The sequence below is a fragment of the Oncorhynchus tshawytscha genome, linkage group LG12 (genome assembly GCF_018296145.1).
Source record: "Oncorhynchus tshawytscha isolate Ot180627B linkage group LG12, Otsh_v2.0, whole genome shotgun sequence".
NCBI lineage: Eukaryota > Metazoa > Chordata > Actinopteri > Salmoniformes > Salmonidae > Oncorhynchus > Oncorhynchus tshawytscha.
Genome location: NC_056440.1, coordinates 23,590,256 through 23,734,434, shown reverse-complemented (window position 1 = coordinate 23,734,434; position 144,179 = coordinate 23,590,256). Strand labels below are relative to the sequence as shown.

The window sequence follows — 144,179 nt, the reverse complement described above, 5'->3', positions numbered from 1 at the left end:
ATTAGTTCTGTTATACTCACAGACAATATTTTGACAGTTCTGGAAACTTTAGAGTGTTTTCTATCCTAATCGGTCAATTATATGCATATTCTAGCATCTTGTCCTGAGAAATAGGCCGTTTACTTTGGGAACGTTATTTTTCCAAACATAAAAATAGTGCCCCCTAGCTTCAAGAGGTTAATGAAGGAAAACTCAAAAAGGGAATTGTTGGAGTTAACTAAATCAGAGGACCGCCCCTGAGCCCAGTTAGGGTCAGGCGTCCTGGGACAGCCCTTTCTGCAATTCCGAATAAAGCCCAACTTTGAAAAATTATCACCAGACCATGTTTTTCTCCATTAGGGGAGGACAGACGTTATAGACCATCGCTGAATCTTTTAACCATACCACGTGGTTACACTCTTAGGCTGTGGATACCGACAGAATAAGAACAAGTCTTTGATATGAATTACTAGTCTGCTGCTAGGAATTCGGTATCATTGAACGCGAAGAACGACAACCACCGAAACATTCATTCTATAACAAATGAATGAATGTCACTTTGAACTATCCCCTCTAACCAAGACAGAGAGAGAGAGAGAGAGAGAGAGAGAGAGAGAAAGGACGAAACTCTCCAAAAGAAACAAACTTTTCACCAGCAATCAAGACGACACACTGAGCGTAAATATATATAGTGATTGCAATTGTTCCCGAATGAGTGAGCGTTCATGTGCAAAGGATTAGTATTTCAATTGTTAGAATTATCACTCTGTAGTGACCTCTTCGTCGACCCCCACTTCCCCTTTTGTCTAACAAGCCCCCATGCCGGTTTAGCTCACTAGGGCACATTCTCCTTTCATTTCTTGTAACCACATTTACCTTGTTTGTTTGTTTATGCATTTATGTGAATTACTTAGTTAGTAATAAATAAATGATTTAAGACAATTCATGTATGGATGACTCATAGTGAAGACTGGGTTCGTGCAGATAACCAACAATTTACGTTTGGAATGAGACTAACATGAGGTAAAGTAAATAATTCATTAATTTGAAGACTAATTGATCAGATAAAATATCTGAAAAGTTATTTTAGGAAATGATAACTTTGTAATCTGAATATATTTCCTTGGTGCCCCGACTTCCTAGTTAATTACAGTTATGTGATTAATCAGTTGATCGCGTAATACTAATTACAGAGAATCTTTGATAAAAACTATAAGTCTTCAATTTAATGATAGTAAAGACATGACAGTACTATGGTGTTAAATGCTGAGCTGTCGTCGATGAACAGCATTCTTACATAGGTATTCCTCTTGTCCAGGTGGGTTACGGCAGTGTACAGTGTGATTGGAATTGCGTCGTCTGTGGACCTATTGGGGCGGTAAGCAAGTTGGAGTGGGTCTAGGGTGTCAGGTAGGGTGGGGGTGATATGATCATTGACTAGTCTTGATCATTGACTAGTCTTGATGATGACGGAAGTGAGTCGTTTATCTCAGTTACCTTAGCTTTCTTGGGAACAGGAACAATGGTGGCCCTCTTGAAGCATGTGGGAACAGCAGACTGGGATAGGGATTGATTGAATATGTCTGTAAACACACCAGCCAGCTGGTCTGCGCATTCTCTGAGGATGCGGCTGGGGATGCCGTCTGTGCCGGCAGTCTTGCGAGGGTGTAACGTGTAATTATTTTATACACGTTTGCCGTGGGTTTGGTAGTGGGCCGTATCGGTGTCACTATATTGTCCTCAAAGAGAGCAAAGAAGGTGTTTAGTTTGTCTGGGAGCAAAACATCGGGGTCCGCAACGGGGCTGGTTTTCTTTTTGTAGTCAATGATTGACTGTAGACCCTGCCACATACCTCTCGTGTCTGAGCCGTTGAATTGCAACTCTACTTTGTCTCTATACTGATGCTTATCTTGTTAAATTGCCTTGCGGGGGGGAATAGCTACACTTTTGCGCGAATGCTGCCATCGATCCATGGTTTCTGGTTGGGGAAGGTTTTAATAGTCGCTGTGGGTACAACATCACTGATGCACTTCCCAATAAACTCGCTCACCGAATCAGCGTATACATCAATGTTGTTGTTCGACGCCATCCGGAACATATCCCAGTCCACGTGAATGAAGCAATTTTGAAGCGTGGAATCAGATTGGTCGGACCCGCTTTGAACAGATCTGAGCACAGGCGTTTCCTGTTTTAGTTTCTGTCTATAGGCTGGGAGCAACACAATGGAGTCGTAGTCAGATTTGTCGAAAGGAGGGCGAGGGAGGGCTTTGTTTGCGTCGGAAGTTAGAGTAACAATGATCCAGATTTTTGCCAGCCCGGGTTGCGCATTCGATATGCTGATAATATTTAGGGAGCGTTGTTTTCAGATTAGCCTTGTTAAAATCTCCAGCTACAATAAATGCAGCCTCAGGATATGTGGTTTCCAGTTTCCATAGAGTCAAATGAAGTTCTTTCAGGGCCGTCGAGGTGTCTGCTTGGGGGGATATACATGACTGTGATTATAATCAAAGAGAATTTTCTTGGTAGATAATGTGATCAGCATTTGATTGTAAGGAATTCTAGGTCAGGTGAACAAAAGGACTTCAGTTCCTGTATGTTGTTATGATCACACCACGACTCGTTAATCATAAGGCATACACTCCCGCCCTTCTTACCAGAGAGATGTTTGTTTCTGTCGGGGCGATGCGTGAAGAAACCAGGTGGCTGTACCGACTCTGATAACGTATCCCGAGTGAGCCATGTTTCCGTGAAACAGAGAATGTTACATTCTCTGATGTCTCTCTCGAAGGCAACCCTTGCTCGGATTTCGTCTACCTTGTTGTCAAGAGACTGGACATTGGCGAGTAGTATACTCGGGAGCGGTGGGCGATGTGCCCATCTACGGAGCCTGACCAGAATACCGCTCCATCTGCCCCTTCTGCGGCGCTGTTGTTTTGGGTTGCCTGCTGGGATCTGACCATTGTCCTGGGTGGTGGGCCAAACAGAGATTCTGCTTCGGGAAAGTCGTATTCCTGGTCATAATTTTGGTAAGTTGACCTTACTCTTATATCCAATAGTTCCTCCCGGCTGTATGTAATAAGACTTAAAATTTCCTGGGGAAACAGTGGAAGAAATAATACATAAAAAACAAAATACTGCATGTTTCCTAAGAACACAAAGCGAGGCGGCCATCTTTGTCGGCGCCGGAAGTATCTGCCGGTGCTGACAGTGGAGGTAAACCTAGGCGTTGAGTAACGATGAGCGAGGTTTCGTCTTTGGAGGCACCAGTTAAGCCAGGTGAGGTCTCCGCATGTATGTGGGGTGGGACAAAAGAGCTATGTAAGGCATGTTGAGCGGGACTGAGGGCTCTACAGTGAAATAAAACAATAAGAACTAGCCAAGATAGCAATAGACAAGGCATATTGACATTAGAGAGAGGCATAAAGCAATCACGTGTTGATCAGTAGAGCTATGACATCAACGGCCAAATGGCAAACAAGGTATTGTAGCCCTAGAATTAGCTGGTATATGGGCCTAGTTCCAGGCTAGCTCAAGCTTAACTGGTGCTTTCTTCGGGACGGAGGCGTTAGCTAACAGTAGCCACTCGTTTGCAGCTAGCTAGCTGCGATCATCCGGTGTAATGATCCAGAGCAGCAGGAATCCGGGGCTGTGGTAGAGAGAAGTAGTCCGATATGCTCTAGGTTGATATCGTGCTGTGCAGACTGACAGGTATTGTCCGAGCTAAGGCTGGCTGATGACGAGAAAAGGTGAAGACCGCTAGCCGTGGCTAACAAGGAAGAGTAGCTAGTTCGCTGGCTAGCTTCTGATGGAAGTTCCAGTTATTAGGAAATAAAATAGCAGATCCGTACCACATTGGGTGAGGCGGGTTGCAGGAAAGTATATTTAGTTCGTAGATAGAAAGTGAGATTACGATATATACGAAAAAGACCGGCTATATATAAGGCACGGGATAAGACAAAGACAAATACACACGTCCGATTGCTACACCATATTCCATGAAAACTATATTGACTGTGTGACTCACCTACTACCCATGTAGATTGAACAACAAACACTTCAGTTGCTACATGTGGAAATTAAAAAGGAGGGTTACTGTCAAAATTATTTGTACTGTACTAAAATATAGACGCAACATGTGAAGATCCCTGAAGATCCCAGAAATTGTCCATACGCACAAAAAGATTTTCTCTCAAATTTTATGCACGAATTGGTTTACATCCTTGTTAGTGAGCCTTTCTCCTTTGCCAAGATAATCCATCCAGCTGACCGGTGTGGCATATCAAGAAGCTATTTGAACAACATTATCATTAAAATGGTAGAGCTTGTGCTGGGGACAATAAAAGGCCACTCTAGAATGTGCAGTTTTGTCACACAACGCCAAAGATGTCTGAAGTTTTGAGGGTGCGTGCATATGACATGCTGACTGCAAGACGGTCCACCATAGCTGTTGCCAGAGAACTGAATGTTCATTTCTCTAACATAAGCCATCTCCAACATTGTTTTAGAGAACTTGGCAGTAAGACCAACCGGCCTCACAATCGCAGACCACATCTAACCATGCCAGCCCAGGACCTCCAGATCCGGCTTCTTCACCTGTGGGATTGTCTGAGAAAAGCCACCCGGACAACTGATGAAACTGAGTATTTCTAATTTTGATTGTCTGGGCCTGGCTCCGAAGTAGGTGGGCCCATGCCCTCCCAGGCCCACCCATGACTGCGCCCCTGCCCAGTCATGTGAAATCCATAGATTAGGGCCTAATGAATACATTTAAATTGACTGATTTCCTTATATGACTGAAATTAACGCACGTTGTGTTTTATATTTTTGTTCAGTATAATTTTTTTAAAGTATACAATTTAGACATAGCTGTGAGATGACGGGCGCATGGGCCTCCAAAGCTCGTGGGCCCCCCATCTTACAGACAGCAGAAACATCACCACACTAGCATTTCCCTGGGTTATCATTAAACTACACTGGGCTGGTCTGGGCCTGCTCTGGCCTCGACAACAAGACTACACCTCTGGAGGGACAGAGAGAGATTGAGGCAAAGCATCACTATGTGTGAGTTGTGAGAGGGTAAAGTTGTGTGTGTGTGTGTGTGTGTGTTAGAGAGAGACTGGATTTGAGTGCTGTTTAATGCTCCTATGGAAAAAGTTATAACTCACAATCGGACCCCTGAATCCCAAGAGAGCGAGTGTCTGTGTTCGTGTGTGCTTAGGCATATATGTGTGTGTGTAAGAGAGAGAGAGAGCGAGACAGTTGAACTCAGCTAGGCGAACTGAACGAGTGTGCTCGCATACTCCATTAAAAGTCCTTCACTTGAAAATGTTGAAAAAAAGCGCCAATAGTACTGTTTGTCCATTTTAAGACGCCATAGCAAGTATAATCTAAGAAATCTATTTTTGCGAAGAAGATCTTAGTTGCACATTTTTACATGAACTAAGATGCAGTATTTCTCAATGAAAAAATGTGCATGACTTTTTGAAGAATCCCTATTGTTGACCAATCACTGACAAGGGGACGTAGACTTCGGGCACAGACACAAATGTGTGTGCCCGAACAGCCCCAAAAACTCACTGACTTCCAAAACTAACAAAAACGTCAACATAATATGCACTAACTCCTCCGAAATGTTTCGGCTGGGAAGCACGCGGACATCTTAATGCTCCCATGGAAAAGGTTACAACTCACAAACGGACCCCTGAATCCCAAGAGAGGGAGTGTGTGTGTGTGTGTGTGTGTGTGTGTGTGTGTGTGTGTGTGTGTGTGTGTGTGTGTGTGTGTGTTTGTTCGTTTGTGTGCATGTGTGCATGTATATCAAAATCTTACACATGAGAGACTAAACACTGTCACACTCAGACTGCATTCATAAAGACACAACCTCTGTCCACCAGCCACTATATACAGTTGATGTGATGTGCATGTTAATGTTTCATCTGCTCACACACACACACAGTTCTCTGGCTGACGATACTTAGAATTCACAGGATGTTTTCCAGTGAGCAGAAAAATACTCCCTGGATTGATGATGACAGCGTGTATGCTGTTGCTATGGTCACTAGTAACATAGCAACTAAATTAGTTATTCCATGCATGTTTCCATGTTCCAGGACCCCATGTTCCAGGACCCCATTTTCCAGGACCCCATGTTCCAGGACCCCTGACCAAGACATGAAGACCCCCACAAACACACATGCATGTACTAAAAGACCACCACAGAGATCACCCATAAAAACACAAACGCAGAGAACACACACACACACGGTAGGCTATATCACAAAAACGTTGAAGACAATTTTAACATGCAGCTGTAACTTGTTAACCCATATAATCGACTCCTCCAAGTGCACATCAGTTAAGTTCAAACCACATTCAGTTTATCGCATTTCACCAGTCCCAATTCAAGTTTCAAGTTCAAGTATGCATGTGTGTGCGCGTGTTCAGAGAGAGAAAGTAAAAGAGGCATTGACATTACCTTTATCCGGTCACACACTTCAGGGTAGAAACCAACCAGGTTTATCCCAAACAAGATATCTGAAATGTAGCCTTGTTCACTATAAAAATGAAAAAGTTATGCCAGAAGAGGTTTCAATTAATATCAGGCAAACAGTGATGTCCTTCATTCCTTACTTATGGTAGTACTGCATATCCAAACACTTTGACATGGGGGCAGAGTAGGTACTTTTCTACAAGCTTCTGTGTGTGTGTGTGTGTGTGTGTGTGTGTGTGTGTGTGCGCGCTTGTGCTTTCACACACGTGTGTATGACTGTGTATGCATCTGTCCTTGTGCTCCTAGACCTTAGTGCTGCTTTTAATACCATCGATCACCACATTCTTTTGGAGAGATTGGAAACCCAAATTGGTCTACACGGACAAGTTCTCGCCTGGTTTAGATCTTATCTGTCGGAAAGATATCAGTTTGTCTCTGTGAATGGTTTGTCCTCTGACAAATCAACTGTAAATTTCGGTGTTCCTCAAGGTTCCGTTTTAGGACCACTATTGTTTTCACTATATATTTTACCTCTTGGTGATGTCATTCGAAAATATTACACACAGCTGTACATTTCAATGAAACATGGTGAAGTCCCAAAATTGCCCTCGCTAGAAGCATGTGTGTCAGACGTAAGGAAGTGGATGACTGCAAACGTTCTACTTTTAAACTCAAACAAAACAGAGATGCTTGTTCTAGGTCCCAAGAAACAAAGGGATCTTCTGTTGAATCTGACAATCAATCTTTATGGTTGTACAGTCGTCTCACATAAAACTGTGAAGGACCTCGGCGTTACTCTGGACCCTTTCTTTTGAAGAACATATCAAGACTGTTTCAAGGACAGTTTTTTTCCATCTACGTAACATTGCAAAAATCAGAAACTTTCTGTCCAAAAATAATGCAGAAAAATTAATCATGCTTTTGTCACTTCTAGGTTCGACTACTGCAATAATCTACTTTCCGGGTACCCGGATAAAGCACGAAATAAACTTCAGTTAGTTAAAATTGGATCATATTACTCCAGTGCTAGCCTCCCTACACTGGCTTCCTGTCAAGGTAAGGGCTGATTTCAAGGGTTTACTGCTAACCTACAAAGCATTACATGGGCTTGCTCCTACCTATCTCTCTGATTGGTCCTGCCGTACATACCTACACATACGCTACGGTCACAAGACGCAGGCCTCCTAATTGTCCCTAGAATTTCTAAGCAAACAGCTGGAGGCAGGGCTTTCTCCTATAGAGCTCCCTTTTTATGGAATGGTCTGCCTATCCATGTGAGAGACGCAAACTTGGTCTCAACCTTTAAGTCTTTACTGAAGACTCATCTCTTCAGTGGTCATATGATTGAGTGTAGTCTGGCCCAGGAGTGTGAAGGTGAACGGAAAGGCTCTGGAGCAACGAACCGCCCTTGCTGTCTCTGCCTGGCCGGTTCCCCTCTTTCCACTGGGATTCTCTGACTCTAACCCTATTACAGGGGCTTAGTCACTGGCTTACTAGGGCTCTTTCATACCGTCCCTAGGAGGGGTGCGTCACTTGAGTGGGTTGAGTCACTGATGTGATCTTCCTGTCTGGGTTGGCGCCCCCTCTTGGGTGTGCCGTGGCGGAGATCTTTGTGGGTTATACTCAGCCTTGTCTCAGGATGGTAAGTTGGTGGTTGAAGATATCCCTCTAGTGGTGTGGGGGCTGTGCTTTGGCAAAGTGGGTGGGGTTATATCCTTCCTGTTTGGCCCTGTCCGGGGGTGTCATCGGATGGGGCCACAGTGTCTCCTGACCCCTCCTGTCTCAGCCTCCAGTATTTATGCTGCAGTAGTTTGTGTCGGGGGGCTAGGGTCAGTTTGTTATATCTGGAGTACTTCTCCTGTCCTATCTGGTGTCCTGTGTGAATTTAAGTATGCTCTCTCAAATTCTCTCTTTCTTTCTCTCTCTCGGAGGACCTGAGCCCTAGGACCATGCCTCAGGACTACCTGACATGATGACTCCTTGCTGTCCCCAGTCCACCTGGCCGTGCTGCTGCTCCAGTTTCAGCTGTTCTGCCTGTGATTATTATTATTTGACCATGCTGGTCATTTATGAACATTTGAACATCTTGGCCATGTTCTGTTATAATCTCCACCTGGCACAGCCAGAAGAGGACTGGCCACCCCACATAGCCTGGTTCCTCTCTAGGTTTCTTCCTAGGTTTTGGCCTTTCTAGGGAGTTTTTCCTAGCCACCGTGCTTCTACACCTGCATTGCTTGCTGTTGGGGGTTTTAGGCTGGGTTTCTGTACAGCACTTTGAGATATCAGCTGATGTACGAAGGGCTATATAAAAACATTTGATTTGATTTGATTTGACTGTGTGTGTGTGTGATCACAGACAAGGCACCGTGGATAAGAGGAAAAGCATGAGAGCACTAAAGAGAATTACAGCCCATCCTCCCAGTGCATGTGGAGGAAATCTAGCGTTTCAGTCCCCTTTAGGGGAGACTCTAATGAGGTAGAAAAACAATTCCACTTTCCCTCTTCAGCATGCAAGACTCTGACCACCTGGCAACATGGTACCTCACACTGTGACCATGTGTGTTTGTGAAAGAGAGAGAGAGAGCGCAAGCTGACATTCCCACACTGCTCTAAAGCATGTCTGAATGTGTGTACAACGTGCTGTGAAGTAAAGGATTCAATTTGCTTCCACAGAAGCAGCGTGCATATGAGGGGAGGAGAGGAGGAGAGAGGACAGGGGGTAGAGGGGATGAGAGGAGAGACTCCATTTCTTTCTCAGTTCTCTGTCATCTGGTGCATGATTGGGTATTCAAGGCCACACAGGCCCAATCAGGGGTAATGGGGTAGGCGTGAGTGGAGGGTTAGGGAAGGGGGGTACTACTGAGTCAGAGCAAATTTGGTTCCAGAGTGAATCCTTCCATATCTATCTATGACGCACAGACACCCACACATGGACACACACAATCACAAGCTTACGCTCTCATTCACACACACAAGCACATGCAGGGCAATGCAAATCTCCATATCATATCTCTGTTTCACCAGAACCAGGGTTTATGCAGGGTATATCTCACACAAACAGGCACACACACACACACACTCACACACACACACACACACACTCACACACATGAAAGGCAGGTCTCTGGCGTGATTACATGATGTAAGCACTACTTGTCTGTCAGTGGCTGTAATAAGATGACACCTCAGATCCTGTTAAAGCTTAAATATATTAAATTACGCCTTGATACAACCTCTCATCCTCAGCCTCCAGGCTTCCAATCAGTCTTCAAAGTCCTTCTCCCTGCATCTCTCTCTGTTAGTGTAACCTGAAACCACAGCAGGGGAAAAAAAGTATTTTGTATATTTTGTCTCTTTTTCTGGCATTTGTAGCTTGTTCTTTTGAAAATATCCACCACCAATGACTCACACAATCGCTAATAACCAGGTTGAATGACCATGAGTATAGTGGAATGAATTCAAAGGCAACAATGAATTCAAAGGCTTGTCGTAGCCTTTCTAGCCTAAATGATGTATGTTTAGTCAGAGTTTTCCCTGACCAGTTGCTACACTGTACACTCAGAAGTGAGACCAATATACAGCACATGAATTATAGACAATCTTCATTTATATGTTAATATGAATAATATAATTGCCTATAGAGGGCTGCAGTTACAATCATTCCAATGAGTCTTCCTCTCTAGAGCATCAAAGGGCTACAGGTTACAGAGCCAGTTACTGCAAACGTATTATGACAAACCTCCCCGATGTGTTTGTGTGTGTACAGTAATTACTAGCCCAGGGCATGTACCTAATGAGGCAGGCTCTCAACCCAATGCTGCTTTATTGATCCAGAGGAAAGCAGAGGGAGATTATACAGTAAAGATACACTGATCTCTACTAGTCTACAGGGCTGGATCTGTTTAGCAACTTAATAATACCATAGTGAGAAATATTCACAACCCTACCAGGTCTCTGGTCATTTAATGCACATTATCGATTCACACTGAGGGGACAGTGGTTTGTTTGGATAATGGCTGCATGCCATAAGGCCGAGGTCAATTAGAATTGTGTGTGTGTATGAATAAAATGTCATAGTCTGGCTTGGAGCGGGAGAGGGAATAGACACTTTGTCAGGAAACACTTTAGAGTTAAGTTAGGAAACACGTCTTATCCAGAGTGACTTACATTCAATTGAGGCAGTTAAGACAACCACATATCACAGGCATTCCAAGTAAAGCCTTTCTTAAAAAAGCAGCTATATCAGTGACAGTAAGACAAGACAACCTATAGATACAGTAGCTAAAGAAAATGAATTTACATTCACAGACTGATGGGGATGTATGAAATTACAGTACGCCTAATACCCCTCTGTATTACATTACAGCCAACATGGAGCAGGATAAGGAGGATATGCTAGTACATTATAGTATGGTGCAGGATACTTCAATGAAATATTAACCCAGCTCACTGAATCAATGCAGTGGGGAGCTGCTGTCAAGAGGGGCGGCACTACAATGTTTTGCTACCAAAAGGCTAGGGCCAGCTCTGACTGCATGTGTGGTTATGGATGTGGGTATGTAGACACGAGAGCCACTGCGACCCCTCATGACGAGTTCAGATTTTTTGTGACCTCCACCCCCATCAATGTTGCCCATCCCTGATCTACGACAATGTATGAGAGAGTCTACAGACAGACAGACGGACCCTGCCCAGATGAATTCTCTGGTAGGCCATTTAAGCAGTCTGCAAATACTGATCTCTCTCTGGCAGCAATTAAAGTCCCCTTCAGGAAGCAGAGGCTCAATTTATGGTCCATTTATGCCAAGCTATGCACATCGCAGCCCTACATCACACAAGCCTGGCTGACTCTTATTTAAACACATTTACAGATGACATATTTCTCTTCTTCCTATGCTCAGGCAGAAACATACATCAGCAAAGACTTGAGGCAGAGGGTGTGTGTGTGGTTATTTATATGAGGCTGTGTACAAAATCAAATACCAATTCCCTGCCCCAGGCCTACTCAATACAGTCAGTCTTTCTCATAAATTTTACTGTGAGAATTCTAGCCAACAGATCGAAGCTGGAACAGTGTCTCATTTCTCCGTGTATTTTTATTCAGTGTAATGCCCGAATGCTTTTCTTCAATTCTTGCAATCCCCCTGACAGCAGAGAGATAAACATTTTTTTGTTTGTTAATTTCCTGCAAATTTACACATTTTGCCATGGGGCGTAGAGAACATGTTCTAGTCTTAAAGCATGTTTTCTGAAAATCTACACATTTTGCCATGGGGCGTAGAGATGATTTTGCAATTCTATAACTTATTTAATGCAATTTTACAAATTTTGCAATGAAGCACAGAGAAATATTTGCAATTTTACAGCACCATTTCTGCAATTCTACACATGTTGCCATGGGGTGGATATATATGTTTACCGTTTTTAATAGGATATCTGAGTGAGAGTGACTAACAAAATAGTCACTCTCATATGAGACATATGAGAAACATGAGAAAAACTGCTGATGCACAACCAAATTTCGAAATTGCACCTTGTGTATTCTACTATTCTAACTTAACAGTAAACTGTGACACCAACTGGGGAGGCCTTGTCTTACATGGATCTCTCCATCTGTATGTGGAATCACAACCGTATAAGCCAACTTGGTGAGATATTTTGAAATGTTCCATTTACAGCAGCCTACGACATGTCATAACCACTGCTCTCAGTGTGCTTTCATGTTGGTGGTCCAATCTACTGTATTCTGTTTCTATGCTAGTAGATCCCACACAGTTTCCTAGAATTGAGCTGAGCCTTGGAGAGAGAAAGAGAGAGCGAGAAAGAGAGAGAGAGAGAGAGAGAGCGAGTGTCACGCCCTGACCATAGAGAGCCTTTTATTCTCTATGTTGGTTAGGTCGGGGTGTGACTAGGGTGGGTAGTCTAGTTTTTTCTTTTCTATGTTGGCCTGGTATAGTTCCCAATCAGAGGCAGCTGTCTATCGTTGTCTCTGATTGGGGATCATATTTAGGCAGTGTTTTCGCACCTGTTGTTTGCTGGATCTTGATTTCGTATTGTTGCTTTTAGCCCCACAAAGCTGTACATTTAGTTTGTTACTCATTCTTGTTTTGTGCCGGTTATCATTAAAATGATTAACCTACCCCACGCTGCATCTTGGTCTGACCATCCTTCCAACAACGACCGTTACAGCAAGAGAGAGAGGAGAAGGAGAAATAGAAATAGAGAGCAAAAGCGAGAAAAAGAGGGAGAGAGAGAAGAGGGAGCGAGAAAGATAGAAAATGGGGGAGGGAGAGAAAGAGAGTAACCCCTCTTTTTTACCTGTGTCTGCACTGTTAGATTGGCTTAATCCTCTCCCAGCATGAAGCAGCATTCCCCTAACACTCTACTCTCAAGGCGTATGTGTGTGTCTACACTTTAGCTCAGAGACAATGCATTCAGCTCAACCTTTGTGTTTGTAGTTTTACTTACTTTAAGAAAATAAGGACAGTTCGAAAATCCCCTGCCTTCATCTCCTAAGCCTGTCCTTTTTCATGGCCTATAAACCCAGGAAAAGGTTGTTTTCAGACTCAAAACATTTGTCAGACTTTTGCTCTCAATGCAACTTCTGTCAGTAAAGCTTACATACCTACACAGAGAGATATACATGGTGACATTACAGACTACTACACTACTCAACTCTATTGACAACTACTGTTTGAGAAAAACTCCACTTAAATATTCAGAAAATGGATCTTTCGTCAGTCCCTTCCTTAATCACTGATTAAGCCTGATCTAGGATATAATTCCACATAATGTGTGGTAGAGAAGCAGACTATTAAACCACACAAAATAAGCCACTCATATCCAATCATATCCTTCTATATCATGCTTGATTAGTGATTAATCCAAGGATAGGAGGAAAGAAAGATACATGAGCGAGTGAGTGAAGATTGAAGAAGTGGAAGAAAACAGCTCATAGCTTTAACCATTCCAGTCATGTGATGTCATCAGATCAGTGATAACTAAGAACGGTAAGAGGAAAGTATCTGAAAAGGGCGAGAGTGAGGGAAACTTTGTGAGGAGAAGAAGATTGGACGAGAGGAGGGTGTGAGGGAAAGAGGGATTGGAGAAAAAAATATTATCCTCTTCAAGTTGAGTGCATCTGTCCTCTAGCAGAGCTTGACATGAACTTTTTAGCCACTTGTCCTTTGGACAAGTAGGACTTTTTTTATTTGTCCAAAAGTCAATTGCTATCTTTTTTACCAAAGAGAATCAGACAAAAATGTTGGCCACACTCTGCCTGTTGGCTACTATGGATATTCAAGCCTGTCTCAAAATACAACACTGCCCCTTTCAGGCTCTCCTGGAGGATGGTTGGCCTAGCCTAATGATTTACGGTAGCTACATACTTTAATCTAAGACTGCCATCATTGAAGTCCTTTGTGGTGACACTGATGAGGGGCATTGTACTAAACATCGTTGTTAACCAATCAAGGTATCGGAGAGGTACACAGATCCAGACTCATTGCGGAGAAGATACTAACGTCCGTGGGCGTAGCGTTTGCCCGGAGCTTCGGTAACCAGGCAATGGTTGGCCACTCTTTGGTTTGCATTTACACAGGCAGCCCAATTCTAATATTTTTTTCCCACTAATTGGTCTTTGACCAATCACATCAGATCTTTTCACATCAGATATTTTTCAGAGTTGATGTCACGTGTGCTCCCTCTCCGGCCTCTAGGTCACTAGGCTGCTCGTTATGGCGCACACCTGTCACCATCGTTACATGCACCTCTGCACGTCATTCCTCACCTGGACTCCATCACCTCCTTGATTACCTGCCCTATATATGTCACTCCCTTTGGTTCCTTCCCCAGGTGTTATTGTTTCGCATTTCTGTCTGTGCGTTGTTCGGGATTCTTTTTTTGTATTATGTTTCATTTACTTATTAAAACACTCACTCCCTGAACTTGCTTCACGACTGTAACGACAGATTTCCTCTTCTTCGTCTAAAGAGGTGTATCAAGGATCGGACCAATACACAGCGTGGTAAGTGTCCATGTTTTAATAGAAAAGACTGAACATGACACAAATACAAAATAACAAAGTGAAATGGAACCGAAACAGTCCCGTGTGGCACAAACACAGACACAGGAAACAAACACCCACAAACCAACAGTGAAACCCAGGCTACCTAAGTATGATTTTTCAATCAGAGACAACTAACGACACCTGCCTCTGATTGAGAACCATACTAGGCCGAAACAGAAACCAAACATAGAAACACAAACAGACTGTCCACCCCAACTCACGCCCTGACCATGCTAAATAAAGACAAAACAAAGGAAATAAAGGTCAGAACATGACAACGACTCTCAGCGCACATCATTACAGCTGATCTGATTGGTCAAATAACCAATTAGTGAAAAAAAGATTAGAATTGGCCTGCCTTTGTAAATGCAGCCTTGGTAGCCAATAAAATATTGCATCAATTACAACCAAATAAATACTTTTTATGTCTTTAGAAAATAATTCTCTCCAGGGCTTGAAATTAAGGGTGTACAGTCATCCCTGGGATGCACATTATTATTATTGCACGATTATTGTCGAAGTAATGAGCGTTAAACCAAGGCCTGTACTCTGGAGCAGGATCGATTTGGAGGTGGAGGGTCTGTCATGGTCTGGGGCGGTGTGTCACAGCATCATTGGACTGAGCTTGTTGTCATTGCAGGCAATCTCAACGCTGTGTGTTACAGGGAGGACATCCTCCTCCCTCATGTGGTACCCTTCCTGCAGGCTCATCCTGACATGACCCTCCAGCATGACAATGCCACCAGCCATACTGCTCTTTCTTTGTGTGATTTCCTGCAAGACAGGAATGTCAGTGTTCTGCCATGGCCAGCGAGGAGCCTGGATCTCAATCTCATTGAGCACGTCTGGAACCTGTTGGGTCGGAGGGCTAGGGCTATTCCCCTCAGAAATGTCCGTGAACTTGCAAGTGCCTTGGTGGAAGAGTGGGGTAGCAAAAACTGGCAAATCTGGTGCAGTCCATGAGGAGGAGATGCACTGCAGTACTTAATGCAGTGCATCTCCTCCTCATGGACTGCACCAGATTTGGTGACCACAATGTTACTTTTGATTTTGAACCCCCCTTTGTTCAAGGCACATTATTCCATTTCTGTTAGTCACATTGTTCAGTTTATGTCTCGGTTGTTGAATCTTATGTTCTTACAAATATTTACACGTTAAGTTTGCTGAAAATAAACGCAGTTGACAGTGAGAGGACTTTTTTTTGCTGAGTTAAAATAATTTTTAAAAATTAAAATAACAATTGTCTCCTTCAAATTTAGCTTTCGTCAAAGAATCCGCCATTTTCTGCAATTGCAGCCCATTGGCATTCTAGTTGTCAAATTGTTGAGGTAATCTGAAGAGATTTCACCCCATGCTTCCCGAAGCACCTCCCACAAATTGGATTGGCTTGATGGATTGGCAAACTGCTCCCACAACAGCTCAATAGGGTTGAGATCCGGTGACTGTACTTGCCACTCCATTATAGACAGAATACCAGCTGACTGCTTCTTCCCTAAATAGTTATTGCATAGTTTGGAGCTGTGCTTTGGTGCATTGTCCTGTTGTAGGAGGAAATTGACTCCAATTAAGCGCCGTCCACAGGGTATTGTATGGCGTTGCAAAATGGAGTGATAGCCTTCCCTCTTCAAGATCACTTTTACCCTGTACAAAGCTCCCACTTTACCACCACCAAAGCACCCCCAGACTATCACATTGCCGACAGATGGCGTCAAGCACTCCTCCAACATATTTTCATTTTTTTCTGCGTCTCACGAATGTTCTTCTTCATGATCCAAACTCCTCAAACTTATATATTTTATCCTCCCAGGGATGACTGTACACCCTTAATTTCGAACCCTGGAGGGAATTATTTTCTAAAAACATAAAAAGTATTTATTTGGTTGTAATTGATGCAATATTTTTCTGTCTGTAACACTTTTTTCCTATCTTCCTCTGTCCAGTGTCTATATTCTTTTGCCCATCTTAATCTTTTATTTTTATTGGCCAGTCTGAGATATGGCTTTTTCTTTGCAACTCTGCCTAGAAGGCCAGCATCCTGGAGTCACCTCTTCACTGCTGAGGATGAGACTGGTGTTTTGCGGGTACTATTTAATGAAGCTGCCGGTTGAGAACGTGTAAGGCGTCTGTTTCTCAAACGAGACACTCTAATGTACTTGTCCTCTTGCTCAGTTGTGCACCGGGGCCTCCCACTCCTTTTTCTATTCTGGTTAGAGCCAGTTTGCGCTGTTCTGTGAAGGGAGTAGTGCACAGCGTTGTACGAGATCTTCAGTTTCTTGGTAATTTCTTGCATGAAATAGCCTTAATTTCTCAGAGCAAGAATAGACTGACGAGTTTCAGAAGAAAGAACTTTGTTTCTGGCCATTTTCAGCCTGTAATCGAACCCACAAATGCTGATGCTCCAGATAGTCAACTAGTCTAAAGAAGGCCAGTTTTATTTCTTCTTTAATCAGAACAACAGCTGTGCTAACATATTTGCAAAAGGGTTTTTAATTAGCCTTTTAAAATTGGAATTGGAATTTAAACTTGAATTAGCTAACACAACGTACCATTGGAACACAGTAGTGATGGTTGCTGATAATGGTCCTCTGTACGACAATGGAGATATTCCATTAAAAATCAGCCGTTTCCAGCTACAATAGTCATTTACAACATTAACTGTCTACACTGTATTTCTGATCAATTTTATGTTATTTTAATGTACAAAAACAAGGACATTTCTAAGTGACCCCTTTTGAACGAGAGAGAGAGAGAGAGAGAGAGAGAGAGAGACTTGTGTGCAACCAAAGTACCATGTGCTGTTTTGATTCAAAGATGTAGGCTAGCCTTCCGGCAACCAATGTTCTTTTTAAAGTGACAAAAACATAAATCCTGATTATAATTCTAATGTACCATCCCGATTCCCTACATCAGAAGATACATTACACAATCCACTGTTCCTGGTACACAGCCATCCTACAGGGCACAAAAGAGGTCAACAGTGGCCTGCAGCCCTATGGCATTTAAGAATTCCTCCACAAGCAGGATATTATGCTACCATTGAAAAAATATACAGTGGGGCAAAAAAGTATTTAGTCAGCCACCAATTGTGCAAGTTCTCCCACTTAAAAAGATGAGATGCCTGTAATTTTCATCATAGGTACACTTAAACTATGACAGACAATATGAGAAAAAAAATCCAGAAAATCACATTGTAGGATTTTTAATGAATTTATTTGCAAATTATGGTGGAAAATAAGTATTTGGTCACCTACAAACAAGCAATATTTCTGGCTCTCACAGACCTGTAACTTCTTCTTTAAGAGGCTCCTCTGTCCTCCACTTGTTACCTGTATTAATGGCACCTGTTTGAACTTGTTATGAGTATAAAAGACACCTGTCCACAACCTCAAACAGTCACACTCGACTCCACTATGGCCAAGACCAAAGAGCTGTCAAAGGACACCAGAAACAAAATTGTAGACCTGCACCAGGCTGGGAAGACTGAATATGCAATAGGTAAGCAGCTTGGTTTGAAGAAATCAACTGTGGGAGCAATTATTAGGAAATGGAAGACATACAAGACCACTGATAATCTCCCTCGATCTGGGGCTCCACGCAAGATCTCACCCTGTGGGATCAAAATGATCACAAGAACGGTGAGCAAAAATCCCAGAACCACACGGGGGGACCTAGTGAATGACCTGCAGAGAGCTGGGACCAAAGTAACAAAGCCTACCATCAGTAACACACTACGCCGCCAGGGACTCAAATCCTGCAGTGCCAGACGTGTCCCCCTGCTTAAGCCAGTACATGTCCACGCCTGTCTGAAGTTTGCTAGAGAGCATTTGGATGATCCAGAAGAAGATTGGGAGAATGTCATATGGTCAGATAAAACCAAAATATAACTTTTGGGTAAAAACTCAACTCGTCATGTTTGGAGGACAAAGAATGCTCTTTGCATCCAAAGAACACCATACCTACTGTGAAGCATGGGGTGGAAATATCATGCTTTGGGGCTGTTTTTCTGCAAAGGGACCAGGATGACTGATCCGTGTAAAGGAAAGAATGAATGGGGCCATGTATCGTGAGATTTTGAGTGAAAACCTCCTTCCATCAGCAAGGGCATTGAAGATGAAACGTGGCTAGGTCTTTCAGCACGACAATGACCACAAACACACCGCCCGGGCAACGAAGGAGTGGCTTCGTAAGAAGCATTTCAAGGTCCTGGAGTGGCCTAGCTAGTCTCCAGATCTGAACCCCATAGAAAATCTTTGGAGGGAGTTGAAAGTCTGTGTTGCCCAGCAACAGCCCCAAAACATCACTGCTCTAGAGGAGATCTGCATGGAGGAATGGGCCAAAATACCAGCAACAGTGTGTGAAAACCTTGTGAAGACTTACAGAAAACGTTTGACCTCTGTCATTGCCAACAAAGGGTATATAACAAAGTATTGAGAAACTTTTGTTGTTGACCAAATACTTATTTTCCACCATAATTTGCAAATAATTTCATTAAAAATCCTACAATGTGATTTTCTGGATTTTTTTTCTTCATTTTGTCTCTCATAGTTGAAGTGTACCTATGATGAAAATTACAGGCCTCTCTCATCTTTTTAAGTGGGAGAACTTGCACAATTGGTGGCTGACTAAATACTTTTTTGCCCCACTGTATATTAAAAGCAAGCAGAGAACTTTTGTCAACTTTTTATATCAGCAATTAGGCTAAAGCTACATAAACCAAGTCCCTCTAAAGCATAACCCAGAGACAAGTGAAGGGCAAAGATTAGGCTATACTGGAACTTGTTGACATAGCCTAGCTGCGGTTGTGTGTGAGGTGAGCCCATCATGTCCGCTTTCTCAAGAGCTCCTATTAAAAACACGCTGAGGAGAGCCAAAGGAGAGTGTTGGGGGGACATTGATTGTCTTATAATTGTTGCTATTGAAAATAAAAAATGGATCACGGAAAATAACCGGTGGCAGTTGAAATGCATTGAGCCTCACAACAAACACGACGGACCAGCATTAGCCTATACTACTACTGAATGTTGTGGATGTTGTTCTTTTTACTTTTCTCAATGTCACAGAGAGAGAAAGGAGATAAAAGGCAATAATCAGACAGTCAAGGCTTTACAACTCTGATCTGTCACAATCCCATCGTTGTCTGGCGTCAGAGCGATAAGGAGAGGAAGCCACTATAAAGACTGATAGGAGAAAAGAGAAAAAGGAATGATAGAAGGGGGATCTATAAAGAATGCTGATACTGATAGTGTCTGTCTGTCAGTCAACACAAATAGACGTCTGCAGGGCTCTACTCTGCCCTTTTTCAGAGGGCGAACATGTGCCCCTAAGTTTAAAAAAAATGTAGGCGTACACATGGAAACGTAGGAACACAATTTAAAATATTTGAGGTAAAAATATATTTTTTTTAGGCACACCTGTTGCTCCTAATTTAAAATGATAGGTTGCACAGCAAAATATTGAAGCGCAGTTAAATGGTAGCACTGTAGAGCCCTGGGGCCTCAATTATCAATCATGCATAGGCAGAAATATGTGCATAAATCATGTGTGGGATAATTTCCACTCAAAGTGAGATTTATTAATATGAACTTTTGCTTGAGAGTGTGCGTAAATTTACGCACAACCATGACCATGCGTATGCACAGTGTCAAGTGGTGGAATAAGGGAACTGCTTGTCAAATGTAGAATAGGGAAAATACACTCACCTGCCAGTTTATTAGTTACACCACCCCTTTCAAGAAAATAGTTTGCTCCTACAGAAAGTGAGTCATGTGGCCTTGGCTTGCTATAAAAAGCAGGCAGACAGGCATAGAGGCATTCAGTTACTGTTATACTGAATGTTAGAATAGGCAAAACGAGTGACCTAAGAAACTTTGAGCGCTGTATGATTATCGGTGGCAGGCACTCCAGATCTAGTATCTCAGAAACGGAGGCCTTCCTGGGCATTTCACGCACGACCACGTCTAGGGTTTCCAGAGAATAGTGTGACAAACAAAAAACATCCAGTCAGCGGCAGTCCTGTGGGGGAAAACAGCTTTTTGATGAGCGAGGTTGAAAGATAATGGCAAAAATCGTGCAAGCTAATAAGCGGGCCACAAACAGACAAATAACAGCGTAGTACAACAGTGGTGTGCAGAACGGAATTTCGGAATGCACAACGTGTTGATTTGGGCTATCACAGCAGAAGACCACACAGGGTTCCAATACTATCATCTAAAAACAAGAGGAAATGGTAAAATACATGTATTTATGGATGAAATTATATTGTAAATTGGAATTGTAGAGTTATGTCTTTCATGGAGTTATCAGAATTGTACGGAATGGTCTGCTCAATCCAAGAGTACAACCAATTGATTACAGCATTACCCCAAAAATGGAGGAGGCAGGTGGCAGTGGGAGGAGGAAAGGAACTGGTCTGTCTGCCCAATATAAAGGATCAAAACTGGCACAGGAATAAAAAATAGCATAAATAGGAAAGTAAACCAGTTTAATTTGAGGACCAGGATGCTGACAGCTGTGCCATACAGATTGTAAAATAGTTGGGAAGAGATTGTTGATTTGAGTTGAGATATATATATATATATAGAGAGAGAGAGAGAGATTTTTGATTTAAGTGGATATAAATATATACATAAAATGACGCAAGATTCAAGACTTTGTACATTTCTGCTAAAATTATCAAAAATAATTCTTGCCACCAACAAAATGTTGAGTATTTGGGGCATACAATCATTGAAGCTCTGCAGATTTTGCTGTGTGGATATAAAATCAATAGACCATTTATTTTGGTATTGCAGTCAGGTAGCCTTTTTCTGGTCTTAGGTTCAGAAATGGCTGAAAATGCATAACATTGATCTAAAATTTACCCTAGAACTAGTACTAATATACTAATACTCTTCGTTAAAGCATTTATCTTCAACTCGCAATCTGTGGATTCTATTCAATTAGATATATTGAAATTGGATGTTAAACATCACAGCATAGTTGAAAGATATGTGGTGTGTAGAAATCCAAAGAGGGTGGCCAGCAGAGATAGGTGGGATCGGCTGAGGGAAGCTGAGGTTTGGGATGTGGAATTGGAGACAGGTGGGAGTGGAGTTGCTGGCCAGGGGATAGAATGAGGGTCAAAGATAAAAGAAATATAAAAAATCAAGTCAAAATAAAACAGAACAAAAAGTAAGTGTGAATGACACTGAGGGGCAGTGTTTTTACAGCTAATGCTGGTTTGCCTGAGGCTGATGCCATGCAGGTGTACACATGCATTTACACACAATCTCATTCTAATGCACACGTGCACATACATGGACACACACACATGTAAATAGTGCCATACATGCACTCAGACATATTCAGTTGGCCTTGCTGTTATGATTTTTGTTGTCATTGATGTCTTTTGTTTTTTTGCATTGTTGTTTTCTGTTTTCCTTTGTCTTTTTTCTCTTTTGTTCATTTTATTGGTTATTGGGGGGGTCTGGGAGGGTGGGGAATGGAATTATTATTTGTATTTATTTTTATCTTATTTTCTCAGGGGGGCCATTGGCTGATGGATTGCTGGTTCGTGTCTCTGTTTTTGACCTTGTGGGAGATCTGTCGACATGCCCTTGAGCAGGGTGTTGACCCTGGTTGCTTCTGTGTGTCGCTCTGGATGGGAATCTGTTAGATGAGTAATATGAAGTTGAGTGGCTTCACTGCAAGTATATTGTATATTTTAAATATTCAATTAAACATTTTTTTTTTTAATGGAATGTTTTCGACTTGGAGAATCAATGCCCCGGAAGACTTCAGGCTGCTCTGGAGGCCAAAGGGGGTCCAACCCAGTACTAGATGTGTGTACCTAATAAACTGGCCAGTGAATGTATATGTTGGAAATTTGTGAAATTGTGGTAGAATAATTCAATTATTTGTCAGTTTCATTGTATCCCATTATGAATTCATGTAACATATCTTGGCATGCTATATAATTTGGCCACATTTGTGCATTTGTTATGATAATAATCCATATAAGGTACAATCATTTGTTAAATTAAAGATGCGTATGAAAGTGAAACCATTGTTGAAATACTATATAAAACTGAGATAATGATAAATTAAATGAGAGTTGGCTGATCTTACTCTGTTTGAAGATTTGGAACACAAACTTGCATTTTGTTTTTAGAGACAGGTGGGACTTTTTCTGCAGAAAAATATATAGTTTCCTAAAACCAATTTCAGATGGTTTCTCTGAGGATTTAAGACCTACTTTAAAAAGGCAAACACATACCATTCCGGTGCACATCCATGTGCTATCCACCCTTGTTTTTTTTTCAAAGGGCACTTTTCAGCGGGAGCTTGCTGATCGGCATCTCACAGCCCTTGATAAGCCAATGATGCAATCATTAGCAAAACAAACAGCAACGCATACAATTTCCATACACCATCGCACAACAGGTGGAAGTCAAGAGGGGGTTTCTTTGACATGATGTTCCCAAATATGAACGGAACAATAGATGGCATCCACATCGCCATAAATCATCATCCCAAAACGATTTCAACTATGTGAACCGAAAAGGCTTCCACTCTTTACGTGCAGGTGATAGGTTATGTGATGCGCAAAAGACCCTGCTAAATGTGGTGGCCAGGTTGAAAGCATGACTCGTACATTCTGCAGAACAGTAATGTTGGCCTATACACCTACAGGACGGAGCTGTTGAGGATGGATGGCTTATTGGTCAGTGTTGTCTACTCATTTTAAGTATATTTGCCATTGCTAAAGCAACTTGAAATGTCCTAATGGTCCTCTGTAGCTATGTTTTTATATTTACTTGTCAAGATACAAAAGAGCAAGCCAAATAAAATCTTTTGGTTGTACTCAGTCTCCAAGAGTAGCGCCTCTATTTCAGTTGCGCCGTTGTATTTCATGGTAAGGCATTGTATATTCCCCAATGTGGGATGCTTGCCAGCAAAGCCACTACACAACACTAAACAATACATTCATTGCGCTATAACGGTGACAAACAGCGCCCACAAACTGTTAAGGCCTGTCCCAACAGCAGAGTCCCAACAGCAGTCCCAACACCTTACCAATTCTACACCTGGCTATCAGCGGAGCCTTGTCTGGCAGAGAAACAGCTCATTCAGCCTCATTTACTGCCTTTAAAAAACATAGCTAATATGGCTGACTTGCTTAAACAAATGTGGTTTCTACTGACAATTTAAATGTACAAACTATGGCATGAGGGAACGACAAGCGGATAAGAGGCAATCCGTCATTTCAAACAAGACATTAATGAGCGAGCTAGGATGGACGCAGTCAATATAACTATTTGTTCAGCACTTTTGACATGTACTAACAGCTTACTACACAACATACACTTAGTATTACTTTCTTAGCTACAGTATATATATCTCCCTGGCATATTACATCATTTAAGCAGCAGCATACAATACATTTTTTGACTCACCTTGTTGTGCTTTGCTCACTTGAACAGGAAGGCGGTATTCATGGGCAAATTTTGTCATCAAACTTTGTCATCAAAGTCTGTCATTCTCTGGATTTATGGTGCTTTCAAGACAACTTGGGAACAAAAAAAAAGTTGAATCATGGTGACATCAGTGATCTTCTGGTCGTAGCTCTTTGAAAGAGGCCCGAGTTCCGAATTTACAATTCCGAGTTGGATGAGAGTTCAAAACGTATTTTCCCAGTTGTAGCTCATTTTTCCAGAGTTCCCAGTTGTCTTAAAGTCACTAAAGTCATATTTTGCATTTCCGAGTTAACAGTTGTTTTGAGCACGGCACAATTCAAGCTTCATTGACAGCATGGCCAATATTGAATGTTCATAATTTTAACTAGGAAAAGAGACCCTTAGTCTTAGACTTGGGACCACACAGCCACTCCACTGAATAGCAGGCTAATTATTGCTTTGCAATGCTTGAAGTTAGCCACTAATTCCTTTCAAACCACTCATTGTTGAATGGTTTGTGTAATGTTTATGTCCAATGGCCGATGAGCATCGATAGGTTTTATCTATAATTTCTCTTCATTATTTCTCTTCATATGACAAGAATTATAAATGATTTGCCAGTAGATTATCGACTTGATTCATGATGATGACTACTAGCTAAGATTTTGAAAGTATGATGTTGACATGATCAGTCCAATTAAAGCTACTTTAGATATGTCATTTCATCTGTGGAAAATTACATTGAGCCTTGGATAGGCACTTCTAATGTAACTCTATGGCAGCACCCATGGGGCTTGAATTTTATAGCTCTACCCTTAGACTTGCCGGTGACGTAGTGCCCCCATGAGTAACAGAATACTTAGCAAATCAGGGCAAAATGCTCCGTATTCTCTGCTGGCTTGCCCCACCACCACCACAGAAAGCGTGAGGCTAGGCTGAAACACCTACATTTTGGAGCTGCCTTACTCAAGAAACCATGTTTGCATGTGGCTTTATTAACTCAATTATATATTAATTTTTTACATTGTCTGCAAACTGATTTGTGACACGTATTAATGCCAAAATAACATGAAAAAATTGAGCTCAACCCCACCTACCCTGAATGATGGGTCGCCACTGGAAACATCTCAAGGATCAATGGAAACAGGATGCACCTGAGCTCAATTTCGAGTCTCATAGCAAAGGGTCTGAATACTTATGTAAATGTAATATTTCAGTTTTTTTTATTTATAGATTTGCAAAAATGTCTAAAAACACTTTGTCATTGTGGGGTTTTGTGTGTAGATTGCAGGGTAGCCTAGTGGTTAGAGCGTTGGACTAGTAACCGAAAGGTTGCAAGTTCATATCCCTGAGCTGACAAGGTACAAATCCGTTGGTTTGCCCCTGAACAGGCAAACCCACTGTTCCTAGGCTGTCATTGAAAATAAGAATTTGTTCTTAACTGACTTACCTAGTTAAATAAAAGTACAAATAAATCATTTAATACATTTTAGAATTAGGCTGTAACGTAACAATATGTGGAAAAAATCAAGGGGTCTGAATACTTTCCTAACGCACTGTATATCGATGTGCGCCCGATCCTACCCCTCATCTCTGATTCTCCGCTGGGCTCGCAATATCAATATTGCGTCTATAGGCTATTCAATGTGGTCTCAATCAAATTATCCATGGCCTACAGTATAGGCTACGAAGTGCATGCTCGGAGAAGAACAGAGCAAAGTTATATTTCTAAGATAGCTGCTGGGATGGTGTAAATAAAACAAGGCTGCATTAATTACTGCAATGGATATTCCAACCCTGAGCCACGGCCTGCTCTGCTCTTGCTGATCAAAAATGTTTTTGTGTGCTGCTTAAAACTTCTTATGGCAGGGGGGCAGTATTGAGTAGCTTGGATGAATAAGTTGCCCAGAGTAAACAGCCCGCTCCTCAGTCTCAGTTGCTAATATATGCATATTATTATTAGTATTGGATAGAAAACACTCTAAAGTTTCTAAAACTGTTTGATTGATGTCTGTGAGTATAACAGAACTCATATGGCAGGCAAAATCCTGGCGAGAAATCAAAACAGGAAATGAGAAATCTGAGCTTCGTATGTATTCACCAAAGTTCTCAATGAAATCCCATTGAGATATTAATGATGTTGCACTTCCTAGGGGTTCCACTAGATGTCAACCATCTATAGAAATTTGAATGAGACTTCTACTGTGTTGTGGGACTGAATGAGAGCAGAATCTATCAGGTGACTGGCAGTCAGCCATTTTCTGATCATGCTCATTTCTCATGGTATCCACTTGCGTTCCATTGCCCATCAAGACACAAAGGAATACTCCGGTTGGAACTTTATTGAAGCTATATGTTAAAAACATCCTAATGATTGATTCTGTACTTAGTTTGAAATGTTTTGAAGTTTTTGTCCGACGTAACGCTGACCAGAATGAGCGTTTGGATACCAAACGGAGGTATTTGGACATAAATAACGGACATTATCGAACAAAACAAACATTTATTGTGGACCTGGGATTCCTGGAATGCTTTCTGATGAAGATCATCAAAGTTAAGGGAATATTTATCATGTAATTTGTTGTTTATGTTGACGCCAACACGGCGGCTATTGTGACTAATTCTTCTGAGCGCCGTCTCAGATTATTGCATGGTTTGCTTATTCCGTAATTTTTTAAAAATCAGACACAGCGGTTGCATTAAGGAGAGGTATATCTATAATTCCATGTGCATCTGCATTTATGATGAGTATTTCTGTTGAATGATGTGGCTATGCAAAATCACTGGATGTTTTTGGAACTAGTGAATGTAATGCACCTATGTAAACTCATATTTTGATAAATATGAACTTTATCAAACAAAACATACATGTATTGTGTAACATGAAGTCGTTTGTGGTGCTTTCGCCATGAAGCCTATTTGAAATCGGAAACTGTGGTGGGATTACCAACAAGACTACCTTTAAAACGGTATAAGATACATGTATGTTTGAGGAGTTTTAATTATGAGATTTTTTATGTTTTGAATATGGCGCTCTGTACATTCACTGGCTGTTGTCATATCATCCCATTAACGGGATTGCAGCCATAAGAAGTGTAAACCAATGGCTGTGCTGTGTAGGTCTGTGGTTGGAGTTCAGAAGGAGAGTCAAAGGTTTCTTCTGAAAATAATTGAACGTGGACAAGCCTAGCATGAAGATGAGAAGGAGGACCAAAGGTCTACTTTGATAGCTCTTGGTACTACTACAATTGATTTTTATCAAAAACAATATGTTTCTTGACCATGATGTATTTATCAGAGTTATAGACCTCATAGTTTGCCAGATTTGAGTAACTTACATTGTGGTGCTGAAACTTGAAGCAGCAACCGCGGCACAATAAATCAGCAATGGACAGTTAGGTCATGATGCTGAAAGTAGCCAAATTTGGGTGGACATAAATCATTTAAACCGTCTTCATTTTAACAAGGCTTTACTAACAACAAGAGGGATTTGTGTTGGAGCAGATTTCTTACTATTTAAGAAACAAGAGGTAGGTCTACCTGTTAAACAGACAAAATTAGTCTACAGGCTGTAGACTAATGTCATCAATTCCTCCACCCACCATGCACTCTTTAAATAGCCTACCTCCATGTCAGAGAAGGGCTGTTTAATTAAAACCAAGACTCAAATTGAGGGGGTATGAGAGGGTATGCCATACGCCTACATTTTAATAAAGAAAATGACAAAGCACTTGTTAGCTTAAGATTTTGAAGAAGAAAAAACGGATCCGATTCTATAAAGTCATCTATGACAGCGCTTTGGTCCAACAACTGCTTTATGCTAGAAACAAACTCAAATACAGAGAGAGACATTCCGATGCATATGGGGATATCATTGTTTTGTTTCTTTGGCATTCAGATGTTGACTTTGCTTGGGAAGTAATCTAATTATGTCACTATCAATTGATTAGACTATGCTATTCACTTTCTGTCCAATATAAGATGTTTAAACCCTGACAGCTTAGAAGAAAAACGTGTGACCTTTCTTTGAACGTGGGACCTGTCTTTGGGTTAAGCCACCGCTAGCAGTACTTGTTAGGTACCATGCTCGGATTCTAATGGAAGTAATCTAATTATGTCACTATCAATTGATTAGACTATGCTATTCACTTTCTGTCCAATATAAGATGTTTAAACCCTGACAGCTTAGAAGAAAAACGTGTGACCTTTCTTTGAACGTGGGACCTGTCTTTGGGTTAAGCCACCGAAGAAAAGTAGCTAGCAGTACTCTGTCTGGGGTAGGCCTAACTTTTGAAAGTACCATGCTCGGATTCCTAATGATGTCTCAGATTTAATTATTAATAACAAACAAGGACAGTTTCGTTGCAAACAAGACTGATGCAGCGCCTCTTCAACCTCAGGAGGCTGAAGAAATTTGGCTTGTCACCAAAAACACTCAGAGGGTAGTGAGGTCTGCACAACGCATCACCGGGGGCAAACTACCTGCCCTCCAGGACACCTACACCACCCGATGTCACAGGAAGGCCAAAAAGATCATCAAGGACAACAACCCCCCGAGCCACTGCCTGTTCACCCCGTTATCATCCAGAAGGCGAGGTCAGTACAGGTGCATCAAAGCAGGGACAGAGAGATTGAAAAGCAGCTTCTATCTCAAGGCCATCAGACTGTTCAACAGCCATCACTAACATAACTGCTGTCAACATACTGACTCAACTCCAGCCACTGGAAAAATGTATGTAATAAATGTATCACTAGACACTTTAAACAATGCCACTTTTATATGTTCACATACCCTACATTACTCATCTCATATGTATATACTGTACTCTATACCATCCACTGCATCTTGCCTATGCCATTCTATACCATCACTCATTCATATATTTTTATGTACATATTCTTATTCATTCCTTTATACTTGTGTGTGTATAAGGTAATTGTTGTGAAATTGTTAGGTTAGATTACTCATGGGATATTACTGCATTGTCAGAACTAGAAGCGCAAGCATTTCACTACACTCACATTAACATCTGCTAACCATGTGTATGTGACAAATAAAATTTGATTTGATAAGCTCAACACATGGGCCTATCTCTGTCAATTCTTAGCCTGTCATTTCAGTAATTTGTGTGGTATTAAAAAATATTCAGCTAATATTTAAAATTACATAGAATTGCATGAAATGTTTATAAAATTATATTTCTCTGACCTGTAAATACGATGATAGATTCATGCAAAGCTTTTACTATGAAAGGAGATACTTCCCCCCCCTACTCTTGTCCACAGTGATCTGTGAACCCACATCCTTCTGGCATGCAGCCCTGTGTCTATCAACATTCCCGCAGTCTGACATTCCAGATTGAATTCACGAACACACCCTTAGGCTCTAGTCTGTCCAAGAAGTGAGGGTAAACGGTAGACATGTTCTCTGCTGCAGCATCCACTTTGTTTTGATTTATTTTTAGGTATAGGGGAGATTCCCTTTTTTTTCAGGCCTTCAGCGAGGGTTTAGGTCAACTATATTTTGCTTTAGGGAGGGCCATCCATTGTCATTTCAGAGAGGTCTGACTTTCTCCATGTAACCCTTATTATAAATAATGTTCACTCTCTTAGCTAGAAGTCATAATGTATGATTATTAGCAAGTTTGAGTAAACTGGTACTGTCTCTGGTAGGAGCCAAGTAACGGAGTGAACAAAATGATCCACCAGGTCAGGCCAGCTGGCTGCGCTTGTTTGGAACAGCGCTTGCTTGGTACAAAAAGGTTAGCCAGCAACTACATGTTGTTCAACATTATTACTGTGGCATGATTATTCTAGCAACCTAACTTCTTACATGTTTCATAATTTATTGTTTGCTGGCTAGCAAGCTATTAAATAGCTAATGTTACCAAACCTCATGATGTAACGGTTTTCTTCCGTTGAAGGAGAGGGGGACCAAAATGCAGCGTGGTTAGTGTTCAGCATGTTTAATATAGACGATAAATGAGAACACTACAAAATACAAACCAACAAATGTAAAAACCAAAACAGTCCTATCTGGTGCATAGACACAAAGACAGAAGACAACCACCCACAAAGTACCCACAGAATATGGCTGCCTAAATATGGTTCCCAATCAGAGACAACGATAGACAGCTGCCTCTAATTGAGAACCAATCTAGGCAACCATAGACATACAAACTACCTAGAAAGGTAACAGCCCCATAAACATACAAAAAACCCTAGACCCGACAAAACATAAATCCCCCATGTCACACCCTGACCTAACCAAAATAATAAAGAAAACAAAGATAACTAAAGCCAGGGCGTGACACATGAATAGCCTAAGTGTTACTGTTAGCAAGCTAATCTCGTTCACCACACACTTCCGCTCATTTAGCCTGGGGACAAGGCAAGCGAATATATTATCAACAGCAGATGTCAAGTTTCAAGTCCTATTCTGTAAATCCTTCACAAAAATATGTATCAACATTTTACTTATAGAAGCTAATTGTGAAGTATGGAATTACCTGAAACAGTCATTTATGAGCATTGGTTGAGGGTGAGCCAGTCCCATCTGAGCAAGAAGTCCAGTCCAGCACGCAGATGGCGGGTCTGTCTCCAGCATGCAGATGGTAGGCCTGTCTCCAGCACGCAGATGGCGGGCCTGTCTCCAGCTGCAACAGTGAAACAGTCAGATACTTTCTCTAAATATCTCTGGCACAGTACACGCGGCTGTATCGAGTAATGTGCACAATGGCCGGGGCTGAGTTTAACACCTTGCAAACCTAAATTATGAGGCTACCGTGTTTAGTATTTAGTCTGAACATATTAGCCAATGTTTTTTGTTGCAAAAGCAATTATTGATTGGTTTATGAGAATTTATGAAAAAATATATTGCCTGTCAAATCGGAGCAGCATAGCACAATTGGCATCCATGAATAAGCGCCACTGCCCTTACCTAAACCCTAACTTTAACTCTTACCGTAACGATTTTGAATGTCAACTTCAATGGGGTAAGGATGTCCCTTAGGGATGTCCCAAGGATCCAGGATTGCACATACCATATCTTCACTGCAGCATGCTCAAGTTCATAGAATGATCAAAAGAAACACAATTTTTAAATAAGATAAAAACCGAAAATGTTTTAAGCATATTTTGGAACACACCTAAATATGCCTAGGCTACCAGCATTTTTTTTTTTAAATGTACAGCAATTACCCAGCCCTCAAATACCCTCAAATACAGTTGAGAGAAAGCAATTTACAATTTTCTTCTTGATCATAATTAAAAATTTTTCAATGGTTTTCATGGTTGTGCCTTTCGATGTTCAAACAGGATCCATGATGCAGATGACAAAATATGGCAACGTTTATTCCACTCAAAATGAATAAATAATTCCTAATCTATTGAAATACATTTGTAAATAAGTAATAATACGATGGTCGTTTCATCAAGAGAATGCCCCTATGCACAATCCCTACATCTGTCCCCTAGATGATTCATTCTGTCACTCTGCACTAAACTCAGATAATCAATTACATGCAAACGTCCCGTCCTGTATTGGACTCAAAATGCTGTGCATTGCAGAGAACACTGAGTCTTTGAAAAGCACAGACACACACACACACACACACAGTCACACACTATGGCAGTCTTCTGAAAATATATGCAGAGCAATCTGTTCGTTTGGCGCGAGTTCAGCATCCCTAAAAAGTCTGAAATATGCAGCCTGGTGCTACTGACCTCCAGGGACTGTGATAACAATAAACAAATACACAGTTTATCACACTTCATTCTGCCAGACTCTCCACCAGACACTTCCTTCTGCCAGTTTATCACCAACACGTCCTCCTGCCAGACTCTAGTTCTACCAGACTCTCCACCAGTCTCTTTCTTCTACCACACTCTCCACCAGTCTCTTTCTTCTACCACACTCTCCACCAGTCTCTTTCTTCTACCAGTCTCTCCACCAGTCTCTTTCTTCTGCCAGACTTTCCTTCTACCAGACTCTCCACCCCTCTCTTTCTTCTACCAGACTCTCCACCAGACTATTTCTTCTACCAGACTCTCCACCACTCTCTTTCTTCTACCAGACTCCACCACTCTCTTTCTTCTACCAGACTCTCCACCACTCTCTTTCTTCTGCCAGACTTTTCCTTCTACCAGACTCTCCACCATACTCTTCCTTCTGCCAGTCTCTCCTTCAGACTCTTCCTTCTGCCAGACTGTAGTTCTGCCAGACTGTAGTTCTTCCCATCCCAATAATATGAAGAGTACCCACAAAATATTTAAATTAACAAACAGTTTTTGCTTTCCAGATTGTAGCTTATTCCTTAAATAGTGCACTACTTTAGACCATATCACTATTCCCTATATAGTGTACTACCTTGGTCTCTGGTCAAAAGTAGTTCTAAGGCAATATGATGCCATTTGGGATGCAGACAATGTATGCAACAGTAGTAAGGTGGTTCCAGATTAATTTAATCTGTCTTCCTAGAAGCCAGGGATTTTGTCCCTCTGACCTTTTATCACCAACAGTGCTATAAGACAATTCTATCAATTCATTCATTCTTCCATTGCCACCCTGTTTGTGGATTTTGATATACAGCCTTGTGTACATGAGTGTGTCACTGATTATTCTTTGGTAGGTAAGGATTTGGGCATTTTGTCTATTGAGTTTACAGTTATTTTGCAGTGCCTTTTCAAACTATCATATTGTGACCTCTACTTGTTTGCTAGAAATGTTAATCTGATTAAGTATCAGTGCTGTGTTGCCTGCTCTGTTTGCGTAGCTCCTCCTCCTCTGTGACTACAGACAGTAGGGCCCGGAGAAGCGATTGGACACACACACACACACACACACACACACACACACACACACACACACACACACACACACACACACACACACACACACACACACACACACACACACACACACACACACACAGAGAGAATCAGATATGCAGGATGCGTTGTCTGAGACAAGATTCTACAGCCTCTAGGGCTGATGGGAGATCCACAAAGTTCAGCAGAGCTTGCTTCCTGTGTCCTCCAGAAATTTCACTCTGGGTTGTAGTCACTAAAAGGTCAGGGCTGAATGGAATAAAACGGCACATTCTGGTAGGAATGCAATGCTACTGTAGCTCAACACTCTTCACATCCTGTTCTTCCTTCTGTGCCAAAGCTGGTCATCACACACGCACGCTCGCACAAACACACACACACACACACTCACACACTTGTGCACACACAGACATACACACACACATACACAAGCACACACGTTGGAACAAAACTATTCTAGCAAACAGTACATTTTAGGTTGAGGTGATGACTTTCATTCTGAGTCGGTAGCTACTATTCAGTAGCTACTATTACTACAGCTACTATTCAGTAGCTACCAACTCAGAATGAGGTATTAAACAACAAAATCAATACGTTTGGAGACAAGGATTACCTCTGTTGAGTCATGTTTCTATTGTTGAGGGGGATTGTTGTGTGTGTAGATGTGCGCAAAGTGGGGGTCTTGTGCGTATGTGTATGGTAGCAAGCGTGTGTGTGTGAGAGAAAAAGAGAGAATGGGTGTACCACTGTATGTGTGTGCAAGTGCATGTACATGGGCCATGTGTGTGTCTGAACGTTTGTCTGTTTGACCATGAGTACGTGTTTTGCCTTCCCTTGAGATCATCCTTTAAATGGGGAGTTAGAGTGTGTGGCATGCTCTGTGTACGTGCATGAGTGTGTGTTTGTTTGTGTGTGTCATTAATCCATGACATGGGGAGAGACTAGGGAGTTAGTGTGTATGTGTGTGTGTTTGTGTGTGTGTAGTACATGAACTATGTGAACTCTCTCTGCTGGACTGTCTAAATAAAGCCACAGCATATTTGGTAATTGCTCACAAAGTCTCTTAGGAGGCATTGTGTGTTGGTCTCCCTGTGTGTTGGTCTGCTGGTGTGTTCAAGCTGTGTCCACACGTACTACTGTTGACTCCTAATAAATGTGACAGCGTGGGACTGTTGAGACATTGTTCACTAAACTGGAGCTTGCTGTTATCAACAGCAAAAATGTTCCCAAAAAACGTCAGTGAATTGGAGCTGGTGAACAGAATTGCACTTAAATTGTGTTTGCACTTATAATATAAGAAGTGTACTAATTAAGAATGTAGTGTAATGACTGCTTCTGGTACTTCTAAAGTGCAGACCAATGCTTAATCATTGTTTGAATCTGGGTCACACAATCTCCATAAGCCCCCAGAAAGAATTTGTAAACATGTCTACATTATGAAGTCAATTTAAATCCATAAGATATACTCTTGCTCAGGAATGGCGCTGTGGATAACAGCCATTTTACAGGCTCCTGACGAATTCTAATATTTAGTGGGGGGGTTTTGCGCTGATCGTAACTTATTTTGTACATAATGTTTCTGCCATCGTTTCTTATGACCGAAAAGAGCTTGTGGGCATCAGAACAGCGATCACTAACCTCGGTTTGGAAGAGGATTTATACTTCAACGAGTCGGAGGCGCAGGACATACTGCTGGACATCAGAACAGCGATCACTAACCTCGATTTGGATGAAGATTTATACCTCAACGAGTCTGGGGCACAGGACATACTGCTCACCCCGTACCAGGCCCTAATCGCTGAGACTCAAAAATAAAAAGCCATTGTAAGAGAGGCCGACGTGCGGGCACCCTGACGAAACTACTTTGGCGAGTACATTAACCACCTCTACCCGCCATTCTATTGGTGAACGTACAATCACTGGAGAACAAACTGGACGAGCTCTGTTAGAGACTATCTTATCAATGGGATTTGAATAACTGTAATATCCTATGTTTCTCTGTGTTGTGGCTGAACAAGGACATGGATAATATACTGTATATCTAGCTGTTTTTTCTTTGTATAGGCTCTTTGTTAACAACCGCTGGTGTGCGATCTTCAATATTAAGGAAGTCTCAAGGTTCTGCTTGCCTGAGTTAGAATACCTCATAAGCTGTAGACCATACTATTTACCAAGAGAGTTCTCATCTATATTATTCCGTAGTTGTCTAATTATCACCACAAACCGATGCTGGCACTAAGACCACACTCAACAAGCTGTATAAGGCCATAAGCAAACAAGAAAATGCTCAACCAGAGGTGGCGCTCATGCAAAGCTCTCCCTTGCCCTTCAAATCTGACCATAACTATCCTCGTCAAGGCATGACTTTTACTTAGTGAGCCACTTGTCCATTGGAAAAGTAATGCAGATTTTTACTTAATCAAAACCTCAAGTCACTTGTCCAATAATAAAAAATGGTTTGTAACACAATTTGTGCAATATTGTATGATGCAAGGAACCACTTTACTGAATGAAACGCATTACTATCTTTTTTTAACATAAGTAATCAAAAAGAATATAGGCTAAACTCTCACCTATTGGCTTCTTCGCATATTCAAGCCTGTTTCAAAATACAACATTGCCCCTTTATGGCTCTCCTGGCGGAGGGTTGGCCACCCTTGGTAGCCTATAAAATATTGCAACGTTACAATTACAACCAAATACTTTGTATGTCTTTATAAAATAATTCCCTCCAGGGCTCAAAATTTAAGGGCGTCCCCAGGACGATAAAAAATATGTATATGTTTCAAAACAGACTCTAGGACAGTTTTGTGACAACAGATCCAAAATTCATACAACCACTGCACATTCAAAAATGTAAAAAAGCAATGCAACAGCTCCGTTTAGATTAAAATGTTGATAAAGTTTTATTTCTTCATATTATAAGCTCAACCATGTGCACATGGCTGTAGGCTATATGTAACTGTTCCAAAAGCCAATTAGAGGGAAAACAAATTGTATTTGTACTTTTTCTTTTGCTCAGAAAGCTTTGGGAGCCAAATAAAACCAGCCGCCAGATGGGGAACCCTGCTTTAGACGTTAATGTTAATTATCCGTCATTATATTTGTTGAACATGACTGAACTTTAGCCTATATTTATGTCATTAAAAGTGTCATTAAGTTTGGCTACATTTTATGGCGCCTCCCTCATGTCAGCATCGGTTTGGACATGAGACTGTAGCCAATATGCATATCACCTACACTTTGGCATGTAGGCTATTTTATTTATGAACATGAAAAATACGTTTGAACATTATTCCAATGTTGACCTCTCTGATCCAAGTAATTGTTTGATATTTAGATTTTTGTGTGTTTTTTTTTTTTACTTATCCATTCAAACAACTTAAGTCTATATTCTTCTAGACTGACAATTTGTTTGACTTGTCCTTGACAAGAGGACAAGCATTAATGTCTGATTCCTGCTTACAAGCAAAACAGCTCTGATGCTCTTCGGATGTGGCAGGGTTTGCAAACTATCACAAATTGCAATGGGAAACCCAGCCACAAGCTGCCCAGTGACGCAAGCTACCAGACGAGCTAAATGCCTTCTATGCTTGCCTTGAGGCAAGCAACACTGAATCATGCATAAGAGCACCAGCTGCTCCAGATGACTGTGTGATCACGCTGCGTAACCAATGTGAGTAAGACATTTAAACATTCACAAGGCCTCGGGGCCAGACAGATTACCAGGACGCATACTCAGAGCATGCACTGACCAGCTGGCAAATGTCTTCACTGACATTTTCAACCTCTCCCTGACCCAGTCTGTAATACCTGCAAGTTTCAAGTAGTCCATAATTGTGCCTGTTCCCAAGAATTCCAAGGTAACCTGTTTAAATTACTACAGTATGACCCCATAGCACTCACATCTGAAGCCAGGAAATGCATTAAAAGAGTGGTCATGGCTCAATCAACACCATCATCCCAGACACCCTGGACCCACTCCAATTTGCATACCACCCCAACAGATTCACAATCTCTATTGCACTCCACACTGCCATTTCCCACCAAGACAAGAGGAACACCTATGTGAGAATGTTGTTCATTGATTACAGCTCAGCATTCAACACCAAGCTCATCACTAAGCTAAGGACCCTGGGACTGAACACCTTCCTCTGCAACTGGATCCTGGACTTCCTGACAGGCCGCCCCCGAGTGGTGAGGGTAGAAAACAACTCATTGGCCATGCTGACCCTCAATATGGATGCTTAGTCCCCTCCTGTACTCCCTGTCTACCCATGACTGCATGGCTCTGCACCACTCTAACACAATCATTAAGTTTTCAGATAATGGTAGGTCTGATCACAATTGTTGAAATGGTCCAAAAAAGTTTTGCTTGTCATCAATCATGTTTTCAAGAAATGCAATTTTCAAAGTACAGAAATCATCCCTGTATGATGCATTTAGCATCATATGATGATTTCTGTATTTTGAAAAGACACCATTTGTTGTTTTATTTCTGTGTATCTTGGGACAGCATAAAAGTGGAAAATGAATATGCACAACGTAATCATCCATGTTAAAGTGTGTCAAATACACTATATATACAAAAGAATGTGGACACCCCTTCAATTTATTTTTTGATGGTTCATTTTAGGCCAATTAGTACAACATCTAGTGGAATGCCTTCCCAGAAGAGTGGAGGCTGTTTTAGCAAAGGGCGGGACCACCTCCATATTATTGCCCATGATTTTGGAATGAGATGTTCGAGCAGGTGTCCACATGCTTTTGGTCATGTAGTGTATGTAAGTTGAAAACACTGTTAAAAGCACTATGTGTGTAAATATCCCTAATCTTGCCAACATACAATAAGAGCTGTGAATTGTTCAGTTGGGACCCTCAGGCGATATCCTGACAAGTTATACACATTTTTATTCACAACATTCCCGTGTCAAGAACATTAACATATTGCATTCTAAGAATGTGTTCTGTGTATATTTGGTGGGACTTTAATGGAATATTCTCCTACACCTCAGAAAACTGGACACAGGAATGTTCATGCAACATTCTCATGAAACCTGTCTGGAACATTAAAGGGATACTTCGGTATTTTGGCAATGAGGCATTTTATCTACAGTTGAAGTCAGAAGTTTACATACACCTTAGCCAAATACATTTAAACTCCGTTTTTCACAATTCCTGACATTTAATCCTAGTAAAACATCCCTGTCTTAGGTCGGTTAGGATCAGCACTTAATTTTTCAAATGTGAAATGTCAGAATAAAACAGTAGTATAGTCCTTGCTCGCACATGATTTTTCTGCCCATACATTTTCTATGGAATTGAAGTCAGGGCTTTGTGATGGCGACTCCAATACCTTGACTTTGTTGTCCTTAAGCCATTTTGCCACATTTTTGGAAGTATGCTTGCGGCCATTGTCTATTTGGAAGACACATTTGCGACCAAGCTTTATCTTCCTGACTGATGTCTTGAGATGTTGCTTCAATATATCCACATGATTTTCCGTCCTCATGATGCCATCTATTTTGTGAAGTGCACCAGTCCCTCCTGCAGCAAAGCACCCCCACAACATGATGCTGCCTCCCCAGTGCTACACGGTTGGGATGTTTTTTTCTGTCTTGCAAGCCTCCCCCTTTTCCCTCCAGATATAACAATGGTCATTATGGCCAAACAATTCTATTTTTGTTTCATCAGACCAGAGGACATTTCTCCAAAAAGTACGATCTTTGTCTCCATGTGCAGTTGCAAACCATAGTCTGGCTTTTTTATGGCGGGTTTGGAGCAGTGGCTTCTTCCTTGCTGAGCGGCATTTCAGGTTATGTCGATACAGTTTTACTGTGGATATAGATACTTTTGTACCTGTTTCCTCCAGCATCTTGACGAGGTCCTTTCCTGTTGTTCTGGGATTGATTTGCAATTTTTGCACCAAAAAGTTGCGACTTCAACTGTACTTCTCCAGAGTCAGATGAACTTGTGGATACTATTTTTATGTATCTGTGTCCAGTGTGAAGAAAGTTAGAGGTAGTTTCTCGAGCAAATGCTAACTAGCACGGCAACCATGTTCTGTGAATATTTGGTGGAATGTTGATGAAATATTCTCATAACCCTCAGAGAACTGAACACATGAATGTTCTTGCAACATCCCATTAAACATGTCTAGAACATGAATGTTGTATCACGGCTCAGAATAAGACCCAGATGCAGACAGTTCGAAGTAACAAAAGTTTGTTACAAAGAACAGGGGGCAGGCAAACAACAGGGCAAGGGCTGGCAGAGGTCAGGAGTCCATAGCAGAGTCCGAAAGGTACAGGACCAAAAGGAGTGACCAGGTATTCGTAGTGACCGCTGGTCATGTTGAAGGCAGTCTTCCACTTGTCCCCTTTCCGTATCCGCACCAGGTGTTCCGCAGGTCCAACTTGGAGAAAATGGTGGCCCCCTGAAGCAGTTCGAGGGCCGAGGCGATGCGTGGTAGCGGGTCTTAATCGTGATGTCATTGAGGCCCTGGTAGTTGATGCATGGGCGCAAGGTTTTGTCCTTCTTCTCCACAAAGAAGAACCCTGCGCCGGCGTGTGTCAGAAGTACGGATACACCCTGCAGCTAGGGAGTACTCGATGTAGGTCTCCATAGCCTTGGTCTCTGGACCCGACAGACAGTACCCTGGGGTGGTGTGGTGCCTGGGAGAAGGTCGATCCCGCAGTCATAGGGTCGGTGCGGAGGAAGCCAAGTGGCCCGGGCCTTACTGAAAACCTCCCAGAGGACCTGGTACTCTGCGGGAATGGTGTAGAGATCTAGGGCAACTTCCAAGTCCACAGGATGACGTCCCGGGACGGGCTACGCTGACTTCAGGCAATGGGCATGGCAGAACTGGCTCAAGTCCATGGCGGCACCAGCAGTCCAGTCAATGAGGAGATTGTGTCACTGGAACCAAGAAAATCCCAATACCACAGGAACCTGAGGAGACTTAATTAGCATGAATTGGAAAGCATCGCTGTGGTTCCCTTACACCTGTAGGTTGATGGGAGTGGTATTGTGGGTGACCCGGCCTATAGAGCACCCGTCCAGCACTCTAACGTCCATAGGAATGGAGAGGGGCTGAGTGGGGATGCCCAGCTCGGACACCAGGGTAGTGTCCATTAAACTCTCATCGGCTCCAGAGTTGATGAGTACCCGGAGAGATTTTGATTGGTTCCCCCACAGCAGGATGGCATGGAGAGGGGTGCAAGTAAAGGGAGAGGAAAAGTTATTTGTATGGCCCACCAGAGTACACAACCCTACCGGTGAGCCTAGTCTTTTAGTGTGCGGGAGGACACGAAATTACCAGTAGTCCCACAATACAGGCAACTCTTCATGTGAAGCCTGTCTAAAGGTTCGAGTGGAGACAGCCTAGCTCTGCCTAGTTGCATCGACTCTGGAAGAGGTGAATCGGCAGACTTCGGAGACTCTCAGAGAAGCTCGGGTTCTCTCGGCAAAGGAGACATCGGGGGCTTCTGAGATGTCTCGGAGGCGAGGTGGAATCCTTGGGCAGGCGAGTGGAATCGGACCTCTCCTTCCTACTTTCCCATAGCCGCCCATCGATCCGGATGGTCAAGGTGATGAGCGAGTCGAGATCCGTTTGGTAGTTCCCGGGCTGCTAGTTCATCCTTAACTTCCTCCGATAATCCGTGCAGGAACGTGTAGAACAGCAATTCCGGGTTCCAGGCACTCTCAGCTGCCAACACTGCCAACGAAGCTGGAGTAACTTCTGGGCTGCTTCTCTCCCAGACAATGGAGAATCAAAAATCCACTTCACCTCTGCCACAAACTCCTCCAGACTGAAGCATATGGCCGACTGTTGTTCCCACACTGCCGTAGCTCGGACATCAGCGTGATGAGGTACTCTATATTTGAGCAGTCCAAGGGGAAGGAGGAGGGCTGCAGCTCGAAGATGAGAACACTGAGCGAGAATCGCCCGACATGTTCCTGACTCTCCAGCAAAGCGTTCCGGGGTAAGTAAGCGGGGTTCTTGGGAAACCTGGGTGGCCAGGGGGCTAACAGATGGGTTACTGAGGGGCTGGGAGGTTACCGTCGTGGTAGGCTGCCTGACCGACAACCCGCAGGAATTGTTCCAGCAATGTGTTCAACCGGTCATGGCACGGTCATGGCGTTCGGCCAAGGTCTGGAACCCCTGCATAAGACCACAAAGAAACTCTGTGTGCCTTCCAATGGTGGCTTCTTGCGGAGCTGGTCCAAGTCTGCTGGGTCCGTCATGGCCAGTTCGTACTATCATGGCTCAGGAGAAGACCCAGATGCAGACAGTTTGAGGTAACAAAAGTTTATTACAAAAACAGGGGGCAGGCAAACGACAGGTCAAGGGCAGGTCAGTTATCCATAGCAGAGTCCGAAAGGTACAGAACGGCAGGCAAGCTCAGGGTCAGGGCAGGCAGAGGTCAGTAATCCAGGTCAGTGTCACAAGGTACAGAATGGCAGGCAGAATGGTCAAAACTGGGAAAACTAGAAAACAGGGACTAGAGACAAACAGGAGTACGGGGATAACTGCTGGTAGGCAGACAAATGAAGAACACAGGTATAAATACACTGGGGATAATGGGGAAGATGGGCAACACCTACAGGTCAGTGGAGACAAGCACAAGTCAGGTGAAACAGATCAGGGTGTGACATGTATATTCTGAGAACATTATAACCACGTTCTAAATAAATGATTCTTGACAGTAAGGGAATATTCTCCTATAACTTTAACACCAAAACATGCAAAAAGTGTACTAAGGTTTTTACTATTATAGATAGAATGTTCCCTTAACTAACGGAAAACTGGAAACTCAATCAGGGATGTAGTGAAGGGTAAGTGTTTACGCACCTTTTATTAGTGAAATAGTGTTTAAAATAGTATTTTTATTTAGTGAATTATTGTTTACCCACATATTATTGCGTTCCCAGCATTGATCAATGGTCAGAATGCTAATATTATTAATCTGAGTTCTAATTGCGCCTATTTCTCTGCGAACAAGAGGACTCATGATTTAGCTATGCTCAATATTTTTTCCTGCTTCCCCATATTTGCCTTATTAACAGCACATTCATTCACCACTCTGTCCAACAACAAACTCCGCCCACGTCACAGGCCGAGACGTGAAACTAACTACCTCAGCCCAGACCAAAGCTAGCAAGTGGCAGAGAGATGTACACCGCTGACATTGGCCTTGCAAGATGCCAGACATAAGGCAATTGTTTTAATGTCCCTCAACTCCTGTCGTGTCAACAGACCGACATACCCCCCCCCCCCAAAAAAAAAACATAACTGTGGGGTCCCCTGAAATGTAATTAAGGACATTAATAACTTGTTTCTCTTCAAATGGGTATAGAATAAAACATTTTAGAGTCAACTAAGATACTTTTACACTGTTCAAATGCACTTTCATATCAGTATGTTTTGGAACAGCATGTGGGAACTAAAATTGAGTGAAATATAAAGACAATTGGCTTCAATGCCATACAACACTCCTTCCGTGGCCTCCAACTGCTCTTAAACGCTAGTAAAACCAAATGCATGCTTTTCAACCGTTCGCTGCCTGCACCCGCGCGCCTGACCAGCATCACCACCCTGGATGGTTCCGACCTTGAATATGTGGACATCTATAAGTACCTAGGTGTCTGGCTAGACTGTAAACTCTCCTTCCAGACTCATATCAAACATCTCCAATCGAAAATCAAATCAAGAGTCGGCTTTCTTTTCCGCAACAAAGCCTCCTTCACTCACGCCGCCAAACTTACCCTAGTAAAACTGACTATCCTACCGATCCTTGACTTCGGCGATGTCATCTACAAAATTGCTTCCAACACTCTACTCAGCAAACTGGATGCAGTTTATCACAGTGCCATCCATTTTGTCACTAAAGCACCTTATACCACCCACCACTGCGACTTGTATGCTCTAGTCGGCTGGCCCTCGCTACATATTCGTCGCCAGACCCACTGGCTCCAGGTCATCTACAAGTCCATGCAAGGTAAAGCTCCGCCTTATCTCAGTTCACTGGTCACGATGGCAACACCCATCCGTAGCACGCGCTCCAGCAGGTGTATCTCACTGATCATCCCTAAAGCCAACACCTCATTTGGCCGCCTTTCGTTCCAGTTCTCTGCTGCCTGTGACTGGACTGAATTGCAAAAATCGCTGAAGTTGGAGACTTTTATCTCCCTCACCAACTTCAAACATCTGCTATCTGAGCAGCTAACCGATCGCTGCAGCTGTACATAGTCTATCGGTAAATAGCCCACCCATTTTTACCTACCTCATCCCCATACTGTTTTTATTTATTTACTTTTCTGCTCTTTTGCACACCAATATCTCTACCTGTACATGACCATCTGATCATTTATCACTCCAGTGTTAATCTGCAAAATTGTAATCATTCGCCTACCTCCTCATGCCTTTTGCACACAATGTATATAGACTCTCTTTTTTTTCTACTGTGTTATTGACTTGTTAATTGTTTACTCCATGTGTAACTCTGTGTTGTCTGTTCACACTGCTATGCTTTATCTTGGCCAGGTCGCAGTTGCAAATGAGAACTTGTTCTCAACTAGCCTACCTGGTTAAATAAAGGTGAAATAAAAAAAAATGTAAAAAATTATTCTCAAGTAGATAAGATTCTTATTTTTTTAAGTAGATAAAAATCTTATTTTTTTAAGTATATAAAAATCTTATTTTTTTAAACTGCTTTACAGAAAGTAGTGAGACAGACAGTGGTGAAGCAAACAGTGGTGAGGCTGAGGCATGCTGTAATACAGGAGGAGGCAGAGGACATGCAGAGAGAGGAAGCAAGGAGATAGAGGTTACAGTGGTTCCCAAATATGTGGTCCCATGAAATGTAAAGGCAGTCCCCTGACAGAATCTGTAGTCTTATCACACAAAATAACTTGTAACTTTTCAAATGGGTATAGAATACAACATTTTAGAGTAAACTAATGGCCTTTTACACAGGTGCACTTTAGCAGTTTACAATACAGAAAACTGTATTGCAGTGCAGTTCAAATGCGATACTAAGAAAATGAATGTGATTAAAAATATTATTTCAGTATAAACATCTCCAGCCTATTTTTATAAACTGTTTTGGGAGGGATTTCAAATGTCTTTTTACTGTTATTTTATTTCTTTACTTACCTACACACACACACACACACACACACACACTTTTTTTTCTCCGCACTATTGGTTAGAGCCTGTAAGTAAGCATTTCACTGTAAGGTCTGCTATACCTGTTGTATTCGGCGCACGTGACAAATAAACTTTGATTTAATTTGATTTGACATTAGGCTTTCCTTATAGACCGGCATGAAAATGCAATCAAACAATACCGTTCTAAAAATGTCATGTCTTTTATCTTTATTTAACTAGGCAAGTCAGCTAAGAACAAATTCTTATTTTCAATGACGGCCTAGGAACAGTGGGTTAACTGCCTGTTCAGGGGCAGAATGACAGATTTGTACCTTGTCAGCTCGGGGATTTCAACTTGCAACCTTTCGGTTACTAGTCCAACGCTCTAACCACTAGGCTACCACTAGGCTACCCTGCCGGTTTATCTCTATGGCTGTTCTTCTTATCTCAATTGACCACTGGAGTTTATAGTTTTACCCACCTTTTATACATCACCGCACTCAATCATTAGGGGAACATTACGGTTAACATTACAAAAACGTTCTCTCTCCCTAGAATTGTTAGCTGGGTATACCACTTAGAATGCAGCGATGTTTTGGACATGCTAGAATGGATATCGGAAAGTAGCCCTTCTTTTAAACAGATTGAATGGCCCAATCACAGACACAAGAGGAATAGATTAGTGTTTGTTTTGTGAATGCATTCATTTGATTGTACATTGTCAGAAATAGATTTCTTTGATGCTGTCTTCAGCTGACTACTTCATTTGAGTAGAGCCCAATATCTTTTCTAGTAGTGCTTTCTGGGAAACATACAAAACAATTTAGCTCAATGACAGTAAACATGTCATAGGATTTGGGTAAAAAAAAATTTAAAAGCTTTCAGAAAAATCCATCAAAAATCCATCAATTACATAACGCAGGATAATCAAATAATAATAGAAGGCACTTGGCAGACGCTGAAGAAAACACTTATGTCTGTTATGTCTACCCAACTTTCTTTCTTTTTGTACAGTTTTCTCTCCATTAGTCAGCACCTCTCCAATCATTTTGGGGGGTGTCAGCTCATGCTTCTTGCATACACTGGTATACTGTACAGTGTGTGATGCATGTGTGTATGCCTGAATTGAACACACGATCTTGGCGTAGCTCTTACTATCTCAGCCATACAGGACCAGATATGATAGTAACTATATCAACCAAGATTTTGTTTTATAAATGTCACACTCCTAATTCAATAGAGGGTCCAATCATTTTTTGTTTTATACAAACATACTTCCAGCTGAAATACAAACATGGCGTCTGTTGTGATGAGTCCATATTTATAAATATATGTCTGACCTGATAAAAAATAATCTGATTCCACAGCGAGTCAGGGTCCACATACACACACACACACACACACACACACACACACACACACTCCCTGTACTCTGGGAACTCCCTAAATGTTCTACCGTCGTATGGGAGAAAACATCTATTATTGACCACAGGGCTCTTTTGCATATTCACAGCCACCAAATACAGCTCCATCACCAACCAAATCAAGTTGTACCAATCTAAGTGCATTTTTAAGAGCTTCTCCTGTGCCTTTGTATACTTTTTAGCCAGTAGTTTTAAAAGTAGTGCTCACAAGCCAAAAGTGGTCCACGAAAATTGGTAGCATCCACATTAATGTAGAAGTGTTTAGAAACATATTCTATTCTTATTTACAATAAAAGTGACTCCAAAATGATACAATCAATTATTTAACATTCATTTCTATTTGGGCACAAAATGATCTGAAACACAACCGAAACAAACAGCAAATGCATCCAACAAATTCAGTCACAAGCTTGATGTAGTCATTGATGTAGTCATTGCGTGCTATGAACTAATTAGTACATTAATACACATATAAGTGATGTGCTTCTACACCTGCATTGCTCGCTGTTTGGGGTTTTAGGCTGGGTTTCTGTACAGCACTTTGAGATATCAGCTGATGTACGAAGGGCTATATAAATAAATTTGATTTGAAATTTGATTTGAAATTGTCCCAATACTTTCGGTCCCCTAAAATGGGGGGAATATGTACAAAAAGTGTTGGAGTTTCTAAGCAGTTCACCCGATATGGATGAAAATACCTTCAAATGAAAGCTGACAGTCTGCACTTTAACCTCATAGTCATTGTTTGATTTGCTTCCCTCTCCCAATAATTACGGAGGGCACTGTATAGGTAGGGTTAAAGTGACTAGGCAAAAGGATCGATAATAGACAGTATAGTGTCAAAAAGAGTTTGTGCAAAAGTGTCAATGGAGATTGTCTGGGTAGTATTTGTTTCACTATTTAGCAGTCTTGTGGATTGTGGGTAGAAGCTGTTCAGGAGCCTTTTGGTCCCAGACTTAGCGCTCCGGTACCATTTGCCGTGTGGTAGCAGAGAGAACAGTACATGGCTGGAATCTTTGACAATTTTCAGGGCTTTCCTCTGAAAATGCCTGGTATAGAGGTCCTGGATGGCAGGAAGTTCGACCGCAGTGATGTACAGGGCCGAACGCACTAACCTCTGTGTCTTGTGTTAGCTGTCAATCACATGGCGAGGGGTGGAAGCTCATTGGTTGAACTCTAATTACTAGGAGCTGGCCCATGTGGGAGAAAATGTAGGAAAAATGGCACAGCACAGCTTCCAGAAAAACAATCAGGGATTTCGTAGCAAATTCAGGTAAGACAGTAATTCTGCTCATAGATTATGCATGTTTGAACTACACATGGACACATCCAACACATAGTAGGCAAAGTTCCGGAGCATGTCTTTAAGGTCTCTACCTTAAACAGGGAACAGCCTCTCAGGATGTTTTCCAACCCCAAATGAAAACTGGAAGAAAATTGGAAATAGAACATCTGAGCTAGCACACCTTCCAAGTAAATACAGTGCCAGTCAAAAGTTTGGACACACCTATTCAAGGGTTTTTCTTTATTTCTACTACTTTCTACATTGTAGAATAATAGTGAAGACATGTGGAATCATGTAGTAACCAAAAAAGTGTTGCTGAGCACTTGTTGGCTGCTTTCCCTCACTCGGCGGTCCAACTCATCCCAAACCATCTCAATTGGCTTGAGGTCGGGTCATTGTGGAGGCCAGGTCGCCTGATGCAGCACTCCATCACTCGCCTTCTTGGTCAAACAGCCCTTACACAGCCTGGAGGTGTGTTGAGTCATTGTCCTGTGGAAAAACAAATGATAGTCATACTAAACGCAAATCAAATGGGATGGCGTATCGCTGCAGAATGCTGTAGTAGCCACACTGGTTAAGTGTGCATTGAATTCTAAATAAATTACAGACCCTGTCACCAGCAAAGCACCCCCATGCTTCACTGTGGGACCACACATGCAGATATTTTTTATTTTATCTTTATTTAACTAGGCAAGTCAGTTCTTATTTACAATGACGGCCTACCGCGGCCAAACCCAAATCCAGACAACGCTGGGCCACACTATGGACTCTCAATCACAGCTGGTTGTGATACAGCCTGGAATCACACCAGAGTCTGTAGTGACACCTCTAGCACTGAGATGCAATGCCTTAGACCGCTTCCGCCATTCAGGAGCCCACTTGGGAGATCATCCGTTCACCTACTCTGCGTCTCACAAAGACAAGGCGGTTGGAACCAAGAATCTCAAATTTGGACTCACCAGACCAAAGAACAGATTTCCACCAGTCTAATGTCCATTGTTTGTGTTTCTTGGCCCAAGCAATTCTCTTTTTCTTATTGGTCTCCTTTAGTAGTGGTTTCTTTGCAGCAATTCGACCATGAAGGCCTGATTCACAGTCTCCTCTGAACAGTTAATGTTGTGATGTGTCTGTTACTTGAACTCGGTGAACCATTTATTGGGGCTGCAATCCGAGGTGCAGTTAACTCTAATGAACTTATCCTCTGTCGCAGAGGTAACTCTGGGTCTTCCTTTCCTGTGGCGGTCCTCATGAGAGCCAGTTTCATCATAGTGCTTGATGGTTTTTGCGACTGCACTTGAAGAAATTATTGAAATTTTCCCAAATTGACTGACCTTCATGTCTTAAAGTAATGATGGACTGTTGTTTTTCTTTGCTTATTTGAGCTGTTCTTGGCATAATATAGACTTGGTCTTTTAGCAAATAGAGCTATCTTCTGGATACCACCCCTACCTTGTCACAACACAACTGATTGGCTCAAATGCATTTAGAAGGAAAGAAATTCCACAAATTAACTTTTAACAGGGCACACCTGTTAATTTAAAAGCTTTCCAGGTGACTACCTCATGAAGGTGGTTGAGAGAATGCCAAGAGTGTGCAAAGCTGTCATCAAGGCAAAGGTTGGCTACTTTGAAGAATCTCCAATATAAGATATATTTTGATTTGTTTAACACTTTTTTTGGTTAATACATGATTCCATATGTGTTATTTCATAGTTTTGATGCCTTTACTATTATTCTACAATGTAGAAAAAAAATTAAATAAAGAAAACCCCTGGAATGATAGGTGTGTCCAAACATTTGACTGGTACTAGATATACTGTATATATTTAAAAGCCTTGTCTCATTCTAATGGAATTCATGCTGTAGGCTAACCCGTTTCCAATAGGCTATCTTAAGTCAAAAATCAATGAAAGATGGTAGCTGTGTTGTTACCCCACTTAACCTTTTCGTTGTGGAAATTATCCCATTATTTTGAGTAAATCAAGGAGAAAAATAACAATATTTTTGTCAAATGCAAAGGCAGCATTGATCTCTTCATCCAGAAACACCACATCAAACCTGAAAAAGCATTTGGCTATTGTGCACAAATGCACAAAGCTGGTAGCCAAAGTTCCAGAAATGCATGAAAGAGGAGAAATCTAATCACATTATGATAATTAACAAAGATGCCTAAATAGTATTTCCAAGTGTTCAAACGAAATTTCCATTTTAAAAAAATGAAATGTCTGATAAATGCAATAATGACATTAACATGGTTAAGAATGTGAGAGTAGGGTGACTCCCGTAGCAAGTTTCAAACCCATGCCACCAACACCAATGATGAACGCCCTTACCACTGTCCCAATAAGAGATATCTCTAGGGCATGTGCTTATGACCCAGTATTCGGCCCTGTCCAGAAGAAACCCTAAACCCTTCTCCCTAGGTATGTGTGTAGATCTGAAACAACTTGATAGGTGTAAGCAATAGGGTGAATGCACTTTGAAGTAAATCTCAGATGTGTTCAAATTCACCCAAGGAAATATTTTATTGATCATAATGATTCAGGAGTATCATGAAAACAGGTTAACATGCTCCACCAACATTAGACAACTATACTGACTATACCTTCAATGGCTGAAATAAGTTTAACAAATCAATGATGCGAGAATATTGTAATTTTCCTAAATCCTCCTTTGTGGAACCTGGCCACACGACTGGACAGTACTCAATGTGCAACAAAATTAGGGACTGTACGACCTGCCTTGTTGTTAGCGTTGTTAACAAGGCAGAGTAGCACTTTATTGTGGACAGACCTCTCCCCATCTTAGCTACTGTTGAATCAATACGTTTTGACCATGACAGTTTACAATCCATGGTACTCCAAGAAGTTTAGTCTCCTCAACTTGCTCAATTTCCACATTATTCATTACAAGACTTAGTTGAGGTTTAGGGTTTAGTGAATGAAGTGTCACAAATACAATGCTTCTTTCTTGCAACCCATTCTGAAACTGACTACAGCTCTTTGTTAATATATTATTAATTAAGTGTTGCAGTGGTTTCACTTACTGTGGAAGCTGATGTGTATTGAGTTGAGATATCAGCATACATAGACAGGCTTTACTCAGTGCCAGTGGCAGGTCATTAGTAAGGTATGGAGTTATTTTCTGCTCATGCATTCTCATTTCGACGCCAAACCCATCACGTGTGTGCGTGGCCAAGGAGCTCTATTTTAATGTCATCTGAACAAAGCACCAGTTACAATCCAAGTGCCAATGCTGTTTAGAAAACTCCAGGCAATTTCATCTGCTGAATTAAATGAAAATAGAGCTCTTTGCCATGCAATGAGAATGCATGCTGTTGACCCTTGTTAAGGTCAACAGCATAATGAACTTGCACCAGGATATTTTAGCCAAAAACCTGGTTGCCTCTGCCAGGAGGCTAAAACTTGGCCACAAGTGGGATCTTCTAGCAAGACAATAAAATCAAGCACACATCAACATCCTCAAAGAAATGATGATTTCTTTGTGGCTACAGAATCAACATTTTGCAATGGCCATCTCAGTCTCTGCACTTAAAAACCATTGAACCTGTGGTTTGAATTGAAGACGGCAGTCCATAAGTTCAGATGAAGGATATTAAGGATCTTTAAGAATGCTGTACGGAGAAATGGTCTAAGATCCCATTCAATGTGTTCTCGAACTCATAAAGTCTTTATTGATGAGTCTTTATTGAAGACTCATCTCTTCTGTAGGTCCTATGATTGAGTGTAGTCTGGCCCAGGAGTGTGAAGGTGAATGGAAAGGCACTGGAGCAACGAACCGCCCTTGCTGTCTCTGCCTGGCCGGTTCCCCTCTCTCCACTGGGATTCTCTGCCTCTAACCCTATTACAGGGGCTGAGTCAATGGCTTACTGGTGCTCTTCCATGCCGTCCCTAGGAGGGGTGCGTCACTTGAGTGGGTTGAGTCACCGACGTGATCTTCCTGTCCTGGTTGGCGCCCCCCCTTGGCTTGTGCCGTAGCGGAGATCTTTGTGGGCTATCCTCGGACTTGTCTCAGGATGGTAAGATGGTGGTTGAAGATATCCCTCTAGTGGTGTGGGGGCTGTGCTTTGGCAAAGTGGGTGGGGTCATATCCTGCCTGTTTGGTCCTGTCCGGGGGTATCATCGGACGGGTCCACAGTGTCTCCCGACCCCTCCTGTCTCAGGCCTCCAGTATTTATGTTGCAGTAGTTTATGTGTTGGGGGGCTAGGGTCAGTCTGTTATGTCTGCAGTACTTCTCCTGTCTTATCCGGTGTCCTGTGTGAATTTAAGTATGCTCTCTCTAATTCTTTACCTCTCTCTCTCTTCTCTCTCTCTTTCTCTTCTCTTCTTTCTTCTCTTCTCTCTCTCTCTCAGGACCTGAGTCTGATGGCCTGATGACTCCTTGCTGTCCACCTGGCTGTGCTGCTGCTCCAGTTTCAACTGTTCTGCCTGCGGCTATGGTACCCTGACCTGTTCATCGGATGTGCTACCTGTCCCAGACCTGCTGTTTTCGACTCTCTAGAGACAGCAGGTGCGGTAGAGATACTCTGAATGATCGGCTATGAAAAGCCAACTGACATTTACTCCTGAGGTGCTGACCTGTTGCACCATCGACAACCATGAACATTTGAACATCTTGTCCATATTCTGTTATAATCTCCACCCGGCAAAGCCAGAAGAGGACTGGCCACCCCTCATAGCCTGGTTCCTCTCTAGGTTTCTTCCTAGGTTCTGGCCTTTCTAGGGAGTTTTTCCTAACCACCGTGCTTCTACACCTGCGTTGCTGGCTGTTTGGGGTTTTAGGCTGGGTTTCTGTACAGCACTTTGTGACATCAGCTGATGTAAGAAGGTGTTACGGTTCTCTTGTGGTGAAGGATAGTCGGACCAAAATGCAGCGTGTAGATTGCGATCCATGTTTAATCAAACAAACGTAACACGAATACACACAAAACACTACAAAACAATAAACGTAACGAAAACCTAAACAGCCTATACTTGCGTCAACTAACACAGCGACAGGAACAAAGACACTAAGGACAATCACCCACACCAAACTCAAAGAATATGGCTGCCTAAATATGGTTCCCAATCAGAGACAACGATAAACACCTGCCTCTGATTGAGAACCTCTTCAGACAGCCATAGACTTATCTAGAACACCCCACTAGCTACAATCCCCCATATATACACACCACATACAAAAACCCATGCCACACCCTGGCCTGACCAAATAAATAAAGATAAACACAAAATACTTCGACCAGGGCGTGACAGAAGGGCTTTATAAATACATTTGATTGATGGATTGATTGATAAAACATTTTAGAAAATGGCTCAGTGCCGTTATTCTCCCAAGGTGAATTATTGAAAGGTTTTGAAAACATATCAATCATTTTGACCCTTACCTATTTGAGAAAATTAAAAAAAAAAATCTCTTTCTTTGAGCAATTATATGTATAAAATAATATAGTTTCCCAATTATTTTGAGCGTACAATATAACTCATATGCGGTAATTTTTACTCATCTTTATCAAGGGCTGTGAATAATTTAGGAGCCCACTGTACATCCATATTCCAGTGTCCTCTTCATCTGATAAGTGCTGCTTTGTATTCCAGCAGAGATGGGACACTGGAGAGGTTGTGCTTCCTATGAATATACAGTATAACACTGTGAAATGCACCTCGTTCTGAGAGCCTCTTGGCTAAAGCAAGTCATCTGTCCTCCTGCCCCTCTCTGCCCTGCTTTATAACCAACTAGATCTCACAATTTTATCAATGACTTCAGATTCTGACGTTAATCCACGTTTTTCAAAATGTCAAATTTCGAAGTTGCTCCGGAAACATCAAATATCAAAGCATTTTTGACACCCTTGGACTAGGTTGACTCCTTCTGCTCATCATCGTTCCATTTCTCCAAATGTCACATTTTAAAATGAAGGGTTAAGGTTAGGAATAGGGTAAAAAAGAAGAAAAAAAAGAAAATTGTGTCTTCCAAGTCATGAGATTATGGCCATCCACCACCCCAATCCACAATGCCCTAGCAAAACCCTAGCCTACTTGATGGTAATAGCGCTCACTGTTGCCCCTAGTGGACGGATTTGAAGGCCTTTCTCAACGTCCTCGGGACCTGGACAGACATTCAAATGCTGATGCTCCAGATACTCAACTAGTCTAAAGAGTGACAGTTTTATTGCTTCTTTAATCAGTTTTATTTCTTCTTTAATTAATTTTCAAATGATCAATTAGCCTTTTAAAATTATAAACTTGGATGTACCATTGGATCACAGGACTGATGGTTGCTGATAATGGGTCTCTGTACGCCAATGTAGATATTCCATTAAAAATCTGCCATTTTCCAGCTACAATAGTCATTTCCAACATTAACAATGTCTACACTGTATTTCTGATCAATTTGATGTTTTTTTATTGGACAAAAATTTGCTTTTCTTTCAAAAACAAGGACATTTTAAAGTGACCCCAGCACATTCCTCTCCAAGTGAATGCTCCAGAAAATGACTTTACAATGTGCTGAGATAAGTGTCATTTCGAGAGGGAGAAATTGACATTGATTGTGTGTGTGTGTGTGTGTGTGTGTGTGTGTGTGTGTGTGTGTGTGTGTGTGTGTGTGTGTGTGTGTGTGTGTGTGTGTGTGTGTGTGTGTGTGTGTGTGTGTGTGTGTGACACTCAAGGCAGATTGTTAAACAGTGTGCTGTGCATTTATTCCATGTGGATGATATAGTAACTGTCAGTGCTTGTGCTACTTTCAGTATGCCTTATACTCAGTTAAAATGAACCACTTTAAAATTACGTCTTCATTCCCGCTCACATGTGTTGGGGTACACAAGGTTAGAATTGTCCCATAATAAAAAAACAAATGATCCCAAATTATAAATCCAATTTTTTAACAGTATACTGTGGGCTTTTGGCATCTCCAAAACTTTAAAAGTACAGTAAGATTGATCCAGTTAAGTCTGCTATATTTAGGGCCAGCCCCAAGAGTCCGTGTGTAATAATAACTCCCATGTGGTGGTGGGCTAAGCCTATTTACTCATGTTGCCTTTAACGTCATAGCAGTACAGTATTACATGATATTAAGTGATTGAAATGACATCATGCCATGTTGATTTAAACTGCTTTATTTCTAAATGGAGGGGAGAGGGAGGGAGTCCAGGGTCAAACACAGCAGGGGAAGAAGAAGAAGAAGAAAAGTCCAGGCAGGTCACAGAGGAGCAGGGAGAATGATGATTCAATATACATTGAGATTTCATGGCTGCCCAGTTGCCACCAAAAGTTCTATGACAATCACATTCTAGAATGCAAGAGAATGTTATTGTCACAGAACGATTTGTGCCAACACAGGGGCGGTTGTTTGCCGAGCTCCATGGTTATGCAACCACAGACTGTTATAGCGCCATCCATCAGCACAGTAAAGTATCGTACAAACCACCATTTTAACTGTTTAAGAAACAAGTAAAAAATAATACATACAAAAATAAGCTGCAGGAAAATTCAAGGACATTCAAATCCATATGACCAATATTGTAAAGGATTTTCTCAATTCATGACATGTATCTTCTGCATTGACTGAGTTCCGATAGAAATAACCCCAACTCCTGCATACATAGGTCTACTCCTGAATCATGTTCCTCTGCTCACATTAAATAAATGAATCTCATTCGACATATTCAGATTTTATACAGTGTTTACTCTGTTTTGTTCACATTAGCTTTGCCTTGCTTGGAGTGCCCACCAGGAAGAAAGAAAACTATAAATATGAAACGAACAGAAAACAAAAACTGCTCAAAATTAATAAATAATACATATAGCTTATCCAATCACAGCCCTTCGTTAGAGCATGAGTCCCTCTCTGTCTGTGTCAGCTGGTTTCCCAGGGCTCTTCTGTCCCTCGGGGGTCACTAAACGGCCATGTTTGAAAGGACAGTTTGAAAGGAGTTCCACAAAATGCAATTTTCACCACAAAATGCAATGTCAGCAACTAACTCTTACCTCACCGTTGATCTTACTCAGATACTTAACAGTTACCATAACCATAAATGAAGACCAAATAGATAATGTGCTTGCTAAATAGTTCTGGTATACCTCCCTTTTGTCCATTCTAGCAGGCCATCTAGTGACTAGTGTCCCTCAGGGAGAGCTCTCTGGACAGATTCTCTATCACCACATCTGTTTTCTGTGCTTACCAGTGTGAGGACATCCACAGTATACAATAACAGCCAGATGGTACCACTAGAAGTGGATCATTAGCAAACACACAGTACTCATGCAGGCTCTTATCAAACACACACACACACACACAGTCTCTCGCACACACACAAGGGTAAGCAGAATTTCCCACAGGAGCGTAAAGGGGTTGTTGCCGACAGCCCTCGTCCCATAGTGTCATAACACAGCATTCACAATTACAGACATAGCCTTTGTGAGGGAGAAAACACAAAGAGCATCTTGACCTGTCAGTCTCTGAGAAATACTGTACATAAAGAGCAACCATAAAGAGTCACAGTACCTCTCAGAAATAAAGGAAAGTGCCAGATAGAAGTCCAGTCAGCCAGTGCAGGCACATTCCCAAATCAATCAATTAATCCATCTTTCAATCATTCATTAATAAAGTATTACATTATTTTATGGGATGAATGTCCTTCCAGAAACAGTTGAGGATATACATGACCTTTCAGTGTTATAATCAATATCAACTAGTTTTTTCAAGACTGTTTGAAATGTTTGTGTCAGACCAGGTAGGTGGCTGAGTTCCTCCTCTCATAAACATCCACTGTTCTACTCTGTTCTGTTCAATGGGGAGAAGTGTGTTCGGTAATAGCAATGTCCTTTCAGGCTGAAATCAGGTGAATCCACTCAAACAAAGCTAGCCAGTCACTGTCCAGTGTCTTCAATATTAAAAAAAGACTATATTGCAAAAATCTCTTAATGTCCGAAATTGCTTTCCTTGTCCCAATTTGGGAAAGTATTTATTCTCTTTACAATGCAATGTGCTTTAAGCACTTGGAATTGTGCTATATAGATTAAATGTACAGACCCAATCCATTTTGATGTTGATGGAACAAGGTAGACCAGTATGAACGTGCATCGTTCTGGAAAAGAGCGTCTGCTAAATGACTAAAATGTAAATGTAAAAAATATGGAAACAGAGGTCACACTGTTGTGTAGTGATATGGGGGGAGAGGTAAAGCTGTACCTTAAAAGCTCTCTGTGAGGCACTCTAAATCCCAAATTGCACCCTATTCCCAACATAGTGCACTGCTTTTGACTGGAGCCCTATAGACCCTGGTCAAAAGTTGTGAACTATAAAGGGAATAGTGTGCCATTTGGCATTTAGAGAGTGTGTTAAGTGGTTTCTTCTCTTCATCTTCTTTTAGTCCACCTGCACCGACCCAGAGCTGGGCAGGTGGAAACAAATTCCTGATCCTTTATTTTGCATTCACCTATATCCTTTGTTTTTCAGTGCGGATGAAGAAAAACACACGAGTAGAGGAACCAATAATGGACCATTGAGATGCACACACTGTCCTCACAGAGCCAGAGGCAAGGTATGTTTGTTTTACAAAGGTGTCTTTCAAAATATAGCCTAAGCCCCACACTACAGCAGTGGTGGGGATCAGCGTTTGAGAGGGAGTTGAACAGTAAAATCCTTGTTGTTGTATCTCTCATGTGGATAACATCTCTACAGGAACGCATGCTATTCCTGAGGCAGGAAAAAAGTAACTATGCAGACATAAGTTGAGAGACGACTTGGGTCTTGTGTATTCCTCATAGTTCTGCCCTCTGATAGAGAGAGGTACTTAAACAGGCTGACAGGTATTTGGGTTAATTCTCAGTCCTCTATCTCTCCAAAACATCATCTCCTCACGTTGTTCTGTTTCGTTTTTCAGACGGCTAATTAAAGGATACTGTATTGTTTTAAAGAATGTTGTGTGTAGATCAGGAGTTCTCAGTGAGCAGTGGTGTATAGGGTTGCAAAATTCTAGGAACATTCAATACATTTCGTGGTTTTCCCAGAAAGGCTGGAGGACTCTGGATTTCCTGCTTATTCCCTCCTGATTCTGGGAATCTTCCAACAGGGATTTCAGGAAAACAATGGCATTTATTGAACGTTTAAATAATTTTGCAACCCTAGTAGTGTACTTCTGTACACAATAGTTTCTCAATTTTAAATTAAACAGATTTCCCAGACAACCTTAATGAGTCAGTCAATCAGACTCTGATGAGAGCAGCGCTACACTGTCATTTTACCAACAACAACATGTCCTTAATGTCACGAGTGACTAAAAAGCCAAAATGGCGTTTTCTTTCACTCCTCTCTTCCTCCTCTCCATCCACTTTCTGTGCATAATATGTGATGCTCACACATTAAAACATCCCTCCTACCTTTTAATAAAATACCATGGTCAGATTAGTACACAGTATCATTCTAAAGCCCCCCAGAGTAGAAGTCACTGAACATATATTGCACATACTCTCCCCACACTATGTCCTTGCAATGGGCCGTCACAGTTCTCCAGGTAACAGCTGGACTTCTGCAGATACGCACCAAGGGACTAAAACAACAAGCCCTTAGAGTTTCTTTCTTACACAAGGTCTTTTTAACCCTGTTGCAAGGTGAGCTTTTCTACAGCTATTCTGAGTCCGCCTTCTATTTGGAAAGTCTGCAGCAGTTCACGGTAGAATCGGCAGCCCTTTGTAATGTCATCAATTAGAATCTAAAATCAGTGATCATTTTCAAAAAAGGACAGAATATTTGTGCTGTTTTGTAATCCTCAACAGGTTTAGAGGGGAATGAAAAGAAGGGACTGACCTTACAGGTAATCTGTTTAAGGCCCCTTTACTAAAAGAATGTTGCCATTGGTGTCCTTCCAGAGCAACCAGTCTAGAAGAAGGTGCCCTTGGTATTCTTACAAAGGATCTTCTTGAAGGCCTTCCTGAAGTCCTGGTTGAAGATGGTGTATATGACGGGGTTCAGACAGGAGTTGCAGTAGCCGATCCAGAAGAAGAACTTAAAGAGGGGATCAGGGAGGGCGCAGGTCTCAGGGCAGATGGCCTGCAGTGAGTAGGAGAAGAAGAAAGGGAACCAACAGACGACAAACACTCCGATCACCACGGCCAGGACGAATGTGAAACGCTTCTCTCGGTTCACCATGGCTTTACGACGTGCCGCTCCTGGAGTGGTGTCTGGCTTAGACCTCCTACCCGCCACCAGCCGAGCCCCCTTAGATGTGGCGATCATGTCCCTGTACTTCTGGATGGTGGCAGGGGAGTGGATGCCAGGTGAACCCGCCATGCTAGGGGTGTTGACTCCCCTCCTCCCCCCTTCCTCGTGCTCCATGTCACTGTCAGAGCTGTTTGAGCTATCCCCATTATTGTTATACTTCTTCCCCTTCTTCCCCTTCTTCCCCTTCTTCTCCCCATCTTTGGGTTTGGCCTGGGAAAGTGGGGGAATGGTGGTGGAGGGAGAGGGAGAGACTGAGGAGTGTGAGGGACCCATGGGTGAGGTAGGAGGGGAGGTGGTGGTTGGGGTTGGAGCTAGGGATGGATCCGGAGGATGAAGAAGGTTATTGGGGGTGGGAGAAGAGGGGGTCTCATTGGCCTGGTCAGGGGACAGTGATGGAGTAATAGCCAGGGTGGGTGGTCTGATGCTGGAAGTTTTATGGGGAATAGCTGCGGTTTTCCCTCCCTCCTCCTTCCCGTTGGCTTGGATCCCCCGAGGGGTTTGACTTGGGGTGGCACAGCCCACCCCATCCTTCCTGGGCTCGCCTGGCGGGTTCTGTGTGCGCTGCTTGGCGATCTGGTAGATCCTCATGTAGACCAGGATCATGATGAGACAAGGGGCGAAGAAGGAGCCGACAGTGGAGTAGAGAATATACCAGCGCTCGTCGTTCAGCTGGCACTGAGGCCCCCTCTCACTACCCTCGCCACCTGGCTCGCTCTTATTCAGCGACAGGAGAGGAGGAAAGGAGATGATGGCTGAGATGAGCCACACCACCACGATGGAGGCTTTGATACGCATGGGTGTGCGCTGGCGAGAGTAGGTAACCCGGCTGATGGACAGGTAACGGTCTAATGAGATGGCGCACAGGTGAGCTATAGAGGAAGTACAGAACAGAACGTCCAGCGCCAGGTAGATCTCACACCACAGAGACTTGAAGTACCAGTAACCCAGCAGTTCATTGGCCAGGGAAAACGGGATGATGAGGGTTGCCACTAAAATGTCCGCAGCTGCTAATGACACTAAAAACAGGTTCTGTGGTCCTCTGAGTGCACGGCTGGTCAGGACTGCGATGATGACAAAGATGTTTCCCACGATGGTAAAGACTATCATGAGGGTGATAGCCGTAGCAAAGAGCGCTGTGGCTTCGGGGGAGTAAGGGGCCAGTTGCAGGGAAGAGACGCTCTGATTGCAGGGAAGAGATGAACCGCTGGTCGAGCTGTTAGTGTTGCCCAGCTCCACTGAACATGCACTATCCAAGGGTGATGCCATGACTAACACGATGGATGGGGTTGATTAAAGTGGTTCATAAAATGTTGTTGTAATCAATATGTTTGTTTTATAGTCCTTGAGGATGGCTGAGGTAAAATAATATTTTTTAAAAAGCAGTCCTATAGCTGAGCTTGTTTATGTTGCTGTCAAAGCATTCACTGAAAAGTTTAGGGGGAAAATATTAGCCTATAACTGATCTCTCTACAGCCTATAAAAAGTCATAATTTCGTGTTACGTGTTATCGCAGTTCATTCACCTTCTCCTTCCAATTTCATAATCCAAGTCCATTCTAATCAGTCAAACGCTAAACTATGCCCATGGAGTGCGCCAGTGGTCAATGGTTTTCTATTCGAGTGCGATGAATACAGTAGAGCGCAAATATATTTCCCGTCGATCTGGGCTATGTGGAATACCTACAGTATGAAATTAAACCGCTCAAACAATTAAAAGTAGTCGAGCACACAAAACAGAATGGATTGTAATCTCACAGCTGCTTGATTATTTTGATATTTTAAAGAGGCGGAACGTGACTGCAGGGCGGTTACAGAAATAGCCTTTCAATCTAATTTCTGACTATATAGTACAAGGCGACACAGGCGAGATTGGGAACAGGTTACAACCACCTTTTCCTCAGTAGGATAACTACGTCAGATGTCAGTGCGCGCACCTTTTCTCCCTCAAAACCCCACTGTCTCTTAGGAGACGCAAACAGCAAGGCTATCTGAGCATATACAAGCTGTGCATGTAGGCTAATTTAAGAACAAATTATTCTAACAAATATGGTTTGAACAGATGTAGCTCATACAATGGTTGAGCTTCGGCAGACTAACTGGCGTGTTACCAAAATATGTTCTCACATTATTCGAGTAAAGTGTACTTCTTAAATAATAAGTTGTTTCTGAATGGCACTGTGAAGTTAGTCTTTATGTTGTAACTTGAGCACGTCCTCAATGTAGCCAAAAAAACGTTCTTTAATTTATGAAAACAAAACCTTGTCCAACATAATTCCAAGTTGCGCATTGAGTCCATCACCCAGAGTCGTTGCTTTGCTGTTTCAGTTTCCTCGTGTTTCCCCGTTACTAGAGCTCATATCTCGGTTTGGTAGGAATGTGTGCGAGGGTTTAATATATCCAAGCGCGGAAGATGCGCAGTCATGCTTTGGCTGGCTCGTGGCCCCTGGTTCGGTCTATTCGCGCAGTGGTACTCCTGAGTGCAGCGCCTTGTTGCCTCTCTCCTCGAGTTTATCAGTTTGTCTCGCAGCAACGCGTGCATCTCCAGGAGTGAGCGTGACCGCGAGCCCTGGTCTAATAACGGGAGCGCCTCTCCTCTCCTCCTCGCGCTTCTCCAACCCGAGTGATGTCAATACGGTCGTCATGAGACCATGCCATATCTCTCTCTCTCTCTCTCTCTCTCTCTCTTTACCCACTAACACACTGTCCATCGGTACGCCGTTATATCTTTAATGTAAAACACTGTAGTATAACCCTTCCGCTATGCTTTGGTCAATTAACTCTACAGAATGCATAGGTCTCAGGCTAGAACACACTCATTTATCTTTCTACAAAGACCTACAGTGTGAGTTTCTTATTCTATAACCACCACCAACATCATCACCACCAATCAACATCATCACTATTAAAATAAAGGTACAAAATAATAATAACATTATCATCACCTTCATCAATCATCATCATTATAAACATCACCCTCCTGATCATGATTTCATTGTTGGTTCCATAATGGTCTATTGGTTACTCTGCAAAACCCTATTGTATGCTACCTTATGTATCCATGAATTCCCATGAATTAGCCTCTTGACCCTTGCTTGATGAAGACAAAACACTGTTGTTAGTGACATGGATTGATCAAATGCTTATTGTTCAATAGTGAAGAGAGTGGAAGCACATTAAACTGATACACATACAGAAGTGTGCATTGCAAGCTTGTCTCATAGACTCGACGCAACTGTAACAACTCTCCTCTTCTTCTGGCGAGGAGTAAGAGATGTCGGACCAATGTGCAGTGTGGTAGGTGTCCATTTTAATATATAAAACGGAACACTACAAAAATACAAAATAACAACGTGAATGAACAAACAAAAATTCAAAACAGTCCCGTATGGTACAAACACAGACAGAGGAAACATTAACCCACAACTCAAAAGTGAAACCAGGCTACCTAAGTATGGTTCTCAATCAGGGACAACGATTGACAGCTGCCTCTGAATGAGAACCATACCAGGCCAGACACAGAAATCCCAAAACATAGAAAAAGGAACATAGACAACCCACCCAACTCACACCCTGACCATACTAAAACAAAGATATAACAACAGAACTAAGGTCAGAATGTGACAGTACCCCACCCCCCCAAAGGTGCGGAATCCGGCCGCAAAACCTGAACCTATAGGGGAGGGTCTGGGTGGGTGTCTGTCCGCGGTGGCGACTCTGGCGCGGGACGTGGACCCTATTCCACGGCAGCTCCGGAGTGAAGGGCGATTCCGGCAGCGCCGGCGTGACGGGTGATTCTGGCAGCTCCTGACTGACGAGCGGCTCTGGCAGCTCCTGACTGATGGACGGCTCTGGCAGCTCCTGGCTGACCGACGGCTCTGGCAGCTCCTGACTGACAGACGGCTCTGGCAGCTCCTGGCTGACGGGCGGCTCTGGCAGCTCAGGACAGACGGGCGGCTCTGGCAGCTCAGGACAGACGGGCGGCTCTGGCAGCTCAGGACAGATGGGAGGCTCTGGCAGCTCAGGGCAGACGGGAGACTCTGGCAGCGCTCAGGACAGACGGGTGGCAGATGGCAGCTCAGGACAGACGGGCGGCTCTGGCAGGTCAGGACAGACGGGCGACTCTGGCCGCTCAGGACAGACGGGCGACTCTGGCCGCTCAGGACAGGAGGAAGACTCTGGCAGCGCTGAGCAGGCGGGAGTACCTGTAGGGAGGAGACGGAGAGACAGCCTGGTGTGGGGGGCTGCCACCAGAGGGCTGGTGCGTGGAGGCGGCACCGGATAGACCAGACCGTGGAGGCGCACTGGAGGTCTCGAGCACCAAGCCTGCCCAACCCTACCTGGCTGAATGCTCCCCGTAGCCAGGCCAGTGCGGCAAAGTGGAATAGCCCGCACTGGGCTGTGCTGGCGAACCGGGGACACCATGCGTAGGGCTGGTGCAATGTACCCGGCCCGAGGAGACGCACTGGAGACCAGATAAGCTGAGCCGGCTTCATGGCACCTGGCTCGATGCCCACTCTAGCCCGGCCGATACGAGGCGCTGCTATGTACCGCAACGGGCTATGCCTGCGCACCTGCGCCTCACGGCATAACACGGTGCCTGCCCGGTCCCTCTCTCTCCACGGTAAGCATGGGGAGTTGGCGCAGGTCTCCTACCTGACTTCGCAACACTCCCCGTGTCTCCCCCCCAAGCAATTTTTGGGGCTGCCTCTCGGGCTTCCAACCGCTCTGCCGTGCTGCCTCCTCATACCACCGCCTCTCAGCTTTTGCTGCCTTCAGTTCTGCCTTGGGGCGGCAATACTCTCCTGGCTGTGCCCAGGGTCCCTTGCTGTTCAAAATCCCCTCCCCTGTCCAGGAGTCTGGAGATCGCTGCTGCTGCCCGTTACCACGCTGCTTGGTCCTTTGGTGGAGGGTGATTCTGTAACGATTGTCTTCATCTGATGAGGAGTAAGAGAGGTCGGACCAATGTGCAGCGTGGTAAGTGTCCATATTAACAAAATAACAACGTGAATGAACAAACGAAAATCGAAACAGTCTGTACCACATGGGACTGTTTCGATTTTCGTTTGTTCATTCACGTTGTTATTTTGTATTTTTGTAGTGTTTAGTTTTCTATATTAAAATGGACACTTACCACGCTGCACATTGGTCCAACCTCTCTTACTCCTTGTCAGAAGAAGAGGACAATCGTTACAGCAACAAACAAAAATCCAGGACACTCTAATAAGTCTAATATGGTACCTTTGGTATGGTTACATAAGACAGAAGGTTTCTTAAGCCAAAGGTTGCATGTTCGAATCTCTTCACAAACAACTTGTGCATTTTAGCTAATTAGAAAGGTTGCTGGGTCGAATCCCTGAGCCGGACTAGGTGAAAATATATACTTGAGCAAGGCACTTAACCTATCAGGTATCAAGTTAAGACCCTGATGCAGACTGTGTCAATGTAAAAAATATTTATTACAGCAATAGGGGCAAAGGTACAGGACGGCAGGCAGGGTCAGGTCAGGAAGAGGTTGGTAATCCAGAGTAGGGCAAAGGTACAGGTCAGCAGGCAGGCTCGGGTGCAAGCAGAGTGGTCAGGCGGGTGGGTACAGGGTCAGGACAGGCAAGGGTCAAAAACCAGGAGGACAAGAAAAGAGAGACTGGGGAAATGCAGGTGCTGACACAGACAGAGAACACAGGTGTAAATACACAGGGGATAATGGGGATGATGGGCGACACGTGCAGGGGGTGGAGACAATCACAAAGACAGGTGAAACAGATCAGGGTGTGACAGTACCCCCCCATCCCCTCTAGGGGCGCCTACTGGTGTCCTACCTGTCCACATACCTTGTAGACCGGGATGCCGGCGGTGGAAGTTGGCAATGAGGGCTGGGTCCAGGATGTCTCTAGCTGGGACTCAGCACCTCTACTCCAGGTCATAACCCTCCCGGTCAACCAGGTACTGTAAACCTCTGTCCCATGGTCGAACCCTCAGAAGACGTTTCACCGTGTACGCAGGATGGCCATCAACAACACGGGGAGGAGGGGTGGGCCTGGAAATAGAAGACAAAGGGCTGTGAGACACAGGCTTAAATTTAGACACATGGAATGTAGGATGAACACGAAGGGTACGGGGAAACAGAAGGCGAACAGCAGAGGGGCTAATATTCTTGGAGATGGGAAAAGGGCAGATAAACCGGGGGGACAGTTTGCGAGACACCTCCTGGGTGGACAGCCATACCTTCTGCCCGAGACAATGCCGGGGTCCGATGTCAATCCACTTGTAGTCGATACCTGGAGGCGGTCTTGAGGCGGGCCGATCGGGCTCTCCTCCAGATACAACGACAGCGGCGGACAAACATCTGGGCAGAATGTATGCCGACCTCAGCTTCCTGCTCAGGGAAGAGCGGGGGCTGATACCCCACGGAACACTCAAAGGGAGATAGGCCAGTGGCAGAGCAGGGAAGGGTGTTGCGGGCGTATTCGACCCACACAAGCTGCTGGCTCCAGGTGGTGGGGTTGGCGGGGGGACCAGGCAGCGAAGGGTAGTTTCGAGGTCCTGGTAGGCTCGCTCCGACTGGCCATTGGACTGAGGGTGGAACCCGGAGGACAGGCTTGCCGACAGACCAATGAGGGTGCAGAACGCCTTCCAGAACTGGGACGAGAATTGAGGACCCTGGTCGGAGACCATGTTCACGGGCAGTCCACGTGCTGCACCATGAGCAGGGCCGTCTTTTTGGCAGAGGGTAGTTTGGGGAGAGGAATGAAGTGGGCAGCTTTGGAAAACTGATCCACCACGGTCAGGATGGCATTGTTGCCATCAGACGGGGGAAGACCCCGGGACAAAGTCCAGGGAGATGTGAGATCAGGAACGGTGGGGACAGGCAGAGGTTGGAGGAGACCAGCCGGAGCTTGCCAAGGGGTCTTGTTCTGTGCACACACCGTACAAGCGGTGATGAATGTGTACACATCAGGAACCATAGTAGGCCACCAAAAGCGCTGTCGCACAAAGGCCAGGGTCTGACGGGCGCCCGGGTGGCAGGCCGGGAGGAGTGGGCGGACTCCAGGACCGCGGAGCGGACGGCACCAGGAATGAATCGGTTATCAAGCCCCCCCCCCGGGGTTCGGCGCCCGTCCAGCGCTCTAACGTCCATGGGAATGGAGAGGGGCTGAGTGGGGACTCGGAGTCACAGTGGGATCCCTGGGTGTGCGAGCGAAATCCAAATTCTTCTTCCTCCATCGTTCCTGTAATTGCCCATCAATACGGATGGTCAAAGTGATGAGGGAATCGAGCTCCGTAGGTAACTCCCGGGCTGCAAGCTCGTCCTTGACCTCCTCCGAGATACCATGCAGGAACATATCAAACAGTGCCTCTTGATTCCAAGCACTCTCCGCTGGAAATCCACCGCATCATCAGCTACACTGCGGGAGTCCTGCCGAAGCTGGATTAGCTTTCGGGTGGCCTCTCGCCCGAAGAACTTGGCATCAAAGACCTTCTTCACTTCTCCCACGAACCCCTCCAGACTAGTGCATATGGCCGGCTGTTGTTTCCACATGGCAGTAGCCCAAGTGAGAGCCCTCCCGTACATCAGCGTGATGAGGTAGGATATCGTGGAGCGATCCGAGGGGAAGGAAGAGGGCTGGAGCTAGAAAAGGAGGGCACAGTGAGCTAGGAACACCCGACTGGTGCTCGCGTTCTGGAGGAGGTAAGCAGGGCTCCCGAGAAGGTGGAGTGACCGATGAGACGACACTGCTAGCAGCTGACACAGAAACGCTTGTTGGCTTGACAAACAAGATGAACTGACAACAGACAAATAGAGAACATAGGTATAAATACACAGGGGATAATTGGGAAGATTGGCGACACCTGGAGGGGAGTGGAGACAATCACAAAGACAGGTGAAACAGATCAGGGTGTGACATAACCCTAATTTTGCTCTAAGTCACTGGATAAGTGTCTGCTAAATACAATTTTAAAAATTTTCAATTTAAAAATGTAGCAACTTTGCAACTACTTTTTAGCTGCTTTGCAACTACTTAGCATGTTAGCTAACCCTAATCTTAAACCTTAACCTTAACCCCTAGCCTAGCTAACTTTAGCCACCTAGCTAATGTTAGCCACAACAAATTGGAATTCGTAACATATAATTCGTATCAATTCGTAACATATACAAATTTGAGTGTCCCAGATTTTTGTTTAGACTTTTACATCTATCCCTGAGTCCAGATTGGTGCATTTTACAGGATCACACACACACACACACACACACACACCTTGACCCTCTCTCAACTCTATTTACGCTACCTAAGATTAATTGCTTTATGTTTTGATGTTCAATATCGACTAAGAGTAAAATCTAGCAAATCGACACCCACACAGAGGCATGCATTTAACCGTGTATAGATGTATAGTGGGAGTTGGTAGTTACACACACACACTCACACACAGTATGCCATGTTCTCATTACGGGTGTCAACAACTGGTGGGTGGTTGTCGTGAGGCCATAATGTTTGTTTCCCATTTTCCATCGCCCACACAATGTCAGTTAGGCGTGAGAAACCGACCATAAAATTAGATTCCTAACCAACTCATTCTGATTCCATGACCCCAACCACAAGCAAATAACTGCTTTCGTTCTGTTCAATGCCAAGCGTTCTAAATACAAAAAGCACTTTTCACAGGAGAGTGCTCTCCAATCAAGTGTTACCTGCAGTCGTGTGTGAACTACTGCGGTTGGTAAAACAGTGAAAGTGGATTCAGGAGGTTATTCTACACAATTTTCAGCTCTCACACACCCACTCCAAATAAGTCTATTGGAAAAGAACAACCCCACACACTCCAAACATATCTTAAATAAATATCTGTCACGCTTTACTGCACATTTTGTGTTACAGAGCGACGGAACAAATGATTTCACATGTGTAACTCTATTTCTCATTAAGAAAAAAATAGCTATTTTACTTTTTGGTGTGGTTCGTTGTGGCAGTTACTGATGTGCTTTTTGGTCAGAACAATTCTTCAACCAATAAGATTTTAGCTAGCTTGATAATCTAGCTAACGTTCCTTATAATTAAGTTAGCTAGCTTGCTTAACATTGACTACAGTATATGATCAAACTAGCTACATTAGGCTCTAGACCTACCGTTGTCATATTTTGTTTGAAAAGGTAAAAGGTCAGTGGTGAAACGTCACAACTTGGCAACTCGAGCAACAGGTTGTAATTTAGATTTGAAGTGAATTTCAGGTGAAACCTACCAGTCGGAACAAGACATTTCCGACAACTCCCATAGCACATGAACGCAGCATGTCTCAATGTCTGTGTGTTCTGAGGTAGGATTGGGATAGAGTGCAATCTCTGCAGCTGTGTGTCCTGTGTTAGTGAGCAAGTGAGAATTGTCCAAATCAAAACCCAACCTTTAAGTAAGTCATGACGAACTCATTAACAAAACTCAATTTTGGACAAGGCTGACTTTATGAACAAAATGATCCTATTTACACATTGTAGTCAAATTGACTACAAAGTGTAAATAGAAAGTGACACTAGAATACCTTTTTCTGACTAATATCAATGCCACATAGGACATTTTCTATCAGATAAATTGTTTTAAACTGAGGAGATTATTTTAGGATTTGTGCTTTTGGAATAAAAATTAGACTAGAGTCAAACTAGACAAGGTCTGAAGTATCCTACTGCTCTCTCAGGAAGTACCAATGGATTCCTGTCACTGATTGGCCAGAGAGCCCACTCACCTGGTATCTCCCAGCTGTCACATAATGTTCTGAGAACCATATGTTTCTTAGAGCTTGGTGAGTGTTGTTGTCCTATGGTTATTTTGCATACAATCTTCCCACAACTTTTTGGGAATGGTGCAGGATAGTTGCTTGTCTTCGGAACATTCTCAGCACATTTAAAGAACTTCATAAAATAATATAATTTTCTTGGCATTTCTTTACATATTAACAGATTCCTAAAGGTTCAAACATGGTTACATTTCATTTAAATTTTGGTCATATTCTAGGAACGTTCTCCAACTGGTTTGATATTGGGAACATTCTCAAATAATTCAGAGTACGTTAACGAACAACGTTCTTCTGTGGAAATGTCAGTACTTCAGCATAATGTTTCCTCATGGTTCTATTTAAAGTCATATTCTCACATTGTCCGAGAACGTTAGGAAACAACGTTCTTCTGTGGGAATTTCAGGACTTCAGCATAACGTTTCTTACAGGTTTCCTCATGGTTCTATTTAAAGTCATGTTCTCAAATTTTACAGAGAACGTTAAGGAAACTTTCCATAATAAATACAAGAAAACTTTAGTCACATTCAGACAACATTCTAAATGTTTTATTTAAAAACATATAAATCCCGTTCTCAGCATCAACCAAACTCTCTCTATCCTCTATCATGTTAAGTGTGTTCAGGTGTGTTGGCCGAACCCACTAGTTTCTTAATGAGTGTTTGTATCCTTTTGAAATATGGTCTGTTTGAATAGACTAAAATGAAAAGCTTTGTATGAGTTAAAAAATAACAAGGCATGCTAGCTCCCTCCTGGTGGCACAGTGGACTAATTCCATGGTTAGAGTCCAGGAGATCATAGATTTGAAACTCACTGACACCGTGCCACAATAAAAAATAAATGTGTTTGCAGCCTCCACACAGACAGTGTGGGGAAAAAGGCGCAACAGTGCCTCTTCAACCTCAGGAGGTAGAAGAAATTTGGCTTGGCACCTAAAACCCTCACAAATGTTTACAGATGCACAATTGAGGGCATCCTGTCGGGCTGTATCACCGCCTGGTACGGCAACTGCACCGCCCACAACCGCAGGGCACTCCAGAGGGTGGTGCGGTCTGCCCAATGCATCACCGGGGTTGCAAACTACCTGCCCTCCAGTACACCTACAGCACCCTATACACACAGACTTGAATTCACTGGCCACTTTAAATATGGAACACTATCACTTTAATAATGTTTACATATTTTGCATTACTCAGTATATACTGTATACTATTCTATTCTACTGTATCTTAGTCTATGCAGCTCTGACACTGCTCGCCCAAATATTTATGTATTCTTAATTCCATTCATGTACTTTAGATTTGTATGTATTGTTGTGAAATTGTTAGATATTACTTGCTAGATATTACTGCACTGTTGGAGCTAGAAACACAAGCATTTCGCTACCCCCGCAATAATATCTTCTAAACATGTGCAATACAATTTGATTTGATTAATGCCTAAGCAAATTCATTTCCATGTGTCCTATTTGTGCTTGCAGTTCAAAACATTTAACACAAACTAATCTAGCAGAGTTCTAAAAATTCTTATTGAAACATTTACTCCGAACGTTATCTAATAACCTATCATTTCCGTTCTCCGAACATTAAAACCTCAGGGAACCATAGTAAAACGTTCTCAGACCCTCCCTACATTATAAGATGCATGTTTCCAGAACAGGTGAAAGTTTCACTTCCGTTTGCAGAATTTTAAAAAACATTCTGTTTTACAGGTCAGAAAACGTATGACTCGTTCCCAGAACCCAGTGGTCTAGTGGAGGGTATACTCACTTCTTAAACCCCATGCTGCGTATCAAAGTAGTGTTATGCAGGTATACGACGTATCAGTTAATAAGGCTGATGGAACAGAACAGACTGTTGATAAACTATTATTTCTTCACATTTTAGGTGTAGCAAAGTGCACACCATGGTAGGCCTTTGTGCGAATGTTACAATATGCGAGTGGTTTCATGGACAGAGACAGAAATGTCTGTTAGAAATGTAGAAAGAGGGGAGATCTAAAGATGCAACAACTATAATGGATTGCTAATATGACTATGATAATGCATTTGGCTTCTAGACAATGAAAGAAAGTTGAAAGAAAACCAATAGAACATGAGGAAGTCTTTATATAATAATTGTCTTCACGTTTCTATGGTGGGATTTTGGCTGTAGGCTACTTTGAAACAAGGTAATACATGTTTAATAATATGAAGTAAAACATTGTCTTCTGGTAGATGGAAAGGCTTTCCCAAAAATGACATGTTAACTATCTACAAAGTAGCTTATTTATGCCGACCTGGCAGAATGATATCATGATTATTTGCAATAATCCAGTGGCCATTTGTTTTGCTAAATCCATCTCATGTGCTACAGAAACACTGCTAACCAAACAACAGTACAACAGTACAACAGTGCAACAGTACAACAGTACAACAGTGCTTGCCTGCACACTTGATGTAAAGGGTAACTACTCTCAAAAATAAAATATCTTATATTTTTCCCAGACCTCAAAATTGGTCTCCTGATGTAGTTTAAACATTTTCATGGACTTTAGTAGAACATCCTATTTTTCTATAACAAAAGTGTGACTTTGAGAGCAAAGACCTGATTTAAAAAAAAACAGAGACTTGTGAATTTCTGATGCAATTGACAGTCTCATTTATCTGTTTCAATAGTAGGCCTACTATTAGTCTCCTTGCACAGTACAGCTTGGGTTGGCCTGACTGTAAAAGACCAATACGGGATTGATCATTTTAGGTCATTGAGTGTGTCACTGTTTGTCATAGAATTATTCACACAGGGTGCCGTTTGGGAATTCTTTTGCTCAATTACAGTATACCCACTTCTCCAGGCACCACTACACCACTGCCAGAACCAATGAGAAACCAAAAATATACATTCCCACAACTTCCAAGGAATGAAATGTCTCAGGTCTAAATTAGTCCTTGATTAGAGGATAAAATCAACTGTGCAGCAGTGCCGCAAATCTGTATTTTGACAGCACACCTTATATATGTAATTAATGGTTGTTTTACAGAAAGTATCCATATCCCTTGACTTATTCTACATTTTATTATGTTACAGCCTGAATTCAACATTTATAAAATAGCTTTTGTCACCCATAATGACAAAGTGAAAACGTGTTTTAGACATTTTTGCAAAATAAATGTATTGAAAATGAAATACAAAAATACCTAATTTACATAGGTATTCACACCCCTGAGTCAATACATGTTAGAATCAAACTTGGCAGTGATTACAGCTATGAATATTTCTGTGCAAGTCTCTAAGAGCTTTGCACACCTGGATTGTACAATATTTGCATATTATTCTCTTTAAAAATCTTCAAGCTCTGTCAAGTTGGTTGTTGATCATTGCTAGACAACCATTTTCAATTGTTGCCATAGATTTTCAAGGATATTTAAGCATAGCCGTGGGAAGTAGTTGCTGTAGCACCTCCTGAAAAATCTGAATAAAAACTACATTTAAATTTTTTTTAAATACGAAAGTTTAAAAAAATTGCAAATGTAGTGCACTGTTCCTTTTATAGTCCTGTATTAGCGGGCCAGCATGGTCTCAAAATCAAATCAAATTAAATTTATTTCTAAAGCCCTTCTTACATCAACTGATATCTCAAAGTGCTGTACAGAAACCCAGCCTTAAATCTCAAACAGCAAGCAATGCAGGCATAGGAAAAACTCCCTAGAAAGGCCAGAACCGAGGTAGAAACCTAGAGAGGAACTAGGCTATGAGGGGTGGCCAGTCCTCTTCTGGCTGTGCCGGGTGAAGATTATAACAGAAGATGTTCAAATGTTCATAGATGACCAGGAGCGTCAAATAATAATAATCACAGTGGTTGTCGAGGGTGCAACAGGTCAGCATCTCAGGAGTAAATCTCAGTGATCATTCAGAGTATCTCTACCACTCCTGCTGTCTCTAGAGAGTTGAAAACAGCAGGTTTGGGACAGGTAGCACGTCCAGTGAACAGGTCAGGGTTCCATAGCCGCAGGCAGAACAGTTAAAACTGGAGCAGCAGCACGGCCAGGTGTACTGGGGACAGCAAGGAGTCATCAGGTAGTCCTGAGGCATGGTCCTAGGACTCAGGTCCTCGGAGAGAAAGAAAAAAAGAAAAAAAGAAAGAAAGAAAGAAAGAAAGAGAGAGAGAGAAAGAGAGAGAGAATTAGAGAGAGTATACTTAAATTCACACAGGACACCGGATAAGAAAGGAGAAATACTGCAGATATAACAGACTGACCCTAGCCCCCCGACACATAAATTACTGCAGCATAATACTGGAGGCTGAGACAGGAGGGGTCAGGAGACACTGTGGCCCCGTCCGACGATACCCCCGGACAGGGCCAAACAGGCAGGATATAACCCCACCCACTCTGCCAAAGCACAGCCCCCACACCCCTAGAGGGATATCTTCAACCACCAACTTACCATCCTGAGACAAGTTCGAGTATAGCCCACAAAGATCTCCGCCATGGCACAACCCAAGGGGGGGGCGCCAACCCAGACAGGAAGATCACGTCAGTTACTCAACCCACTCAAGTGACGCACCCCTCCTAGAGCATTTCGTATTATTCTGTATGTAAATCCGAGACACATAAATTTGAGACATATCGTATATGTTACGTTTGGTATCAAATCAATTTGTATTTCTCACACAAATAAAATGTACATGATAAAATAACAATAACGAGGCCATATATAGGGGATACAGGTACCTAGTCATTGTGCGGTGGTACAGGTTAGTCAAGGTAATTGAGTTAATATGTACATGTAGGTAGGGGTAAACAGCAAGTAGCAGCAGCATAAAAAGGGTGTCAATAGATTTTGACTAACTGTTTAGCAAATTTATGGCTTAGGGGTAGAATTTGTTAACAAAACTTTTGGACCTTAACTTGGCGTTCCGGTACCCATGCAGTACCACAGAGAACAGTCTATTACTTGGGTGGCTAGAGTCTTTGACAATTTTTAGGCCCTTCCTCTGACACCGCCTGGTATAGAGGTCCTGGATGGCAGGAAGCTTGGCGCCAATGATGTACAGGGCCGCACACATTATCGTCTGTATCGTCTCACCCTCTGTATCGTCTTGCGGCCTAATGCAGAGCAGTGATGCAAACGGTCAAAATGCTCTTGGTGGTGATGCTGTAGAACGTTTTGAGGATCTGAGGACCCATGCCAAATCTTTTCAGTCACCTGAGGGAAAATAAGTGTTGTTGTGCACTCGTCACGACTGTCTTGGAGTGTTTGGTCCATGATTGTTTGTTGGTGATGTGGACACCAAGGAACTTGAAACGGTCTATCCGCTCCCCTATGACCCTGTGGTATGGTTACATAAGACAGATGGTTACTTAAGGCAAAAAGAAAAGTAGGGTATAATGCGAACGTCTAGGAATCCAAAGGTTGCGAGTTCGAATCTCATCACGGACAACTTTAGCTAATTAGCAACTTTTCAACTAATTACTAATTTTTAGCTACTTTGCAACTACTTAGCATGTTAGCTAACCCTTCACCTAACCATAATCTTAACCCTTTTAGCTAATCTTTCCCCTAACCCTAACCTTAAAAACTCCTCAATTTAACCCTAACCCTAACACCTTGCCAAGACTAACCCTAACTTTAGCCACCTAGCTGGCATTCGTAACATATCATACATTTAGCAAATGTGTGGCTGTTGTTTCACGGGCTCCAAAGCAACTGTGCTATTTTGTTAGATTTTTCACATTGTTTGTAACTCCTTTTGTACATAATGTTGCTGCTACTGTCTTTTATGACCGAAAATAGCCTCTTGACATCTGAAAAGCGATTACTCACCTCGAACTGGACAAAGATTTTTTATTGAATGAGTCTGGCTCGAAGTATATACTGCTTTCTCAAGACAAGGCCCAAATCCCAGGGCGTGATGCCTTGTAAGAATTCGCCGACGAGTAGGTGAACCACCACTTCCCTCCATATTATTGGCCAACATGCAATCATTGAAAAACAAACTGGACGATCTACGACTAACACTATCCTACCAACGAGACATTAAAAATTGTAATATCTTATGTTTCACCGAGACGTGGCTGAACAATGACATGGAAAATATAGAGCTGGCTGCATTCTCCGTGCATTGGCAGGTCAGAGTAGCTACGTCTGGTAAGATGAGAGGCGGGGTTTGTGTCTATTTGTCAATAACTGATGGTGCGCAATGTCTAATATTAAAGAAATCTCGAGGAATTGCTCGCCTGAGGTAGAATACCTCATCATAAACTGTAGACCACATTATCTACCAAGAGAGTTCTCATCTATATTATTCGTAGCCATCTATTTACCACCACAAACCGATACTGGCACTAAGACCGCACTCAACGAGCTGTATAAGGCCATAAGCAAACAAGAAAATGCTCATCTAGAAGCGGCACTCCTAGTGGCCCGGGGACTTTAATGCAGGGAAACTAAATACATTTTACCTCATTTCTACCAGTATGTCACATGTGCAACCAGAGGGAAAAAAACTCTAGACCACCTTTACTCCACACACAGAGACTGATACAAAGCTCTCCCTCGCTCTCCATTTGGCAAATCTGAACATAATTCTATCCTCCTGATTCCTGCTTACAAGCAAAAACTAAAGCATGAAGTACGAGTTACTTGCTCAATATGGAAGTGGTCAGATGATGCAGATGCTACGCTAAAGTACTGTTTTGCTAGCACAAACTGGAAAATCACTGTATTAATCCAATGGCATTGGGAAGTATACCACCTCAGTCACCGGCTTCATCAATAAGTGCATCGATGACGTCATTCCCACACTGACAGAACATACATTTCCCAACCAGAAGCTATGGATTACAGGCAACATCCACACCAAGCTAAAAAGCTAGAGATGCCCCTTTCAAGGAGTGGGACACTAATCCGGACGCTTATAAGAAATCCCACTATGCCCTCAGACGAACCATCAAACAAGCAAAGCTTCAATACAGGACTAAATTGAATCCTACTATACTGGCTCTGATGCTCGTCGGATGTGGCAGGGCTTGAAAAATATTACAGACTATAAAGGGAAACCCTGTCCAGTGACGCAAAACTACCAGACGAGCCAAATGCCTTTTAAGCGCATGTCGAGGTAAGCAACACTGAAGCATGCATGAGAGCACCAGCTGTTCCAGACGACTGTGTGATCACACTCTCCACAAATGATGTGAGCAAGACCTTTAAACAAGTCAACATTCACAAAGCCACGGGCCAGACGGATTACCAGGACGTGTACTCAAAGCATGTGCAGACCAACTGGCAAGTGCCTTCACAGACATTTTCAACCTCTCCCTGACCAAGTCTGTAATACCTACATGTTTCCAACAGACAAACCACCATAGTCCCTGTGCCCATAAAAGTGATGGTAACCTGCCTAAATGATTACCGCCCCGTAGCACTCATGTCGGTAGCCATGAAGTGCTTTGAAAGGCTGGTCATGGCTCACATCAACACCATCATGCCGGAAACTCTACACCCACTCCAATTCTCATACCGCCCCAACAGATCCACAGATGACGCAATCTTAATCGCACTCCACACTGCCCTTTCCCACCTGGGCAAAAGGAACACCTATGTGAGAATGATGTTCATTGACTACAGCTCAGCGTTCAACACCATAGTGCCCACAAAGCTCATTACAGCCATTCAACTCTGTAGCTGTTTTAAATTCACCATTGGCCTCATGGTGAAATCCCTGAGCGGTTTCCTTCCTCTCCAGCAACTGCCCTACTTTGTGAGGCATTGGAAAACCTCCCTGGTCTTTGTGGTTGAATCTGTGTTTGTAATTCACTGCTTAACTGAGGGACCAATAATTGTATGTGTGGGGTACAGAGATGAGGTATTCATTCAAATATGTTAAACACTATTTCTACTGCACACAGAGTGAGTCCATGCAACTTATTATGTGACTTGTTAAGCACATTTTTACTCATCAACTTGCCATAACAAAGGGGTTTTTATTGACTCAAGACATTTCATCTTTTCATTTTTAATTAATTTTAAAAAATGTATAAAAACATAATTCCACTATGACATTATGGGGTATTGTATGTTTGCCAGCGACACAAAATCTCAATTTAATCAGTTTTAAATTCAGCCTGTAACTCAACAAAATTTGGAAATAGTCAAAGGGTGTGAATACTTTCTGAAGACATTATTATATAAATGTACATAGACAAACTTGTTTTCCAGCTTAGAAAGTATTTAATCTGTGTGAAAAACAGCAGGACTTGTAAAGCAGATGTTTACTCCTGAAATGTATTTAGGCTTGCCATAACAAAGGGGTTGAATACTTATTGACTCAACACATTTCTTCTTTTCATTTTTTATTAATTTGTAAACATTTCGAAAAACACAATTTCCCTTTGACACTACTGGGTATTTATTGTGTGTAGGGCAGTGACAAAAAAAATCTAAATTTAACCCATTTTTAATTCCAGTTGTACAACAAAATGTGGAAAAATTCTTTCTTTAGGCTATATATTTTTTTTTAACAAAGGGTGACTGATTTCATTCCACTAAGAGCCTCAATCTATTACTTGATGGTTGGAATGGCTCAGAATAGCGTCTCCTAAATGAAGAGCCACCAGCTTGATGCTGGTTGTAACTAGACTCGCGCACTGGAGAAGAGGCTTTAGGACCCCTTGATGAAATTCTGACCTGGAGGTCTAGAACAGCCAAGTCACCCAAAATATAAGTCAGTTTCTAACATCCATCCATGTCTGAGAATGTCAGGAGATGAAGTGAAAACTGGATCCTAGGAGCAACAGTGAGCGCTGTTCCCCTCATGTATCTCTGATCCTGAAGGTTGGATGTTTGAATCCAGCTATAAATGTTGTTTTTGATATTTATGTTTTAAGCCTATCCCAAACCTTAACCCTTACCTTAACCATTCAGAATTAATGCCTAACCTTAAGAATTCGGGGTTAATTTCTAAAATTAACCCTAATCTTTAAAATGCAGAGTTAATACCTAAACTTAACCTTAAACATGTTGAAATGTTATACGTTTTGAACAACTTCAACATTTGACGTTTGAGAAACATTTAATTCTGATGTGAGACTGTGAGAGCTGGTAGGTCTATCAGTCTTCGCCTCTAATCAGGGACTGAATCAGACCTGGGACACCAGTTGCGTTGAATCTGGCAGTCCTCTGGACCTCAAGGCTTGTATTTGAGTATCCCTGGTTTAGGAGGATCGCCATGCAAGAAGGTTTTGGAGGGACCCATTGGTTTAGTGCGAAAGCCTGCCACTGTGTGTGTATGTGAAATCAACCTCAATTGAACCAAGGTGGGTAGCTGCTGGTGGTATCCTTATGTTATTCCAATCACACAAAAGCCCCTGTATGTGTGTATTTGTACTTGCGTGCATTTGTGTGTATATGTGAGTGTATGTGTGTGTGCACACCTTTGTATACTGTATTGTTGGCCTGGCAACATGTAACGATTTTGAAGAAATCGCCTAAACACTCACAGTCATCATCTCTGGGAAAGCTTCTCTTGTAATGTATTGTGTGTGTAGCAACACTAGAACTAAAGCCCTACCAGAAATTTCACACCTGTTCCTCATTCTGCTTGGCACACGGTATGTGTGTGCATGTGTTACATTGAATTGGCCATGATTGGCCTGCCAATATTTCACCCTGCACAGTGTAAGCAATATGTCAATCTCTGTTTGTATTTTCTCTTGCTCTCCTACTCCCCTCTCTCTCTCTCTCTCTCTCTCTCTCTCTCCCTCTCTCTCTCTCTCTCTCTCTCTCTCTCTCTCTCAGAGCTCTCTCTCTCTCTCTCTCTCTCTCTCTCAGAGCATAAATAATCATGTCCATCCGTGTGTGGGTACGTAACTGCTTAGAGTGATGCGTGGAGGCAAGACAGACCTAATCATTTCAGACAGTAAATCTGAATCTGAATAACTGATTTATTCATAGGTCATAGTACTAACTGACATTTACATTTAAACACACACTCTCCTACTGTCTCTTTCCTTGGCCCAAAAGTGTGTGTGTGTGTGTGTGAGAGAGAGAGAGAGAGAGAGAGAGAGAGTGTAAGGAACATATCTTGAAGTACTATCAAACACAAGAAGGTGCTGAGTAAAAGGAACACATGGGGTCCTTTTTCGTTTTGTTACGTATTCTTGCCAAGAGAGAAGGAGTCTTGATATTGACTAAATGCCTTAGCCATGACAGATCTGTATTCATACTGGGACCAACTCTGACAACAAGAGATGATTGAGGACCTGAACAGGACACACACACATACTGAGATAATACATAGAGCTACAAAGCTCTTTATCCAGGCTTTGGTTTGATCAAGACAGCAAAATTGAATTATATTCTGAGAAAATGAAGCAGTCTGTCTTCAAATAGGTAGGCTAGTATCCTCATGGGGGTGAGGGTTAGATTTTAGGGTGAGGGATGGAGGGGGTGGGGACACCGAATAAAATGTCAAATGCATCAGGTAATTTTATCATTTAGATGACATTTTCAAGTTAGAGTGGAATAGCAGGCACTTGTCTTCATGATGCCATTAGGTCTGGTCAGAAAGATGTCTTTCGATTTACATTAGATAACATGGACGGGGGACCTGATCCTCAATCCTAGATCAGCACTCCTACTCTGAGACGCTCAATAAATACGGCTCCATGTTTAAAATTCCCAGTCTGGCATTTTTTGCCCTTGACTTCTCAGATCTCCATCTCTCTATTTCCTATTTTATAAATAAATGTAAAAAGCAGTCGTAAAATTACGAATGAAAATGGAGTCTGATTCATATTTTGGTATTTGCTCCATTAGTCCATTGTTGATTTAGTCCCAACATGTTTTGCATGTCAGCAATCAAGTTTTCAAGATATGTAACTTTCAAAATACAGTTTTTTATTTTAACTAGGCAAGTCAGTTAAGAACATATTCTTATTTACAATGACAGCCAAGGAACAGTGAGTCAACTGCCTTCTTCAGGGGCAAAACGACAGATGATTTTTACCTTGTCAGCTCAGGGATTTGATCTAGCAACCATTCAGTTACTGGCCCAACACTAAAACCACTAGGCTACCTGCTTCCCCTAGGCTAATCTGTCTTGTATGATGCATTTTGCATCATGTGATGCTGCGTTTGGCTTCATGTGATGGAAAATGCATCATAGGTGCAAATGTCGGTATTTTGAGGAGGACTAGTCCTAGACCGCCATCCACTGGATATCTCTAGATATCTACATTTCTTATCTGAATAATACTAAAACTTGGTCTTCAAAGCTATCACTAGAGGACGCTGTTACATTATAAATCACTTCTTCATACAGGCAGGTGTTTGCTTTCCCTCTTTGCTTTATGGCCCTGAACTTGATCCACTATAGGCTTGTGCAAGCTTTTGCTCCAACATGCTGGAAAGAAGTAAGGCTGTGGCCAGTTCACTTGAGATTAACTTTTGGATGGACAAAAACAGACAATTAATAAATGCATGTACTATTTCATCCTCATCATGTCTGTGTGGCCATAGTCTAAGATGTTTGTGTTGGCTGTTGTTTCATTCAACAGGATATATTTGAGGGCAGGACAGATACAGTGCCTTCAAAAAGTATTCATACCCCTTGACTAATTCCACATTTTGATGTGTTACAGCCTGAATTTAAAATGTATTAAATATATGTTTTCTCACCCATCTACACACAATAATACCCCATAATGACAAATTGAAAACGTGTTTTTAGACATTTTTGCAAATGTATTGAAATGAAACACAGAAATATTGAATTTACATAAGTATTCACACCCCTGAGTCAGTACATGTTAGTGTTAGCTTTGGCAGCGATTACAGATGTGTTTTTGGTTAAGAGTTTCTGGGTAATTCTCTAAGAGCTTTGCACACCTGGATTGTACAATATCTTCACATGATTTATTTTACGATTCCTCAAGTTCAGTCAAGTTGGTTCCTCAAGTTCTGTCAATCATTGTTTAACAGCCATTTTCAAGTCTTGCCATAGATTTTCAAGTCGATTTAAGTAATAACTGCAACTAGGCCACTCAGGAAGATTCTATGTCATCTTGGTAACCAACTCCAGTGTATATTTGGCCTTGTGTTTTAAGTTATTGCCCTGCTGAAAGGTGAATTTATTTCCCAGTCTTTTGGAAAGCAGACAGAACCAGGTTTTTCTCTAGGATTTTTCATGCGCTGAACTCTACTCCATTTATTTATTTCCTAAAATACTCCCTAGTCCTTGCCAATGACAAACATACACATTACATGATGCAGCCACCACCATGCTTGAAAATATAAAGAGTGGTACTCAGTGATGTGTTGTGTTGGATTGGCTCCAAACATAACACTTTGTATTCAGGACATAAAGTTCCTTTTTTTGCCACATTATTTTAAGTTTTACTTTGGTGCCTTATTGCAAACAGGATGCATGTTTTGGAATATTTGTATTCTGTACAGACTTCCTTCTTTTGACTCTGTAAATTAGGTTAGTATTGTGGAGTAACTATAATGTGAATGATCCATCCTCAGTTGTATCCTGTCACAGCCATTAAACTCTCCGGAAGCTTGTATCTTTGTAGTGTCTGGCTGTATTGATACACCGTCCAAAGTGTAATTAATAACTTCACGCTCAAAGGGATATTCAGCCTCCTTTTTTAACCCATCTACCATAGGTTCCGTTGTTTGCGAAGCAATGGAAAACTTCCCAGGTCTTTGTGGTTGAATCTGTGTTTGAAGTTCACCGCTCAACTAAGTGACCTTACAGATAATTGTATGTTAGGGGTACAGAGATGAGGTAGTCATTCAGGAATCATGTTAAACACTATTATTGCACACAGAGTCCATGCACCTTATGTGACTTGTAATCACATTTTTACTTCGGAACTTATTTTGGCTTGCCTTAAAGTGTCAATTTAATTGAGACATTTATATTGGACAATTTAGCCACTACACACACACACACACAATACCCCATAATGCCAAAGTGGAATGATGTTTTTATCCATTTTTACTAATTAAATATGAAATGTGTCAAGTCATTGAGTCAATAAGTATTCAACCCCTTTGTTAATCCTTTAGCCACAATGGAGAGGGGTGAAATGTTAGTCTAGACACATTAACATCCCATGTCCAGAGTTTGATTCAAGTTGAAAAATAATACATTTATTTGTCGTTGTTCTGGATACAAAAATGCATTGAATTCTACCAAAACTAATTCTGATCATTAAACTAAAGGAACAAACAGCATGATAAACATGTTCTGACATGGTCAAAAGACTGTGTGCAGCCATTCCAGTCACTCCCAGTTGGCCTTGGAGCATGTATGCCGTCTGTTTTCTCCATTGGCCTGTAGAGGGGGTACACACACTTGACAGGGGATTAACGGCAAACACACATACAACAGAAATGCATTGAATTGGAAACATGCCGATATACAATATGACATACTTGGCCCCTACAGTGTGTATGCCAGTGACACAAAATCTCAATGTAATCCACTTTATATTCAGGTTGTAACTCCACAAAATGTAGAAAAAGTCAAGGGGTGTGAATACTTTAAGGCACTGTATGTAGACAGGGCATCATTATATAAACATACATAGACAAACATGTGTTTTCCAGTTTATAAAGTATTTCATCTATGTGAAAAACAGCAGGAATCTGCCTCCACATTGGCAAATAAAGTGCAGTAACCGACAGTGTAAATCACAATACTGTCAAAACCATAATAAAATTAAAAATAAAAGTTTTATAAAAACACCATAAGGATTGAGATGGCTTCTTCCCTTTACCCAGAGCAGACCTACAAGCTACAGCCAATACCTATGATTTGATAAGGATGAGCTTGTTTCAGATTTGCACTGGTGTTAGGAAATTGATTGTATTGATGTATTGCCCTTAATACATTAAATCACCTGATCAATATACAAATCATTCACATTTAGCTTTACAGACAGTAGTTATTACTCTGGTACCCAACAGCTTGCTGGGCTTTATCACACAGTATAGGCCTTTATGTCAGCCCTTGCAAAATGTCCAAAAAGGCAAACACACACATATATATATATCTCCTGCCAGCATATATACAGTTCTCTCACCATGTACTGTCTGTGGGTTTCTCTCGGATACAGCCTAGCCAGTGGCAGAGTGGGTAAACATTTCTCTGAGCAGTTATATGAGGCTGTGGCCACGCAGAGACACATAAAAATGTGTGAAATCGATCAACTTTCTTCATCACAGTCCAAGTGGATTAGGTGGACTTTAGTCCAACTTTTTGGACTAATCCACCTAGTGGAAGTGCATATATACAGTACATTTCTCTTGAGTCTTCCTCAGAAATATATTTCTGCTAGTCTTGTTAGTGGCAAAGCGTATATATAAATATATGGCTAATGATGGGGTCAGTGACACAGAACGTCAGTCTCAAACTGCAGCAGCTGTCCCATGAAGGCCAGGTTAGGAGAGATGACCTGGCGTCGCTGCTTCACGAAGTCGAAAGCCTCGTCCAATCGGACGCGGCGGGCGTGGATGAGGTAGGCCAGACAGATAGTGGCCGAGCGAGAGATGCCGGCCTGGCAGTGCACCAGCACACGACCACCACTCTCCTTCACCGAGTCTGCAAAAGAGAAGGTACAGAGCAGGGTAGTTAGCTTTGAGCTCTGTTTTAGCACACAGTCTCAATAGTCTAAAATGGTTTCCTTCCTCGTCTCTTCAATCTAGATATGTGAAAGAAATGTCCCAGAAATTGGCAATCTTTCACCTGTCCTGCGTTTTCAAATTAAGGAGAGGAGACAATGGTAGTCTTCCCCCGCTCAGACGTTGCTGACGCATGCCAGATCTTACAATGCCTTGATAGATACTTTACGTACCAGCTTACCACATCATATGTTATATTAATCTGGTGCACAACGCCATAGTCGATGACATGGCACGCAACCATTGGTGGATGATTGCAACGTCTGAGCATGGGAACCTGACCAATGTCTGCGTACCAAATTAGAATAAGGTGCCTTTTGGGACACACCCAGAAGGTGATACTAGTAGTAGAACTGACCTATGAAGGCGATGGCCTCAGGGAAGCGGGCTGCGATGTCTGCAGCCAGGCTGTCCTCTACAGTGAGTCTCATGTATTTTAGGTCCTCTTCATACAGGTTGGGGCTGGAGGAGGACACGTTGAGCACTGCCGTGATCCCCGCTGCAGTGAGAGTTTCGCGCCTTGAGGAATGAACTGCACTGCCCAGGAACAGGAAGGGGAGGAGCTCCACTGGACCCTCCTGTTAATCGAATACAAACCAACCAATCAAAAACAATAACCAACCAAAACATGACTTGATTTCAATCCATGAAGGAAAAATATCCCAAACCAAATAAAGTAGTGGACAAATGCCTGAGAAAAATGTCCTCATGCAACTGTTTCAGTTATTTTCCCAGTCTCTCACCTGATCATAGAGTGGTGTTTTCCGCCCTGTCACGCTAGGCTCTGGGTCCATCATTGCAGGGCTGTGTCCCAGCAGGCCTGGGGAGTTGAAACAGACTTCTGGATATTCTTCATGGAACCCCTCAAAGCCACCTGCCAGTAAGAAACATTACAATGACACTCAGCAGCTTATGACATAACTCCTTACCTCTTCTGTACCAGATAGGAACATGACCTAGCTAGATGATGGTTTGTAGAGGAAATTATAAAAAATGTATGTAACGAAATAATATGGTTATTATAATATTTTGGCCTAAAAATATTGTGTAGGCCATTTGATTTCATTCAAAATGTATCTAATAGTCGACTTGTTTTGCTTTGTCGCCTGGTAAATCTCACCTTTTAGAAAGCAGATCTGTGCTGAGCTGGATTGGACATCGGCTTGTAGAGCGTTCAGCAGCATACTGGCCAAGCTCTCCCCTTTCAGTTCGGCCATAGAAAGGCTACTCTCATCAAGCACCACCATTGGCGAGAAATCCCCCCTGCACAGCCGACCAAGGAGGTCCTTGTCCGCGACCAACCACTCCAAACAAACAACGGAGCTCTTGGACCGACGCCGGAGCATCGAGTTCCAGTTGACATTGCGGGACTCAGAGATGTGAGTCCTGGAGAAGGCAAGGAAAGGCCGACAGTCCAGCAGTACACAGCCGCCTGAGGCGAACTGGTCCCGGGGAGTTCTGAGGATGTGGGCCAACTCAATACCAGTTATCTCCAGAGGCTCGCTGTTTGAACACATTATTTAGTTCTGGTCCCAAAAATAAACAGGTAAAAAAATAGTCGCTTTGATTTGTTTCTCCTGTGGAAAGTTATAGACTAGCCTAAAAGCAACAAAATGTTTGGCAAAACACACTTGTTCTTGATCAGAATATATTTCAAACTTGATCAACTAATTAAAACAATTTGACTTCAGTCAGAGAGTACTGAATGTGACTATTTCCATAAACAATTCACCTCGAAATTAGTACTAAACTGTCTTTACCTCTTGTTTCTTGTTAAGAGATGGGATGAGATTGGAGGGACAGGGTTTTATACCAAACTGTTTCATACCAAACTGCTACTCCGCCCTCTTTTTCCACATAAGGAGGACACATCACAGACTGTGTCACTGACCATATAAGCTCATCTGTCTGTACCGGAACTCCTTATAAGGTGTTTGACATAAAAACTCTGATTTTCCAAAACCACACGTGGTGCTTGGGGTTTACCCTGTGTTTGTTCTAAATTACATCATGTTTTGACTTTAAGCACCCATTTTTAACACACACACACATCTCATTTAAACTGTTTCCATTGATTCACGGCTGATTCATTGAAATTGCAGGGGTGTAGCCTATGACATATAAAACATATTATTTTTACATGCTATTTTGTTATCAATCAAGGGTTTACAGAGAAGTTTAGGGTTGGGTTAAAGGTTATGGTCAGATAAATATCTGTGTTTCAGGTCCCATCCTCTAGTTGTGTCCTTGCCGCTGGTTACAGTTCGACATGTGAAAGTTGATTAGAATTAATACCTTGCTGTTGATTAGAATGGATATCCATTATCACTGTGGTGGAAAAATAACCCCAGACAGCCAGCCAGCCATCCATCCAAACTACAGAACAGATACAAAGTTTGTGAATGTCTGTTTGAGATGCATTACTATATATATATATATATATATATCGACTTGCTTCTCTCTGTATACATATATTATTTAAAGAGTAACTTTTCATTAAGAAAACATATTTTAGGCATAGTTATAGTGAAGCAAGTCAATTATGGTCTTCATTTTGACAGTTTGTTTCAAAAGTTATATATTTTTGTCATTTAGTAGTAAATCTCTCTCTTTTTCGCCCTAGAGGTGCAACTCTACCATTGAAATCATGATGCTGAGGGAAGGTGCCTCTACGTCATCTCAAGGGAGGGATTCAGGGTGTCCGCTTTGTTATTGTTCTAACTGCAGATTGCAGCTCAAAATCAAATCAAATGTTATTTGTCACATGCGCCGAAAACAGCAGGTGTAGACTTTACTGTGAAATGCTTACTTATGAGCCCTTTCCCAACAATGCAGAAATAAAAAGTAAGAAAATCAACTATTTTGTGAATGTTGAGAATATTATAAAGACCATGTGCCAAACACACAGGCATGGGAAATACCAGGCTGCAGGTGTGTGTGTGTGTGTGTGTGTGTGTGTGTGTGTGTGTGTGTGTGTGTGTGTGTGTGTGTGTGTGTGTGTGTGTGTGTGTGTGTGGATTAGTGGGTGCATTGATGCATGTGTGTGTGAGCACTTATGTAATGAGTTAGGCTATTCTAAATATTTACATCATACCCTATTCATAAACTGTTTCCCACCCCCTCTCTCTGGCTCCCTCCCTCTCTCTGATTTACATGTTAATCTGACCCCAGTCTGGTTGGAGTTGTCCCTAATCTGAGCTAATGTTCTGTAGAATTCCATTCATTAACTCTTTCATAGCATTAATTAACTCTGTTATTCATAACTCTGTTTCAACTTTGGCTCCATTCATTCTTTACAACAACAATAGTAACCATGATTGTATACCACTGGTGAGTCATAACTGTGTGCAGTGATGATGTATGTAGTTGTAATTATGTAGGCAGCAGGACTGTGGTACTATGCTAGAGTATCTACCTTCCATCAGCACAAAATACAGCTAAACAGTCATCTGACCTCCTGCTCCCTTCTCCACCACTTCCTTGTAATCCACAGCACATCCATTCACTGTTTCTCCCACTATTTTCCTCCCACTCCACTTCCTTTCTCTCCCTCCATCTCTCATTATCTCTTTCCCCCTCCCTTGTCTTTGTAAACTGAGACTGCACGTATTGTACCAGAGTGACACACACACAGTCGCACGGTTATAATTGCCAACAGGCACACACACGCAACACATATCATGCTTGGCAACCGCTGAGCTAGCTTTACTGACATGCAATACAAAACTCAATCTGTCATGCTCTCCCACACAAAACCCAGAATATTACCCAGAGAGCTACAGTACAGTGTTCTATAATCCTTCCTTAAATAGAGACTGTGTGTGTGTGTGTACGCACCTGAGGGTGCGCATGGAGGTTAGAGTAACAGGATGTATGTGGTACAGCTTCCTGTAATGCTGACATGTGGGCGAACGACAAGAGGAAAACACCCCCATGACCCACACTCTTTCACACACACACCTTTAAAACCTTCATCCTGGAAAATACACTTTGTTCATTTTCCAAATGAGTCAGTGAGCAATGCAATAGTGAAATTAATTATTGATGCCACCCTCACATGTAGGATGCTGTGGCTAACACTGAGGCAGTGTGACAAGTCTCTTTTAAAGTCAAGCATTGTCAGTAAAAAGGGGCTATTCCATGAAGGTGGGAAATAAAACAAAAGAGCTACAGTAGTCAAGACCCTGTATCTCTTATTACTAATAAAGGTTAAGATACGAAATTCAAACATTTTGAAAGGTTTTGTTTTCAGTTTCACTCACTTGATTACATTGCACAAGTGAATGAAAACCTTGTGTGTATGTTCGTCAACAGTATTACTGCGCATATCAATGTTGAGCAACCATGACGCTTTGTAAAGACACACTGGACACTTAGAAGGAGCTGGTTTTACAAATGGAATATTTTTTGAGAGAGGAAACAATCTTTTGATTGATTGATTGGCTAATAACTCCGTTACAAAATACTGATGGTGATGATGAGTGAAGGGCCCTAATGTAGACTGTTTTACTTCTCTGTTATGGCCCTCTCTCACTCACGTGTCTCTCTAGCCCACTTTTTAATACTCTCTTTATCTGAATGAAAAGGGAACTTGAATATGGGAACTGTCTCTGTTTCCCCTCCCCCTCGCCTACCCTCCCCCCCTGCTCCCACAGTGGATTATCTAGAATTAGGTTAACGTTTGGGAATATTAATCTGAAAAAGTCTAATCTAGGAGTTTTACCTCCATCCCTCACTCCTCACATCCTCCCTCTTTTCATCCTATCCCACGTGTCTATAATGTGTCTATAATCTTCTCTCCGTTCAGAAAACCTTATTAAGGTCAATCAAGTGAATTAAATTAAATGATGTGTGTGTGCTACACTCTCTGAGATAGTTATTAACAGTGTCAGTATTCATTTACACCTTTTCTCTTAACTTTTTTGTGGGTTTTTTTCAAACTCAAAATCTTGTCCATCCCTTCTCATATTCTACATCAGTCACATTCTTGTTCCTCTGTCATCATCTCTTCCCTTCCCTCTCCTCCTCTTCTCTCTGTTGTCTCAGAGTCATCAATCTGGTGGAAGGACACACACACATATTGTTCAGACTTTATGACATTATGTCATTCTATTGCCTCGTCAACTCTGACACCAGAAATAGGTCCTTGATTATTCAAGGAAAAAGTTTACATTTCTGTTACTTCTCACTCTGCTGTATGTGTAGTATCTTTCCTATTTATTGTAATTCTGTATCTACTATTCCTGGCAACTAACAGTAGATACTTCAAATTGTAACATCTGTTGGGAGGCTGTGGGATATGAGGGTAATGAGAAACAATTCTATCAGTGCGATTTCCTACACAGGGAATATTTTGAATTTTGGAAGGGAAATGAGATTGGACTTGTCTGCTACCACAGAAGATCTGTCCTGGTTCCACCAATTTCACACAGCCAAATTTCTCAATTCATCTTTCATATTTTTTCTAATTAATCCCTCCATCATTCCTCCATCATCTCTCACCCCCTCTCTGTCTCTCCCACTCATATTTTAAGCAATCACTCATTTGGTCACTCTCTCCTCCTCCCCTTTCTCTGTCTTTCTCCCTACCTCTCCCATCATTCACTCTGTCCCCCACCTTTACCCTCCATCCCTCTCTCACCCAAAAGCAATAGCAAGGGCTAGGCTGGCCGTCAGACTCAGGGCAGTAACCATGATGATGATGACCAGCAGGAGGTCAGTGGGAGGGTGAGAAATGGGGGAGGCATCATAACTAGGAGGGAGGGAGGGCAGGGTGAGGAGAGATCTGGGAGTCGGGACAGGTGACGGGGTGACTGTGGACAAAAGAGAGGGAGAGGTGAAGGGTGATCTGGCCTATTCTGTTTCCAAACGTCTTTATTTTCATCCCATTTCATGCCTATTCTTACTGGAGAATTGTAACCCCTGAATGTCTATGCCTCTATCAATGCCTTTGTTAAAGACTGATCTGTCCTCTTGAAGTAATCACTAATCTAACACAGCTGGATAAGTGAAAGCAAAGAATATAACTTTTAACAACTCTTATCACTTTAACATTGAGGGAAGGGAGAAAGGGATGATGCATTTCTGAAGTAGGCCAGGGGCTACATGTATTCAAACTGGCATACCAGTGAGCAGGAAGTGTGTGCGTGAAAGGACAGTTCCTTTGCCATCCGTTAGGAGGCAGCGGTACGTGCCCTCCTCATCGACATGCAGCTGGTTCAGCACCACAGAGGAATCCTCAGTAACCACCAGCACTCTGAAATCACCCTCTGTCAGCTAGAGGGAAGTGAAAAATGGGAAAGGGATGGATGAAAGTCAAAATGAATAACATTACATGTATGTGTTCAAAGCCAGAACACTCCAGTGTGTTTGTCTGCACGTGTGTGTGTGCACCCTCCCGTCTTACATTTGCAGTCCTTTGCGTCCCTGGAGCCCAGGTGTAGTGATAATCTGTCCGTCCCACAACTAGACTATGCCAGGGGAGGAAACAGTCCAACACTGCCTGTCCCCCCTCTGCTGCCTCCACTGGATACTCTACCAGAGAGAGAGAGGAGTAGGGGGAGGGGGGGATCGGGGTAGAGGGAGAGAAGGAGGAGAGAGAATGAAAATGAGAGGGAGGAGGGAGTGAGGAAGAGAGAAGAATGGTTAGAGGAAGGGAGGGATAGACAGTGGGATTGATTTAACCTCAGATTAGAATAGTTTGAACAGGTCAGTATTACCTAAGTCATCTATGACATTCAATAAGAGTAGACAGTGCTGCTGCATAAAGACACACACACACGGGCTCGCGCACGCATGGACGCACACATGGATGCACGCACACACACTCACCCCCGCAGTCCTGAGTGGTAGAGGGGCAGGTGTGCAGCATGTACTGACAGGAAAGGCAGTTCATTACTCTCTGATACAGCAACCCTGCAGTTTAAAAAGACAGCACAATTTGTTGCTGATCTATAAAGTAATAACTGTAATGGCAGAGTTTGTGTGTGTGTGTGTGTGTGTGTGTGTGTGTGTGTGTGTGTGTGTGTGTGTGTGTGTGTGTGTGTGTGTGTGTGTGTGTGTGTGTGTGTGTGTGTGTGTGTGTGTGTGATCACAGGCCAATGAGGTGAGGTGAAATGATGGCACTATGGCAGGGGCTGAAAGGAATGTCAGGAATGACAAATTCATTAAATTGCTCATGGGCTTACCACATTTGTTTGGGCAGAGACCTGACAAAACGAAAACAAGACATTAGTTAAATTCCACTCTATGTAAAGTGTTGCCATACACTGTTATTACAGAAAGAATCATAAACATATTACAGTGCCACTGATATTATTACTGTTGGTATTGTTGATATTAACACTAGGCTACAGCTGAACCAGTCACCTTTCTGGACAAAAGTCTGCAGGTGTTTCTCGAGAATTTTCCTGCCTTTCTCCAGAATTTGAATAGCCTCAAATGTCAGAGGCCCTTACACAGGGAGAGGACAGACAGACGGTAGTCAGTTTCACACGCACACAAATACGCAAGCACAAACGCACGCAGGCACACACACACCTGTGAGTTGGCTTCCCTGGAAACGGTCAAACTCACTCTGGTATTCTGTACTGGCCCTGTAGAGGGTGGTCGGGTCTGGGGGCACACACACACCACACACACACACATATTAACGTGCTCTGTAACGCCTACTAAGAGGTCTGGACCTTTATGGCACAGTTGGTAGTGCGCTTGGCTCGTAAGTAACAACCACCTACCAATAACTCCGCTATACTGGTTGCTGGTGGTTGTGTAGGTGACGTAGGCGTAGTCTAGAATCTTCTTCAGTTCTATCTGATCCTCTATGGTGGCAGAGGCAGCAGCCAATAGGTAGTCTTCATGGAGGAGCCTGACCCTGCGGTCACACTGCAGACAGGGTCTCCCCGCAGGGACACAGCACAGCAGGGACAGGAGACATAGAAGGCTGGGGACAGACAGGAGCCGGACAAACAGTGGGAAAGACAGGGCCCTAACTGCCTTTTCCATAGCTAACTTTACTGAAACAGAGATGGAGAGAGATTGACCTAAGTTGTTTCAACCCCAAAGCATTATGAGGCTATACAAATGCATAACTCCATGGCAGCTGTTTTAATGTCTACTGGGAAATGTTGGCAGGAACAATATACAACCTTCTAATATGGGAAGATAAACTTGTTAACTACTCACTAAAGAAAAGCAACTTAAGTGGTAGAATTAGAACTAGTACTATAGAATTAGAATGAAGAATTCCATTTCTATGGCAGCAAGCAACACATAGTACTGTGAAGTCACTGACACTAAAGTTTGAAACACTCATACACTTCATAGAAATATAATTCTACTGTGTTCCTGCAGTAACTTTACAGGGACATCACAACTGTCTTGCTTTGCATAGTTCAATGGGGGCCTAATAGGAACACTTTGTTAAGTTTGTGGCTCACTGCTGACACTCAGTGGTGGAAGCTGGGCATGTGCAACAGTGAAGGCCTGTAACTTCTCGATCAAATCCAGTATAATTACATAGCTGACATGATAATATATAGTCATGGAGGGTCAATAAAAGGTATTCATGATTGGCACCCTATTCTCTATGCAGTTAAATACTTTTGACCTGGGCCTATAGGGATCTGGTCAAAAGCAGTGCACTATATAGGCCAGGGAATAGGGTGCCAGTTGGGATGCAGCCAAAGTGTTTCAGTATTAAAGCCTTCATCAGGGTGTTTTCAACACTGAGCTATATATTGCCAGGGCATGACAGTAAAACAACAAATAACATAATAGGCAAACAATGATAGACAGGAGACAAACCATGTAAATGCCATCCATTTACATTGGCTGGCTATATCTATATGTAATCAAAACCATACATACCAGAATGACTGGACGTGGATAAAGCAACAGAATGAACCCTATGTAACAAACCCAGACTAAGTCCCAAATAGCACCATATTCCCTAAAGTGCACTATTTTGGATCAGAAATCTATGGGCCCTGGTCAAAAGTAGTGAACTGGGCCTCCCAAGTGGCTCAGTGGGCTAAGGCACTGCATTTCAGTGCTACAGGCTTTACTACAGACCCGGCTTAACTCCAGGGCCACAACCGGACGTGGCCGGGAGTCACATAGGACGGTGCACAATTGGCCCAGCGTCGTCTGGGTTAGGGGCTTTACTTGGCTCATCGCGCCCTAGCGACTCCTGCATGCTGACCCCGGTCGCCAGTTGAACGGTGTTTCCTCTGACACATTGGTGTGGCTGGCTTAAACTGGGGAGTGTTAAGGAGCGCGGTTACATGGGTCATGTTTCCAAGACCACATGAACCTTCACCTCTCCCAAGACCGTTTGGGAGTTGCAGCTATGAGACAAGTTAGAATTTGGAGAGAAAAAGGGGGTAAAATAAAAATAATTAAAGTAGTGCAATTTATAGAATGAACATTACTCAACAGTTCATGGTAACAGCAGATACTGTATATGAAACAATGATTGATTGCAATCATTAATTAGTTGATAAACAATTAAAATAAATCATTTGATTTCACTATTGTAGTTACTATTAGTTATTGTCAGGACCCGGTTACGAACTTGGGTCTCCGGTGTGAGAAACAGTCACTTAGCAAACTGAGCCACTAATAGTCAGCTGAACCCAGAAGATGAGGCAGACACAGCAGTACTGGAAACGGTGTTAATAAAGTAAAAAGGGAAGTTCAGGCAAAAATATAAATCCACAACGTCAAAAGTAATTCCAAGAGAACAAAGGTAATCCTCCAAGTCAAAAGGTAACTCCACAAGGTGGTAGGTACAGCAGAAAAGCCTCAAAGGATAATCAAAAATAAATCAACGAGAACAAAAACAGAGTACCACAAGAGAGTCCAACTGGAGTAACAAATGTTCACAGAATCACTGGGGCTGGGTGCTAACATTCAAACACAAAGCAAAGAACTGAGGGTTTAAATACACCTTCTAACAGGACAACAACTCTAAGCACACAGCCAAGACAATTTTGAATTTTGAAATATTTAACCTTTAACTAAGCAAGTCAGTTACGAACAAATTCTTACTTACAATGACGGCCTACCAAACCTGGACGATTTGCTTCAGCCTGGTTTCAAACCAGGGACTGTAGTGACGACTCTTGCACTGAGATACAGTGCCTTAGACCGCTACGCCACCCGGGAGCCCAAATGCAGGAGTATCTTCGGGACAAGTCTCTGAATGTCCTTGAGTGGCCCGGACTTGAACCCGATCGAACATCTCTGGAGAGACCTGAAAATAGCTGTGCAGCAACGCTCCCCATCCAACCTGACAGAGCTTGAGAAGATCTGCAGAGAAGAATGGGAGAAATTCCACAAATACAGGTGTGCCAAGCTTGTAGCGTCATACAAGCTTGAAGAAGAAGCTTGAAGAACAAGAAGAATCGATGCTGTAATCGCTGCCAAAGGTACTTCAACAAAGTATTGAGTAAAGGGTCTGAATACTTATGTAAATGTAGTATGTCAGTTTGACATTTTTTATAGATTAGCAAACGTTTCTAAAAACAAGTTTTTGCTTTGTCATTTTGAATACTTTCCGAAGGCACTGTAAATACAGTAAAATACCCTCTTAAATATTTGGGAACCCTATTTGTTGTTTTTATTCAATTCAGTAGGTATGAGAACGGTAGCCCCTATCTGCAAAAGCAGGGCGTCTGAGGAAAGCTGAGTATCTTGGCTATTGATCTGTGCCTTAAAATCTTTGGTCTGACTTACTACCATATATGGGCGTACAAATAAATAAGGCCAGGCCGAGCCGATGACCTCATTTCAAGGTTTTTCGACAGTGACATTCCGAGGGGTTCGTGCTGATTGTGCGGAGATTGTGACAGCTGGTTAAACTGCATCCCTTGACAAGGCAAGAACAAGATGTATGTCAGGAGAAGTGCAGTATTATCATAAGGAGACGTATACTTGGAATATGGTGGACGAATGGAGGGAAAAAGAGAGGCAGAGGACGTCTAAAAGAGAGAGAGGAAGAGGGTGAGCTTGAGTCAGTAAAAAATGTCGAAAAGGGAGATGGTTTGTTAAAGAAGAATGGTAGAAAGTGGAAGCAGGGTGAGCTGACAGGAGAAGTGGAAATATGAGGTCGAAGTATCGGAGGTGGGTGATGTGAAGTTCTCGGAGCCTGAGGCTTGCACCGAGGGTCACGATAAAGAGGAGTCTGTGACAGTAGGATGACGTTTTTGGAAAAAGTGGACACTTGCCTTTTGTCTGATCCAGTTGTGGTTTCAGGGTGGGTGAAAACAGAGTTGGGTGCAGTGGAATCGGTGAGGGTAACCAGAAGTCTTATTGTGATAATTGTTTGTGTTTCTGCTGGTCAGAGAGAGAAGGCGATCCGCGTTAAATGAATGGGGGAAATACATGGGAATTGTTTTGCTCTCAAGTGAAGGGCGTGATTACTGGCGTAGAAGTAAAAGTTGAACAACTGAAGGGGAAGATTCTCGATGTTTGTGATGCTCGTGGTTTGGTGCGACGCAGACAGGGTGGCGTGAGTGGTGAGACAGTCATTGCCTGTTATTTTTTAGTTTTGATGTTGAGTCTTTGCCCGACAAAGTGATTTTAAGAACTTATTTATCCTGTATGAGCTTGTCTGCCGAATACATTACATTGTTACAGGTGTCAAGCTTATGGGTATGTGGCAGAAGTGTGTAGGAGGGAAGTTCCTAGGTGTGAGAAGTGTGCAGAAGGACATGAGACAAAGGATGTGTAGCATTGGGGAAAGTAGTGGAATGTGTGGGTGCCCATGGGGCTGGGGATCAGAAATGTCCCGTGCGAGAGAGGCAGGTTGAGGTTTCCAGGGTTAGAGTAGTGCAGAAGTTGTCATATGCTGAGGCAGTGAAGAAAGTAGAGGGAGATGGGTCAAGGGGGAGTGATCCCGAGAGTCGTGGTGTAAGTAGAAGATCTGTACCAGTACAGAGGGATAGGCCAACAAGTGATATATGTTTCAGTATGATTGGCTGAAACATATATTGGCTGAAACATAAGACATTTATAGCAATGGTTATCAACTGTACTGCATGGATGGAACGTAAGTCGCAGAAAATTGAGGTTGTGGTGGCAGCTGCAGAGAGGTATTTGGGTGCACGAGACTTGACATCAGAAGAGTTACAGGGTGTGTTAAGTGGTGATATCCCATCCTTTCAGGTTGTTGGCCTGAAGTAGGACTAAATTGATTTAAATAGTGGAGTTTGGCACAACCACGATGAAAGGAACACAACTTTAAACCTTGCATGGAGCTGGTTTAGTGTCAGTGACACAGAGATGCTATGTCAATATGAAAATGTACTTACAAGCATCATCCTCATGGAGAGACTTTCCAGATTTCAGACCTTTAGATAATGAAAAATGTAAAACACGCATCACATCTTGCGTTTGGTTCTGACTACATTGTATAATGAAAATACGATATATGTTTAATTATACAAGACAATGGCTTTTACGATTCCAAAAACAATTAACACAAATTTGATATGTAGCCTTGAGCTACATGGTGGTCTGGTGAATCCTGTTTTGTTGCATGGCCTGAAAGAGCATGTGTATCAGACCACCTTAGTTTCTATTTAACGTGCCAATAGAGAAGCTTCTGTTACTACCGTTATGTATCTTGATTTAGCAACCACATGTTTATCTGATATTAATCATTCCTATGGCAAAATACTATGTTGCTATCTAGGTGTAATCTCGCTATTTGATTAAAGGCTGTTGTTACGCACGCCCCTAGGAAGAGGGAACGCAACACCCTGCTACAACTCAGCTCCCCGTGGAGTGAAAAAAAGATATGGGATTGTAGGTGTGAGTAAGGATGACAAAGGCAGAGAATTTACCGTTTACTGGGAATTTATTCCTTCACACGGTTAATTTGGGGAAAAGGGGCTGAACAGAAGCAAAGAAAGTAAATGCCACAGCCCCCTCCCCTACCTTACCTGCCTACCCACTACTTACATAACTTAGCACCACCTGGTGTGCTAACCAAAATACAGGGGGTGGTCCACCCAGGTCTTTCCTAGTGTGCATAGACAGTTAATACTACGGGTTATGTATGCCCGCAGGCCTCTTGCCTAAGCACTCCATAGGTACCTTCCCCTTCCTCCCTGGGAAGAAATTAAACAGAATATTACAAACTACTTCACAAAAAACAACTCTGAGAAACAACTAACACAGGACATAACCATCAGCTCTCTGAGCAACAACTAATAGAGGACATACCAATAAGCTCTCTCTCAGCAACACTAACCAAAATACAGGACATAACCATAAGCTTGCTCTCTCGCTCTCTCTGTGTCTCACCTCTCAGATGGGCTTCAGTGAAACATGGAAAAAATCTCACCTCTAATTAGTCCACACCCTTTGATTATATGCATAAAACATGTAGCCCTGTCCTATCCTTACAACAATATTGTTTAAAGAAAATACACGCAACAATCTTGATCTCTTGACAGTAATGTTGACTTTCTTTTCTTCTAGATATCCCTCCGTTCTGATTGAATTATTATATCTTCAGTTATACAGATGACTTGTGGTTCATTTGATACTTTTGTTGATGTATTTCTATAGGCCGTAAACTCCAGTGTTTCCTTTTTCTATTTTTACAGGATGTTGAACTTTTTTTATGTGCTTAAGTTGAGTCTCCTTCAGTTTCCCAGTAAGTGACCATTTCTTCACATTTAACATTTAAAACCACGAGGCAGTAAGCTGCTGATATCATCATATAAACAAATTTGGTGCTCTTTACCATAATTCAAATTGCGTTTTGTCTCTTATAAGTTGATGTCTAAGAGCAAAAAAACATCATCCAGTTGGCCATTTGCTCAGATATCCCCTGTCAAGACCCTTGGATCAGAGGGACAAGAACTATGACTTCTTCACTTCCACCTTTCACTTTGAGGACCCTCTATTTCCTCCTCACCGCACCCCCAAACCTGTCCCTCCTCCACTGCTCCGACCCACACCACCACCCCCAGACGAGGACCCATACAGGCCCATTAAGCCCCCTAATACCTCTGGTCCCTCCTTTCAAAGGCGCTGTCCAACCTATTACAGGTATTGTATATATATCCTCCCTGTTTTCTTAGTGGAAACTGTGATCGCTTATGTGGCCCTCTGCCCTTCCCCCCACCAGCCCTAGCCCTGTGCACCCAACTCTCAGACTCCACACGCAGGGACACAGACCAAGGTGTGCCCATACAACGAAACAGAATCCCTCCCGTCTATGTTTTCACAGCCTCTGATAAGGAGCAGCCCGGAGTATTCATTCTGCCCTCTGCCCCCAGTGGCCAACCAGACAGATTGGCCCCCATCCCGCCCTGTAACCCATATTTGTACTTCCTTCAGGACAGAGCACAAACACGAGGGCGGAGGCAGCAGAGGGACTTCCTGGACCCATCTTTGTATTCCCATCTGAGGTGGCCACTGGGATGGGCAACAGTGGGGTTAACATGTTGTCTCCTCCCCTACGACCTGACTCTGTTCCTCCTCCCATCCTCATTTACCCTGGTGTTTTTATTCCCATCATAGGAGAAAACATCGGACATAGATAATCGCCTGCTGAGATTCAGACTTCACTGATTCAAAGTAGTTTTCCCCAGTTCACTTCAAAGATACCCAGCTACTTTTGTATTGAAAGTAGCTGGAGATTAAACTAAAGAAATGTATAATGCTTTTATATAACAATCTACACTGTCAATCGTTGGGTCTTTCTATACTTAATGCATATTTCTGTTTACCATTGGATGTAAAACAATTATCTGCAATAAATGAATAAAACTTGTGTTGCGATTTTACAGCGTATCTGTGCACATTTTGGGAAGAAATACTACCATTTAATTAATTAATGAATATTAGAGATAATGGCATTTTAATGTGCAGCATGATTGTATCTTCTCTGCTTCAGGAAAATGTGTATTGGTCTATTTGTTTTTCTGTGTTTACGCAAATCATTCCTGAGGAATGAGGGTGTTCCTTTGGTTTGGTGGTATGATATAATTAAAAAATCATTCTTCCTTTAATGACTACTGTAAAGTTTTGACAGAATATTTCCCTGGGTCTAAAATTCTGTTTTAGTAGTTGTTTACTGGGCTTATAGTTTTTTCTTCAAATTACATTGGTTCGTCTGTCTGTATGTTATTTCCGTTACTCTCTCATTCAACACTTTGGGGGATTTAATGTTGAAGTTTCTATTCTTCAAATATAGACAAAGTATATACCAGTATTGCCATGTAAATGTGTCAGCAAATGTAATTAATTATCATGGAGTGACACTTGGTTTATCCCACGCACCAAATCATGCATATAAGCATACCCCATTCATACAGTGTCTATTGTTCATTCATACATCCCATTTGATTCTATAGTATTCTTATTAGTGCTGGATATACAACAGGAACTTTTAATTTGTATTCATTGGGACTGTATACCCCTTCCTTTTTATGCTGAGGAGGAGAGGATACTCAACCTAATCAAGGTAATGCTTAGAATAAAATTGATTTTCTACTAGTCTTTGCCATATACAGTCGTATGAAAAAGTTTGGGCACCCCTGACAATTTTCATGATTTCCATTTATAAATAATTGGGTGTTTGGATCAGCAATTTCATTTTGATCTATCAAATAACTGATGGACACAGTAATATTTCAGTAGTGAAATGAGGTTTATTGGATTAACAGAAAATGTGCAATATGCATCAAAACAAAATTAGACAGGTGCATAAATTTGGGCACCCCAATAGAAACATCACATCAATATTTAGTAGAGCCTCCTTTTGCTAAAATAACAGCCTCTAGACGCTTCCCATAGCCTCTAATGAGTTTCTGGATGAAGGTATTTTGGACCATTCCTCCTTACAAAACATCTCCAGTTCAGTTAGGTTTGATGGTTGCTGAGCATGGACAGCCCGCTTCAAATCATCCCACAGATTCTCAATGGTATTCGGGTCTGGGGACTGGGAAGGCCATTCCAGAACATTGTACTTGTTCCTCTGCATAAATGCCAGGGTAGATTTTGAGCAGTGTTTTGAGTCGTTGTCTTGTTGAAATATCCAGCCCCGGCATAACTTCAACTTTGTGACTGATTCTTCAACATTATTCCCAAGAATCTGCTGATATTGAGTGGAATCCATGCGACCCTCAACTTTAACAAGATTCCCAGTACCGGCACTGGCCACACAGCCCCACAGCATGATGGAACCCCCACCAAATTTTGCTGTGAGTAGCAAGTGTTTTTCTTGGAACGCTGTGTTCTTTTGCCGCCATGCATAACGTCCCTTGTTATGACCAAATAACTCAATCTTTGTTTCATCAGTCCACAGCACCTTATTCCAAAATGAAGCTGGCTTGTCCAAATGTGCATTTGCATACCTCAAGCGACTCTGTGGCGTGTGTGCAGAAAAGGCTTCTTCCGCATCACTCTCCCATCCAATTAATCAGTGCTAAGTAGTTACAGGTATTCAAATCAACAGAATGCCAAGGGTGCCCACATTTTTGCATAGTCTATTTTTCACATCTGATTTAATTTCATACAACTTAATATTGCTACACTAAAAATCTTTGTCTGGACAATACCCCAGTACTCAGCTTTTATTAGAAAATGAATGGCATGCCATTGTGATCATTTTCTGTGACGACAGAGGAAATTATTATGCAGCCTCAGAGGGGTGCCCAAACTTTTTCATACGACTGTAGTGTTGAATGGTCAAATGGTCCTGTGTTTTGGACAATCATATCACATGACCTGGATTTGAACCTTTATTTAAAGCTTTTTCAACAACCTGTCTCCTTTTCTTTTTATGTCAGATGGTCCAGCTCCATCTGCAGATAATTGCTTTAATTTTTGGTGTAATTCTAATTCCTGGCTTAAAATAACAGTTAAAATCTAGGTCATGAGACATGATAGTTCAAAACACATGGCCCTATAGAATGAATTATGTTAAATTATAATGTATTCAATACACCTTTGGTACTCAACATTGTTTGTCAAGTTTACTATGTTAAAAAAAGTGACATTTATTTTACTCTTTCAGAAATGAAGGAAAAGAAATTGGAGATTTTGAGGACCGCCTTCTATATTTTATTTGTGGCAACAGTAGCATCTTCAAAACCAGTAAGAGTACCCCTGCTGTTTTCCATCATCTTTATTCTTATAAATCTGTAATTATTATAATGTGCACAATGACAAAGTCAGTGAATAGAGACTGTGTCAAAAGTGTGCTATTCTATGTTTCTACACTCAAATAGTATTTATATTTGTGAAACCAGGTCCGTCTACATGGATTCCAATACAGAAGCATGATGGCTGACAGCCTGGAATCGTCTGAGTCCTCGGAGTCCAGCCAGTCTTCCTCAGAGAATGGTCAGCCAATGGTCGCTGGCACTGAGATCGCAATACCAGGCACTCAGGAGGAGACAGACCCACCAGACAGTGAAGCTATAGCCTCTGAAACAGCCTCAGAAGTTGATGATGCTTTAATTGCTTCACAAACCACACTTCAAACGGATGCCTCATCAGCAGATGCACTAAATGGGACAGACACTGAGGCTACCTCACAGCATCCAGTCATCGTCGCATTGACTGATTCTCCCAGTCTGACTTCTGATAATGTCACAACCCATATACGGTCTATGGTCACAACGGATCTGCCATCAATCACTGACACAGCCACAATTCAAACATTCTATGTGGGCACAACTTCTCCCCCGGGCCCATACCACATACCGATTATGGAGCAGCCAACTCCTCCACCAGTCTCCCCAATACCAAGCCTAACTCCCCAGCAGCTTGTTCCATTGGGAACCACTGATGACATAGCTGGTGTGCCAGGTTGTTTTACTGTAGTATACATAACGAGCCCTCATGCTCAGCCAGTTCCTGTTAGAGGTGATAACATTTAAAGCAGAGAGGAAGTTATTATATCATTGATTAAAGTCAGACATGAAAGCTGGCTTCTTTTTTTCATTTGTCTTTATGAACATATGAGCACAATTGCAGCCACATAGTGAGCTGGAGGGGCGCCTGTGCTGCAACTGGCTGAAGCGCTCATGAAAATGATTCACTATAATATTTTGCACTATATAAGTGATACATATGTAGATGTACTGTACTTTATATTGCTCAGTGTCTTCCATGAGTCAGTCTCACATGTATTTGTATTTTATCCCATCTTTTATCGTGTGATTTATTTTGAAAGGTGACACAGATTGCATTAACACTGTCAACAACATTTTAGTCTATTTGTAAAAGAGGACCCACCATCTGTAATAAATGCTCTATAAACATTTAGAAAAAGGACAGAAGCCAGAAAGAGTACCTTTTCATGTGCTGCAGGATATTTTGGGGCTTTTGATTATACTGCAAAACCTATTACAGGCAATTTGCAGATAATGCCAGCTGTTGGGCATTCTTTGTGACTCCCATTGTGTCCTCAGTTATCATTGAATGAATGAATGATGATACATTCCTGTTTTAATTTTGTACTGTAAAGCTTGTCTTGTATACAATTGAATGTCTGACCCAGAAAGACAGAGACCCTGGAGCAGATGGTGTTTAACTTCTGGTATGAATGCAATGCAGTGAGTGAACAAGTGGTTGTTGTTGTTTTTCCCGGTATTACAGAGACACTGTTGTTGAGAGATACCAAAGCTCATGGCATGAAGTATGTTTGCCACCGCACAACACACATTGATCATTTACTTGTGACACACAGACACAGAAACATATTTTTCAAGTAGCTTCACTACTTGGACCCCAAATAAACATTTTAAAGTTGAACTTTTTCATATTCCTACATGGAACATATAGGAACCATAGACCAAGCTGGACCCTTAATGGTCAGCCTACCATACAAAAGGCAGCAGAAGGTATCTAAATGCATCTGCTACGTTGTATAGATTATAACCTGCAACCAGGTTAGCCCCCTGTTGTCCTGAGATGATAACAGTCTGTAATCTGATGCATTGCGAATGTTAAGCTCTTGAGCCGCTTAAAACCACTTGTGGTGTAAAATTCATACTCATCTGATAATGTGGACAGAACAACATACTAACATTAATAGCCTGGTCAGAAATTACCTCTATTTTGTAGCACTTATTAGGCACTGTTTTTCAAAACTCCCAACTGAAATAAGTAAGTTGTTGTTGTCCTCATTGGGAATTGTATTCATTAACATTTGAATAACATCTTATTCAAGTACCTGTGAAGATGTATGAAATTCATAATTTGAATCTACTGTACATAGATTAAACACTCTTTACAATCCATTTAGAGGTCCTATTGAAATCCACGTAATCCTATGGTATGATACTGCTTGTGACTGAGTACTACACCCTAATAAGTCTTGATTTGTGTCTAAATACTATAATGACCAGGTCTGTCTAGTCAACAACAAACACTATTTCTGCATGTTCTTCACTTAAATGCAAAAACATTGTAGTGAAAATAAAATAAACAAATGCTTGTTCCTAGGGATGAGGTCAATTATAGTTTGTCAGAACTCTTTTAATCACATTTCAATTTAGATTGACCCGTCCCCGACCCTCAGTGCACTAGTTCATATAAACATTTTTTTTGTGAAACACTAAAATAGTTCTCCGGAGCCTGGCAGCTCTATTCAAACATCAAGGCTATAACAAGTTCAGCTTAAGTCCTTAATTGCTTTTACCAATAGACTGGTATGGGAACAGAGGAGAAAAAAAGAAATAGATTATATTGAAACAGGTCCAGTACAAGTGTTTGACTGGATCTGTGTGTAGACCTTTTAATCAGCAAGTCAATAATCTCATATCCTATAAGAGGATTCCTTTTCCAAGCCAAGTTATGTCAGACAATAAAATGGCTGTTGAGTTCTTTTATAGAATGAATATCTTCTCTACGATCACCATCACTATATTCTTGTCAGTGTTATTGTATATAATTGTTCTCCATGTGTAGTTGTAACATAATTCATGTAATTGAATATATGTCAAAGTGAGTTTGTGGCCTTGATTCTAATAGGCTAAGAGAGACCACAGACACCTGTTGTCCACTCTGACAGGAAGCATGTTAACGTCTTAAAGTCCTTATCCTCTTTAAACACCCCCACACCCTCTTTGTTCTCCTGCAGCACAGAGGTCTCTGTGTCATTACAATCTGGCAATAAACAATTAACAATAACATTGACTATTTTCTGGAATTATGTGAAAACCAAAATGAATGTATTGTATCGCACGAGAATACAAAAATCCCCTCGTTGGAGATTCATTCATTCAAATTCTTAATTTGTCCCCTAAGCCTAAGGAAACTATCACATAATCTTTACATTCTTAAGAGACAATGGATTAGCCTACACCTAGATTACTCAATTGGAGCAGTGCTTGGCCAGCGTTCATGAACGCATGTGCTCAGCAGTATCAGTGATATGTAATACATACAGTGGGGAGAACAAGTATTTGATACACTGCCGATTTTGCAGGTTTTCCTATTAACAAAGCATGTAGAGGTCTGTAATTTTTATCATAGGTACACTTCAACTGTGAGAGACAGAATCTAAAACCAGAATCCAGAAAATCAAATTGTATGATTTTTAAGTAATTCATACAATGTGATTTTCTGGATTTTTGTTTTAGATTCCGTCTCAACACTCACAGTTGAAGTGTACCTATGATAAAAAATTACAGACCTGTACATGCTTTGTAAGAAGGAAAACCTGTAAAATCGGCAGTGTATCAAATATTTTTTTCCCCCCATTGTATGTATCACTAGCCACTTTAAACTATGCCTCTTTGTTTACATACCCTACATTACTCATCTCATATGTATATACTGTATTCGATACCATCTACTGCATCTTGCCTATGCCCTTCTGTACCATCACTCATTCATATATCTTTATGTACATGTTCTTTATCCCTGTATAAGGTAGTAGTTTTGGAATTGTTAGGTTAGATTACTCGTTGGTTATTACTGCATTGTCGGAACTAGAAGCACAAGCATTTCGCTCCACTCGCATTAACATCTGCTATCCATGTGTATGTGACAAATAAAATCTGATTTGATTTGATCAGTTGACAAGGATGCAGTTGAGGTAACGGCAGTCCTTACTCTGCCCAAAACAACACTACAGAAAACCTATTGATGAATTCATGAAGGGGAGAGTTCATGTATCAGTTTGTCTTCATATACTCAGTTTGATGACACATACTGTATGTAGACTTGTTTACAGGAAGTGAGTTGATGAAGTGTGTTCACTGACAGACATATTTGTATTTATTAGGGATCCCCACCCTTCCTGGGGTCCAAGCACATTAAAGCACTTACATTACACACAGGGCCAGAGGAGCTTGGGAGGGGATAATGGTATGTAAATATTCTGTAAGCACATGGATCCTCTGTCAGCATCATTGATGGGGCCGTGGCACGCAATGCATCCTGCTAACATCCTCTGCATGTGCTTAATCAGAGGGGGGTATTAAAGTAGAACAGTAATGCTCCCAGATTTCAATCTGCCGTCTGCTGTATAGTCCACGGAAGGCAACGACATGGGAAGCACCGGGAGGATGCTCAACCTTTGGAACAGGAGGCAGAGCCTCTTCCCTAACTACAAAGTCACCGGGCCTAGTGCTGAACTTAGAAGACCCTCAGAAGACAGCACCCTTCCATTCACCAAGGACAGCTGTATAAAAGAGTGGAATTCCATGCAGGAACTGAGCAAGGACATTTATGACATCTACTCTGAGTATGAGGATGAGGAAGATGAGAAGCCGTTGGCTCTTCTTTCAAGGCTGGCTTCACCCACCAAGAATTACAATCTCAACATCAATGTTGGGGGGAAGTCCTATCAGATAGCTTACCGGTTGGCGGCCAGGTACCCCAAAACTAGGATAGGGCGGCTTGCCACCTATACAGACCACAACAAGAAACTGGACCTGTGTGACGATTACCAAGTCAAGAAAAATGAGTACTTCTTCGACAGGGACCCAGAGATTTTCAACAACATCTTCACCTTCTACAGAACTGGGGTGCTGTGGATAAAAGATGAGCTGTGTCCCAGAAACTTTCTGGAGGAGATCAACTACTGGGGCGTGAGGATCAAGAACACCCACCGCTGCTGCCGGATTTCCTTTGAGGAGCGACAGGACGAAATAAACGAGCAGCTGAACATCCAGAGAGAGCTGGAGGCCGAGGTGGAGATCGAGGAGAATGAGGAGCTGTTTCAGGACATGTTCATGGGCCATAACCGCAGAGTGATCTGGAACCTAATGGAAAAACCTTTCTCATCTGTCCCTGCCAAGCTCATGGCCTTGGTCTCCAGCCTGTTTGTCCTGGTATCCCTGGTGGCCATGACACTCAACACAGTAGAGGATATGCAGTACAAGACTCCCTCTGGCCAATTGAGCGGGAAGACCTACTGTGAATTTGTGGAGTCTCTGTGCATTGCTTTTTTCACCATGGAGTATCTGCTCAGGCTGGTGTCCACACCTGACCTCCAGACTTTCGCCAGGAGCATGCTCAACACGGTGGACCTGATCGCTATTCTACCTCAGTACCTGCAGCTGGCTTTGGAGTGCTTTGAAAACAATGACTACGTGAAGCACGAACATGACATGAGGACAGTTGGGCAGGTGGGGAAGCTGGGCCAGGTGTTGCGGATTATGCGGCTGATGCGTATATTTCGTATCTTGAAGCTGGCGCGCCACTCCACCGGACTGAGGGCGTTTGGCTTCACACTCCGCCAGTGCTACCAGCAGGTGGGCTGCCTCTTCCTCTTCATTGCCATGGGAATCTTCGCCTTCTCTGCCATGGTCTACACTGTGGAGCATGACGTGCCCCAAACCAACTTCACAAGCATCCCCCATGCATGGTGGTGGGCTGCTGTAAGTATATTAGTTCACAATAGGCTGTTAGGAGTTTTAAAAAAGTCAAACTTTCATTCTCTGTAGCTTTATATTCAGCTTTGTTTCTGGTGATCTTCCAGCGATGATGCAGGGAGGCTCAGGTCTGGCTTCAGGTCTGTAGTGTGTCTGGTCTATGGCTCGCTCTGTAGTCACCTCATAATACTACCTACTGCACTGTGTACTAATGGCTGTCAGTGGCCACTAACTGAATGATAAGCTTAAACACTGATCAAAGTACCAGTAACTGTTTCATATGAACTGCATGGCCTGACATGATTTAAATGGATGGTTTATATGGTTCCTGGATAGTGTCTTAATACTATAATGCTATTACAGGCTGGACCTTAGGTCAGCGCACCTCCATTAGAATATGTGTATCTGTCCATGTCCATGCCTGTTCACATGAAGCATGCCGTATGTGCTTAATTATGATCAACACTCTGGACATAAAGTCAGGCCACTATTAGGCCCTGTATATCTCTTTCTGAAAGGGTATGATATGAATTTCTTAAGTTGTGACTGAAGTGGGACAGATAACACTTTTACATTTTCACTGTGAAAGGGGTTCAAGTTCCATAACTTTTGTAATTTCTGCCCTGCAGGTGAGCATCTCCACCGTGGGCTATGGAGACATGTATCCAGAGACCATCCTGGGGCGTCTCTTTGCTTTCTTCTGTATTTCCTTTGGAATCATACTGAACGGACTGCCCATCTCCATCCTCTTCAACAAGTTCTCAGACTACTACGCCAAACTGAAATCCCACGAGTATACCGCAAACATGAAGAACCGGGGGAAAATTAGGTTTGCCAAAAGGACAGCAATGAAGATCTCACTTTGTTGTGGAGTAGGACACACTACATGATGCTACAGCTAACTGTTTAGGACTTTGTAAGACACAATATCTGCCTGATCTTTCTTAAATTGGCAACATATATAGTATCGGGTTGAATAAAGTAATGTTAACTTTGAAATTGCTGAAAACCCATGCACTCTTTTGTCTTACCCATCAGATATGCTTCTCCAGGGGTGGAAATGGGAGGGAGTCTGGGGGAAGGGGGTTCTGGACTTGAAAACATTTTGCGATGTAAAATTTTGCATTTCACATTGAATTCATAGATTTTACATTGGAGGGCTCCAGGAGTGATTTTCTTTCTCCATTTCTACCCCTGCACTTCACACATATGACCAAATGAGAGTGCTTCTCCCCCAAAAGGTAGGCCTGTTAACAATACCATATAGACAGTGCATTGTCATAAAGAGCTCCACAGCTATGGAGCAACTTGCCCTGTCAGGTCAAGTTGATTCTATTTGCTCCTTTTTTATATTTTTATGCATTTAATGATTGAAACACTTTCTACATTGCTTAATGTCCTTTATGTCACATGCTGCTTCTCAGTTTTAATTTGTATTTTTTGAACACTTGAATAACATGGAGCTTTAATGAGATTTGATTTTGCAATCATATCTTGTATGCTCAATAAAGAGAAATAATGTTACATGATTTTTGTATGTGCCGTTATATTACTGCTGCAGAGGCAAACATGGTCACTCACTAATAAAGCAATTATGTGTACGTTTTGCAACGCAATGTGATTTAAATATGTCCACAGTTTCAGCCCCCCCACCCCCTCACAGGTTTTCTGGCAGGCTATTCCAGAGGCGGTGGGCATAATAACTAAAGAGAGGGGTTGTTGTAAATGTGTCCACACCTGACCTCCAGACTTTCGCCAGGAGCATGCTCAACACGGTTGACCTGATCGCTATTCTACCTCAGTACCTGCAGCTGGCTTTGGAGTGCTTTGAAAACAATGACTACGTGAAGCACGGACATGACATAAGGACAGTTGGGCAGGTGGGGAAGCTGGGCCAAGCCTAAAGGAAGAGAGGGGTTGTTGTAAATTGCTGCCATTCATGTGTCATGCCGAGCAAGATTGAGGCCAAATCCCAGATGGAAAAACTAAACAACATATTTTACCTACTGATTGTGAGGGTATGTTTTGCATCATTAAAATAGACTTGGCATGTATGCTTTGGAATGTATGAACACTTTACCACGATGATAAGCTTTCTGTAGCAGCAAATACATTCACTACAGCAGGAGTAGATCCCATACTATACTAATCTGTCTGATCCTGCCCAATTAGCCCGCTACCTGTCTGAAGCAAAGACCCACAAAAGCTTGCAGCTGCTGGCATCTTGTGGTTAGTGTTGATAGAGTAGAAGGTGGTGAACGATTTTAATACGTCACACTTGATAATCTAGAACATTTAGCTAAATACTCGGTTATGAAATTTAGGATTATAAGGTTTGATAAAATTAAGATATTTTTTGTAATTTTATAAAACATATGAACCACAAGAGAATTTGAAGGGGGGTTTCACTAGTTATCACAGCCACAAAGTAAAATGTCCATATCGTAAAAATTCATGACAACGAACATGAGGTTTTTGGTCTTAATGTAAGGTTAGGATTAGGCATAAAATTAGCAATGTGGTTGAGGTTAGGATTAGGTTTAAAAATGGATTTTAAAAAGAGACATTGTAGAAATAGAAATGTCTTTGACATTGTGGCTTTGATAACGCTATATGGGATCATTGGGACTGTTTCATTACAGTATTTTCAATGGTTTAATCCATGATTAAGGTTAGGTAAGGGTTATGGTTAACGGGAGGGACATCCCAAGGATTCCAGATAGCGCTAACAAAATTAGACACCGGCAATTTCCCACAATCCTTTTCATCAGTAGAGTGACCTCTGGTGCTGTTGTTGTGCAAAATTTCGGAGCAGGCTAACCAACACAAACCAGCAGCAAAATGGTCCCTCCAGTGGCAGTGTCACCGCTTATTAAGGTTTGTGGCAACACATTTGTGTAACATGCTGTTGAAAGTAGTTTTGTAAATCGTGAATTGTTTCCTAATTTGCAGCGAATACGTTGCATAACAATGCTGCATTGTCCAAGATCTCTGCCAAACTCAGACAGCTGGCTAACTAACAACCTAGCTAGTGGAATAATTAATAACGTTAGCTAGCTACATTTTCAACACATAGCTATTACTTCCAAACCTGCAATCATTTGCGCATGTTATGCATCAGCTGACAGCTTTGACATTGCATGCAGATTGTTGTTGTGGACTACCAAGTGGCGCAGCGGTCTACCCTGGTTCGATTCCAGGCTGTATCACGACTGGCCGTGATTGGGAGGCCCATAAGGCGGTGCACAATTGGCCCTGCGTCGTTGGGATTTGGCCGGGGTAGGCCGTCATTGTAAACAAGAATTTGTTCTTAACTGACTTGCCTAGTTAAAAAAGCCCGTGAATTAGCTAGCGTTTGTCTAATGTTGGCATTAAATCATTGCCTGGGTGATACTGTCTGATATGCGTAATTTGTTTCTCATTACAGACCGCAAGGTACTCAGCGTTGTTAGCTGGTATAGTATTTGGCAAGAGGAGATATGGTGAGTTGTGAACCTTGAATAAAGGTTTTGCATTGACTCTAACTGTGCAGACAGGCGGCATGCCGTATGGACGCCTCAGGTGTTGGCATACTAACGTTAGAGTACAAATGTCCTATACTGTGGCCACAGACTAACGTTAGATAAACTAGCAACCTTAACATTGAAGCCATGCAGACACTGACCTCCAACTTGTTGAAAACCTGCAATAACATAGGATTCTTCATAGTTCTAAACATAAATAGATTACAGGTACATCATATGGTGTTTGATTCTTTTCAGAAGTAATTCCATTTTAAGTTTTGATTTTAACACCCTCTAAATTAATTTCAGATGAACTAAAGCCTATTGCTGCAGAGGAAAGAAGGATTGAGGAAGAGGAGAAGAAGGTTCGTGAAGAACAAGAGAAAATTGCCAAGGCGCTAGCAGAAGGTAAACGTCCATGTTTGTTTTTAAGAGATTACTGGCAAATTTGCTCTCATGTTTGTTCTTTTAAGTAAACACATTTGCATGCTTAGATATAGGTCCATCAATAGGTCTTTTGCATGTTCTATAGGAATAGCCTGAATAACAACATATGGCAGTAAAAACAGCTGCTTCATTTTATTAAACAATTGATTGTTTCTGTATAGAAACTTGACACCTACTTTTTTTTCTGGTCTCTCACTACAGCCAGTGAAGAGTCGATTTTGAAATGAGCTGGCACTGGGAGAAGTTACTGTGAAGCTCTTCACACTGCTCCTGTATTTTTCCACTCTTATTTTCCTGGATATACTTGGGCCAAAACTCTCCGGCACAGTTATTTTACTGATGTGTGCACTCTAACCGATAAACCCTCACTTGGTCTGGAGACCAAATATAGTTTTTTGTAGTCATTTACATGGCATATAAAATAATGGCTTGCTATTTGGATTCAACTGTAATATCACAAATGCAGTATTGTAACTAAAGTTAAATGTTTGTACCCTTGTTACACACCCACTACTTGGTAAATAAATGGTAAATATTTATTGTCTTTGAATCATCATTCTTTCATCCTTTCTCCATTTTCCTTGCACTTGCTTCAATAACTTTTTTTTTGTCACACTTCCTTTGTTTTTGAGTAATGGATATGCTATTATGGATTTCCCCCCCCTCTAGTCTACACTATATGAAGCGTCATTCATCAACCATCAACTCTAATATTTGTTCTTTCTAATCTTCTGGACATTAAAACTGAAGCTACATGAAACAAGCATTATTACAAACATTATTACATGAAACAAGATCGTACTGTTCTGTGTCATGGCCATGCACGTAAATGGGACGACTGTGGTCTGCTGTCATGACTGGAGTGGAGCAGACCCTTGACCTGGCACTGTGTTGTCATGGCCGAAAGCCAAAGGTGCCAATACGCAGTAATTCAAGCTCATCCCCATGCAACAATGACAGAAGTGGTTAATAATAGAAAAAGACAAAAGCTTTGTCAACTATGTATATTATCTATAGTGCACAGTATATATTAGCAAGGGATGATCCAATGTATGGCCTTGCTCACTGAAATAATTTTCAGAAATGACACATGCACCCATTTCACCTGGCGTCAACCTTCTTGTAATGTGCTTCAGCGGTCTGTCCAAGAACATTTTGTCTGGGATTACAGAACCCAACTGGTGCAACAGATCATGTTACTTAACCCAGGGGCATTAACAGTCCCACGTAGACTGTTCATTTCATAAAGCATGTATTCTTACAATTGAATACTTCTTTACTCTTCAACTGCCTGAACTTGATATCCAATCCCTCTTTATTTATCATTGTTCAATGAATATGTTACCAACTGATAAGACATGCATGTCATTTATTTCCATTTAATTTCCATGTCACTAAAGAACTATCTAATACCTTGGTGTTGCCATGCCCATATGTAAACAGTACTTTGGTACTTTGGCTTGGCTAAGGTAAACTAATTCCCTAGATGTGCTTTGTGTTTAGACTAGAAAATACCCTTGCTACAATTACATAAAGCCATTTCATTGTGTATGGGAGAGTGCAACAGTTTTTGGGTAGGATTTTGTTAACTGGATTAGTAAGATTAAGATTTAACCCTCCACTCAGGACCAAGATGTGAAAATAATCAGTGAGCTCGTCTGTGCCTTGTGTATATAAGGATCCTAGACAGAAGAGAAACGCATAACTGCAACTTCATTGAAGCTTAACCTCTTGCTTTGTTCCTGAAAAGGTAAGTTTTTGCTACTTTTCATGGGAATGTTAAAATGTTGCTGTGAATATTTTTATGTTATGGGCTTTTTATAAGTATGTAGTTACCAATTGAGAGGACCAGCTATTGTGCTTTATCAAAATATTGATTTGTTTTTATTACATATGAAGTTATACTTATGGAATTTCTCTCTTCTCTAGAAATGGACTTCCATATGCTGGCCCTTGTGGTGGTGCTCCTGGCAGGTCTGGAGCAGAGTTGGGCTGCCTCCTGTGTGGTGGACAGCTTCAATGTCAAGGAGGACTTTGACCCCAAGAGAGTGAGTAAAACAAACAGTCCTCTATAGAAGACCAAGCTGTCCTGCAAGGCCCTACATCTGTTTTTATGTGCTAGTGCCACAGTACACAGCTAGAAAAATAGTTGCAACACTCCTGCTCCAGTATGGAGGAAATAATAATTGCCTAGGCTACCTGCAAGGCTCTTCAACCAACCAGTTTATCTGTGTGTGCTCCAGTACGCAGGGAAGTGGTACGCTCTGCAGAAGAAGGACCCTGAGGGACTGTTCCTCCAGGACAACATCTCAGCTGAGTACACCATCGGTGACGACGGCTCCATGGTCGCCGCCTCCAAGGGACGTGTCACACTTTTTGGGTAAGAGCTGCCTGGAGGTTGTTTCTGATGAAATTGTATTAGTCTTAAAAGTAGTAATAGTCTTAAATTGAACATGGCTTTCCGAATCTGTGTATAAGGGTCAAACTGAAAACCTTACATCTACTACATGTTTGTAACTTAAAGCCATTTTACATGAATACTGTATCTATGATAAGTTGATTGGAAATACTTTCCCCTATTTACAGATTCTGGGTTGTGTGCGCTGACATGGCTGCCCAGTACACTGTGCCAGACTCTGCCAACCCTGGAAAGATGTTCATGAACTACCAGGGCCTGGCCAGCTATCTGTCCAGCGGAGGTACGTCTACTAAATATACCATTATACACAAATACACTTAGACACAGATGCAGAAATAACAACTAGTAAGCTGCGCACGATACTCACAATTACTCTCTCTCAGGTGACAACTACTGGGTGATTGACACCGACTATGACAACTATGCCATCACATATGCCTGCCGTACCCTGAAGGACGATGGAAGCTGTGAGGATGGCTACTCCCTGATATTCTCCCGTAACCCCCGTGGCCTGCCACCAGCCATCCAGAGGAGCATTCGTGCCAAGCAGGAAGAGATCTGCATGGCCGGACAATTTGAGCCCGTGCTGCAGTCTGGTATGGGTTACATTTTTCATATTTTATTTATAAAGCCCTTACATCAACAATTGTTATGAAATGCTTTATAGTAATCCGGACTACACCATCAAAGAGGAAGGATCAGTGTTGTCTGCATTACTGTAAATGCTGAGTGCCGCCTTTACAAACATTCACTGAGAGTTACTTAACTCATCTCCTACTCAAAAAATATTTAATTACCAGCATAAATGTGCTTTCTACAACTAAAGCAAATGTTTATTTTTGGGATGTCCAACAAATTTAGCATCCCAGTTGACCCTCTTCTGATTTTTCTCTGCTCAACAGGAGCTTGCTGAATGTCTACTATGAAGGAACTTGTGCTGCCAAGGGATCCCTACAACATGCTGGCTTGGACAGAGATATTTACTGATGACTGAAGAGGGAAATCGCATAAGATTTTTTTTATATAAAAATTATATTATGCCACTCATGTACAGTACCAGTCAAAAGTTTGGACACCTACTTTATTTTCTACATTGTAGAAGACATAAAAACTATGAAGTAACCACAAATGTTAAACAAATCAAAATATATTGAATGGAAAAGCATTCCAAGTGAAGCTGGTTGAGAGAATGCCAAGTGTGCAAAGCTGTCGAAGGTTAAATGTAGCAACTTTGAAGAATCTAAAATCTTTTGATTTGTTTAACACTTTTTTGGTTACTACATGATTCCATATGTGTTCTTTCATAGTTTGCCTTCACTATTATTCTACAATGTAAACATTTAGGTGTCAACATTTGACTGGTACTGTATATAAAAGTAATTGTACATTTGAGCATGACGCCTGCACCAATCCAATGGAGGTAGACTCTACATCACAGAAATACCTATATGAATATTAACACCACTGTTATTGCTCATTCACTGTTCATCAGTTTGTGTTGGCTTGGTGAGTACATTGTCCAGGGGAAAAACATGAGCATTCTAATGTTATCACTGTCTCATGAGCATTAAAAAAATATTCAAAATGGTAAAAGTTTTACTTATTGATTGTGAAATGACAAAATATTTGTATGGGAAAATGATTCCATGTAAACAAACATTTCAGACTAAGTCAATAATGCCGATTTATATTTTCTGAAAGTAAACATTTTACAAAAAAAAATGCTTTTGTACAATCAGTCATGGTACCATGTAGGAAACACTAGTTAACTTCTAGTTTTCCTCTGAATATTTCTCAGTCAGTGAATATTCTCCAGTTCTTCCCCAGTAGTCCACAGCTCGTACTCTGTAGCTACCACTAACCTCCAGGTTTTCTGTAATCAAATGACACATTTTCAAATGTGAATCCACAATGCTTAATACAGGCCAACTATTGCATAAGATCACAAAAGAAAGTTTGAACTTTCTAAACCATTTTTACCTGGTGAATATACATAGGACGTGAAAATGGTATCCCGGGTGTTTACCCTCTTGAATTCTTCCTGGTCTTTGGAGAACTCCACCTCAAAAGTCTTAATGCACCTACAAATAAAATAAGACATGTCAACTCACCTCTAACTAGAAGAGCCCCCCCCAAAAAAGTACTTACTTGGAATTTACACAATCATCTTTCCACACAATCATAACTTGGCTTTTTGTGATGCTGATGAATCGCAATCCATTCACCTTATAGGAGATCAATAAAATACAGTTAGGGTGTTGATGATTTAACAGGACAGTTTGAAAATACCATCCTAAGAAATGATAGACAAATGAATCACCAAGGTGTGGATACTACTGTCATCAAAGCCCATGTCAGCTGGTGGCACTGACCTGGTCTGGCGTGGCCTTGGGCTGGGCACACACATGTATGAGGAGGACAGAGGGCACATAGAGCTTGGCCCACATGGTCAGGATGCCTTCAGCAGGGAAGGGCAGAGGTCCATCCACCTGAGGATCCTAGGGTTAAATCAACAAACCATTCAGCTCAGCTACAATGGCTGTAGTTCATTCCATAAAAAAACTGACCATGTTCATACATTGCTGTCACTTAAAAAGAAGAGGAATTTATGATGTGATTGACTGAAATACAAGCTTAGTTATTTGAGAGAAATGTTATTTTCATGGAAGAGGGTGTTTTTCTTTGTACCTCAATGTTCCTCAGCTGTCTGAACTGCTCTGCTGTGGGGTAGTCTGGGCTGCCCATGCTCTGCCACAGCTGGGATGGGTTGGTCACATTGTTGTCCAGGTAGTATGTTACATACACAAGTCCTAAAGTCAAAATCACAATTCATGAAACTGCTGAAGTCACTATTTTGCTAATCTACTAACACAGTTCAAATCCAATACTTACGGAACTGATAATACATTTTAATCCAACTGCAATTTTGTTTGCAACATCAAAGAAACATTTAAAGTTGACTATATACAGTGCTTTCAGAAAGTATTCAAACTCCTTGACTTTATCCACATTTTGTTACGTTACAGCCTTATTCTAAAATGTATTCAATTGTTTTGGTGTCAATATACACACACAATACCCCATAATGATAAAACAAAATGTTTTTAGAAATGTTTGCTCATTTATTACAATTAAACAAAGACATCACATTAACATAAGTATTCAGACCCTTTACTCCACACCTTTGGCAGCGATTACAGCATTGAGACTTCTTGGGTATGACGCTACAAGCTTGGTACACTTGTATTTTGAGAGTTTCTCTGCAGATCCTCTCAAGCTCTGTCAGGTTGGATGGGGAGCATTGCTGCACAGATATTTTCAGGTCTCTCCAGAGATGTTCGATCGGGTTAAAGTCTGGACTCTGGCTGGACCACAAGAACATTCAAAAACTTGTCCCGAAGCCACTCCCTGCATTGTCTTGGCTGTGTGCTTAGGGTCGTTGTCCTGTTGGAAGGTGAACCTTAGCCCCAGTCTGAGGTCCTGAGCACTCTGGAGCAGGTTTTCATCAAGGATCTCTCTGTACTTTGTTCCGTTCGTCTTTGCCTCGATCCTGACTAGTCTCCCAGTCCCTGCCACTGAAAAAGGTCCCTACAGCATGATGCCGCCACCACCATGCTTCACTGTAGGGATGGTGCCAGGTTTCCTCCAGACATGGCGATTGGCATTTAGGCCAAAGAGTTGAATCTTGGTTTCATCAGATCAGAGAATCATGTTTCTCATGGTCTGAGAGTCTTTAGGTGTCTTTTGGAAAACTCAAAGCAGGCTGTCATGTGCCTTTTACTGAGAAGTGGTTTCCGTCTGGCCACTCTACCATAAAGCCTGATTGGTGGAGTGCTACACAGATGCTTGTCCTTCTGGAAGGTTCTCCCATCTCCACAGAGGAGCTCTGTCAAAGTGACCATTGGATTCTTCTTCACCTCCCTGACCAAGGCCTTTCTCCTCCAATTGCTCAGTTTGACTGGGCGGCCAGCTCTAGGAAGAGTCTTGGTGGTTCCAAACTTCTTCCGTTTAAGAATGATGGAGGCCACTGTTCTTGGGGACCTTCCATGCTGCAGACATTTTTTGGTACCCTTCCCCAGATCTGTGCCTTGACACAATCCTATCTTGGAGCTCTACGGACAATTCCTTTGACCTCATGGCTTTGTTTTGTGGAACCTTATATAGACAGATGTGTGCCTTTCCAAATCATGTTCAATAAATTGAATTTACCACAAGTGGACTCCAAGTTGTAAAAATATCAAGGATGATCAATGGAAACAGGATGCACCTAAGCTCAATTTCGAGTCTCATAGAAAAGTGTCTGATTTACATAAGTATTAAGGTATGTTATTTTTATACATTTGCAAAGACTTCTAAAAATCTGTTTTCGCTTTGTCATTATGGGGTATTGTGTGTAGATTTAGGATTTTTTATTCAATCCATTTTAGAATAAGGCTGTAACGTAACAATGTGGAAAAATGGAAGAGGTCTGAATTCTTTCTGAATGCACTCTACATATGAAGTAAAACTTAGTCCTGATTCAGACATTCATCAACACCCACCTTGCTGTCCTGTGAATCCTTTGAGAGAGACCCTAATGAGGTCGGTGGTGGTAGATGTGCTGGTGTCATCGCTGTTATAGATCAGCACAGTGGCTTGCCAGCTGTCAGAGGTCCAGGACATGAGGGGGTCATGGGTGCTGGCAAGGATCCCCACAGTGTTGTTGTCGGTCCCCCCAACCTCCACAACCTCAGACAGTACTTGAGTCTCTCCTTTTTGCAAAACAATAATAAAAATACTAAACATAATTTCATAAAGTTAGAACATCTGGGTAGACAGATTAAGTCCCACCTAAATTTGATGGGAAAAAACAAGAACTGTTCTATACCTTATCACTACAAGAAAAGACAACAGCTATTGAAAATAACTACTTATTTATTATTATTTGTTTATGTGTAACTCTATTGTTTTTGTCACAATGCTTTGCTCTATCTTGGCCAGGTCGCAGTTGTAAATGAAAACTTCTTCTCAACTGGCCTACCTGGTTAAATAAAGGTGACGTAAATAAATAGAGCGAGCAGCCCCATGACGGTCACTACAGGAGAGAGCCTCACCTAGCAGAGCAAGCAGCCCCATGACGGTCAGTATAGGCTTCCTGAGCAGCTGGACGTGGGGGGGCTGGGTGTTGTTGATCTGGAAGCGGGCCGTCAGGGTGCGCTGGGTGAACGGATGAGGGTGGTAGCTGAGAAAGGCATTGTCATTGCTTAGCAGGGTGTAGTTGATGGTGTTGTTCTGGTCAGACAACAGCAGGTCCTGGTGTTGGGAGATCACCTGCTGGACAGCAGGGTTCGGGTCAATTCCATTTCAATACAGTCTATTCAATAAGCACAGTATACTGAAATTCTAATTCCAATGTTCCTCAATGCATTTCAATGAGGAAAGTTTGGAATTTAAATGGAATTGACCCCAAACCTGATGGACATAGGAGATAACAATCAGGACAGATAACAGACAAGTCAGTTAACTGTTTCATACCTTGACCACTATGGCTGCATATGTCACATCAGCCCTCCACGCCAGAGGTTTGGACCAGCCCACCAATGGATCGGCCTCATCATTGTAAACTGGCAGAGTTCGGAAGAGAGGGAAATGCTCCTGGATCTCTCTCACTGTCTGGATCTCCTGTTCCATGATGGGTAACGAATAGCCTCCACCCTGAAAGAAAGCAAAACCGAAACTTGAACTGAGTCTCACAAGCCCAAGCCAGTTTTCATCCTGAAACTGAGTGCTTCAATTGTCAGGATTAGGCACTCTTCTCTTGTTAGGAGACTAGAGTCAGACAGAATAATTGTTAAAACATAGTAATGAAGGTGTGCAGTTTACACACACCACGGTCCCAGGCCCACCTTTTTGTGCAGGGCGATGTAGTCCAGCCGCACCCCTGTCTCCCCAGTGAAGAAATTGGTGCCATTGTAGCAGTGCTGCAGCATAGCCCAGCAGTAGGGGGAGTGTGGTGGGGTGTGGCAGGAGTCTCCTGGACCGCCCAAGCGCAGGGCCCTACTGGCAGCCCGCAGGCCCTCAGAACAGGCATCATAGTAGTTCAGGAACCCTGGAGGTGGAAGCAGACCAATAGCCTCTAGTGGGTGCTGAGATACAGACCACATACAAATTATTATTCATCAAATGAGATTATATTATGCTTTCTTTCATTCCTTACAGAAAGTATGATGGTACAGGACTGATGCCACCTGTCGGAATATTTTTAAATTTTTATACCTTGGATAGACACAGTGACGTTGTCAAAGTCATGATTGTTCGGTTCATTCCATGTTTCAAAGTTCCACAGAGATACACTTCCCAAGCCATACTTCTCTGTAATTCAGGAGGAATAGTGTTAGTGAGTATATGATCCATAAGATTACATAGGTTACTGTGTGTTCACCTATCACTGAACAGTATACTCACCAATATACCTCTTTGCAATGAGATGCACCAGGTTTCTCCACTCCACCACCTGCATTTTGTCTTCAAAGTTGGTGAAGTAGTTGTTCACACTGCCCATCAATTCAAAACCTGGAACAAACAAGTAGAAAAAAAACTCAATATGAACCATAGTCAAAAAGAAAAATACTACTGAGAAAGCATACACTGAACAAAAATAAATGCAACATGTAAAGTTTTGGTTCCATGAGCTGAAATAAGATCCCAGACATTTTCCATACACACAAAAAGTTAATTTTTCTCAACTGTTGTGCACAATTTTTTTTTTACATTCCTGTTAGTGAGCATTTCTCTTTTGCCAAGATAATCCATCCCCCTGAATGGTATGGCATATCAAGAAACTGATTAAACAGCATGGTCATTACACAGGTGCATCTTGTGCTGGGGACAATAAAAGGCCACTCTAAAATGTGCAGTTTTGTCATGAAACACAAGGCCACAGATGTCTCAATTTTGAGGGAGCATGCAATTGGTATGTCCACCAGATCTGCTGCAAGATAATGTAATGTTAATTTCTCTACCATATGCCGCCTCTAACGTCATTTTAGAGAATTTGGCAGTATGTCCAACCGGCCTCACAACTGCAGACCACTTGTAACCACGCCAGCCAAGGACCTCCACATCCAGCTTCTTCACTTGCGGGATCATCTGAGACCATCACCCGGGCAACTGAAGAATTTCTGCACAAGCAGTCAGGGAAGCTCATCTGCGTGCTCTTCATCCTTACCAGAGTGTTGACATGACTGCAATTCGGTGTCGTATCCAACTTCAGTGGGCAAATGCTCACCTTCGATGGCCGCTGGCACACTGGAGAAGTGTGCTCTTCACAGATGAATCCCGGTATCAACTGTACCGGGCAGATGGTAGACAATGTATATTGTGTCGTGTGGACGGGCAGTTTGCTGATGTCAATGTTGTGAACAGAGTGCCCCTTGGTGGTGGGGTTATGGTATGGGCTGGCATAAGCTACAGACAACAAACACAATGCATTTTATCGATGGCAATTTGAATGGAAAGAGATACCGTGACGAGATCCTGAGGCCCATTGTCGTGCCATTCATCTGTTGCCATCACTTCATGTTTCAGCATGATAATGCATAACCCCATGTCACAAGGATCTGTACACAATTCCTGGAATATGAAAATGTCCCAGTTCTTCCGTGGCCTGCATACTCACAAGACATGTAAGCCATTGAGCATGTTTGGTACTCTCTCTCTCACACACACACACACACACACACACACACACACACACACACACTGCTCAAAAAAATAAAGGGAACACTAAAATAACACATCCTAGATCTGAATGAATTAAATATTCTTATTAAATACTTTTTTCTTTACATAGTTGAATGTGCTGACAACAAAATCACACAAAAATTATCAATGGAAATCAAATGTATCAACCCATGGAGGTCTGGATTTGGAGTCACACTCAAAATTAAAGTAGAAAACCACACTACAGGCTGATCCAACTTTGATGTAATGTCCTTAAAACAAGTCAAAATGAGGCTCAGTAGTGTGTGTGGCATCCACTTGCCTGTATGACCTCCCTACAACGCCTGGGCATGCCCCTGATGAGGTGGCGGATCGTCTACTGAGGGATCTCCTCCCAGACCTGGACTAAAGCATCCGCCAAATCCTGGACAGTCTGTGGTGCAACGTGGCGTTGGTGGATGGAGCGAGACATGATGTCCCAGATGTGCTCAATTGGATTGGATTCAGATCTGGGGAACGGGCGGGCCAGTCCATAACATCAATGCCTTCCTCTTGCAGGAACTGCTGACACACTCCAGCCACATGAGGTCTAGCATGGTCTTGCATTAAGAGGAACCCAGGGCCAACCGCACCAGCATATGGTCTCACAAGGGGTCTGATGATCTCATCTCGATACCTAATGGCAGTCAGGCTACCTCTGGCGAGCACATGGAGGGCTGTGCGGCCCCCCAAAGAAATGCCACCCCACACTATGACTGACCCAACGCCAAACCGGTCATGCTGGAGGATGTTGCAGGCAGCAGAACGTTCTCCACAGCGTCTCCAGACTCTGTCACGTCTGTCACGTGCTCAGTGTGAACCTGCTTTCATCTGTGAAGAGCACAGGGTGCCAGTGGCGAATTTGCCAATCTTGGTGTTCTCTGGCAAATGCCAAACGTCCTGCACAGTGTTGGGCTGTAAGCACAACCTCCACCTGTGGACGTCGGGCCCTCATACCACCCTCATGGAGTCTGTGTCTGACCGCTTGAGCAGACACATGCACATTTGTGGCCTGCTGGAGGTCATTTTGCAGGGCTCTGGCAGTGCTCCTCCTTGCACAAAGGCGGAGGTAGCGGTCCTGCTGCTGGGTTGTTGCCCTCCTACGGCCTCCTCCACATCTCCTGATGTACTGGCCTGTCTCCTGGTAGCGCCTCCATGCTCTGGACACTACGCTGACAGACACAGCAAACCTTCTTGCCACAGCTCGCATTGATGTGCCATCCTGGATGAGCTGCACTACCTGAGCCACTTGTGTGGGTTGTAGACTCCGTCTCATGCCACCACTAGAGTGAAAGCACCACCAGCATTCAAAAGTGACCAAAACATCAGCCAGGAAGCATAGGAACTGAGAAGTGGTCTGTGGTCACCACATGCAGAACCACTCCTTTATTGGGGGTGTCTTGCTAATTGCCTATAATTTACACCTGTTGTCTATTCCATTTGCACAACAGCATGTGGAATTTATTGTCAATCAGTGTTGCTTCCTAAGTGGACAGTTTGATTTCACAGAAGTGTGATTGACTTGGAGTTACATTGTGTTGTTTAAGTGTTCCCTTTATTTTTTTGAGCAGTATATATATATATACATACACACACACACATACATACATACATACATTTTAGTAGCGTACAAGCAGGTCAGCAACCAGGGGGAGACTCGTTGAAGCCTGGTGACAGACGGAGTATACATCATGAGGCGATGGCTCCATCTGCTGGACGTGCGAAGTCTCGACGGGCTCTCCACCCAGGACTAATTGGGGCTGATTGGAGAGTTCTTGAGTAATCAAGGGCTGATTGCTAACCAGCTGTACAAGCCCCATAAAGCTGCCAGAAGGGCAGCACACAGGGGAGGACTGGGAGAAGTAAAGTGACTTCTGTGTAGTTGAAGACGGTATCCTGGAGAGGGTCTCATTGGGGAGAACTATCCTTTTCTTTTTAACTATTATTTAATAAACACCCTTGAAACCGAACTAATCCTACTCTGTCCGTGTCTGATCTGTGTAAACGTCTTGACCCAACCTCCTGGTCTGCCACAAGATATATATACAGTTGAAGTCAGAAGTTTACATACACTTAGGTTGGAGTCATTAAAACTCATTTTTCAACCACTCCACAAATTTCTTCTTAAACCATAGTTTTGGCAAGTTAGTTAGGACATCTACTTTGTGCATAACGCAAGTCATTTTTCCAACAATTGTTTACAGACAGATTATTTCACTGTATCACAATTCCAGTGGGTCAGAAGTTTACATACACTAAGTTGACTGTGCCTTTAAACAGCTTGGAAAATTACAGAAAACGATGTCATGGCTTTAGAAGCTTCTGATTATTTGAGGTGTACCTGTGGATGTATTTCAAGGCCTACCTTCAAACTCAGTGCCTCTTTGCTTGACATCATGGGAAAATAAAAATAAATCAGCCAAGATCTCAGAAAAAAAGATGTAGACCTCCACAAGTCTGGTTCATCCTTGGGAGCAATTTCCAAACGCCTGGAGGTACCACGTTCATCTGTACAAACAATAGTAGGCAAGTATAAACACCATAGGACCATGCAGCTGTCATACCGCTCAGGAAGGAGACACGTTCTGTCTCCTAGAGATGAACGTAGTTTGGTGCAAAAAGTACAAATCAATCCCAGAACAACAGCAAAGGACCTTGTGAAGATGCTGGAGGAAACAGGTACAAATGTATCTATATCCACAGTAAAACGAGTCCTATATCGACATAACCTGAAAGGCCGCTCAGCAAGGAAGAAGCCACTGCTCCAAAACTTCAATAAAAAAGCCAGACTACGGTTTGCAACTGCACATGGGGACAAAGATGGTACTTTTTGGAGAAATGTCCTCTGGTCTGATGAAACAAAAATAGAACTGTGTGGCCATAATGACCATCGTTATGTTTGGAGGAAAAAGGGGGAGGCTTGCAAGTCGAAGAACACCATCCCAACCGTGAAGCACGGGGGTGGCAGCATCATGCTGTGGGGGTCCTTTGCTGCAGGAGGGACTGGTGCACTTCACAAAACAAATGGCATCATGAGGTATGAAAATTATGTTGATTTATTGAAGCAACATCTCAGGACATCAGTCAGGAAGTTAAAGCTTGGTCGCAAATGGGTCTTCCAAATGGACAATAACCCCAAGCATACTTCCAAAGTTGTGGCAAAATGACTTAAGGACAACAAAGTCAAGGTATTGGAGTGGCCATCACAAATCCCATAGAAAACCTGTGGGCAGAACTGAAAAAGTGTATGCGAGCAAGGAGGCCTGCCAACCGGACTCAGTTATACCAGCTCTGTCAGGAGGAATGGGACAAAATTCACCCAACTAATTGTGGGAAGCTTGTGGAAGGCTACCAGACACGTTTGACCCATGTTAAACAATTCAAAGGCAATGCTACCAAATACTAATTGTGTATGTAAACTTCTGACCCACTGGGAATGTGATGAAATAAATAAAAGCTTAAATAAATCACTCTACTATTATTCTGACATATATATATAAAAGTTAAAAGTACTGGGTGAAAGTACTGTACCTGGGAGTAGTCCATTTATCCACAAGAGGTCAATCAGCTGGTCCAGTTGGCTAAAGTTGTACTGGAGTTCTCCTTTGTCAATGCTACAAAAAAATACTTTGAATTAGATTAGCGTGACATATCACAATGGGATATACAACATACAAAGGTCACTTAACATGTACATATTTGATTTACTAACCCACCTCAAGGCCCTAAAGCAGGCACCCCCATACTCACTGTGCTGTGATCAGCTCCAGCATCCAGTGGATCCGAACCTGCTGAATCCCCCCATGGGGGACTGAGCCCACGTAGGCCAGGTTCAGCTCCTGGTCCCTGCTCAGGTCATACTGGTTGGACTGGGTGTGTGGAAGAGGGGGGCTGGAGAGGGGAAGAAAGCATGTGTTTAGAATTAACTGAGTCGTCGGGCAAATTGAGCCACCCATAGGGAATCCCTGTGTTTAACAAAGTCAATCAGATTTAAAAAACAGAAATACACCTTATGGAACAGCGGGCACTGTGAAGAGACACACATACACATGATAAAAACGCACTCTACACACAGATTTGGTATTGTAGATATGTGATAGTAGAGTAATGGCCCGAGGGAACACAGTTAATGTGTTGTGAAAAGTGTTATAGTAATATTTTAACTTTTTTAACTGCCTTAATGTTGTTGGACCCCAGAAAGAGTAGCTGCTAATGGGGGTCCTAAATAAATACGAATACAAAATAGCCTATGACAAATAGTTTTTTTGCATGTGGTCCTGCCCTTATTTTAATAATAAGGTAGTTTAAAATTTTTGTTTTGTTTTAACACTGTTGCAAAGTGGTCATTGACTAACAGAAAGTAGCCATGAAAGGTAGCATAGCCACAAAATGGGACTCTAAACTAAATCAAAAAGGTGCATTATCATACCAGAAACCAGTGCTCCTCCAGAAATGTTTCAGATGTCCTGATGGCTTTCCGACATCCACTGTGATCTCATATGAAGAGCCTACAGCATTGGGTATTGTCATCAACAATGCAAAGACAAACAAGTTTACAGGATGCATCAAACTGAACATGTTAGCAAGACAGCTAACTCAAGCTACTAACAAAAGCGTAGATAAACATAGTCGCACAAGTAATGGCTGCAAATGTTATGACATGTCTAGGAGCTAGGCATCATCCTTGAAATAAAGGAACATTTTAAACGATACATCTCAGTACTTCAACGATAGCTAGCTAAGTACAGTAGTTTGTTGTCATACGTCAACGTAACAGTTCCGCTCGCTCAGCTGATTGTGCCGACGTAAAACTCCAGCGACTTTTACTCTTGCCTACGACATTTCTTCGTAGCATAAAACAATTTTAACTCATGAAACAGTTTCCCAGCTTCATCTGGCACAAATTCTGGACGCTAAAGAGGTTGACATAAATCTTAATTTAGAGGATGGTGACATAAAACAGTTGGGTAGTACCTGTTACACCAAGATACCAAAAACCATCTTCATTAGACAAACTTATTTGTGGAGTTATAAATCTAAAGTTAATTAGAAATATAACAAGTCAACACAAGAACTCTGATAACACCCGTGTAGATGTGGTACAGTTTTAGTCTGAAATGTACATACACCTTAGCCAAATACATTTACACTCAGTTTCACAATTCCTGACATTTAATCCTAGTTCAAATTCCCTGTTTTAGGTCAGTTAGGATCACCGATTTATTTTAAGAATGTGAAATGTCAGAATAATAGTAAGAGAGAATGCTTTATTTCAGCTTTTATTTCTTCCATTACATTCCCAGTGGGTCAGAAGTTTACATACACAATTAGTATTTGGTAGCATTGCCTTTAAATTGTTTAACTTGGGTCAAACGTTTCAGGTAGCCTTCCACAAGCTTCCCACAATAAGTTGGGTGAATTTTGGCCCATTCCTCCTGACAGAGCTGGTTTAACTGAGTCAGGTTGGCAGGCCTCCTTGCTCACACACGCTTTTTCAGTTCTGGCCACACATTTTCTATAGGATTGAGGTCAGGGCTTTGTGATGGCCACTCCAATACCTTGACTTGTTGTTGTTGTCCTTATGCCAATTTGCCAGAATTTTGGAAGTATGCTTGGGGTCATTGTCCATTTGGAAGACCCATTTATGACCAAGCTTTAAGTTCCTGACTGATGTCTTGAGATGTTGCTTCAATATATCCACATCATTTTTTTGCAAGCCTCCCCCTTTTTCCTCCAAACAGAACGATGGTCATTATGGCCAAACAGTCCAATTTTTGTTTCATCAGACCAGATGACATTTCTCCAAAAAGTACCATCGTTGTCCCCATGTGCAGTTGCAAGCCGTAGGGTTTGGAGCAGTGGCTTCTTCCTTGCGGAGTGGCCTTTAAGGTTATGTCGATATAGGACTTGTTTTACTGTGGATATAGATACTTTTGTACCAGTTTCCTCCAGCATCTTCACTGTTGCTGCTGCTGGGATTGATTTGTACTTTTTGCACCAAAGTACGTTCATCTCTAGGAGACAGAACGCGTCGCCTTCCTGACCGGTATGACGGCTGCATGGTCCCATGGTGTTTATACTTGCGTACTATTGTTTGTACAGAAGAACGTGGTACCTTCAGGCATTTGGAAATTGCTCCCAAGGATGAACCAGACTTGTGGTCTACATTTTTTCTGAGGTCTTGGCTGATTTCTTTTTATTTACCCATGATGTCAAGCAAAGAGGCATTTAGTTTGAAGGCAGGCCTTGAAATACATCCACAGGTACACCTCCAATTGACTCAAATGATGTCAATTAGCCTATCAGAAGCTTCTAAAGCCATGACATCGTTTTCTGAACATTTCCAAGCTGTTTAAAGGCACAGTCAACTTAGTGTATGTAAACTTCTGACCCACTGGAATTGTGATACAGTGAATTATAAGTGAAATAATCTGTCTGTAAACAGTTGTTGGAAAAATTACTTGTGTCATGCACAACCGACTTGCCAAAACTATAGTTTGTTAACAAGAAATGTGTGGAGTGGTTGAAAAACAAGTTTTAATGACTCCAACCTAAGTGTATGTAAACTTCTGACTTCATCTGTAGGTGTGTGCGCTATTTTGATTGGCTCAAAGGCCATACATTGTTTTGAAAATGGTTGAAGTGTATTGGTATATCAGAAATATAACTCCTCAGGAGTCTGCGAGATAAACCTAAATACACATTCAAAGGTTAAAAAAAAGAATCTTTTGATATATGAGGACCATTTTCATCAGTTTTGAATTACTTTTGATTTTATTAATGATTTATACATGGCATGCTTGATTTTGCTTTGTGATTGGAAATGCATTTAAATGCACAAGTTAGGTTAGCAAAACTAGTCATATCTGTGAATGAACAATCATTGTCTGTCAGTTGAACGTCCCAGATAGAAGTTGACCTCCACTCAACTGAAACAGAACGCTCATTGCAGAAAACTAAAGTCCAGTAGCTATTATTTAGTAATGGTTTTAGTTAAAACATTGACTTGTTTCTTGTTATGACTTTATTTTATCTATGGAGCTGTAATAACTAATAATCAGGGGTTGAACTGATCAAGCGGTTGGGATTTATGTATTTCTTTCAAGGTATCCATACCTCATACACCTTTCAAATTCAGTGCTTTTAAAAGCATTATCAGTAATTACTTTTCTCTACTACTAAATCATGTTTAACTTTTTCATACATCATTAACATGTAACATGTTTGGCTATACTAATTACTATCTTACCAGCTGTAGAAAATAATCAGAGCCAACATGAAAACAAAATGTCCAACAAACTGCTCTTACATGGACAACATTTATTCAAAAAGTAAAGAGAATCAAGGCCAGAAAGGAATTTAGACTTAATTTACAATAAACTCCAAATGACATTGTTAAACAGTTATACACATCCATTTACACAACCTGTACATACATTTTTTTTTACCATAACATTTGCAATTAATGTCAAATAACTTAAATAGTATCTATTTAAAAGTGCAAATCTTTACTCATGAATTTAAAGAAGTCCATGAATAAGACCATGGCAATCCGGGTTGTGGAGTTCACATTTCTTGTACAACAAATAATATGTCAGAGTAGATAACTGTTCTCTTCCAAATCATGCGTGTTCTCCTCATAGAATTAGAATTCCTCATCCTAATTCTACGGTTCTCTTGCATTATCTGGAATATACCTCAGGCATGTAGTAAGGCAATTCAAGAAGAGTTAAGAAAAACAATCCTATTAATAATATTGAGTAATCCATGTGGTACTAGTGTAATCTGCATCATTATAAATCACAAATCTCATAAGCTATTCTACGGCTATACATTATGTATGTATGCATGTAAGGATGGTGGGCGGGGGGGGCAGTATTACAGGGGTTACAGACTGGTTGAGAACAACAGGGTTGAAAATAGGTGATTCTCCAAGTCACAAGGCATGATTAGGTAAGAATGGTAGCCAATTATTCTGACATTGCAGGGCAGATGAGAGAGTGAATCTCTACAACCCCCTCTACAAGGGTAGCTAGTGGGGAACCCACACCCGATATTGGCCATACATGCGCCTGTCTATACATGCAGCCAATGCAAAGGAAACTGAAAGACTATCACCACAAGCAGGAGATAATATACGACAGTTAATTTCATATTATAAACTGGGTGATTCGGAGCCCCGAATGCTGATTGGCTGAACGCGTGGTATATCAGACCATATACCACGGGTATGACAAATTTGTACTGCTCTAATTAGGTTGGTAACCAGTTTATAATAGCAATAAGGCACCTTGGTAACCAGTTTATATCATAGCAACCCTAAGGCACCTTGGGGGTAGTTTGTGAATCCTGATTATAAAGTCATGGCCAATTAAGATTAAAACATCATTTTTACTGTTCTAATTAGCTTTATAATAGCAATAAGGCACCTGGGTTTGTTCAGGCACTCTATTCAGGCACTCTGCGTTGTGCTTAAGAACAGGCCTTAACTGTGGTATATTGGACATATACCACACCTCCTCAGGCCTTATTGCATAAATATATTACAGTACATTTCATAATATATTACAGTATATTACAATATATTTAATGTCATCTGTCCAGTTTACTGTTACTGGACAAGAAGCATGGAACTCAGTCTGAAAAAGGTTTAGGCATTACAATAATGTTGTGGGTCAGGAGAATATGTGTGTGTGTGTGAGAGAAAGATTGGTCTGGTGGCGCAGGACTAGGACTTCTGATCCTCTCCTGCAGCAGACGTGGCTGTGCTCTCCGGCTTAAGGATCTGATAGGTGATGAGATACTCTGGGTAGGCCTGCCAACAAACATGAGACAGTGAAGAGCAATAAGAGCAAATAATAAGTACTGGATTTCAAAGCAAATTTTCCATTGTGGATGCTTTAGTCCAGGTCTAGGCTCAAATCTGTGTCTGGGAAACCAGCCCCTAATTTGTAAAACTTCTGCCTGGACTTGCCTTTAAGGGGATAAATAAAATAGTATTCAATTTAAGTCTCACCTGCTCCCCTCTGTAGATTACGTACTCTGCGTAGGCCAGGCCGTTGACGCTGGGCCGACCAATTACAGAGTGGTGTCCAGGGGGGGCGTGGGCCATCTTCATGGCACTGAACTGGAGGAAGGACTTCCCCAGGGTCACACGGCAGAATAACATCTGCCTGGAAGTAACAGAGAACAGGGGTCAAATAATGGTTCAGTAATGAGGTTTCACAATTATCATAGCTCTGATGAAAGCTGTCTATTCATGAGTAATAGCAGTAAACCCTCAATTCACCTAAATATGTGTTCTTTCCATCAATCATGTCTCACCTGTGGCACAGGTAACAGGAGCGGTCTTTGTGAGTGGGGCATCCGGTGCCACCCCCGATGCCATACACATACTGGTTACTCTTAGAGGAGTTCTCAGCAAAGTAGATCCCTGCTCCAAACATCCCTCCGATGTATGCATGCCGCTCGTCAAAGCCTTTGTGGATGATGGCATTTATGAACGGAGAACCTGGAGAACCAAAAGACATGAAACAAGAACAATGTGAAATACGATTGAAATTGATATTTGTAAAAAAAAAATTAAAAAAGTATAACAATAATGACACAGGGTAAACATTTCTCTAGTGATAACCAGTTAAGACATTTTTGTTGTTGAAATAAGGAGCGTGGTTAAAAAAACTTTTTTTTAAAGAACAGGTTGTAATATGATTATGGAATATGTCTTGTTACCATGGAAGAGCATGCGCTCATTGTGGTGGTTATGGTTCTCATCGGAGATCTCCTTTTGGCGGTGTGTGTATCGCTCTCGCAGCTTCTTATTGACCACCTTCTGGATCTGCATGGACACACAGACAGGAATCAATTATAGCCGCAATACCAATAACTTCTAATCTTCCTTCCTTTTCAAAAGATGGGATCAAAATTCCTGAAACCATTGTGCAGGGTAGGCAACTAGATTCAGCCCGATGCCGATTTTTGTCGGAGTGGATGATCGGGGCCAGAACATAATTATAACACATTTGTACACTGCAAACTGACCACAACTAAGCCCAAAAAGAGACAATTTGAAAATAACAGGAATTACATTAAAAACACGAACACGTCTCTTATTTTAACATTTAAAAAAAAAAACGTATCCACTTGCAGGCAAGTTTTGGGCCGGCCTGCTGCCGACCCCTGCCATAGTGCATTCTTAACACCCTATAACTGATCGAGGATGGTATCAAATTGAAGATATGGGTATATTTCTAAAGCCAGCAGCATACCACCCTGCATACCACTGCTGGTTTGCTTCTGAAGCTAAGCAGGGTTGGTCCTGGTCAGTCACTGGATGAGAGACCAGATGCTGCTGGAAGTGGTGTTGGAGGGCTAGTAGGAGGCATTCTTTCCTCTGGTCTAAAAATTGCACTGTGTAGGGTGCAGTCTTTCGGATGGGACATTAAACGGGTGTCCTGACTCTCTGAGGTCATTAAAAGATCCCATGGCACTTATTGTAAGTGTAGGGGTGTTAACCCCGGTGTCCTGGCTAAATTTCCAATCTGGCCCTCAAACCACCACGGTCACCTAAGAATCCCCAGTTTACAATTGGCTCATTCTTCCCTCTCCCCTGTAACTATTCCCCAGGGCGTTGCTGTAAATGAGAACGTGTTCTCAGTCAACTTACCTGGTAAAATAACAGATATATAAAAAATCTCAAAGAGATCCATCCTATGAGCAAATGTAGAGTAGAGTGTAGTACTGTAATATAATGTAAAGCAGACCTTGATGATGTTGTATCTGCTGAACACCCCTCCTGCGTTGCCTCCATCCCTGTGTTCTCGGATGGTACTTTGCATCTGGAGCAGAGAGAAGAAAAACAAACATGAAATGTCTTAAGTTTTTTTTAAATCACAGAATTATTCGATTTCTCCAAACATGGTACTCTTTCACCCCTGAGCGACAGTTGGTACAGAACCGGCACTCACCGTCACTCAGCTTCATTAGGATGCTGTGGATCCATTTTTATCAGCATTCAGACCAGAGTGTGATGAGGTCAACTCACAGAATCAAATAGAATACGTACATACGTATACATTACACAAGTGTACATAATATTAGGAACACCTTCCTAATATTGAGTGGCACCCCCTTTTGCCCTCAGAACAGCCTCAATTTGTTGGAGCATGGACTCTACAAGGTGTCAAAAGCATTCCACAGAGATGCTGGCCGATGTTGACTCCAATGCTTCCCACTGTTGTGTCAAGTTCGCTGAATGTCCTTTGGGTGGTGGACCATTCTTGATACACACAGGAAACTGTTGAGCGTGAAAAACCCTACAGTGTTGCAGTTCTTGACACACTCAAACCAGTGTGCCTGGCACCTACTACCATATGCCGTTCAAATCTTTTGTCTTACCCATTCACCCTCTGAATGGCACACCAACACAATCCATGTCTTAATTGTCTCAGGGCTTGAAAATCCTTATTTAGCCTGTCTCCTACCCTTCATCTGCACTGATTGAAGTGGATTTAACAAGTGACATCAATAATAAATCATAGCTTTCACCTGGTCAGTCTCATGGAAAGAGTAGGTGTTCCTAATGTTTTGTACACTCAGTGTACCTCTCTCTGTATGGGTGTACCCACCTCCTCCTCCACTGATTGTCCCTCCTTGTCATCAGGGGCAAGGTCAATGAGGACCGTGCCCTGGTTGGCACAGTGGAATGTTAGGTATGGGTTGGCACCTGGAGAACAAACAAATAACCTGTAAATAAACGTGGTTACATATTGGGTTGGCTTCCCACCTATACTTTCAGGGTGAGTTTCCCACACGTATATTAGGCCTAGTCCTGGACTAAAAATAACTTTCAATAGAGAATCTCCATTCCAAGAATTGGAGGAATAGTCTAAGTATTTGAGGCAGCAATAAATGGGAAAAGCCACATCAGCTCCTCAGAGAATGTCCTGACCGATGTTCCCTCGCGCAGTAGCTCCGAGACTGCCGCACAAAAAAAATATGAACTTCACTCAATTTTCTAGAGTTTTCTCTGTTAGTTAACACTATCAATGTTTCCCTTTACTGTGGTAATTATGATCAAATCAACACAATATTAGCCACTTTAAATGCAACATACTACAACAAAACAAACTATGAGAGACTTTGTATGCAAAACTATGCAAGAAATGTTGTTGTAGGCAGAACGCATCTGAGTAGGATTCTATTGCATTGATGCACAAGACTCAGCCCGGTGCAGCGTAACCAATCAGAGCTGCAGTAGACCTATATGCAAATAGACCATTGCCATATATGGATCTGGACCATTTACAGCATGAGCGGTCGGTCGTGAGAAGATGTGCTTGCTTTGAGATCAAAGCAGGACCTGCATGTAGTCACGTGGGCACATTTTGTTAATATCTTTTGCTAGTTATTGAGGGGAGTGATTTCTTCCTACAAGAGCACAAAACTTTGAAAAGCAAGTCAGGTAAAAAAGCTTTTTTTTTATGTTAAGGGGCAGTGTTGTATTTTGAGACATGCTTGAATAAGTTAAGTAGCCAATAGGCAGAGGGTAGCTAGCATAATTTGTCTGATTCGCTGTAATAAAGGGTATGGGAATAATAATGCATTTTATTTTGTAAAGTGGTTTCTTGCATCAAACAACCTTTTCAGTCACCTCCTTGTCTGAAGGACAAGTGGATAAACAGGTTAATGTCAAGCACTGCATGTTTTTTTCAAAAGTCTCATGGAATGTAGGCCTACATTGAACACCACATATTGACTGTTGGCTGAATGATAGAACAGCTATTTCCATGTTAAAATGTTATGGGGTGTATTTTCTCCATTGTTTGTCTCCACTCTGGTAGGCTTACATTATGATCAAATAGCCACAGTAGCCTACTTGGCCATTGTTAAAACTGGAATCCATTTATCCGGAGGCTGCATTCATTGTAGCTGGGGATTTTAACAAGGCTAATCTGAAAACAAGACTCCCTAAATTTTATCAGCATATCGATTGCGCAACCAGGGGTGGAAAAACCTTGGATCATTGTTACTCTAACTTCCGCGACGCATATAAGGCCCTGCCCCGCCCTCCTTTCGGAAAAGCTGACCACGACTCCATTTTGTTGATCCCTGCCTACAGACAGAAACTAAAACAAGAGGCTCCCACGCTGAGGTCTGTCCAACGCTGGTCCGACCAAGCTGACTCCACACTCCAAGACTGCTTCCATCACGTGGACTGGGATATGTTTCGTCTTGCGTCAGATAACAATATTGACGAATACGCTGATTCGGTGTGCGAGTTCATTAGAACGTGCGTTGAAGATGTCGTTCCCATAGCAACGATTAAAACATTCCCTAACCAGAAACCGTGGATTGATGGCAGCATTCGCGTGAAACTGAAAGCGAGAACCACTGCTTTTAATCAGGGCAAGGTGACTGGTAACATGACCGAATACAAAAAGTGCAGCTATTCCCTCCGCAAGGCTATCAAACAAGCTAAGCGTCAGTACAGAGACAAAGTAGAATCTTAATTCAACGGCTCAGACACAAGAGGCATGTGGCAGGGTCTACAGTCAATCACGGACTACAAGAAGAAATCCAGCCCAGTCACGGACCAGGATGTCTTGCTCCCAGGCAGACTAAATAACTTTTTTGCCCGCTTTGAGGACAATACAGTGCCACTGACACGGCCTGCAACGAAAACATGCGGACTCTCCTTCACTGCAGCCGAGGTGAGTAAGACATTTAAACGTGTTAACCCTCGCAAGGCTGCAGGCCCAGACGGCATCCCCAGCCGCGCCCTCAGAGCATGCGCAGACTAGCTGGCCGGTGTGTTTACGGACATATTCAATCAATCCCTATACCAGTCTGCTGTTCCCACATGCTTCAAGAGGGCCACCATTGTTCCTGTTCCCAAGAAAGCTAAGGTAACTGAGCTAAACGACTACCGCCCCGTAGCACTCACTTCCGTCATCATGAAGTGCTTTGAGAGACTAGTCAAGGACCATATCACCTCCACCCTACCTGACACCCTAGACCCACTCCAATTTGCTTACCGCCCAAATAGGTCCACAGACGATGCAATCTCAACCACACTGCACACTGCCCTAACCCATCTGGACAAGAGGAATACCTATGTGAGAATGCTGTTCATCGACTACAGCTCGGCATTCAACACCATAGTACCCTCCAAGCTCGTCATCAAGCTCGAGACCCTGGGTCTCGACCCCGCCCTGTGCAACTGGGTACTGGACTTCCTGACGGGCCGCCCCCAGGTGGTGAGGGTAGGCAACAACATCTCCACCCCGCTGATCCTCAACACTGGGGCCCCACAAGGGTGCGTTCTGAGCCCTCTCCTGTACTCCCTGTTCACCCACGACTGCGTGGCCACGCACGCCTCCAACTCAATCATCAAGTTTGCGGACGACACAACAGTGGTAGGCTTGATTACCAACAACGACGAGACGGCCTACAGGGAGGAGGTGAGGGCCCTCGGAGTGTGGTGTCAGGAAAATAACCTCACACTCAACGTCAACAAAACTAAGGAGATGATTGTGGACTTCAGGAAACAGCAGAGGGAACACCCCCCTATCCACATCGATGGAACAGTAGTGGAGAGGGTAGCAAGTTTTAAGTTCCTCGGCATACACATCACAGACAAACTGAATTGGTCCACTCACACAGACAGCATCGTGAAGAAGGCGCAGCAGCGCCTCTTCAACCTCAGGAGGCTGAAGAAATTCAGCTTGTCACCAAAAGCACTCACAAACTTCTACAGATGCACAATCGAGAGCATCCTGGCGGGCTGTATCACCGCCTGGTACGGCAACTGCTCCGCCCACAACCGTAAGGCTCTCCAGAGGGTAGTGAGGTCTGCACAACGCATCACCGGGGGCAAACTACCTGCCCTCCAGGACACCTACACCACCCGATGTTACAGGAAGGCCATAAAGATCATCAAGGACATCAACCACCCGAGCCACTGCCTGTTCACCCCGCTATCATCCAGAAGGCGAGGTCAGTACAGGTGCATCAAAGCTGGGACCGAGAGACTGAAAAACAGCTTCTATCTCAAGGCCATCAGACTGTTAAACAGCCACCACTAACATTGAGTGGCTGCTGCCAACACACTGACACTGACTCAACTCCAGCCACTTTAATAATGGGAATTGATGGGAAATGTAAATATATCACTAGCCACTTTAAACAATGCTACCTTATATAATGTTACTTACCCTACATTATTCATCTCATATGCCTACGTATATACTGTACTCTATATCATCGACTGCATCCTTATGTAATACATGTATCACTAGCCACTTTAACTATGCCACTTTGTTTACATACTCATCTCATATGTATATACTGTACTCAATACCATCTACTGTATCTTGCCTATGCTCCTCTGTACCATCACTCATTCATATATCCTTATGTACATATTCTTTATCCCCTTACACTGTGTATAAGACAGTAGTTTTTTGGAATTGTTAGTTAGATTACTTGTTGGTTATTACTGCATTGTCGGAACTAGAAGCACAAGCATTTCGCTACACTCGCATTAACATCTGCTAACCATGTGTATGTGACAAATAAAATTTGATATACCTTAAAGCAGGTACAGCCTCAGTGTTCACAGTAAATGTGCGCTGGAAGTTGCACAGAATTTTCACAACGTTCAAGTTTGCGCTCAGCAGACCTGAAATTTATCTTTTGAGAGAATATCTTTTGAGGGAATATTGGTCCAGACCTTGTTGTCCTCCCAGCAACCTCTCCACTCCCTTGATGAGTTTGTGTCGGTGGCCGTAGGCGTTGATCCCAATCTCCTTCAGCTCCTCATGACCCATGTCAGCCAGCACATCCAGAGAGATCTGGGAGAGAACAGGACATTCAGTACAGAGCAGGGATCCTAAACTGTGTCATGATAACAGCTACTTCAAGAGTGGGAAAAAGACACATGAAATGTCAGACCAATTATATGCCCTATTAAATAAGTTACGATCATTAAAACACTCGCCTGTTCTCTCTCAAAGATGTCCCTCAGATGCTCCAGACCCAAGCTCTTCAAGAACTGACTGATGTTCATGTCCAACATTGCCACTGGAATACAAAGAGCAGATTCAGTATGTGAAATGAATGGGCCACATTGAGTCATCTGTTTTGACTTACATGTTGACCAAATACATGTTATTCAATCATTTTATCCAAACTGCTCACACACACACACACACACGTCTGCATAGCCACGCGGCAAAATAGAACTTAGTTCTATTTGAGACGCTTGATGCGCTGCAAGTCCCGCCTCTCCAATTTCATCATTGGTTTTTAGGAGCATATATCCACATGGGTGATTGAAAGATGAACTGAGATTCACACTCCAGTCCAGTTGGTGGTGGTAATGCACCTTAAATTGGTTGGCAACCAATATAAAGTCAGAAGACTGAAGGAGGAGAGACTAGAAAACAAAAACTAGGCGCACACCAGTGCCTGGTCTAGTCAGCATGTTAGACTTCCACCAGTGAGTCAAAGCTGTTGACGGAGCTGTTGAATCTACAAGAATATCAAAACAGGTAGAATATCAGCTTCATGCTAAAACCCCGGCCCCAGTTTCGTTCCTGGCTCTCTCTACTCACATTCTCCCTCCTTCCTATCGGAGCCCGTGGCCCCGTCGGCCACCCCGGAGGTCCCTGCGGCCCCCAGCTCGTTGAGGGGCCCGGCCAGGTTGTCGATGCTGCTTGCTGCAGACAGGCAGGAGGGCGTGGAGGCCGGGGAGATGACCGAGCCGGCGCTGACCACTGTGGCCTGGGGCTTGAAGCAGCTGGGCAGGGCGTCTGGGGGCATGGCATCCATCAGCAGGGCCCGGATGTCATCAGCCTGAGAGGAGGGCATAATTAGATGGCAAAGCCATATGTGAGAGCTGGTTGTTCTAAAAGTTTGAATTTCAGGCTGTGGACCAAATCCCTAGTTTCTGCTAAGTATGTCAAAATATATAAAATGGGAAAAGTGGTAAGAATATATTATGGTATAGTGCATAAAGATGGCGTCCCCATGTACTCATATAACAAACGGCTCATTTTCCATGTTCACCGAAATGTATTGTTACTATTTTGTTTGCATGGACATTAGCACAGTATACAGTGAATTCAGATAGTATTCAGACCCCTTGACTTTTTCCACATTGTTACGTTACAGCCTTAATCTACATGTTTTAATCCTCAATCTACACATAATACTCCATAACGACAAAGCAAAACAGTTTAGAAACGTTTGCAAATGTATAAAAATAAAATGAAAAAGTATTCAGACCCTTTGCTCAGTACTTTGTTGAAGCACCATTGGCAGCAATTATAGCCTCAAGTCTTGGGTATGACACTAGAAGCATGGCACACTTGTATTTGGGGAGTTTCTCCCATTCTTCTCAAGCTCGGTCAGGTTGGATGGGGAGTGTCGCTGCACAGCTATTTTCAGGTGGTCTCTCAAGAGATGTTTGATCGGGTTCAAGTCCGGGCTCTGGCTGGGCCACTCAAGGACAAGAGACTTGTCCCGAAGCCACTCCTGCATTGTCTTGGCTGTGTGCTTAGGATCGTTGTCCTGTTGGAAGGTGAACCTTAGCCCCAGTCTGAGGTCCTGAGCACTCTGGAACAGGTTTTCATCAAGGATCTCTGTACTTTTCTCCGTTTATCTTTCCTTCGATCCTGACTAGTCTCCCAGTCCCTGCCGCTGAAAAACACCCCCACAGTATGATGCTGCCACCACCATGCTTCACCGTAGAGATGGTACCAGGTTTCCTCCAGGATGATGCTTTGCATGCAGGTCAAAGAGTTCCATCTTGGTTTCATCAGACCAGAGAATCTTGTTTCTCATGGTCTGAGTGTCTTTCATAGCCTTTTGGCAAACTCCAAGCGGGCTGTCATGTGCTTTTTGCTGAGGAGTGGCTTCCATCTGGCCACTCTACCATAAAAGGAATGATTGGTGCTGCAGAGATGGTTGTCCTTTTGGAAGGTTCACCCATCTTCACAGAGGAACTCTGGAGCTTTGTCAGAGTGACCATCAGGTTCTTGATCATCTCCCTGACCAAGGCCCTTTTCCCCTCGATTGCTCAGTTTGGCCAGGCGGCCAGCTCTAGGAAGAGTCTTAGCGCTTCCAAACTTCTTCCATTTAAGAATGATGGAGGGCACTGTGTTCTTGGGGACCTTTAATGCTGCAGAAATGTTTTGGTACCCTTCCCCAGATCTGTGTCTCGACACAGTCATGTCTCGGAGCTCTACGGACAATTCCTTTGACCTCATGGCTTGGTTTATGCTCTGACATGCACTGTCAACTGTGGGACCTTATATAGACAGGTGTGTGCCTTTCCAAATCATGTCCAATCAATTGAATTTACCACAGGTGGACTCCAATCAAGTTGTAGAAACATCAAGGATGATCAATGGAAACAGGATGCACCCAAGCTCAATTTCGAGTCTCATAGCAAAGGGTCTGAATATTTATGTATAAGTTATGTTTTTTAATACATTCTACAAACCTGTTTTTTCTTTGTCATTATGGGGTAGTGTGTGCAGATTGATGAGGGGGAAAAATTATTGGATACATTTTAGAATAAGGCTGTTAACGTCATTTGTTTTTTGAAAGTCACAGGGTCTGAATACTTCCCGAATGCACTGTACATGATCCCAATTCTAGCTCCAAGATGGCGGCAATTAGAAAAGAGAAAAATTAGATGGCTCAATCTGCCTATAAAATCATAACTACGTCGCACGCCGTAGTTAAACTGTGGATAGTGTTCAAACGATGGAGTCATATCTGAATTCCTATCTTTATGCACCTTCGCCATTTGAGCAAATGTCTGCCAGTAACAGCAAAAAAACAACACTTCATTTTGTGGCATTGCTAGCTGCTCTAACAGTAAGAGATCAAGGCGTGTTACCGTGGCCAGGTCCAGTGCAGTCTGTCCCTCCTGATTCTTCATGGTGGGGTCTGCTCCGTGGGCCAGCAGGAGCGCACACAGCTGGGTCCGGCCCTTTTGAGCCGCCTCATGGAGGGGGGTGAAGGCCCACTTGTCTGTAGCATTCACACACGTGTTGAACTTTATCAGGAGGGCAGCAATGTCCACGTGCTGTAGGAGAGGAGAGACAGGAGAGGAGCAGAGGATAGGAGTAGCAGATGAGACTAAATTAATAACACGATATGACCAGAAACGGATGACACCCACATGGTTATATATCTTAAGCTTTCCACAAGGTCACTTTCATCACAGTGTGGGGGTTTAGTCCTTATATTTGCTGTGCGGATTTTCTATAAGGTTTTGTAACCCAAACAATATCTTCTAAGTCATCATCCAAGCTGTTACATAGCATAGGTATTTATGTATTGTCTATGTTATAAAACCTTAGGTCAAACCATACAGCATGTACAATGTCTTCCACGGCCTGGCGTAATATTTGTGCCGACTCACCCCGTAGGAGGCAGCGTTGTGCAGGGGGATGAGGCCTCCTTTGTCCTGTGCGTTGACATCAGCCCCGTGCTCCAGGAGATACTCCGCCACCTCCAGGTTGTTGTAGCCAGCTACAGAGGTGGGAAACAAGACGGATGACAACATGAAACATGGCAGTCTACCTTACAAAAGCATTAATGAATGAATGTAATGTGTAATAGTATAGCTCCAAATGATCAAAGTGTCCAGGGTTTGATGAGTTGCCTGTCATCCTTTTATGTAAGGGGATCCACTTCTGTTTGGGTAGTAAAAGTTTGTGTCTGGGTTCCACATTTGCCATTCAATAAATTGATTCCACTGCTTGCTATTCGAGGTTTAGACTGGGTAACTGTAAAGCACTTTGTGACAACTGTTGATGTAAAAAGTGCTTTATAAAAATATGAAAATGGATTGATTGATTCCATGAATTGATTCTGGTAGGTACAGTACCTGCAAGGTGCAGGGGAGTGGAGTTGCGTCCCTGTGTGTCTCTACAATTGATGTTCTCTGGGCTGCAGAGTTTCTGGACGCGAGCCAGACAGCCCTTTTTAGCAGCATCCAGCAGGGCAGCGTCTCCTCTTAGCAGGTCCTGGATGTCCGTGTCTCCATCCTTCACCATGTCCAGAGGCATATTACCATCACGGTTCTTCTTGGTGGGGTCTGCTCCATGCTGGAGAAACACACAAATACATAATCTTGAATGTACATTTAAAAAAATATGTTCTGTTAAATTCTTTGTTCTGGCGCTGAAAATCTCTTTTAGCTATACACATAGCTACACATAGACATTTTGGTGCTTTGAGCAAAGTCTATAAAAAGCTATCACAATAAATACCGTTTGCCTCAGTATATATCGCCTTATGCCTTTGCGACCTGATCATTTCTGAAGAGTTGATATGAAAGGCACAGCTAGACTAACCTTGAGCAGCAGTTTGCAGATCTCGTATTTGCCCTTGGCAGCAGCCTCGTGGAGAGGGGTGAATTTCCAGAGGTCAGCTACGTTCACCGATGCCCCGTGTCTGACCAGCAGCTCAGCCACCTCATAGTGACCATAGGAGCAGGCGTTGTGGAGGGGCACCAGACCACTGCAGGACAGACAGAAGACTAGTTAAACCAGTAAAAGCACAGAGATCCTATAAATTATGTAATTCTATGACTAAAGTTTTCAAGTATTGTATGTATTGAATGCAAAATGTAATCCAATGATAAAGAGGTAGTCAATGCAGAATGAAAGCAAATGTAAAGATATTTATTCAATACAAAGTGAAAGCCTTTTTGCTGACTATCTGAAGTGAAAGCAAAAGTCTCAGCAGAGGCCTAAGGAAGACAGAGGTAGTAGGGTGGACTAGTAAGACAACACGGACCCTTTGTCTTTAGCGTGTACGTCAGCTCCATGATGTAGCAGGTCCTCCACCACGGCCACACGGTTGTAGCCTGCAGCAAAGTGCAGAGGGGTGGAGTGACGACCCTCCAGATCCCGACAGTTCACGTTCTGAGGAGTGCACAGTTGCTACAACACACAGACGTGACAACATAGACGGAATATCAAAGGTGACAGAGGAAGACATCTTGGATTCATGATGGTAGGTCGATGGTTGATGCATGTAACGGGATTAAATTCACGACCCCGAGACGATGTAGCTGATCAGCTTACCTGCACAGTGTCCAAATCTCCAGCCTTAGCGGCTTCCAGAAACCGGTAGTCCACGTCAGAGTTACGAGTTGGAACATTTTCTGTATGAAATGAACCAACATCATGAAATAAAACATACTGGGAAATTTGACAAAGCACTATGCAATATTTATGGGCAAGATAATCGATCATTTCTTTGTTATACATCCTGCAAACTTACCATCACTGCATAGGCTAGATTTAAAGGCCATATGTATGTAATGCATCTTTCATCAAAGTTCATAAAACATCTTAGATGCACACAGGTACCATTGTCAACCCAAATGTAGAGAGTAGAATATAAAAAGAGAATCTTTGTATTTAACCCAAGATGCTCTACTACTGTACCATTGAGGATCTGCTGCACGGCCTCGTTGCCCATCTGTGAGGCAGTGAAGCCCTGCAGGGAGACGATGGCAGGGTCAGCCCCGTAGCTCAGCAGTAGTCTGCATGTCTGGATGTGGCCCGCCAGGGCTGCCCTGTGGAGGGCCGTCTGACCCAGGGTGTCCACCGCATTCACCTGGAGGGAGTAGGGAGAAGGACAGAGGGAATAGTCAGTGACAAACAGCAACAGACTCTAAACTAAATGTGATACACTTAACTTCACCCAAAAATATTTTATGAAATATCAGATATGGAGGCTGTGAGCCAGTGAGAGATATGACAAGATAAATTAAATGAAGTGGTATTTGTGAGACTGAAGAAGCCTGCAGTGTGTACCTTGGCTCCATGTTTCTGCAGCACCTCTAGGATGTCGTTGTGTGCTCTCTCAGACGCAACATGCAGGGCTGTCATGAAGCTACAGACAGAAGAGGAGACAGAGGTATCACTTTACTTGTGCTGGAATCAGCCTCAGAGGATTCTCATTCTGCAGGGGGGGGGGCACCCCTCCGATACAATGTTATTGGAAACACGGACATGGTGTCTTACTCTTTGTTCTTCTCGTTGATGTTGGCACCTTTACGCAGCAGCAGCTCTGTCACCTGCTTCCGTTTGGGGTGAGGGGAGGCAACGGCACAGTGCTGAAACAGAAGGACAACACCTTCAATGAAATCACTGTATGGAGCGTGTGTGAATGCCTTCAGGTTTTGTGCTTGTTTTTATAGTGGTCATCCTAGGTCATGCATGTCACAAAGGGAGCAAGGTTCTGTATGTTACACAAATGTAATCTGAGAGACATAGGATTACGTCCAAAATAGCACCCTATTCCCTATATAGTACACTACTTTTGATCACGGCCCATAACTTTTAATATAGGAAATAGGTTGCCATTTGTGACATCCATAGCTGTTGATTATGACTTAACGTTAGACGTCAGCACTGTGACATTGAGCATCAGCCAGAAGGAACAGGGATGATCTCACCAGGGCTGTCTCATTTGTCTGTGGGTGTTTGAAGCTGATGATCTCCAGAGCCAGGGTCTTCTTCACCTTCGCCATGTCTGCCTCCCGAGCTGCCTGGAGCAGTGAATGACCTTTAAACTCATCTGGATGGCAGAAAGGAGATTGAATGAAAAAGGTTCAATTGAAATGTGAGAAAAGCCATGGGCCCACGCAGACATTCTCAACTGTATATAGTCTTTATGAATTGTGAGAGTAGTCTGTGCACAAGTGTTTATTTCATTATCAGGTATAAAAAGTGTGCACATGTATACAGTGCATTTGGAAGGTATTTTGCCACAATCTACACACATTAACCCATAATGACAAAGGAAATCATCTGGATTTGATCAAAAATAAAGAACTGAGGGCATCCCGAGTGGCGCAGTGGTCTAAGGCACTGGATCACAGTTGCTAGCTGTGCCACTAGAGATCCTGGTTCGAGTCCACAACGCATCACCGGGGGCAAACTACCTGCCCTCCAGGACACCTACACCACCCGATGCTACAGGAAGGCCATAAAGATCATCAAGGACATCAACCACCCGAGCCACTGCCTGTTCACCCCGCTGCCATCCAGAAGGCGAGGTCAGTACAGGTGCATCAAAGCTGGGACCGAGAGACTGAAAAACAGCTTCTATCTCAAGGCCATCAGACTGTTAAACAGCCACCACTAACATTGAGTGGCTACTGCCAACACACTGTCAATGACACTGACTCTACTCCAGCCACTTTAATCATGGGAATTGATGGGAAATGATGTAAATATATCACTAGCCACTTTAAACAATGCTACCTTATATAATGTTACTTACCCTACATTGTTCATCTCATATGCATACGTTGATACTGTACTCTATATCATCGACTGCATCCTTATGTAATACATGTATCACTAGCCACTTTAACTATGCCACTTGGTTTACATACTTATCTCATATGTATATACTGTACTCGATATCATCTACTGTATCTTGCCTATGCTGCTCTGTACCATCACTCATTCATATATCCTTATGTACATATTCTTTATCCCCTTACACTGTGTATGACAGTAGTTTTTTTTTTGGAATTGTTAGTTAGATTACTTGCTCGTTATTACTGCATTGTCGGAACTAGAAGCACAAGCATTTCGCTACACTCGCATTAACATCTGCTAACCATGTGTATGTGACAAATAAAATTTGATTTGATTTTTGATTTGATTTGAGTCCAGGCTCTGTCGCACCCCCAAAGCCAATTCTTCTTTTGGCCGCCTCTCCTTCCAGTTCTCTGCTGCCAATGACTGGAGCGAACTGCAAAAATCACTGAAGCTGGAGACTCATATCTCCCTCACCAGCTGTCAGAGCAGCTCACAGATCACTGCACCTGTACATAGCCCATCTGTAAATAGCCCATCCGTAAATAGCCCATCCAACTACCTCATCCCCATACTGTATTTATTTATTTATCTTGCTCCTTTGCACCTCCATCTTCTGCACATCTACCATTCCAGTGTTTAACTACTATAATGTAATTACTTCGCCACCATGGTCTATTTATTTCTTACCTCCCTTATCCTACCTCATTTGAACACACTGTATATATACTTTTTCTACTGTATGTTTGTTTATTCCATGTGTAACTCTGTTACTGTGTGTGTCGAACTTCTTTGCTTTATCTTGGTCAGGTCGCTGTTGTAAATGAGAACTTGTTCTCAACTAGCCTACCTGGTTAAATAAAGGTGAAATAACTGAAAATTGGTGTGCTGTACCTTTTATTCTCCACGCATAGTGTTGTGTGTTCCTTACAAACAACTCAACTGTAGTTTAATCTGTCCACAGAATATTTTGCCAGTAGTGCTGTGGAACATCCAGGTGCACATTTGCAAACTTCAAATGTACAGCAATTTTTTTGGACAGTAGTGGCTTCTCCTGTGCTGTCCTCCCATGAACACCATTCTTGTTTAGTGTTTTACGTATTGTAGACTCGTCAACAGAGATGTCAGCAGAGATTTCTGTAAGTCTTTAGCTTACACTCCAATTTTCTTCTTAACCTCATTGAGATTTCTGTGCTGTGATCTTGCAGTCATCTTTGCAGGACGGCCACTCCCAGGGAGAGTAGCAACAGTGCTGAACTTCCTCCATTTATAGACCATTTGTCTTACCGTGGACTGATGAACATCAAGGCTTTTAGAGATACTTTTATAACCATTTCCAGCTTTATGCAAGTCAACCATACTTAATCTTATGTCTTCTGAGATCTCTTTTGTTCGAGGCATGGTTGACATCAGGCAATGCTTTTAATGAATAGCAAACTCAAATTTTGTGAGTTTTTTTATATAGGGCAAGGCAGCTCTAACCTACATCTCCTCC

The 144,179-nt window shown here is 42.5% G+C and overlaps 7 protein-coding genes and 1 long non-coding RNA gene across 15 annotated transcripts in view; 3 read left to right on the top strand and 5 right to left on the bottom strand.

Annotated features, from left to right (window-relative positions):
* Positions 1-53,780: 53,780 nt before the first annotated feature.
* On the bottom strand, positions 53,781-60,506 carry adra2b (adrenoceptor alpha 2B). Its single transcript, XM_024438465.2, has one exon. It carries the CDS (start codon positions 59,166-59,168, stop codon positions 57,561-57,563), a length of 1,608 nt encoding a protein of 535 aa, XP_024294233.1. The 5' UTR covers positions 59,169-60,506; the 3' UTR covers positions 53,781-57,560.
* A 20,636-nt stretch (positions 60,507-81,142) lies between these two features.
* dusp2 (dual specificity phosphatase 2) lies at positions 81,143-84,153 on the bottom strand. The gene is made up of 4 exons (XM_024438464.2): positions 83,474-84,153; positions 83,097-83,227; positions 82,712-82,931; positions 81,143-82,273 (listed from the first exon to the last, which is right to left on the bottom strand). Exons 1-4 carry the CDS (start codon positions 83,868-83,870, stop codon positions 82,059-82,061), a joined length of 963 nt encoding a protein of 320 aa, XP_024294232.1. The 5' UTR covers positions 83,871-84,153; the 3' UTR covers positions 81,143-82,058.
* Positions 84,154-86,991: 2,838 nt separating this feature from the next.
* On the bottom strand, positions 86,992-93,131 carry LOC112262731 (izumo sperm-egg fusion protein 1). Of its 2 annotated transcripts, XM_024438462.2 has the most exons (9): positions 90,090-93,131; positions 89,893-89,967; positions 89,722-89,805; positions 89,541-89,561; positions 89,185-89,268; positions 88,760-88,887; positions 88,479-88,629; positions 87,995-88,166; positions 86,992-87,409 (listed from the first exon to the last, which is right to left on the bottom strand). In XM_024438462.2, exons 1-9 carry the CDS (start codon positions 90,355-90,357, stop codon positions 87,355-87,357), a joined length of 1,038 nt encoding a protein of 345 aa, XP_024294230.1. In that variant the 5' UTR covers positions 90,358-93,131; the 3' UTR covers positions 86,992-87,354. The 2 variants fall into 2 exon arrangements, with proteins under 2 accessions (XP_024294230.1, XP_024294231.1); XM_024438463.2 differs by lacking the exon at positions 89,722-89,805 and having other exon boundaries at positions 86,993-87,409.
* A 14-nt stretch (positions 93,132-93,145) lies between these two features.
* Positions 93,146-101,136, top strand: LOC112262730. 2 transcript variants are annotated; one of them, XR_006084812.1, is made up of 5 exons: positions 93,147-93,357; positions 95,970-96,019; positions 96,142-97,837; positions 99,392-99,471; positions 99,627-101,136. It is a non-coding gene; the product is annotated as an uncharacterized LOC112262730 (long non-coding RNA). The 2 variants fall into 2 exon arrangements; XR_002955402.2 differs by having other exon boundaries at positions 93,146-93,357; positions 95,970-97,837.
* A 2,658-nt stretch (positions 101,137-103,794) lies between these two features.
* On the top strand, positions 103,795-106,738 carry LOC112262729 (potassium voltage-gated channel subfamily V member 2-like). Its single transcript, XM_024438460.2, has 2 exons — positions 103,795-105,215; positions 105,839-106,738. Exons 1-2 carry the CDS (start codon positions 103,881-103,883, stop codon positions 106,097-106,099), a joined length of 1,596 nt encoding a protein of 531 aa, XP_024294228.1. The 5' UTR covers positions 103,795-103,880; the 3' UTR covers positions 106,100-106,738.
* A 3,905-nt stretch (positions 106,739-110,643) lies between these two features.
* On the top strand, positions 110,644-112,665 carry LOC112262728 (purpurin). The gene is made up of 6 exons (XM_024438459.2): positions 110,644-110,909; positions 111,089-111,207; positions 111,403-111,539; positions 111,746-111,858; positions 111,962-112,174; positions 112,481-112,665. Exons 2-6 carry the CDS (start codon positions 111,091-111,093, stop codon positions 112,489-112,491), a joined length of 591 nt encoding a protein of 196 aa, XP_024294227.1. The 5' UTR covers positions 110,644-110,909; positions 111,089-111,090; the 3' UTR covers positions 112,492-112,665.
* A 386-nt stretch (positions 112,666-113,051) lies between these two features.
* Positions 113,052-124,163, bottom strand: idua (alpha-L-iduronidase). Of its 3 annotated transcripts, XM_042331451.1 has the most exons (15): positions 124,083-124,163; positions 123,748-123,826; positions 123,069-123,209; positions 122,850-122,932; positions 118,023-118,130; positions 117,834-117,929; positions 117,464-117,666; positions 117,093-117,272; positions 116,672-116,888; positions 116,120-116,329; positions 114,267-114,388; positions 113,951-114,076; positions 113,727-113,803; positions 113,559-113,659; positions 113,052-113,451 (listed from the first exon to the last, which is right to left on the bottom strand). In XM_042331451.1, the coding sequence occupies exons 3-15, from the start codon at positions 123,089-123,091 to the stop codon at positions 113,351-113,353; spliced, it is 1,647 nt and encodes a 548-aa protein (XP_042187385.1). In that variant the 5' UTR covers positions 123,092-123,209; positions 123,748-123,826; positions 124,083-124,163; the 3' UTR covers positions 113,052-113,350. The 3 variants fall into 3 exon arrangements, with proteins under 3 accessions (XP_042187385.1, XP_024294226.1, XP_042187386.1); XM_024438458.2 differs by having other exon boundaries at positions 123,748-124,122; XM_042331452.1 differs by lacking the exons at positions 122,850-122,932; positions 123,069-123,209; positions 123,748-123,826; positions 124,083-124,163 and adding an exon at positions 121,684-121,712.
* Positions 124,164-127,770: 3,607 nt separating this feature from the next.
* The window catches only part of LOC112262725 (poly [ADP-ribose] polymerase tankyrase-1), a 25,115-nt gene continuing 8,706 nt past the window's right edge, over positions 127,771-144,179 (bottom strand). For 2 of the 4 annotated variants that reach the window (XM_024438454.2, XM_024438456.2), the window contains 19 exons: positions 141,811-141,932; positions 141,377-141,468; positions 141,167-141,245; positions 140,795-140,966; positions 140,429-140,508; positions 140,139-140,284; positions 139,694-139,859; positions 139,225-139,444; positions 138,757-138,866; positions 138,229-138,417; positions 135,935-136,175; positions 135,319-135,401; positions 135,052-135,172; positions 130,946-131,043; positions 130,082-130,156; positions 129,051-129,156; positions 128,643-128,838; positions 128,335-128,491; positions 127,771-128,133 (listed from right to left, as the gene is read on the bottom strand). In XM_024438454.2, coding sequence (XP_024294222.1) covers positions 128,047-128,133; positions 128,335-128,491; positions 128,643-128,838; positions 129,051-129,156; positions 130,082-130,156; positions 130,946-131,043; positions 135,052-135,172; positions 135,319-135,401; positions 135,935-136,175; positions 138,229-138,417; positions 138,757-138,866; positions 139,225-139,444; positions 139,694-139,859; positions 140,139-140,284; positions 140,429-140,508; positions 140,795-140,966; positions 141,167-141,245; positions 141,377-141,468; positions 141,811-141,932 — 2,540 coding nt within the window. In that variant the 3' untranslated portion in view covers positions 127,771-128,046. The remainder of the gene's footprint in view (positions 128,134-128,334; positions 128,492-128,642; positions 128,839-129,050; positions 129,157-130,081; positions 130,157-130,945; positions 131,044-135,051; positions 135,173-135,318; positions 135,402-135,934; positions 136,176-138,228; positions 138,418-138,756; positions 138,867-139,224; positions 139,445-139,693; positions 139,860-140,138; positions 140,285-140,428; positions 140,509-140,794; positions 140,967-141,166; positions 141,246-141,376; positions 141,469-141,810; positions 141,933-144,179) is intronic. The other 2 variants (XM_024438455.2, XM_024438457.2) reach the window with 1 other exon arrangement.

Bases quoted from the DNA above. Each gene is read 5' to 3' on its own strand.
- adra2b (XM_024438465.2), bottom strand. From the start codon at position 59,168: ATGGCATCACCCTTGGATAGTGCATGTTCAGTGGAGCTGGGCAACACT.
- dusp2 (XM_024438464.2), bottom strand. From the start codon at position 83,870: ATGTGTTCAAACAGCGAGCCTCTGGAGATAACTGGTATTGAGTTGGCC. The intron at 83,228-83,473 runs GTGAGATTTACC...TCTTACTGGCAG, and splicing joins ACAGATCTGCTTTCTAAAAG to GTGGCTTTGAGGGGTTCCAT. The intron at 82,932-83,096 runs GTGAGAGACTGG...TTCGATTAACAG, and splicing joins AAACACCACTCTATGATCAG to GAGGGTCCAGTGGAGCTCCT.
- LOC112262731 (XM_024438462.2), bottom strand. From the start codon at position 90,357: ATGGAAAAGGCAGTTAGGGCCCTGTCTTTCCCACTGTTTGTCCGGCTC. The intron at 89,806-89,892 runs GTGTGTGTGTGC...TCCCTGTGTAAG, and splicing joins CCAGGGAAGCCAACTCACAG to GGCCTCTGACATTTGAGGCT. The intron at 89,562-89,721 runs GTGACTGGTTCA...TCGTTTTGTCAG, and splicing joins GCAGACTTTTGTCCAGAAAG to GTCTCTGCCCAAACAAATGT.
- LOC112262729 (XM_024438460.2), top strand. From the start codon at position 103,881: ATGGGAAGCACCGGGAGGATGCTCAACCTTTGGAACAGGAGGCAGAGC. The intron at 105,216-105,838 runs GTAAGTATATTA...TCTGCCCTGCAG, and splicing joins ATGCATGGTGGTGGGCTGCT to GTGAGCATCTCCACCGTGGG.
- LOC112262728 (XM_024438459.2), top strand. From the start codon at position 111,091: ATGGACTTCCATATGCTGGCCCTTGTGGTGGTGCTCCTGGCAGGTCTG. The intron at 111,540-111,745 runs GTAAGAGCTGCC...CCCTATTTACAG, and splicing joins GGACGTGTCACACTTTTTGG to ATTCTGGGTTGTGTGCGCTG. The intron at 111,859-111,961 runs GTACGTCTACTA...ACTCTCTCTCAG, and splicing joins CAGCTATCTGTCCAGCGGAG to GTGACAACTACTGGGTGATT.
- idua (XM_024438458.2), bottom strand. From the start codon at position 123,896: ATGTTCAGTTTGATGCATCCTGTAAACTTGTTTGTCTTTGCATTGTTG. The intron at 117,930-118,022 runs GTGAGTATACTG...CCTGAATTACAG, and splicing joins CATTGCAAAGAGGTATATTG to AGAAGTATGGCTTGGGAAGT. The intron at 117,273-117,463 runs GTGGGCCTGGGA...GCTTTCTTTCAG, and splicing joins ACATCGCCCTGCACAAAAAG to GGTGGAGGCTATTCGTTACC.